We start from the raw sequence: 144,179 nt of genomic DNA on the forward strand, positions 1-144,179 counted from the left end.
AAAACCAAAATATTTTAGATTTGGCTTTTTCAAAAACAAACTATGAAATCTATTTTATGTTTAATTCCAGTGTAGTTAACATATACAGTGTTATATAAGCTTCAGGTGTACAATATAGTGATTCAATAATTCCTTATATTAATGCTCATCAACATAAGTGTACTCTTCATTCCCTCTGCTTGTTTCACCCATCCCCCCACCGGCCTCCCCTCTGGGAACCATCTGTTTGTTCTCTGTAGTCACGAGTCTGTTTTTTGGTTTGTCTCTTCCCTTTGTTCATTTGGTTTGTTTCTTAGTTCCACATAATGAATGAAATCATATGGTATTTGTCTTTCTCTGATTTATTTCACTTAGCATTACACCCTCTAGCTCCATTCACGTTGTTTCAAATATCATTGTGTATATATACACCACATGTTTATCCACGCAATCGATGGACATTTGGGCTGCTTCTGTAACTTGGCTATTGTAAATAATGCTTCTGTAGACATTGGAGTGCATGTATCTCTTTGAATTAGTGTTCATATATTCTTTGGGTGAATACCCACTAGTGCAATTGCTGGATGGTAAGGTATTTCTATTTTTAATTTTTCGAGGAACCTCCATACAATTTTCCACAGTGGCTGCACCAGTTTTCATTCCTACCACCAGTGCAGGAGGGTCCTTTTTCCTCTACATCCTTGTCAACTCTTGTTTCCTATTTTTTTTATTTTAGCCACTCTGACAGGTATGAAGTAATATCTTGGCGTTTTCATTTGCATTTCCCTGATATTAAGTGACACTGAGCATCTTTCCATGTGTCTGTTGGCCATGTGTGTATGTCTTCCTTGTTCTTGTCTTTTGCCCATTTTTTAAGTTGGATTATTTTGGGGGTATTGAGTTGTATCAGTTCTTTATATATTTTGGATTTTAACCCTTTATTGGCTATGTCATTTGCCAACATCTTCCATCAGTAGGTTGTATTTCGGTTTTGTTGATTGTTTCCTTTGCTGTGCAGAAGATTTTTATTTTGATGCTGTCCCAATAGATTATTTTTCCTTTTCTTTCTCTTGCCCAGGAGACTTATCTAGAAAGATGTTGTTACAGCCAACGTCAGAGAAATTGCTGTCTGTTTTCTTCTAGGATTTTTGTGGTTTTGGGTCTCACAAAAACAAAGTGGGAAATATCACAATTCCAGATTTCAAGTTATATCACCAGGCTATAGTAATTGAAACAGTATGGTACTGGCACAAAAAGAGACACATAGATCAGTGGAACAGTATAGAAAGCTCAGAAATAACCCTATAATTATATGGCCAATTAATCTTTGACTAAGGAGGCAAAAGTATGCAATGGAAAAGACAGTCTCCTCCAGAAATGTCACTGGAAAAACTGAACAGCAACATGCAAAAGAATGAAACTGGACCATTTTCTTAAACCACACACAAAAATAAACTCAAAACAAAATGTATTTCTTTTAAACCAAAAGATCATTGACCCAAAACTGCTTAATTAATGTACATTTAGGACAGTGGATCTCTATTAATTTTAGTATTTTTTTCTAGTTCTGTGAGAAATGCTATTGGTATTTTGATAGAGATTACATTGGATCTGTAGATTACTTCAGATACTATAGACTTTTGAATATTCTCCCAATCCATGAACATGATATATCTTTTTATTTGCTTGCTCATTTTTAATTTCTTTCATCAATGTTTTATATTTTCAGAGTATAGGTCATTGACCTCCTTGGCTAAATTTCCTCCTAGGTATTTTATTCTTTTTGGTACAATTGTAAATGGAGTTGTTTTCTTAATTTCTCTTTCTGCTAGTTCATTATTGGTGTAATGAAATGCAACAGATTTCTTTATATTAATTTTGTATACTGCAACATTATTGAATTCATTTATTCTGATAATTTTCAGGTGGAGTCTTTAGGGTTTTCTCTGTATAGTGTCATGTCATCTGCAAATAGTGACAATTTAACTTTTTCTTACTAATTTGGATGTCTTTTCTTTCTTTTTCACCTCTGATTTCTGTAGCTTGGACATCCAGTACTATGCTGAATAAAAGTAGTGAAAGTAGGTATCTTTGCCTTATTCCTGATCTTAAATGAAAGACTTTTTCACCAGTATGATGTTAGCCGTGGGCTTTTCATAGATGGCTTTTAATGTGTTGATGTATGTTCCCTCTAAACCCAATTCATTGAGTTTTTATCATGAATGGATGTTTTATTTTGTTAAATGCTTTCTCTATTGAGATGATTATATTATTTTTTTTTAATTTTATTTTTTATAAACATATATTTTTTTCCCCAGGGGGAAATGATTATATTATTTTTAATCCATCATTTTATTAATGTTGTGTATCACTTTTATTTTTTGCAATTATGAATCATCCTTGCATCCCAAGAATAAAGCCCACTTGGTAAGTGGTGAATAATTCTTTTAATATATTGTTGAATGTGATTTACTAGTATTTTGTTGAGAATTTTTGCTCCTATTTTCATAAGGGATATTGGCTTATCGTTCTCTTTTTTTATTGTGCTTTTGTCTGGTTTTGATTATCAGGGTAATGCTGGCCTCACAGAGTGCATTCAGAAACTCTCTTGCATCTTCTTTTTTTTTTTTTTTTTTAGTATTTTGAGAATAATAAGAATTTAACTTCTTTAAATATTTGGTAGAATTCCTGTGACACCACCTGGTCCTGGACTTCTGTTTGTTGGGAGTTTTTAGGTTCCTGATTCAATTTTGTTACTATTAATTGGTCTGTTTTAATTTTCTATTTCTTTCTGATTCGGTTGTGGAAGATTGTATGTTTCTAGAACTTTATCTATTTCTTCTAGGTTGTTCAGTTTGTTGGCATATTATTTTTCCTAGTAGTTTCTTAAAATTCTTTGTATTTCTGTCATATCAGAAGTTACTTCTCTTTTGTTTCAAGTTTTATTTGGGTTCTTTTCCCACTTTTGTTTTCTTGATGAGTCTAGCTCAAGTTTTATCGATTTTACCTTTTTAAAGAACCAGATCTTGGTTTCACTGATCTTTTGTGGTTATTGAAAGATCTTTATTTCTGCCCTGATTTTTATATTCTTCTTTCTACTAAACTTTGAGTTTGTTTTCTAGTCTCTTTAGGTGTAAGGTTAGATTATTTGACATTTTTCTTGTTTCTTGAGGTAGGCCTGTATTACTATGAATTTCCGTTCTTTTTTTAAAGACTTACTTATTTTAGAGATAGAAAGAGCAAGGGGAGGGGCAAAGAGAGGATCTTAAAGTAGACTCCCCATGAGCATGGAGCCGATTTGGGGCTCAATCCCAGGACCCTGAGGTCATGACCTGAGCTGAAATCAAGAGCTGGATGTTCAACCGACTGAGCCATGCAGGTGCTCCTAAATTTCCCTTTTAAAACTGCTTTTGTTGTGTGCCAAAGATTTTGGCGATTGTGTTTTCATTTGTCTCCATGTATCTTTTTTTAATTTTCTCTTTGATTTCTTCACTGACCCATTGGTCATTTAATAGCATGTTGTTTAGACTCCACGTGTTTGTATTTTTTCATTTTTTTCATGATTGATTTCTAGTGTCAACCCATTATGGTCATAAAAAATGATTATGATTTCAACCTTTTCAAATTCATTAAGCCTTGTTTTGTGGCCCAACATGTGATCTGTCCTAGAGAATATTGCATATGAACTTGAACATGTATTCTCTTGGTTTTGTATGGAATGTTCTGTACATGTTCTGTTAAGTCCATGTGGTCTAATGTTTCATTCAAAGATACCATTTCCTTTTTATTTTCTGCTTGGATGATCTATCCATTGATGTAAATGAGGTGTTAAAATATCTTACTGTCAGTTTCTCCCTTTATGTCTATTAATATTTGCTTTATGTATTTAGGCGTTCCAATGTTGGGTGCACAGATATTCACAATTGTTATATCCTCTTTTTGGATTGATCCCTTTATCATTCTGTAATGTCCTTCATGGTCCCTCATTATAGTCTTTGTTTTATAGTCCATTTTTTCTGATATAAGAATTGCTACATTGGTTTGGTTTTTTTTTTCCCATTTGCATGGAATTTTTTTTTTCAGTCCTTTACTTTCAGTCTGTATGTGTCTTTATCTGAAATGAGACTCTGGTAGGCAGCATATGGATGGGTCTTTCTTTTTTAATCCATTTAACTACCCTATGTTTATTAAGTGGAACATTTACATTTTTTTCCCCCTTTGGACCTTTATTTTTTATTAATTTCTTTAACACCCAGTGCTCATCACAACACATGCCCTCCTTAATACCCATCACACAGTTACCCTTTCTCCCTACTCCTCTCCCTTCTGTAACCCTCAGTTTGTTTCCTGGAGACCAGAGTCTCTCATGGTTTATCTCCCCAATTTCTTCCCATTCAGTTTTCCCTTCCTTCCCCTGTGGTCCTCCGTGCTATTCCTTGTGTTCCACATATGAGTGATACCCTATAATTGTCTTTCTCAGCTTGACTTACTTCACTCAGCGTAATCCCTTCCAGTTCCATCCATGTCGATGCAAGTTCTGATGGTTGGTAATATTCCATTGTATATATGAACCACATCTTCTTTATCCATTCTTCTGCTGAAGAACATCTCTGACCTTTCCACCATTTACATATAAAGTAATTATTGATGGGTATGTACTTACTGCCATTTTATTCATTGTTTCCTGGTCATTTTTTTTTCCCCTCTTGGGTAGTCTTGCTATGTGTCTCTCTCGCTCTCTTTTCTTATGATTGATGACTCTCTGTAGTGTTACACTCTTACTTCTCTATTTTTTTTGCATGTATATTATAGGTTTTGGGTTTGTGGTTAGCATGTGGTCCACATGTAACATCCATACACACACACACACACACACATATATGTACATATAAAATAAAAAAGTTCTTTTAGATGGTGTTTAAACTTAAGTGACTATCAACTTAATATAGACAGTTTTATATATGTACATATATATAAAAAACTCTATTAAGTTGATAGTCACTTAAGTTTGAACACTATCTAAAAGAATTTTTTTATTCCCCTTTCCACATCCTATACATATGTTGTCCCACTTTGCATCTTTTTATTTATAATTTTCTTCTAATTATGACCTTTTACTTTCCATTCAAAGAAGTACGTTTAACATTTCTTATAGGCCAGTTTAGTGGTGATGAACGTTTTTAATTTTTGTGTCAGAAATTCTATCTCTCCTTCAATTCTGAAGGATAATCTTGCCAGGTAGAGTATTCTTGGTTGTAGGTTTTTTCTTTCAGATAGGCCTGGATTATTCTGGGGTGCTTTGTGCCTGTACCACCTTGGTGAGAAGGCTGGCTGTCTATAGTGAGTGTCAACCAGGGGTGTCATGGTATGTGCCATGCTGGGCCCATCTTAGTGGGATAGCTGAAGCCAGTGTGGGCTAGGTGCTGGGGCTCACTGAGGCTATAGCCTCCAGAGTGGGCCCAGAACCCTAATCCTACCAATGCTATCATGGTGGCAAAAGAACATTAACCATGGTGCTCATCAGCCTCTGTGACCTAAAGGCTCCATCAGCTCCCCTACGATTTGGCAGTATTCTAAGGTTAGCTCCTTTACATTCCAAATCGATCCTTCAAGCCATGGCTTTTACCTGCGCCCCAGAGAATCCGGGGCTGGTATGGACTCGGGGCCCAGGGCTTCCTGAGGTGGCAGGCCAGCTATCATGCCAGAACCCTGTTCCCATCTGTGCTGTCAAGAAGGAAGGAGAATGCAGACCATGGTACTCACCAGCCAGTGCAACCCTGAGGAAGTTGCAGCAATCCTCAGTTATTTGGCATGTTCTAGGGCCAGTTCCTTTATATTCTAGGTGGTCTTTTAAACCATAGCTTTTTTCCTCACCCATGGCGAATGACTCTGCTTAAGGTCCCTCAATACCATTCTTCCCCTCTGCAGTTTCCTTAAGGAACATTAAGGAAGGAGGATTCCCTTCATTATCATGTCTCCACCTCTTTTGCCAACACCATCTATGTGGTCTTATCTTTTGCTGTACAGAAGTTGTTCAGTCACCCCTCAGTACTTCAGGAGGAATTGCTCTATCAAGAGGTGTAAGTCTGGTGTATCCAGGGAGGAAGTTGGCTCAGGGTCTCCCTATGTCACCATCTTGGACCAGAACTCCAGATGTTTTCAATTTACTTTGCCCAGATCCATCACAAGAATCCACTAACTATAATAGCTAGACATTATGAAATGTTATTACTTAATAAGACTTAAAAGTCTAAATGACCCTCACCCTCACCCCTCACCCAGCCCCGAGCCATAGGCTGCAGAATGGATGCTTTGTCAGCAGGCCTGAAGACAACATTCATCTCATTGTCCAGCTCTTGAGTGACCAGGTACATTGTCAATGAGCAGTAATGTTTTGAAGAATCTTTTTTCCTGAGTATTGGTCTCAACAGTGGGCATCAAATATTCAGGACACCATGTTGTAAAAATGTGCTGTCATCTAGGCTTCATTGTTCCATTTATGGAGAAAAGGCAGAGTAGATTTAACATCATTCTTAAGGGCCCACGGAGTCCCAGGAAGGTGAATAGGCATTGGATTCAACTTAGTCAGCAGTTGTATTAGACCCTAACAAGAGTTTCAACCTGTGCTTTGAAACTTTGACGTCAGGAACTGACTTCTCTGTAGCTGTGAAAGTCCTAGACGGCATCTTCTTCCAACTGAAGGCTGTTCATCTACATTGAAAATCGGCTGTTGAGTGGAGCTTCCTTAACTCTCTCAGCTCGATCTGGAGAACTTCCTGCAACTTCTCCATCGGCATCTGCTGCTTCACTTTTCTTTTATGGAGGAGGCTTCTTTCCTTAACCTTCATGAACCCACCTCTGTTGGCTTCAAACTTTCCTTCTGCAGCCTCCTCACTTCTCTCAGCCTTCAGAGAGTTGCAGAGTTAGGGATGGTTTCATTTTTCCAGACCACTAAAACTGTCTCCATATCAGCAATAAGACTTTTGCTTTCTTATCACCCATATGTTCACGAGAATAGCGCTTTTCATTTCCTTCAAGAACTTGTCCTTTGCATTCACCAGCTGGCTATTTGGTGCAAGAGGCCTACTTCCAGCCTCTCTCAGCTTTCAGCATGCCTTCCTCACTGAGCTTAATTATTTCTTGCTTTTACTTAGTGATAGATGTGTGATTATTCCTTTGACTTGAACCCTTGGAGGCCCTTGTTGGGTTATTAATGGGCCTAGTTGCAGTGTTGTTGTGTCTCAGGGAACAGGGACCCCAGCCTGAGGAGGGGTAGAGAGGTGGAGAACAGTTGGTTGGTGGAGCAGTCAGAACACACACATTTCTCAGGTAAGCTCCTTGTCTTAGTTGGGTGTGCTTCATGGCACCCTAAAATAGTTGTAACAGTAACATCACAGATCACTAGATAGAACAAATATAAAATAATTAAAAAGTCTGAAATATTGTGAGAATTACCAACAATGTGATAGACATAAGCAGTGGTGTTGGGAAAATGGTACCAATAGACTTGCTTGACATCTGGTTGCCATGAATCCTCAATTTCTAAAAAATGCAGTATCTGCAAAGCACAAGAAAGTGATGTGCATAAAAGGAAACAGGTCTGCACTGAATAAAGCCCCTCAATAAGAAAAATGTGCCGAAGGGCCCAGCACTGTCTGACCTATAACACCTATAAGCCCAGATTCCAAAGTCTTGACTTTGATTCCATTCAGTAATAAATAAGTAATCTTAGCAGACACTAGAGGGACCAATGGTCCATGTGTGCCCAGGACTGAAGGGTCAGCAGAGTCATTAGCATGACAAGATGGTTGGTCACTCTAGAGATTACCTCCTCTTGCTACCAAAATTCTTCTCTTAGAAATGAAAATGTTTAAATACAGTGAAACCTGAAGATAAACCATATTGCAAGTTCAAAGATTTCACTATAACAATACACTTTGTGCCTGTGGTACTATATACCATTTTTACTAGTATGCATTTTTCTGGGTCTTGAGCCTCAAAATGTTCCTGTTGGAAAAGGATCCAGACAGATTTTAAGCATCTATATCCCCTCCCCTATAACATCCTTTGTGGACCAAGAGGTAGGATTGCCTCAAGGTTACCTGGGTAAATTGGGGTGAGCCTCAAACACTGGCCAAAATGTGCTGCTTTTTATCCATTATTTTATATAAGGCCTAGAGTTCAGGTTCTAATATTCTCCCCCAGCACCATCAACCTCTTCAAAAACAAGCCATCACTTCACATGTCATTGTACTATGAGAAGAAGCAGAAGGATACCTCTTGGAAATGCCAACTGCCAGCAGCTCTCTGGGGACTGCCTGGATTTTAATCTCTGCTTCATCACTAACTTTGTGACCGTGGGGACAGTAAGCAAACGTCCCTCTGATTCTCCATTTCCTCGTCTGTAAAAAGGGGTTTAAGCCTACCTGCAAAGTTGGGAATGAAGATAGGAAATCAAACCAAAAACCCAAACCGTCCAAGTGCCTGACATGGAGGACAAAATGATCATGTTATAAGCGCTCAAATTTGAACAAGTAAAACCTTAAGTTTGTGCATATTTGTTGAAACACACAAATATACACACATGCTTCAGAATGTGTGGTCTCCACTCCCAGAAACAAAAAATAGCCTTTCTGTTCGGAAACATTTCCTTTATATAGAAACACAGTATTCATTCAGTATGCAACCAATTTTTGACCATCTGATTTGAACAGGTTCTCTTCTCCCAAGGCATCTATTTGAGGGCACACCATTGCAACATGTAATTATCAGCATCACCATTATTGTTTTGCACACTTAATACCATGTTTCTTTCTCCCACATAGAATTACTACCCAAGAGGAGTCCCTGAAAGAAACCACAGCACATTCATAACAAAGATAAAAATGATCTTCAGATTCAACTAAAACAGTCCAATTTCATTAGCTGCAAAATCAGAAAAGTGAAAACCAGCCCACGTGTCATCACAGCCATGATCATTCACACCTCTATGAAATGAGGGGAGCAAAGAGAAAAATGTCTGTTGCTTCTTACCAAGCTTCTATATAATTTTAAATTACTTTTTTTTTTTAATTACTTATTTAAAAGACATTTTGCTGCCTTTGGTGGTGCAAACATTTGGGTGTTTCTCAAGGCCATCCCTGGGCAAGGCAGAGGGCACATGTGAAATGGAAAATAGTAGCCCTTCCTAGACTCCTGGGGTACGTGCACAGGAGACTTTCTGATTTCCAATCTTGGCTCAGTTCAAAGGAAAAAGAGAAGCATTCTATCCCTGCGATGAAAAAAAAAAAATGCAGCCTACTTCAGGGCATGCCTTTCAGTCCATTGAAGTGTTCACAACAAGTCCTCCTGGCTCCTCTTGCAGGATCCTCTCCTCCACGGTCTTCTGTGTAGTCACTGTGCTCAAAGGGTCTGCAGCTTCCCGAGGAACAACTGTGTCTGGCTGGGTATGTTCTGGAAGACAAGTTCTGTTGGCAACCACCTTCTGCCTTCTGGAGCAGATGTCCGGGTTCCAGGGATGGGAAATCATGCCAGAAAAGCAAAGACCCAGCAGCCCAGAATGGCTAGTCTCTGTCTACAAAGCCAGCACAGTCTCCACACCAATCAAATGTCCTCGGAAATATTAAATCAACTGGACATGGCTGACTTAATCATATAAAAGGCTTTATAAAATACTCCCTGCACTTAAAAAAAAAAGTGCATGTAAACATCACTTCCAAGTCCCTGGCGAACCCTTGAGTCTTTGATCTCCTCTTTGTGACATTTTGCAGTTTTACTTGCTCGGCTTCCTTGGAGGGATCAGTCTTTTTTTTTCTTATTAACGGAGTTCGGAGTCTGAGGCTGCCTCTGGATATGAGCGTGTGGTTTGATTGGCAGAAAGAGTATTATCAGGAGACTTATGATGTGTAAATAAAAATACATGGACCTAGAATAAAACATACACAAAAATTAAATTGCACACAAGGATACAAACGGGAAATGTCGCATAGGTGTGATCACACCATCTGCAGTCCAGCAAGTGACCGGCTTCAGTCCACACCGCGGAAACCTCCAGCAGGTGAGCAAGCCACAGAAGGGCCAAAGCCACAGAACTGGGTACAGCAAACTCATCAGCCTGTCTGCAGACAGACACATAGTACTGTCCTGCTGCCAGAAGCAGACGAAGAACATTAATCCCACAACAGACAGTCAGAATCCCCTAATACTCAAAATATATGAGGATACAGGAAAATGCAAACCCTATATTCTGTTCCCTAGACAAAAACACAGCTTACACTTTAGCTGATGTACTCAAGCATAAGGGGTTCTTCTTGTGTGTGTTAGGAGCCAGAAGAATCCAGATTTTCAAAGCTTACTCCATAACTCTGAAAATCGCTTTCATCCAAACTAATAAGAAACAAGTGTTGCTTTTGAGTCTGTGGGACTTTTATTGCGTAAATGTGTTCAGCATGCTGAGCACAAAGTAGACCATACTGGGCGTATCTGTAAATGTAATTGATTAGAAACAGCTTGCATTTGTACAATTGTTCTAGATCCTTTTGGAAAGACTGACTTAGGCTTTCTCCAATGCTATTTGAAAAGCAAGGGAAAAGTAATGTTAAAAGGAGGGGAAAAGACCAACAATGGATTCATGTGTCATTCTTCAGCTTCTGTGATCATAAGGTCAGACACATTGGAATCCGATAATTTACTTTAACCCACTGAGCCACCCAGGCGCCCCCGGAATCTGATAATTTACTTATTCCCTAAATTTCCCCCAAAATGTCTACAGAATAGTCAAGACTTCTAACAGAAGGGAACACATCTTCACTCATTCTCTCAATAAGCATTTACTGCTTAGGGTGTACAAAGCTTAAACAAGGATCTACAAAAAGGCAAAGCCCCCATATCTTACTTCGGGGGGATGGGAAACAAGACAAGTATACAAGGTAAGGGTATACTTTCCCCCCACTGAGCTGGAGGACAGGTTTCAAAACCCCCAAGTGGATGTCTCAAACTGTGGATAGTGCTGAACCCTCTGTATACTGTATACTATGTTTGCCCTACATGTACCTACCTATGGTAGAGTTTATGAATTAGGCACAGTACGAGATTAATAACTAATAATGAAATAGAACAATTATAATCACATACTATGAAAATGTGGTCTCTTCTCTCAAAATCCAGTATAGTGGTACTGTACTCACCCTTCTTGTGTTGATGGGAGATGATTAAATTAGTAGCGTGGGGCTATGACTGACCTTCTGACCAAATACATCAGAAGGAGGATCATTAGTCTCTGGAGAGCAAATGACCATGACTGAAACCATGGAAAGTAAAAGTGGGCATGAGGGGCTCCCGGAATCGAACCAGCCCCAGGTAAGTGAGCAACTCATTTATTGTCTAAACCAGAACACAGAGAATGAAAAAATTCTACAGACAGACACACTAGCTCAACAGGTGTAAACTAGGGTTCGCAACAGGCATAGATTTCAGCCTGCACATCTGTATACTTTGCTCTTGCATTTTGCCATAACCTCTCCTATGTGATTAGAGCTACATTGGAACAATTATGTTAAAGCGAAATATTTTAGGAGTCAAGGGAAAAATATTTCAAACCCCTGGCAAAGTTTAGAAACCTATTCTGACCCGCCATATTTTTCTAAAATTTTAAGACCTATTTTATCTTTTTATTATGGAAAAACAACATTTATGGAGCACACTCGGACTGATCTAGGTACTCCAGATGCACAGATGAACAAGGCACAGTTCCCATGCTCAAGGACTTTTTATCTACAAAAATATCTATACAAATTCTAACATCCTTGCACGTGAATTTAAGGGTCATCTACTTAACGTATATAGTTTTGCTTTCCAAAACGAGTTCACAGCAAGGTTCTGCTATGGACTAAACATGATGGTATTTGGAGAAGTAGAGCTTGGAGAGGTAATCTGGTTGGGTGGGGTCCCCATGATGGGATTAGTGCCTTTATAAGAAAATAGAAACCAGAGCGGAAGCTGTCTGTGTGTGTGTGTGTGTGTCTCTCTCTCTCCTTTCTCTCTGCCAAGTGAGGGCACGGTGAGAAGGCAGCCTTCCTTAAGCCCAGAAGAGAGCTTCCACCAGAAACTGAATCTGGGGCGCCTTGATCCTGGACTTCCCAGACTCCACAACGGTAAGAAATTGTTATTGAATTCACTGTCTGTACTTAGTTCCAGCATCCTGAGCGAGGACAGGTTCTTTCATAACACACTGAAGTGCTCACTTGGGACTCACTTACAGCTTAGAAGAAAGAAGATTAGGGAGGAATTTAAAGCTATGAAGTCACAATAGATTGAAAACTGACTACGTTTAAAAATAAAGCACGTCTGAAATTGAAATGTTAAGCAGCGAAGGACAGACTGAGAAGCCGATTTGCATACACCTGCCATTCACTGCTGGTTACACAATTAGCCCCAAGTGGGGAACGCATCTGGAATGTAACCAGACCCACCTCCACTAAAAGACAATTCCATTTTCATTTCTTCCATCAGATTCAGTGATTCTCTTAAGAGATGCTGAAAACACTTTTTTCTTCAATTACCCACTCTGAGTTTCCACTTCCTGCAAGGATAAACAGGGATCCTGACCCCTGCTTCTCTCTCCCCCAGCTCACTGCTAGTTACCACGGAGTCTACCCTCTGCCAACACTCATGGCACTTGGGGCTTCAGTGCCAGACCTCCTCTAGCACGAGGGGCCTGTCTATGCTGTTCCCTGCATCTGGAGCACAGTAGGGAGTGCTCCAGCTCGCCCCCCCACCCTCCCAACCTCACACGCTGTGTCCATTGTCATGCCTCCTCTGTAGCCCAGGTCTTAGCCCAAAGGCCACTTTCACCCCAAGGCTGCCCCGGATGGCCAGTCGGAGTCTGATCTTTGTACCATTTACTCAGAGAACAATTTCAGTGAGTAGTTAAAATTGGTCCATTAATGCCTGTCTCCTTAATCAAACTAGCCTCTCCGTGGGACCAGGACTGACTGATGTCTCTTTTAGTCTCACTACGTTCTCACCAGCTTCTAGAACGGTGCCCAGCAAACATAAGGTATGAAACGGTATTGAGTTTCTGCTACCACGTGAAAAAAAAAAGTCACCCACTCAGCAGTATCACGCACTTAGAATACTGGGGCATAGAGAGGTACGACTTGCTAGCAAGAGCGCTAACAAAACCAGCTCAATGTTAAAATGTAGACTAGAAAGGGTGAATATTGGCTGGAGGTCACAGATTCAGGGGCAAGAAGATGGGCTGTGTGTGAAGGGGCCTGCCCTCAGGGTGAGCATGGAGGGGGAAAGCCAGCTGAGAGCCAGGGCAGAGCAGGTGGGGGGCAGGGACCACCTCTCAAATGAGGGAGCTCAGTGGAACGGGGTACTGAGAGGGGAGATCTCTCAGAAGAGGGAGCTCATGAAGGGAGGCTACTGACAAGGGGAGTAACCCTCAGAGGTGGGGGCTCAGTGAAAGGAGGGTAGGGAGAGGAGGGATAACTCTCAGAAGAGGGAGCTCAGTGAAGGGGATAACTCAGAGTGGGAATATCTCTAGCAGGGAGCCAGTGACAAGGGCTACAGAGAGGGGGTTTGGCTCTCAGAAGTAGGAGCATAAGGAGTGTGTGTACTGACCGGGAGGATCTCTCTCAAAAGAGGGAGGTAAGGGAAAGGGGGGTAGTACAGGCAGAGATCTCCCAGAGGAAGGAGCTCAGTGAACGGATGGCATGGAGAGGGGGGGTATCATTCAGGAAAGGGAGCTCAGTGAAGGGGGTTACTGACAGGGGAGTGTCTCAGAAGAGGGAGCTCACTGAAGGAAGTTACTGACATGGGGGCTATCACTCAGAAGAGGGACCTCAGTGAAGGGGGTATAGTGACAGGGGAATATCTCTCAGAAGCGGGAGATAGTGAAGGGGAAGGTAGTGACAAAGGGAAAATCTCTCACAAGAGGGAACTCAGTGAAGCAGGGCTCCTGACAGAGTGATACCTCTCAGAAGAGGGAGCTCAGGGAAGGGGGTAATAACAAGGGGATAACAAGGTAATACCTCTCAAATGAAGGAGCTCACTGAAGGGGGGTACAGAGATGGATATCTCAGTAGAGGGAGTTCAGTGAAGAAGAGGTAGTGATAGAGGGGAATATCCCTCAAAGTCTATAATTTCTTATATATAAGAATTTTAATTTATATATATAAGAATTTCTTATATATAACAAGTATCTGAAACAGTGAAGGGAGGGTATGGACAGGAGGGATATCTCTCAAAAGAGGAAGTCCAGTGAAGGGGGGTAGTAACGTGCAGGGTATCTATCAGAAGACGGAGCTCAGTGAAGGGGGTACTAACCCGGGGATGTCTCTCAGAAGGAGTTTAATGAAGGGGGTAGTGACAGGGGGTTATCTCTCAGAAGCAGCAGCTCAGTGAAAAGAGGTTAGGGAGAAGGGGGTATATCTCTCAGAAGAGGGAGATCAGTGAAGGGAGGGTACTCACAGGGGGATAGCTTTCAGGAAAGAGAGCTCAGTGAAGGGGGTTACTGATGGGGGGTGGTATCTCAGGAGAGGAAGCTCAGGGAAAGGGGGTTACTAAGAGGGGTGTATATCTCAGAAAAGGGAGGGTAGGGAGTAGGGGGAGATCTCTCAGAAGAGGGAGCTCATTGAAGGAAAGGGTAGTGACAAAGGTAAAATCTCTCAGGAAAGGGAGCTCAGTGATAGGGGGTTCTGATAGATGGTATATTCCCAGAAGTGGGAGCTCAGTTAAGGGAGGGTAGGGAGAGGGGGGATATCTCTCAGAAGAGGGAGCTCAGTGAACAGAGTTACTGACAGGGGTGATATCTCTCAGAAGAGGGAGGTCAGTGAATAACGTTACTCAGAAGGGGAATATCTTCAATAGGGAGCTTCATGAGGGGGGTTAGCTCTCAGAAGAAGGAACGTACTGAGTGCGTGTACTGAAAGGGAAGATATGTCTCAAAAGTGGGAGCTCAGTGAAACAGGGTCAGTGAAAGGAAGGTACTAACAGGGGGGATATCTTTCAGAAGGAGGAGCTCAGTGAAGCAGGGTTATGAATAGGGGGGATATCTCTCAAAGAGGGAGCTCAATAAAGGGAGGGTACTCATGGGGGGATATCTCTCAGAAGAGGTAGTGATAGAGGGGATATCCCTCAAGAGGGGGCTCAGTGAAGGTTGAGTAGTGACAGGGAGGGTATGGAGAGGGGGGATATGTGATGTATCTGTATAGTGAAGTCTATAATTTCTTATATATAAGTATTTTTAACTTATATATATAAGAATTTCTTATATATAACAAGTATCTGAAACAGTGAAGGGAGGGTATGGACAGGAGGGATATCTACCAGAACAGGAAGCCCAGTGAAGGGGTGTAGTATCAAGGGGATATCTATCAGAAGATGGAGCTCCGTGAAGGGGGGTTACTAACAGGAGGGATATCTCTCAGAAGACAGATATATCTCAGAAGGGTACTAACCTGGGGATATCTCAAAGGAGGAGGAGTTCAGTGAAGGGGGGATAATGACTGGGGTTACCAAAAGAAGAGGGAGCTCCATGAAGGGAGGGTACTGAGAGGGGTGATATTTCTCAGAGAGTGACGGGAGTGGATATCTCTCAGAAGAGGGAGCTCAGTGAAATGGGGGTACTGATGTGGGGGTATCTCAGAAGAGGGAGCAACATGAATGGAGGGTTAATGACAAGGAAGTTATTTCTCAGAAGAGGGAGCTCAGTGACAGAAGGTACTGACAGGGGGATATCTCTCAATAGAATAGGCTCAGTGAAGGGGTGTACTGACAGGGTGAATATCTCTCAGAAGAGGAGCTCAGCGAAGTCGGGGGTACTCACATGGGGGTAATCACTCAGGAAAGGGAGCTCAGTGAAGACAGGGTAGGGAGGGGGGATATCTCTCAGGAGAGATAGCTCAGTGAAGGGAGGGTACTCACAGGGGGACATCTTTCAGGTAAAAGAGCTCAGTGAAGGGGGTTACTGATGGGGGTTGGGGGTATCAGAAAAGGGAACTTGGTGAAGGGCGGTACTGAGAGGGGGATATCTCTCAGAAGAGGGAGATCAATGAAGGGAGGGTACTGACATGGGGGATATCTCTGAAGAGGAGGCTCGATGAAAGGGTGTTATTGCAGGTGGGATATCTCTCAGAAGAGGGAGCTCAGTGAAAGGAGGGTAGGGAGAGAGGGGATATCTATCAGAGGAAGGAGCTCAGTGAAGGCAGATAGTGATGAGGGGTTATGTCTCAGAAGAGGGAGCTCAGTGAAGAGGGTTAGTCAGAGGGGGAATTTATCTCTGAGAGGGAGCACAGTGACAAGGGTTACGTAGAGGGGAGTTAGCTCTCAGAAGGAGGAGCATAGTGAATTTGGGTACTGACAGAGAGGATCTCTCTCAGAAGAGGGAGCTCAGTGAAGGGAGGGTACTGAGAGGGGGTATATTTCTCAGAAGGAGTTTAGTGAAAGGAGGGTAGGGAGAGGGGGAATATCTCTCAGAAGAGGGAGCTCAGGGAAGGGGGTTACGGAGAGGGGTGAGAGCTCTCAGAAGAAGGAACATATCGAGCCTGTGTACTGACAGGGAGGCCATCTCCCAAAAGAGGGACTCGGTGAAAGGGGGTAGTGCAGGGAGATTTCTCCCAGAAGAAGGAGCTCAGTGAAAGGAAGGTAGTAACAGGGGGGATGTCTTTCAGAAGAAGGAGCTCATTATGAATAGGGAGGATATCTCTCAAAGAGGGAGCTCAGTAAAGGGAGGGTACTGACGGGGGGATATCTCTCAGCAGAGCGAGCTCAGTGAAGGAAGGGTATGGAGAGGGGGCTGTATCTCAGGAAAGGGAGCTCAGTGAAGGGGGTACTGACAGGGGGTATCACTCAGAAGAGGGAGTTTAGTGAAGGGGGTATAGTGACAGGAGAATCTCTCTCAGAAGAGGGAGCACAGTGAAGAGAGGGTACTGACAAGGAGATTATATCTCAGAAGAGGGAGCTCAGCGAAGGGAGGGTACCGACAAGGGGGATATCTTTCAGAAGAGGGAGTTCAGTGAAGGAGGGGTACTCACACAGGGGTTATCACTCAGGAAGGGAGCTCAGTGAATGGGGGTACTAAGTGGGGATATCTCTCAGAAGAGGGAACTCAGTGAAGCGAGGGTATGGAGGAGGGTATGGAGGGGGATATCTCTCAGGAGAGAGAGCTCAGTGAAGGGGGCTACTGACAGGGGAGTATCTCAGAAGAGGGAACTCATTGAAGGGGGGTATTGACAAAGGGAAATCACTCAGAAGAGGGACCTCAGTGAAGGGAGGGTAGGGAGTGGAGGGTATCTCTCAGAAGAGGGAGATCAGTGAAGGGGAGGGTAGTAAGAAAGGGGAAATCTCTCAGAAGAGGGAGCTCAGTGAAGCAGGGGTACTGACCAGGGCAATACCTCTCAGAGGAGGGAGCTCAGTGAGGGGGGTTAGTGACAGGGGGGATATCTTTCAGAAGAGGGAGATCAGTGAAGGGAGGGTAGGGAGAGGGGGGATATCAGAAGACAGAGCTCAGTGCCGGGGAGGTAGTGACAGAGGAATATCTCTCAGAAGAGGGAGCTCAATGAAGCGGGTAATGACTGGAGATATCAAAAGAAGGAGCTCTGTGAAGGGGCGGTACTGACGAAAGTATTTCAGAAGAGGGAGCTCTGGTAAGGGAGAGTACTGACAGGGAGGATCTCTCAGAAGACAGAGCTTAGTGAAGTGAGGGTAATGATGGGGGGGGATATCAGAAGAGGGACCTCAGTGAAACGGGGGTACTGACGGGGCATATCTCTCTGAAAAAGGAGCTCAGTGAAGGGAGGGTAGGGAGAGTGGGGCTATCTCTCAGAAGTGGGAGCTCAGTGAAGGGAGGGTAAGGATATGTGGCATATCTCTCAGTGACGGGGGGATATCTCTTCAGAAGAGGGAGCTCAACGAAGGGATACTCACAAGGGCGATATCTTTCAGGAAAGACAGCTCAGTGAAGGGGGTTACTCACAGGGAAGTATCTCAGAAGAGGTAGGTTAATGAAGGGGAAGTACTGAGAGGGGGTATCTCTCAGAAGAGAGGGCTCAGTGAAGGGGGGGTAGTTACAGGGGGGAGGGAGAAGAGGGAGCTCAGTTAAGATTGAGTAGTGAAAAGGAGGGTATGGGGGGTATCTGATGTATCTGTATAGAGAAGTCCATAATTCTTATTATATAAGAAATTCTCATATATATAAATAAAAAATATATAAGAAATATCTGATATAGTGAAGGGAAGGTATGGAGCGGGGGGATATCACTCAGAAGAGGGAGCTCAGTAAAGAGGGGGTACTGATAAGGAAGTGTATTTCAGAAGAGAGAGCTCCGTGAAGGGAGGTTACTAACAGGGAGGATATCTCTCAGAAGAGGGAGCTTGGTGAAGGGGGTTAGTGACAGGGGGATACCTCTCAGAAGAGGGAACTCAGTGAAGGCGGGGTAGTGACAGGAGGATCACTTTCAGATGAGGGAGTTCAGTGAGGGTTGGTATTTAGATGGGGGATCTCTCTCTTAGAGGGAGCTCAGTGAAGGGGGATATCTCTCAGAAGAGGGAGCCCAGTGAAAGGGAGTGTAGTGACAAAGGGGAAATCACTCAGTAGAGGAAGCTCAGTGAAGGGAAATACTGAGGGGGTTATCTCTGAAGAGGGAGCTCAGTGAATCGGGGGGTATTGACAGGGGGATATCTCTGAGAAGATGGTGCTTAGTGAAAGGGGAGTAGTGACAGGGGACATATCTCTCAGAAGAGGGAGCTCGTGAAGGGGGTAGTAACAAGGGGATATCTCTCAGAAGCAGCAGCTCAGTGAAGGAAGAGTAGGGAGAGGGGGGCTATCTCTTAGGGAGCTCAGTGAAGGGGAAGGTAGTGACAAAAGGAAAATCTCTCAGAAGAGGGATCTCAGTGAATCTCTCAGAAGAGGGGTACTGACAGTGGGGATATCTCTAGAAGAGGGAGGTTAGGAAGAGGGGGGATAGCTCTTAGAAGAGGCAGCTCAGGGGCACCTGGGTGGCTCAGTGGTTAAAGCCTCTGCCTTCAGCTCAGGTCATGATCCCAGAGTCCTGGGATGGAGCCCTGCATCGGGCTCTCTGCTCAGTGGGGAGCCTGCTTCCTCCTCTCTCTCTGCCTACTTGTGATCTCTGTCAAATAAACAAATAAAATCTTTAAAAAAAAAACAAACAGCTCAGTTAAGGTTGAGGAGTGACAAGGGAGGGTATGGGGGGCTATCTAATATATCTGTAAAGTCTATAGTTCTTACATATATAAATTATAAATTCTTATATATAAGAATTTCTTATATGTAAGAAATATGATATAGTGAAGGGAGGGTATGGAGAGGGGGGACATCCCTCAGAAGAGGGAGCTCAGTGAAGGGGGTTACTTACGGGGGATATCAGGAAAGGGAGCTCGGTGAATGGGGGGGGTTCAGATAGGATAGCTCTCTGAGAGTTGTATGGGTCATATCTCTCAGAAGAGGGAGCTCAGTGAAGGGAGGTACTGATGGGAGATATCATCAGAAGAGGGAGCTCCGTGAAAAGAGGGTATGGAGAGGGGGGATATCTCTCAGATAGTGACAGGGGGGCTATCTCTCAGCAGAGGGAGCTCAGTGAAGCGGGGGGTATTTACAGGGGGGATTTCTCTCCGAAGAGGGAGCTCAATTTCAATGTTCTTACTCCAGAGCTCAAAGGGTTCGTGCTCCTCCCTCTGTAGCAGCTACACTCTGAGCTCCCGTTGCTGGAGACTAGAATTCTTCCGGCTATTCTGGCATCCCCTGTCTAGAAACATCTGTGCATAAACCAGCTCAGCTTCCACGTCATACTGACATAACTCCTACGAGCTACGTGGTGGTACGGAAACAGACTTCCCTAGAAATACATACTTCCCTCCACCTTCTTTTCCTATAACCTGGTGGGGGGAGAAACAATCTCTCTACTTCTAGACCTTGCTATCTGTGTATTGAGTAGGAAACGCCGCTCTGATCGTTTCTGACCCGTGGGACAATACGAGGAAACACCCCCACTGAGGAGTAGGGCCTGTTTGTGTTGTTCGGTTTTAAAGCAGAGCAAGGACTTCAGAGTAACCTACAAAGGCCGGGGCAAGCTCTCAGTCAGTGCACACAAGTCCGTGCCCACCGAGTACAGACCGTACGCCAGGGACTAGGCTGAGCCCTTTGCACGTTTCCCTCATTTCAATCCTAAAAGGGCACTTTGTGACTGAGTCTACTCTTAACCTCACTTGTAGGTGAGAAAAGCCAGGTAAGAGCGTCATCACTTGCCCCAGGTCACACAACCACTTGGCAATAGTAGAAACACACTCTATCAACCTCAGTGAAATGGCAAAAGCAAGCGAGAGAATAGGTTGAGAGTTCCTCAGGACCCCTGGGGGTTGACTGTAAAGGCCTGGCATCTCCGGTCTGGTCTGTCTCTTCCCCTCCACCCCCCACCCCCAGCTCACACCATAAATTCCTCATGTGAACACCAGCTGCTACCTGCCTCTGTCCTGCGCTCAGGATGCCCCCTGACACTCCAACATAGCCTGACCCTGGGAAGAAGCAGCAAGGAAAGCACATTCACCCTCTTGAGCTTATAATCCAGACGTAGCCCTTCAAAATTCATGGTCCTAGCGTCCCTTCATTATGTCAGGAATATCCATAGGGTTGCCCACCACCAGCTTCGCTCAGGGGTACTGCTGGGTGTCTGCTGGGATCCCTCAGATAAGCAACTCCTCTCGAAGCTGTCTATGGACATTTTCACGTCGAAGCTGGATTTAGAAGCTCTTAACACGGAGGGATCCAGTTCACCAACCCCCAAGTCAAACACAGCCCCCGAGAACAATGGAAACTCACTTGTATAAGCTGATGGTTGGCTCCACAGCCAACATGACGAAGGGTGCGACGGTGTAAGAGACTGCCAGCTGAGTGACCGCCCAGGTGACCACATCATATGCGCCCTGGAGGGCTTTTGAGGAACGGAAGTAATGGTGGAAATTGTTCCTCACCTGCAAGTCAAGGAAGGCAAAACCGGGGGTGGGGGGTGGGTATGAAAAATAAAAACTTTTATTTTGTGCACGTAGGCCGTATACTTCAGGAATACAGGTGATCCAAAGTACCATTATGGTTTTTATTATTATTATAAAAATACTTATGTCCAAAGAACTAAGCCAAAAAATTTATTTTTTGGACCTCTCCTCAGAAAAAGCAGTTTATAAACTTGGCACATAACCTTCCAAGCCTTTCTCTACTCATACATACCCATATTTGTATTTTCACTGATGGCATGGATTTTCTAGCCTTTTTTTTTTTCCACTTAGTAATGCATCAAAAATCTTATTCCATGTCAGCAAACATTAATCTGATACAATTTTAATTATGGAAAATTTCGCTTTCCCATAATTAATTTGTAGGTCTTTTGACATATGGGACTAGATGGGCCTCCAGAAAGAAACCTAATTCCCAGATCCAAGAATCAAAGGCACAGCTAAAACAATGGCATGCTCTGAGGTAGGTTAAAAACTTCTTGGCCCCAAGTTCAAGAGAGAGCCAGAGGCTCCCTCCAGTGGGAATGCATGAGTGGTATCAGAAAGCCTGTAAGACATTTTATTACTGAGTTCGTTCTCCTGGGAAGCCTGTTCTATCAACCCTCTCTACCCTCTACCTAACTCATTTGCAAAAAATATTTCCAGGCCATCCAAAAGAAAGGCTTGATATAAATCAATGCTTTTATACCAGCTGAGATCACAGAGCTAAAGACATCTTCAGGAATAATACTCTGGATATATTAAAATTCTCGTCCTTGTTTTAGTGTGTCCCAGCCATCTGTTCTTTACTTTTATAATCTAAGTAGGTAGATGAATGGCAGAAGAGAAAATGTGTTCTGTTTCCCATGTACAATACATACTTTATTCGAAAAGTACACTGATCAGCATAAGTTGTAAACAGTTATCATTCTTGTTCACACATATATTCCAGCAAACGTTCACCTAACTAAAACAAGAATTCCGCTGGGAAGGGATTCTTGTTCACTGGGGTATCACAGTGCCTAGAACCTAAACTGGCACATAGGCGGGCTCCAGAAATAGTCATAGAATACATGAATTAAAGAATGAGTGAATAGCTCTGTTGGAGCTCCTAAATTCACCCCCAAAATAGAGTTTGAAAATGTCATTAAAAATTCCTGGCATCTGAATAAGGAAAGCCATGATCATTTTCAAATTGTGACTAAATCAAATACAAAACCCTATTGGACAATCAGAATGGGCTGAGCTACAATTTCTTACATTCATGCTCATCTCGTTCTTTAAGGGTAGGCATATCTTTTATGTCTTTATCATCCTACTCTATACCCAGCAGATGATAGGAACACTCTAGGACAAACTGAAGGCTACCTCAAAAACCTAGAGAACCAAATTTATAAAATTCACAAAGAATTTTACACACATTTACTGGCCTCTCAGGCCTGAGAGCATGAAAAGTTAGAGCAATCTCTGACAACACAGTTCCAATGATTACAAGTTTACCGTCTGCACAGACTGTGAATTATTTCTAAACTTAGGCTAATGAACTAAGAAATTAAGAGGACTATAAGAAAAATGAAGCCTATAGAACCCCAATTACTAATCTTCACCTGTAATCGGCAGACTTTTCTGTTTAATGATTAAAAATATTCTCAGCCTCTAAAGAGATCGGTCCCTGGGTGGGTCAGTCAGCTGAACATCCAACTCTTGGTTTCGGCTCAGGTCATGATCTCAGGGTTGTGGGATCAAGCCCCAAGTTAGGCTCCATGCTTAGCACAGAGTCTGCTTGTCCTTCTCCCTCTACCCCCCCACCCCCACTCACGCGCTCACATGCTCTCTTTTTAAAAAAGTTTTCATCTTTTTAAGGTATTACACATTCATTACCCCTAAAATTCCTTTTGTTTTGCAAACACCATCTATAAATAACATGTAAATAGTTCATTTTATGGCCCACAATTTCTATATATCAAAGTATTTCTCTAATGGTGAATAGAGGCATCAGATGATTAAGGAAAAGCTCCTACAACCAAAAGAAGCTTACCGTTCTAGCTGCTACTGTGACGAGAATTCCAGTTAAGAAGGTAAAATAGTATCCAGGATAGACACCATGCCACAGGGCAGACAAGATGAAGGTTAGCACCGTGGGGTACCAAGGAACCCGTTCATAGCATACTCTATGGAGAGAGGAGGGCACGAGTTACGGGTCAGACCAGAAGCGTCTACCTATGCTTGCGTCTTCAGACCATCCAAAAATCATTTGATCAATTGCCTGTCAGGGACTTCCAATACAATCCCAGCAGCCTGAACTCCATGTCCTGAATGCTATGAATGCTACCAGACAGGCCATTAAAGTCCAATCATTTGGGGAAAGGAATATGAAGTTTCAACCTTTGATCTGCATGGAACTAAATGATCTAGACATCATCATACTATATCGAATAAATTATATAAATCTATCTAATAATATTTAATTATTTAAATCCAATTATATCTAAAAAAGTCCAAGTGGTCACTCTATGCCTTATAGAACCTTATTCCACCAATACCCTAATCTATCAGGAATACTTATGGTTAAGTGCCACTGGCACTAAAAATTTTTATCCAGATAGCATCTTTAGAAGCAGATATCCTCATCTAATCAAAATTAATTCATCTTTCCAACATGACCCCTTTGCCACCAAACTAGCCAACACAGCAAACGTTTTCCTCTCTCTTGGCAATGACTCTAGCACAAAATCAGTGTGTTAGCTACATGACTTTTCAGATCTTACAGTGTCCACAGGATTTCAATCCATGAATTTGCTTTAAAAAGTGATACTGTGAGGGTTTGGAAGTTGTCTGCAGATAACATGAAGATCTTTGACCCTTGGTTGTTTATTAAATTCAATCTACAAATCGCCAATGGCAATATGTGGTTTAGTAAACAAGAGGACCCAAATACAAAATAAAATAGGAATTCAAATAGTAAACACCAATGCAGCTCTGTATGGGTTGTCAAAAGTAACCGATCTGAACTCAGACTGGAGATTATGGCTCCCTTTTCATACAAAGAAAGAGAATGCATCTGGGGGGAGAAACACAGGACTGGGATGCCCCTTGCAATGTTTCTTTAAAACGGGGTAGTTTGCCCAGGTATTTGTTTCTTACACTCTTTATTGTTAGTACAAATAAGATATTTCATTTTCTAAAATGATTTTTTAATAGTTTATTCATTTATTATGTGCTCATGTATGTTCAGTCATCTTAGAACATAAACTCCTAATGGAGATGGTGACTTCCATCTAAACCTATCCTTGGTACACTGGATTACCTAATATACAGAAATAGAGTTTTAGGCTAAAATTATTGTCAAAATACAGGGCTCCTGGGTAGCTCAGTCAGTTAAACATCTGCCTCCAGCTCAGGTCATGATCCCAGGGTCCTGGGATCAAGTCCTGCAGTGGGCTCCCTGCTCAGCAAGAACCTGCTTCTCTCCCCCTCCCTCTCTGTTACTCCTCCTGCTTGTGCTCTTTTGCTCTCTGTCAAATAAAAGCTTTAAAAATAAAAAAGTATTGACAAAATTAATAGCAATAATAGGTGCAAATTTCCCAAAATCGCATGTCCAGATCAACCTTCAGATGACAGACCATGAGCTCACTTTGGAGTTGTTACTATACCTTGTCTTACCCCCACGTTGTGACCTGTGAAAAACGCTATGGATCAAAAAACAGGATCTCCAGCCTGATAGTTTCATACTCTCCCTGCACTCATAAGATAGGAATACACAGGAGCTAGAGTTTGCTGCTTCGAGGATAGCATATTACTAGTTCTATATTAAGTGAGGTTTCCAATTTTGGAATGTGTAGAGAAACAAAAGGACAGAAACATGAACAAAAAACACAAAGTGAAAAAGCATAACTGTCTGGGGTACCACAAAGCCTCTAATGCTCGGTGTAAATGGAGATCATCAGTGATTTGCTGCTGACATTGACCCTGCTTGACGTCTGAGCAATGTTCCCCCCTCTAGGTAAGAGGGGGCACAACACAGAGGTTTAAGAGCCCGGCCCTGGAGACGGTCTGTTGGGGCTCTTCTCTAGTCGTCATCGTCTATGCGACTCTGGGCAAGTGACCTAACCTCTCTGTGTTTCATTTTCCTCATCTGTAAAGTGGGGCTGACTATCAACCTCTCGTGGGATTGCTATGAATAGGAAGTGAGTGGCTGATACCCAGGAACAGCACTATGAAGAGATTCGGTAAAATAAATACACTGCACTGTGACCGCCTTACATCACCCCTTTCCTACTTTTCCACTTCCAGGGCATAGACGTTCATACACAACAAAAGTGTTGGGTGACCGCATCATGGCTGGCAGAGCAGCCGGTCATCTGGTGACTTCCATCTAAACCTATCGCAGTGCCATGAGGGATGAGGTCATTTGTATTTTCCTTACCGTTTTAGCCAAGTCGCTGTCTGAATATTCCAGTTTTCTAAGTACATTTTGAAACTTGTGGCGGTCTAGAAAGAAGAAAATAACACCTATCATTAGCTTTAAAAATACCCCAAGGAATGGAAAGTCATCCCCAGAATTTCCCTGGCAGCCAGAGATGTGCTATTTCAACGGAGACTCCTCCGTCAAGAGTAAATCAGCTGTTCCATCCTACACAGTAAAATTTTCCGGTATTTGTAAGATTGACTTTGCACCAGAACTTGGCTTGCAAAGTCTTCATTTCCCTCAAAATTTATTTTCAAGTTATAGGAAGACGGCAGGAATGCCGTGTAGGTTCTTCTTCCACTCTGGTTTAAAAAAAAATTTTTTTTTTAAGTCATCTGAGTTTTAAAACTAAACAGTCTCAAAGAGGTTTCACCGCAGGAAAAGTTTGATTGTGTCAATTTAGGGCCTTTCTGGAGACAGCCTGAAATTGTCATCATTCGCTATGTAGCCGTCTATAAACTAAGGTCTATCTTGTGAACTTATTCTACAAATAGCCACTCAGGTTCAAATGTTTCCAGTTGTATTTAGAATACAACAATTAGAATTCTAATATTTAGAATATTAGAATAGTGAGCGATTTCATGCATGAAGGGGACTCAGTACAAAACAAAAAGAAAACATCACCCAACTGGCAATGATACAGGTACCAAAGAAGAGAGATTCTAAAATAAGCCATCAAGTGGTTTTTCTCATTAAATAAATGTTAATTAATTAAAATTTTTCTTTAAAAAAGGTCTTATCAAAGGCTGGTATTAGAAAGCATAAAGCAAACATTCAAGAACTGGAATTTCTAATAAAGGTGGAAGTGCCACTTTTTTCTATTTCAACCATAAGAAAATCCTAGCCCACACACTGACTGGCCTAACACAGTATGTTTGGAGAGGAGGAGAGAGGAGATGATGATGGATGGATGGATGGATGGATGGATGGATGGATGGATGGAGCTAGATAGAGGCTAGATATTGTATTATGACTTTTTATTTCAAAAGCCAGAGGGTGTTATTTATGTCTGCTGGCTAATGTTATATGCACAGCTTCAATGTACCTTAGCTAAATCAGATTTCCTTGGTTTTTCTTAGCTCTTTGCTATGACCTTTACCAAATATGCAAACTCCCCATCTAGTTTTCCTTAGTAATAAGGATATAACTTCATAGCTTAGCCCTTTGCCCAGACCATATCCCACAGTGAAAGGACTGTGTCTTGGTGTACTGGTGGGCAGCCAAAGGCAAAAGGGAGCCTCTGGAAAGTACAAGTATCCACAGCGCTCCGAGGCAGCCAGCAGTGATCCAAGACTTTTGAGGAAGAGAAAGTTTCAGTGGGAAAAGGGAGCGAAGTCATAACACATTTGGACTGCCTCGGATCGTCATCTGTATAGAAAGGAGAACCTTGCAGATTATCTACACTGCTTTTCCAAAAATGAGAAATGGTTCCGGAGACTGCAACTTGGTTTAAGCCAGTTAAGATGAAGAAACAAGTCAGGCATCAAGAAGGGGGAGAACATCTGCCATGTCTCCTTCTGGCCAAGCGTCCATCTAGCGGGAAGCAGGTGGTCAGTCTCCACATTCCTGGTTTCTTGCTCTAAATGTACATTCCCCTCCTGCTCACTCCCCAGTGGCAACCCGCCTGCCCTGTGGTGGGGGAAAACCACGACCAACAGCACATCTGAGTCACCTGGCTAGAGAATCAGTCCTTCTGTAAGTTGAGAACCTTGTCCTTACTCCCACCCAGCAGCAAGGAGGAACGGGTCAAAGACGGAGCCTTCCATTCTGCTCACAATGCCAGGAAAACCAAGAATGATGTGCCCAAAAAGCCCACCTCTGAAGATGTCCTCATCTTCAGAGGTGTGGTCCAAGAACAAAGCCAACGAAAGATAAAAACCACATGGATTCCAGTGGCCTAAAAGCTATGTGCCATGGCTGTTCTTCTTAAAAGCAGTTGGATTAGAAATGTTTTAAAAGGGACCACAGAGAATGTTTGTAATATTCAAAATCTAAATACAGGAGCTTCCCATCCGTACTCCTGACTGAAGAAAGACCGCAAAACAAGAGAAAATGACATTTGTACTTTCTAGTTGAGAGAACAGGAATGTAAACCACAGAAAGCTTTTCCTGGCTCTTTTACAGATTTCCGCATGTCATGCTTTGAACCTTTACAACTGTCAAGAAAGTGGGTATCTGTAAAAAGATGGGAAAAAATTCTAAGACGCAGAACGTCTAGGAGCCTGCTGGACCTGGAATGCCCCGATCGTTTTCCCTTGGACACTCTGAGGAAGAGCTCACAGGGATACCACTGAAAGCAAACCATTTGCTTTATTCCCCATGGGAGCTTAATTCAAAAGTGTAATAGACTCACCTCGATTTTCCAGATGTTTAGGTTAGAAAGCAGATCCCAACAGAAATTCCCATCCTTATCCACTCCGCTGAACCCAAAGCCAGCTGCGTTATTCACTGCATCGGCTGTAGTTTTTAAAACAACACATTAAGATATGGAACAAAAGTCACATTGCTGCTTTAAGAGATATTAAATGTCTGTCTAGCTTTCAGATTGAGAGATAGGCAGTAGTTTCTCCTTGGAAAAGAAACGAAAACAATTGAAAGGACCTGGTACCATTATAAATCCCAGAAACCTTTTGCGCTCTTTGGTGGCCTTAATTTTTATTCATTCATTTATATTCATTCACTAGCATTTAGTGTGCGCCTGCTTATTAAGAAGGCAAGAGATCCTCCTACAACGCAAAATGAAAATAAAATAAAAATGAATCAGAACAAAGCAACGGGAGTTAGTGACCCACTTGATGTAAGGGGAGATGTCTAAGCTCAGAAGCAGAGGCCAAAAGAAAAAGGGAACTGAGGGGACTTGGACAGGTCCAAGAGCTGTCATTAAAGATGGCATCAAATGAATGGCACAGCATTAAGTCCGGAGGAGAACCAGCTCTGAAAGTGAAATTGGAGCTCATTCTGGACGTATTAAGCATGACATGCCAGTAGGTATTAGCCGGGGCTGCCAAGATACAGTTAGAAAAGCTTAGAGCACAAGACAAAGAGCAGAGCTAGAGATGTGAATTCAGGGCCGGCCACCATGGAGACCACACATGGACCCAATTACCAAAGCATCCTACCCACACTCAGTTTGAGAAAGCTCCCGTTTCCATCTTTATTCCACTTCACAGAACTGTAAGAAAATGTCCCCCTGCCATGAGAATAATGTTTCTAATTCCTTAATTATGCAATGTTGTAATCAAATAGAGATCTGATGAAATCAACATACTTTTATTATGAAGACCAAAAGGTTAATTGTCTCTTTTCACTTAGTTTGTTAATTGTTAGAATATTTTATTTAAAAAATAAACTTCAACACCCCCAAAAACCAAGTAATCTCATTAAAAAATGGGCAGAAGATGTGAGCAGGCATTTCTCCTAAAAGGACATCCAGATGGCCAACAGACACATGAAAAGATGCTCAACATCCCTCAGCATCAGGAAACTGCAAATCAAAACAGCAATGAAATGTCACCTCAACCTGTCAGGATGGCTAAAAAAATACAAGCAGCAACAAGTGTTGGCAAGGGTGCGCAGAAAAAGGAAGCTTCTCGAACTGTTGGTGGGAATACAAACTGGTGCAATCTCCGTGGAAAACAGTATGGAGGTTCCTCAAAAAATAAAAATAGAGCTACCCTATGATCCAGTAATCACACTATTGGGTATTTGCCCCCAAAATACAAAAATACTAAGAGCTACATGCCCCCCTATGTTTACAGCAGCATTATTTACAATAGCCTAACTATGGAATCAGCCCAAGTGTCCATCGATGGATGAGTGGATAAAGAAGATACACACACACACACACACACAGAGGAATATTACTCAGCCATAAGAACAATGAAATCTTGCCATTTGCAATAACATGGATGGGTCTCGAGGATTATAATCCTAAGTGAAATAAATCAGAAAGACAAATACCATTGATCTTAATCCTATGTGGAATTCAAGAAACAAGACAAACATAGGAAAAGAGAGACAAACCAAGAAACAAACTCTGAGCTACAGAAAACAAACTGATGGTTCCCAGAAGGCAGATGGGGTGGGGAGATGGGAGAAACAAGGGATGGGGATTAAGGCATGCCCTTGTCATCATGAGTGCCAGGTGACACACGGAAGTGATGAATTACTATATTGCATACCTAAACTAATAACACTCTATGCTAACTACACTGGAATTAAAATAAAAAATAAGCTAAATCACAGCACTGTAAGGTCTTAGATCTGGGGAGATCTCAGAGAACTCTTTCTTGAGGCTCTATTCATTCTTTCCAAATGAAGTTCAAGTCCAGCTCCAGTGAATTCTGAAGAGTTATTCTAAAGAAAAACAATGTGTTCTATGTTTGTCTCCTTTTCTTTGGGCACAGTTGGTGACTGCACACTGCTTATCTTATGCCTGGCTTGGAAATCATCTGGTTTCCTTCAGAAGGAAGGATGAGCAGTCCTGAGAACCACTAGGTCATTCTCCCAAGCCGCCTGGATGGAACCCAGTGGAAAAGGAAAAGAACAACGAAGCAGGGCTGTGCCCGTTGAGGAACGAAGTTTTAAATGTGTGGTTAGAAACGGAGAGTGACGAGATGAGCTGAACCAGGAGAAGAGGAGCCCCTTTGGGGTCTGTGTTGGAGCCAAAAACCAGGGCTGGCCGGACGGTACGGGACCAGCAGCCCTTCAAGTCCTCCTCCTGCCTCCAGCCTCGCCCAACACCTGGAACCACCACCTCTCTTTTGGGGGACTACAACCTTTCCAAGGACTTTACAAAACACTCAGCAGCCAGCCTCATTCAGCGCTCCCAGGGGTGAGAAGATGCTGGCTGAGAGGTGGGCTCTAGGGGCAGAGCCCCTGGCTTCTGTGTCTTCACAGAACGAACATTTGGCCTCAAGAGAGCCATCTGTCCTCTAGAAACCCATTCCCTTGGGAAGAAAATGGATGTTAGAGTGGTACCTGTCTTAAAGCCGCATTGCAAGAGTTAAAGAAGTAATGAAGGGGGCTCGGAGCGCAGAGCCCAAGTCAGCCCTCCAGAAACGTTCACTGTTGCTCCCCCCGACCCATCCTGCCAAGGCTCAGTGAGGCCACCATTCGGATCACTCAGGTGGTAAACAGTGCCAGGCTCCCAATGCTAGAAAGGATTCTGATCCTGCCCCCTTAGGGGCTAGGAGTCGCTCCGAAAGACAAAAGGAAGACCAGAATAGTGGTTCTCAGAGGCCGCATGGAGGGGCTGGGAAATGTGTTTGCTCGGAGTCATGCACTCCACCACCGTTTATCCAAGACGCTTGTCTCTGAGCGGTTAGAGGTTCTAAGTTCACCAGCCCCAAACTGGCTTTACTTGTATTGTCTACTGTATCATTACAGATAAATTAACTTGGACGCCCGTACTGTGGAGGCTGCGATCCTTCCTTGGAACACAGCCTGGGCTGAAGTTGAGTCTCACTAATTAGTACTAATTAGGGAAAAACAACCAGAATTGTACACTAAGCCCAAAGAAAATTGCCTTCATTATTTCAATATAAACAGTAACGAGAACGAGGCTAACACGGTGCAGCTCAGCCGAGATTCAAGAAGGGGCCAGCTTTAAGGATTAAATTCATAATCACGTATAATGAGTGCATCAATTATATGCAAATGATGTTTTAAGGAGCTGGATAAAACAATTATTTGCTTAAGCGGTTTAAATAGTCCCTGTTAGGCTAGTCATTGCTTCCTTATTCATAAATAATACAAAGGTTCATTTCAGACCGGCCCATGCAAGCTAAACCATAACAAAGTTTGAACTGAGGCCACACAAATTCATTAAGTATTTCTCCTGAGGCTACCCTCCCCCCCCAAAAAAAAGATAAAGGGAAGGGGGTATAGAAAAGAGCAAAGCCCATGGAGAAAACTCCCCACAGAAAAGGATACTCCCAGAATCTGGGGCACTCCCAAAAAGCCAGAACAATTCCAGATGCCCCCGTTGCCTAGAACCCCCTCCCCCTCCCCATCCCCACCAGCACAACCCACCTCGCGTTAGACTTTCCCTAGGAAGCCACACAGGGCCTTGCCTTCCTCCTAAAGCAGGAGCTGATTTAGTCCAGAAGCCAGCCCTTAAGCCCTAGGATACAGAATATGGGAATGGGAAAGGTAGGGAGGGGGAGAGAAAAGGAAGGGTAAGTGAAGACGTAAGAGGTAGCAAGGAGAGTGAGCTGTTATCTCTTCCTCTCTCTCTCTCTCTCTCTCTCTCATTCACAACCACACACACTCGGTTTAGAGCAAAGTGGAAATATTAAGTATTTCAGGAAACTAAGCCTTGGTGCTCCAAGCAGGGTTCCAACCATAGTAAGTATTGTGCTTACCTACAGAAGAAATTACCATTCTTAAGTCATAAAGCAGGTGCACAAAGAAGAATAGGCTTTTGAAGCCTTATTCCAAAACAGTCTATATTCATCATCCACCCCACCCAGATTGCTGGCCTGGGGACAGCTCCCTACGTTACCGCCTGGTCAGTACGCCTGTCTCTGGGCCCGCAGACCGTTAACAATCTGATGACAGACAAGAGCGCTTACCTTCGCATTCCCCCGCCACAGAACCCGGTACATGACAAAAAACCCCCTGAACTGAACCAAAGGGGACAAACAAAACTTCCCACGCTGCACATGTTTTAAAAGCCCTCAGTTCCATCTTTCTGGCCAAGTGTCCCCAAAACACCCCACTAGACTGAACTTCTCCCTGAACATTTCGACCTTTAAAAATCATTTAGCCCAGGACTTGGCAAGAGAGAGGAATGAGGAGTTATCTTTTTTTTTTTTTTTTTTAAATAGGCACAGCATTCCTATTTGGGGTGATGGGAAATTCCGTTCTAGAGATGGACGGTGGTGACAGTCTCACAACACTGTGAATGAGCTTCATGCCACCAAGTTGTAGACTAGAGAGGACTCAAATAAATCCTGTGTTCTAGCGTATCGCAATAAAAAATTAAAAATAATTTGGTAGCTACCAGCTTTAATTTGGGGATAAAAACTTGGAGCATGACAATGAGACAAAAGGAACTCAATTAAGTGCCACGCCTTCACTCAGGGAGCATGGGCTGAGCACTAGGCACAGAATTTAATCATCTGTTTGACTTAATAAACCAAATCAGGGCTCCCTGACATCAAGCCCCAGGTCACCGTCAGCTAAGAACTTAAATTTCCATTCCTGAACTGCCGTGCCTTATCACAATCCTTCACCATTCCTGGCAAGTAAATAGGAGGACTTACTGCTCACTCCAGCAAAGCTTTCAACTTTTCCAGTTTAAAATTGTTTGTAAGGAAAGAGAGAAAAGCAAATCAAAGTCGAACTTTCTACCTTAAAAAAAAAAAGAAGTCACCTGAAGTCAGTTTCTAAGGCATAAAGCTGGACCAACAATTTTTTTTTAACCAAGTTCTTAAAAAGAAAATGTGACCTAAGTCATTTCGTGTGTTAGTAAGTTTAAAGCATGACCCCTCTATTATGCACAACCCAGAAAGATGACAAAACGGCCAGATCATTCTGGAATTTTCCCTTCTAACTTTCCACTATACGACTGGGAAGCTTTGATTGGTGGAGGGCGCTTCCAAGTTTGGACATCTGCTAATAACACTGAGTTGAAGTGACCGCCAGGACGGCTCTGCTCTTATCATAGGTAATTGAGTTTATGGATGGCGGGACACCGGAGTGCTTTGGTGGAAAGTATAAAACGATACTGGCTGAGCTGCCTCCATCATGCACTGAACTTTTTTTGATTAAGTGATCCAAAATGCTGTTCTGGGTAGGCCCTCCCAGGAGTCTCACTTTTCCCTCATTCACTCGGGGCCGTTCCATCAGACGTACCTAATGTCCAGGCAAAGTAATACTTGGGCTTCGAAGCTTGCATGACAATATATAAGTAGCACAGTCGAGTCAGAAAGTTTGCTTTATGAACAAACCAGTCATCGGTCAGGCAGGTGATGGGGAAGGACTTCGTGAGCGTCAAAAACAGGAGGAGAGACACCAAGGTCAGGCACAACTTGTGTATCACAGCTCTCTGAAAATGTGGAAAAAAATCAGTGTAACCAGGCAAGACTCCGGCATGAGGAAAACAATTTCAGCAAGGGCACGTTAGGGACAAGCTGTTCCAATAGCTGCTTTGGTAATATTCCTTACGAGGAGTGGCAACAGGCATTCTTAGGACACAGACTGGGTCCTGAGCATAGGAGCTAAATGCCAATGAAGTCTATACCTTTGACACTTGAGGTCTGAATGTATCTAAAATTGAAGGAAACTATTACCAGCACATTCTACCAACAAGAGGAAGGTAGGCTTTTTGTGTGTGTGTGTGTGTGTGTGTGTGTGTGTGTGTGTGTGTGTGTTTAAGATTTATTTATTTGAGAGACAGAGAGCATGAGTGGTAGGAGGGAAAGGGGCAGAGGGAGAGAAGCAGACTCCCCACTCAGCAGGGAGCCCAACATGGGGCTCGATCCCAGGACCCTGGGATCATGAGCTGAGCTGGAGGCAGATGCTTAACTGACTGAGCCACCCAGGTGGCCCAAAAAGGAAGGTAGTTTAATTACCCAAAACATAAGAGAGAGAGCATTACAGGCAATCTTCCATCGGAAAGAAATAACCATTTGGCTTCCACTTCTGTCGCCAGCAGAGTCAAGGACATGGGTCTGAATCACCACAAGGAGGACAGAGGCTTAGCTCAGAAGGATTCCATACAAGTTCCCGTGCCTGAGCCGGGACATGAGCAGGTGATGGAAAGCTTCAGAAAGCCTTCAGGATGGTTTACATGTAGTCTGCTCTAGTATTAAGATGTGCTGGCATTTTAAATGCCTCTGGACCAAGTGATTTTGCCCAGTTTCCCCAACATTCCAGGGAATGTCATTTAACAACAATAGAACTATAGTTCCCAACTTTATAAAAACAGGACACTTTCTGGGGCGCCTAAGTGGCTCAGTCAGTTAAGCACCCAACCCTTGATGTTGGGTCAGGTCGTGATCTCCTGCATCATGAGATCAAGCCGAGGGTCAGGATCTGTGCCTAGCGCCAAGTTGGCTTAAGATTCTCTCCCTCCCTCTCCGCCCCTCCCCCCCATCATGTTTGCAGTCTCTCCTTTACTCTCTCAGATAAATAAATGTGTTTTTTTTTTAAGGCCACATTTTCTTGTAATACGGGGAGAGCAATAGCACCTCCTGAGAGCAGCTTGAGGTTCAGGTGAATCAGTATTTGCAAGGTACCAAGAACAGCATCGGGCTCCCAGTCGAGTGCTCACCATGCTTGGTTGGCCGTGATTGCTGACAAGACACTAGGGAGGTACCAGCCTGGGAGCACCAGGCACCTCCCACTAATGTGTCTTTACCTAAAACACCACCTGACCACGTCCCTCTCTCTGTGCAAGAAAATGCCAAGAGTCTCCCCGAGAAGTGATATTAAGACTCTGTGATCATACTCTCAGGAAGACGAGAGCACTACCATGGTAGATTCTGACAAGAAACACCCGTGAGTACTTCGATGCCCCATGGCCATGGTGACCTCACTCCCACACTTTCAGTAACACAGCAAGAGCTGAGACCGTTGACAACCTATACACTGTGGGAGACCCGACTGTGTCAAAACCATCTGAAAATTCACGCTTAGTAAGTCACTTAAATTTTCAAATAGTAATTTTGCCTAGATCTTAACAGTTACAAAATATTTAACTCAATTATCCTGACTCTCCTTTTTCCAATTTTCCCTCTTCCTTCAACTAATTACAAACTTCCCTTAAATATAGGATATTGGATCTGAATAAATTTAGCGTATTTGTGACGTTCAACACATTATCCTTATGTTAACTAATTTGAAATCAATAAAATTCAGGTTAAAATTTTAAAAATTTCCCAAAAACCATGTTAAACTCTCGAAGTCAGTAAAACCAGTCTTTAAGAGCATGCCAACATAAAACTGGTTTCCCACATAAGAAGCAGGCTCTGCAATTAAAAAAAAAAAAAAAAAAAAAAATCAGGGGCGCCTGGGTGGCTCAGTGGGTTAAGCCTCTGCCTTCGGCCCAGGTCATGATCTCAGAGTCCTGGGATCGAGCCCCGCATCGGGCTCTCTGCTCAGCAGGAAGCCTGCTTCCCTTCCTCTCTCTCTACCTGCCTCTCTGCCTACTTGTGATCTCTCTGTCAAATAAATAAATAAAATCTTAAAAAAAAAATCACATTTATTCTGGTTTCCACTCCCTCCCCATTCCCCTTTCATGACATTATCCTTTGGCTGGATATGAATTTCTATTCATAAAGACAAAAAAAAAAACCCTCATAAATCCAAATGTGTTAACTAGCACAGTGCTGAGCACACTGTAAGCATTAAATATTGGCTAGCTGACCTAGTGGATAGATTGCTTTAAGATTTCAGGCCCATGAGCTCGGCTGTGAGGCAAACGGGGGGGGTGGGGGGGGGGGAGCAGTTCCTGGCCAAGCTTTCTGGTAAACGGTTTGGCTTTTTAATTAGAACAATTACTAGTGAGAGTCAGCACTGGCAACAGAGCGCTGTTTTACCGAAGCTCTGGGTAAATAATTAGCACTAGCCACTTACAGTGGGAGAAGGCTCCGGCAGGCTGTGGAAACCTCTCTGCTTCCAGTTCACCTCCAGCAACTTCGTGTGTATGTGTCTCCCTTCAATAAAGGCTATATAATCCTTGAAATTGTTGCAAGGGCCAGCTATGACACTCATGAAGTTGAGAAGGTAGCTTAAATATTCCAAGAAAGAGGGTTTTACTCTGTGAAAATAAAGTTAAAAAAAAAAAAAAAAGTTGAAAAGCCTTCAGTCTCGGATTTTTCTTTAAGATCCGCAGGAAAGCCAATCCTAAACACAGGCATTTTCTTGGTAGATGATGAAACAACACATGGTCTTTCTTTGTCCGGGTTCTCTAAAAACCCCCCTAAGCTAGAGACCTTGCAGAAAGGAGACGGTGGGTGGGTCAGAGAAGGCGTGGGGCTCCGTGGCGCCCTCTACTGGCCGATGGCGGCTATAGACACGGAGGGCGAGGTCCGGGGTCATTCTGAGGCTGGGAAGTGCTCGTTCTCAGCAGCCCTAACTGTCAGCAGAAGAGAATGAAGGTAATAAACATGAGGCAGGGTGGGAACCTGACCTAATGTGAGCTGATCCAGATGCTGTGAAACGGGAAAACTCCCTCCCAACTGCCAAAATAAACACAAAAGCAAATGATGGGTGGAACCAGTTTCCATTTGAAGAGGACACACAAAACTACCACTAGAGCAGTCTTGTGTCTGCTCCGGCATCCGGGCACGAGGTCGCCAACCACAGGCACAAGTAGTAGCAGGGAAAAATTCTACAGAGACCAGCTCTAGGTGGTGTTTTAATCGCATTTAAAGGGGCCAGATAGTATTGTGGGGAAAGTTTCCCCCAAATGCAATTGCTTACCAGTCACTGGAATTGTGCCCTACATTTACTCCCCCATAACACTGAGCAAAGAATCTGATTCATTTGTCTCTTGCAGTGAGTCTCCATGGCTTCCAAGTCTCGGTCTTTTAATGTGAAAACGAGGCACTCAACCTCTGTACCACTCAGGAACTCTCTTCCTTACCCCTGACTACCTCCTGGAATTCTCCTATAGGAACCCTCCACCGTGGCTGCCCATCCTTCCCCGATATGCTACCCCACAAGCCATTTCCATTCCCTATCAATGCTATCCTCCTCCCTTACAGCCTCCCTTCCTCTCCAACATCCACACCAGCCACAGTCTGCCTTCAGCCTGCTTCCTGCTTCCTGCCTCCTGTCTCCTACTCCAGCCCTACTTCCTAGCCATTTTCACAGCAGCATTTAATCATACTGATGTGCACTGATAACTGTTTCTTGAGGACCCTCAGACGCATGCCCAATAAAAGTAACTGTAATAGACCTAACAACAGCAGTGAAGAAGAATCTTGCAAAACTAACAAAATTACAGACCTGTCTACTTTCTGTCCCAGCAATCCCGCTTCTGGGACTCTATCCCACCACTATACACAAACCTATTTAAAATGACTCAGGAACAGGGTTTGAAAAGCCAAAGATTGGCAGATACCCCAAGTATCCATCAATAGCTTCATTAACAAGCAATGATACATCCACATAGTGGAGTTAGTCCATATTAAAACATGAGGAGGGTTTCTAGACGCTGATATACAAAGGGCTCAAGAATATATTGTTACACTTACTTTACAGCAAGTCGATGTTGCTCAGCAGAGAGGTCTTCAGCTCTTCGACCTAATCCTATAAAAAAGAAAAATGTAGCAATACAATGTTTGAAGTAGAAAACTCCAGAAGAGGCTTATAAAAGTCATTTGGGGGAAAAAAAGTGATTTATGTCACATTTTATTTATTTCAGGAATCATAAAATCATTTTTTTTTTCCTAATGCTCTGGAATAGTTAGCCACAAGCGCACATGTGAGGGGGAAAGTCTGCAGGTTCTCGTGAAGAGGGGAGAAAGCAGGGCTTACTCCTATTTAAACTGCACGGTAGGACATAGATCCCAGAAAACTCCCCACATCTCCTCTGCTCCTTACCAAAGTGCATTATACTTTCCCTGCTACAGGAGAGGGAGAGAGAGAGAGAAAGAGAGAGACCTGCCTTTGCACCCTGCACCAGCTCAAAGACCTCCCTGATTATGCCAGCAGCAGACACCTGCTACCAGCTGAAAGCGTGGGTTTGGAACGGGGAAAGGAACAGGGGACTTTCCTCTTCTAAAAAAACAGGAAATGCAATCTTGAATGCAGGGAAAGTACAAGACTTATGAGGTGATTCTTCTTCTTTTAAAATTCGTCCATGCCAGGAAAAAAAAAAAAAACAAACCCAAATCACCTTTGCACTTCTCATAAAATTTATATGTTAATTTACAATGGCAGAAACTGAAGTGTCATCTAATAAGCTATAAACATTGGACTACAAAGCTGTACATCCAGCTAAGACCGATGGTGGTCACCAATCGTAAAGACATTTCAGAAATATGCATATAGGAAGACTGGGTTTCTGGAATTTGTTTGTTCCTACTACTCACAAGAAAGAAAGAAATGGCAAATAAACATCTTGCTGCACATAAGGGTTTTTCCAGAAAATCGGGTAAACTGAGAATGCTTTAAAAAGTAAATTCAGGCAAAAAGCCTATTTAAAAAAAAAAAAAAGGCAGTGTTTAAAACAAATCACACTTTCTTTCTAAGACATCAACAATACATCTCTAGCAAATCTAGAACTTAAATTGATTTTAGCTATTGGTTTATGTGCTAATGTTAGTCTATCACCACTACCAACTAGACTTTTAGGTACAAAACATTTAGCAGCACACCCCAGTTTGCCTTGGACTTTCCCAGTTTGGGCCCTAAAAGTCTCATGCCCTGGGAAACTGCTCAGTCCTGGACAAACCACGACAGTCAGTCACCCTAGAAAGACTCTGTCTTTGGTATAAACTTACCCAGTTCTCTACAGAATGACTAAATCGCCAATTATGAATTAGAAATGTCCAAAGTCAAAATGAAATTAAATCAGCTTTAAAGAAAAATGAGACTAGCTAAGAGAGACTATAAATCTCAACCTGTTCACACGGAAAGGAGCTTCAACAGTCTGAAAGCATTTGCCGGAGCAGTACAAATCCGTAGATATCCTCCTACTAATTGTACATGACACCTCTTACGCCCACATTGAAATCCTCCACCCCGGGCTGAAAGTGCCGTCCTCCTTCCCTGGAACCAGGTTTTCATCGTGTAATTCACACTTTCTGGTCATTTTCAGAAAGGGCAGGAGGAAGGATATGTTTAGTTTTATACTAACACAAGATTCTTCCTTCTCCGGAGGAGAAGGGTCAGGCTAATCTCATTAGATGATTTTCCAAGCCAAACAAAACAAAAACACTAACCAAGACAAAACTAGCATTAAAAAAGAAAATAAAAAAGAAAAAAAAAAGTTAGCCAGCCAATACTATCCTTTATTACCTTGTGAGCTTCTCAGATTAAACCAAAGAAAAACGATGCCGTTTCTTCCCAAGGGATTTGGAAACAAAGGGCAGAGAGCACCATAAATTTAAAACATTATAAAGGTAAACAGAAAACCAGCTGTTCTCGGTGTAAATACTTCAGCCAATTTAGATTACCGAAATAATAGCTGGGAAGGTAAAGAGCATGATTAGAGAAGCTGGCAAATTTTTGACAAGTTATAGAAGATGTGCCAGCCCTTGCTAAACTCTGGACTACGGGGTATAGTCTAAACGAAGAGCTCTAATGTTGGGCTCACTCTCGGAACCAAAAGGAGAGTTGTTTTTCTCACCATCATGAACTTGGAATGCCAAGGTCGTGATCTTCTGCGTGACAATCATCAGAGGCCTAAAAGGAAGATAGAAGAGAATCGATTGGCAGAAGGACCACTAGAAGAAACATTTATTCTATTTCTCTGCATGGTAGTTGTTCATCTCGAAGGCTCTTCAATAACGTGCAAAAAAACCCGAAAAACAAAAAACGGAATTAAAAAATTCCCTTCCAAATCATTTTAGATAAGTAGATACAACAACACTGAATGAGAGGACACCAGAGAGCCCCTCTTGCACAGTTACTCCGCATGTGAGTTCCAGGACCAGCACCGTGAGCATCTTCTGGGGCTCATTAAAAGTGCAGACGCTCCATTCCAGAACCAGAATACGAGGACCTGCGTTTTAACAAGACCTCCAGGGAAACTCAGATGCGCACTGAAGTATGAGCAGCCCCCATCTGGGGGGTACCTCATTCAGCGCCCTGGCTCCACCTGGATGAGGTCCATATTCTGGCTTTTTCACCCTAATATGTTCTAACCTGTGTTATTCTGTTGAAGGCAATTCTTCCAAGCACACATAGTAAGATACTTCTGTAAAATGCGGCCACCTGTCCATAAACCGTTTAGCGACAAAAAATAAGACCGATTCTCATTTGAAAAAGGAGATCAAATAAAAACTTGTCTAAGACATGGCACCCATGCCAACAAGAACGCCAATTCAACAGAGGCAAGAATAGCTTTTTTAAAAATAAAGATTTTTATTTATTTATTGGAGAGACAGAGACAGAGGCAGAGATAGTGAGAGAGAGCAGGAGCAGGGAGGAGAAGGAGAAGCTGGCTCCCCACTGAGCAAGGAGCCCAAGGTGGGACTCGATCCCAGAACCTTGGGATCATGACCTTAGCTGAAGGCAGGCGCATAACCCATGAGCCACCCAGGAGCCCATAGCCTTTTAAAACAGTGATGGCACAACTAGATAGCTACATAAAAAGAATTAAAAAAAAATTTTTTTTAAATGTACCAAAGTTCTAAGTGTAAGAGCTAAAACTATAAAACTCTTAGAAGAAAACATAGGCATAAATCATGAACTTAGATGTGGTGATGGTTTCTTTTCTTTTTTTTTTTTTTAAAGATTTTATTTATTTATTTGACAGACAGAGATCACAAGTAGGCAGAGAGGCAGGCAGAGGGAGAGGGGGAAGCAGGCTCCCCGCTGAGCAGAGAGCCCGATGCGGGGCTCGATCCCAGGACCCTGAGATCATGATCTGGGCCAAAGGCAGAGGCTTAACCCACTGAGCCACCCAGGCGCCCCAGTGATGATAGTTTCTTAAATGTAACACCAAAAGTACAGGTAACAAAAGAAAAATGTAGATTGAATGAATATCATTAAAACTTAAAACTCTGTGCTTCAAATGACACACACCATCAAGAAAGTGAACAGACACTTCATAGAATGTGTGACTATATGTGCAACTCATACGTCCGATACGGGACTCGGTACTAGAATATATAAAGAACTCTTACAATTCACTAAGAATAAGACAATAACTCAATTTAAAAATGGCCAAAGGATCTGAATGGACATTTCTCTGAAAAAAAAGATATTCAAATGGTAAATTAGCAGATGAAAAGATGCTCAACAATAATCAGTTATCAGAGAAATGGAAACCAAATCATAAGGCATTTCACAAGCACAAGGAAGACCAGAATCCCGAGGGTAACAAGTGCTGGTCAGGAGGTGGAGAACTGGAACCCTCATACTTTGCTGGTGGGAACATTAAGAAAGTCTGACAGTTTCTTTTTCTTTTTTTAAAGATTTTATTTATTTGCAAGAGAGAGGAGACACAGCGAGAGAGAGAACACAAGCAGGGAGCAGTGGGAGAGGGAGAAGCAGGCTTCCCGCTGAGCAAGTACCCCGATGTGGGGCTCGATCCCAGGACCCTGGGATCATGACCTGAGCCAAAGGCAGACGCCCAACAACTGAGCCACCCAGGCGTCCCAGTCTGGCAGTTTCTTAAAAGGTTAAGCACAAAGTGACTGTATAAGCAAGAAATTGCACTCCTAGATATATACTCATGAGAAATAAAAATCTATCTACACAAAAACTTGTACACACCTGTTCAAAGCAACATTATTCGTAACAGCCCAAAAGGAAATAACCCCAATGCCCACCAACTGATGAATGGATAAATGAAATGTGGTATGTCTATATAAATAGAACATTATTCAGCAATAAACACAGTCAAGTACTAACCTGTGCTATAATTTGGATGGACCTAGAAACCATCATGCTAAGTGAAAGAAGGCAGATATAAAAGTCCTATGTTGTAGGATTCCATTTATATAAAATAGCAGAAAAGATATATCCATGGAGAAAGAAAGCAGGTTACTGGCTGCCTAAGGCTGGAGGAATTGGGAGGAAATGAGGACCGATGGCTAATGCACACAGGTTTCTCTGGGGGGGGGGTGATGAAAACGTTGTATTAATTACGCTAACGGTTGCACCTATAAATCCACTCTGCGAATTTGCTCAAAACCACTGCACTGCCTTCTCCAGATAGGTGAACTGTAGGATAAGTGAATTATATCTCAACAAAGCTGCAATTTTTATAAACAGCATCTGTTTTTAATAGTCCACCCCCATTTAGTGCCCTTAATAATTCCATTCTTGCCCAAGCAGACAAGACCAAACCCCACCGCTCAACCATAACGTCCTTCAATCCTTCTTAGTCTAGCCTGGTTTTCTGATACACACTGTTGAGGTTTCCTATTGAATTTGCTGTCTCTGACCCCTCTGGACTGATGGCTCATTTATGTAGATGGTGAAAATAGCATTCCTGGGATGAGCCTGGGATGCCACACTCCCTGTGAGCTCAGGCCAAGTATGTGGGAGGATGGCATGGGGCACAGACCATTTTAGGCCAAGTCTGATATGTGACAACTGCACTCTACGTCTTGCCTGTGAGTCCTTTTTCCTCCTTAATTCTTCCCCTTCTAGTTCCCATTTTCCATCTCTATAAAACAATACGCATGCGGGGCACCTGGGTGGCTCAGTCGGTCAAGCGTCCCACTCTTGGTTTCAGCTCAGCTTATGATCTCAGGGTCGTGAGATCGAGCCCAGCCAAGAGCTCCACACTAAGCATGGAGTCTGCTTGCGATTCTCTCCCTCCCAACTGCCCCTCCCCTGGCTCATGCACATTCTCTCTTCCAAATAAATAAAATCTTAAAAAATAATAAAATAATAAAATAATCATGTAACATGTTTAAACTATCAATATAAACTAATAAACTATTTTAAAGTACCAACAAATACCTTTTGAAATCTAAACACTCATGCCCAACTTTGTATCTTATTGGCAAAAGCCCAACGGCCACTTTTTGAAACAAGGTTCTTAATATCCCACAGGATGCTAGCAGAAGAGAAAGGGAGTCTGACTGTGGACAGATGGGAAGGACTGCCATGCTCTACCAGGACTAGGTGAGAAGGAGGTGTGGCAAAATAGGGAGCCATCCGGCTCATTCGAGCACAGCCAGACACGCTCGTCGCTGACACTGATTGTGACTGTGCTCCTGTAGACTGAAAAAAATAACTGTTCCTCCAGAGCACTGAGGTTTGGGTCTTAGAATAAGAGCTACAGGGAAGCTTTCTACAACAACGTGGTCTTACAGACCAATATAATGTTGCATCTCACCTTCCTGATGTCCAACAAGACTTTGACTCAGAATGTACAACAGATGCTGAGAGCTAGTTTGTTTTTGTTTTTTTGAAAGGGGTTCACTCTAAGTGTCACATTCAAGGTAGTTTTCAAACATGACTTTCAAAACACAATGTTTCTTTCCAAAGCCTTTTTAGCCTTTTTTTTTTCCCTACAAGATCAAAAGTCCTAGAAATCAGTAATAGGACCTAAGCCCCCCAGCTTCCCTTACACAAAGTCCAGTACGACATTTTAAAAAACTTGAGGCCCACATCTTTGTGACTATGCAATGTGCAAACCAAGTAAGTTCCTACTTTCCACTTAATTCATAACTTCAGTTTTTAAAGGGTCTAAAAAATAGATATATCAAAAAAGAAAATGTTACGAAATTAGCCTACCTTTCTGTCTTTATAGAAATATAACGTTTGTTTTCCTCTATCTGGCATTACATTTAATGTATTTCATATTAAGGCTCATGTTCAAAACTGCATTAAGTAGTCTCATATATGCAACGGCCTTGAGCAGAAGTCACTCAAATCTATGGTTCTGGGGGCGGGGGCATCAACGATTAGCTCCTGCCAATTCGATCTCCAACTTCATGCTGGGGCCACACCCCCTCGAGCTGCGCCAACCAATGGCAGAGCGTGCCAGTCACTGAACTCGCTGAAATTGTTTTAGACCTGCAGTGCCTTCCTTCCTTCCCTCCTACTCTCATCTCGTGGGTCAGATATGCATTTTAATCTGCTGGCTGTTCCGGCCTCTCCAGCTCCCCTCACAGGCATTTCACATGACAAATCTCTTACTCCTGTTCCCATCTTAGCATCTGCTCCTCAGAGAACCTGGACGAATACAATACATAATATGGAATTTCTAGATCATGGTCAATAAATAATTACTTATGGGGCGCCTGGGTGGCTCAGTGGGTTAAAGCCTCTGCCTTCGGCTCAGGTCATGATCCCAGAGTCCTGGGATCGAGCCCCACATGGGGCTCTCTGCTCGACAGGGAGCCTGCTTCCTCCTCTCTCTGCCTACCTGTGATCTCTGTCTGTCAAATAAATAAATAAAATCTCTTAAAAAAATAATTATTATTATTCAATATGAAGTCTGCACTATTAGGTCTAGGTAAAATCTTGTATTGTTGTCATTATTTTGGGGTTGGGGGCGGGGATGTCCCTTCTGGAGAGAAAAAGAAGCTGTGAACCAAATAGAATTCCTCGTCATCTAGACTACTTTCAACAGTATATTGCTTCTGTTTTAAACATCTCAAGCAGTTTCAAGTAACTTAAGAAATAACTCACACATGTGATCATGGGTTTATTAAACACAACACACTAATAACCAGTGAAAAAGCAGATCTAAAACCTGCAACTAGAACTAGAACCTGTTCACCAAGAGGAGACGGAGTTAGCATCCTCCTACCTACTCACTTTTCTGTGGGAGTAAGGAGTGCCATATGCTCCTGCTCAGAAGACTTCCTCTCGCCACATTTTTCATTGATCAATTTACTTCCACTTATGAGTAGATCAGATGCCAAATTTAGAATGCCCAAGTTAGGAGACTTGAGAGTCAAATCCAAAAAGCTACTGACTTAAAAGATGGAACTCAAATACCATCCATGTTGTATTTCAGTCAGAACCTAAAATAATCCAAGACGTGTTTGACGGTTTATGATTAGAATTCATGCTAACTTTTGCAAAGCTGTAAAACCCAGCACACACGAGCACACACTACAGGAGGGACACAAAAAGGCTCCTTGGTGTAGCCAAAGAACTTCTTCCGAACAACGAGGCCTCAATGCCCAGATTTTGCACCCTCTGGGAAGCATGCCTTGTCCATGGATTTGTACACACTCACTAGTAGTAGGTGTTGCACTTGAATCCATGGGAACCATCTGATCAGTCTGACATCAAGGTTTGAGTCCAGCATGGTTGAGGTGGGGCCATTTCTCTTGTCTTACAAAATGTCTCCATGGTTAAGGGGGAAAAAAAAAGATAATCAGATCAACTTTTGAGGAAGATAGGATAGTAGGAGGATCCTAAGCTCACCTTGTCCCATAGATACAGCTAGAAAATAGCCACATCCATGTAAATGACTCAAAAGAATGACCTGAAAACTGGCAGAACGGACTCTTCCACTAAACACAGAGAAGAGGCCACATGGAAAAGAGTAGGAAAGGTGGAGACATGGTTGGGAACCAATCTGGTTGTAGGAGGGAGGGACACTGCAAGCATGGACAGGAGAAGACCCCATACCAGGCACCCCACGTACTGGGGACCCACACTGGGAAAATGAACCCCCATCACCATTTGGCTTTGAAAACCACAGAGGCTTAACTTTGCCAGTTCTTATAACCAGCAGGGCTTAACATCTAGAACCTTGAAAATCAGCGGGCTCAGCTCTCAGATGGCTGGAGGGTGATAGGGAATGGAGTCTTGAACCCTAAAGAGACAGCATAGCAAATAGCCCTGCTGAGATAGAGAAGCAGCAGTTTGAAAAATACCTGAAAGATACTGCAGTATACAGAAGATTTATTTGCAAATCTCAGAATGCGTGCTTGAGGGCCAGGGAATCTTTAGGAATCTTCTCCAAAAACAAAAAGCGCCACTTCTCTCCCCCACACCAATGCCTAAATAGGACACCCACAGAAACCAGCTCAAACTCTCTCCAACTAGCTTGCTAATACCGCACAACACCCACTCTCCTGCCCCATCTGATCTGCCCTTGGCAGGAGTCCATTCAGAAATCACCACAAGCTGGCATTGTGCGAGCAGCCTCAACAGGGACCAACACCACTGCAAGTGACTCTTGCCTTGGGGAGAGGGAACAATAACCACACACAGCAGTTAGACTGTGACCCCACCAGTGGACTGGGGCAGGCATCTGGTCTGACTGAAGGCCCCACCCACCAACTAGAGCCGTCAAACAAACAGGAAGCATACCCTTCAGTTCAATGTGACCACAGCTCTGGAAAATAGCTAGTCTGAGCCAACTCAAGCCCAAGGCAGCCCAACTGGCCCACTAGCAGCAGAGGACTCAAATCCTGCCCACAACAGGCATCGAGAGCCATTGCAGACAACTGAACTGAAGGCACATGCAGCTCAGCCACAATGGTAGGGCACAGTCAACACACATAGGAAACCACCATGAAGCACCAGGTCCTGATGAACAAGGGACACTGCTCTGCAGGGCACCACAGGACCTCTTCTTTGTAAGGCCACTACTGTCAGGAGTAGAAGACAGAGCTGACTTTCCTAACACAGAGAAAGAGACACAGAGATTTAGACAAAATGAGGAGACAAAAGACTATGTCCCAAATGAAAGAACAAGACAAAAAGAGAGGAAAAGACCTAAATGATAGAGAGATAAGTAATATGCCTGAATGATCATTTAAAGTAATGGTCATAAATGTACTCACTGGAGTATCGCAGTGAGACATTCAAGAAAGAGACAGAAAACATTAGAATGAACCAATCAGAGATAAAGAACTCAATAACTAAAATTAAAAACATACAGGAGGGAATAAATGGTAGACTAGAGAAAGCAGAACGGATCAGCAACTGGTAGGACAGGGTAATGGAAAGCAGTCAAGCTGAACAAAGAAAGAAAAAAGAATAATAAAAAATTAGAGAAGATTAAGGGAACTCAGTGACACCATAAAATGTAACAACATTTACACTGGGTCCCAGAAGAAGACAAATGGGGCAAAATTTATTTCAAGAAATAATAGGTGAAAACTTCCCTATTCGGGGAAAGGAGACAGAAATCCAAATGCAGGAGGCACAGAGAGCATCCCCTCTCCCCAAAAAATCAACCCAAGGAAGTCCACACCAAGACACAAGAAGTGAAAATGGCAAAATGTAGTGATAAAGAGAAAAATTTTAAAACAGCAAGAAAAAAGAAATTGGTTACATATGAAGGAAACTCAAAAGGCTCTCAGCCGATATTTCAGCAGAATTTTTGGAGGCCAAATGGGAAAAGTATGATATTTTCAAGTGCTGAAAGGAAAAAAATCTGCAGCCAAAAATACTCTGTCCAGCAAGGCTATCATTTAGAATAGAAAGAGAGATGATGAATTTCCCAGATAAGATTGACACAATTGACAAACCTTTAGCCAGACTCCTTAGAAAAAAAAAAAGGAAGCAAGAGAGAGAACTCAAATAAACAAAAGTCAGAAATGAAAGAGGAGAAAGAACAACAAAAACCACAGAAATACAAAGGACTATAAGAGAATTTTAGGGAAATTATATGTCAACAAAATGGACAACTTGGAAGAAATGGATAAAATCCTGGAAGTATATAACCTCCCAAAAGAGAATCAGGAAGAAATAGAAAATTTGAACAGACCAATGACCAGTAATGAAATTGAATTTAGGGTCCAGGTCAGACAACTTCACAGGTGAATTCTACTAAACACTTAAAAAAGCCTCAATACTTAGTCTTCTTAAATAATACCTCCACCAAAAAAAAAAAAAAAAAAAAAGAAGAAGAGGAAGGAAAACTTCCAAATTTATTCTATGAGACCTGCATTACCCTGATACCAAAATCAGATAAAGCCATTACAAAACAGAACAAAAGAAACTACCAACAAAAAAAAGAGAACTGCAGCCAATATCTGATGAACACAGATGCAAAAATCCTCAACAAAATATTAGCAAACCAAATCCAACAATACATTTAAAAATAATCATTCAACACAATCAAATGCGATTATTGGAATATTCACAAACCCATCGATGTGATACCTCACATCAATAAGAGAAAGGATAAAAACCATGGATCATTTCCAGATGCAGAAAAAACATGGATATTGTATCCATTCATGATAAAAACTCTCAACAAAGTAGGCTAAGAGGGAATATACCTTAACATAATAAAGGCCGTATATTTAAAAAAAAACCCACAGCAAATATCATACTCCATGGTGAAAACTGAGAGCTCTCCCCCTAAGATCGGGAACAAGACAAAGATGTACACTCTCCTTTTTATCCAACATATTACTAAAGGTCCTAGCCACAGAAATCAGACAAGAAAAAGGAATAAAGGACATTTAAATTGGTAATGAAGAAGCAAAACTTTCACATTTGCAAATGACATGATGCCATATATAGAAAACCTCTTGATCTGATAAGGGGATTCAGTAAGATCACAGGATCCAAAAGCAATGCCCAGAAATCCATTGCATTTCTATACACTTGTAAGGAAGTAGCAAAAAGAGAAATTAAGAAAATAATCCCATTTGCAACTGCACCAAAAAGAATAAAATACCTAGGAAGAAACCTAACCAACGAGGTAAAAGAGGTGCAGTCTGTAAGCCAAAAATCACTGATGAAAGAAATTGTAAATGACACAAATGGAAAAATATTCCATGCTCGTGAATTGGAAGAATATTGTTAAAATGTCTACACTATCCAATGTAATATACAGGTCTAATGCACTCCCCATCAAAATACCAACAGTTTTCACGAAACTAAGACAAATAATCCTATAATTTGTGCATAACCACAAAAGACTTCAAAGAGCCAAAGAATAACAACAAAATCACAGAATCAACCCATCAAACATACTTGGTAGAACTCAAACTCATGTCCTTGGAGTTAAATTCCCAGTGATGGTGCTAGTTATCAAAAAGCCAGCAGAAGCCTGAAGAAGAAACATGAAATAAGCAAATCCTGAAATGTCCCTGCAAATATCACTTCTCGGCCCCTATGACAGAACCCAATTATTCACACCTACTGGGTTGGTCAGAGGGAAGGGTCAAAATGTCATAAACCAACAGAAGAAAACACATTTCCATGGACAAACAGGCAAATGATCACCTCCCACCAGCAAGGGGTATAGGCAAGAGATATTTCTATGATGCTCCAATAAGGTAACAGGGAACACAGAGAGCTATTATTCCAGTCCTAGAGGCCATAGTTCACCGTAATACACACTGGTAATATGCTTGCAAATATATTTTAATAATACTTAAGATTTCTTATTATAATCATATGAAAAAAGCAATTATTAAAATCACCAATAAAACCCCCCAACAGAACCACACTGTCTTAGCATTTTGAATAGCCCTTTCCAGCCTCTCCTATGCATGTCCACATTCATTAAAAAAAACGGTGGGGGAGAGTCTTAAGTCATGTATTAGCTCTGCAGTTTTGATTTTCCATTTTACTGTAAGCATTTTTCAATGTCACTAAACATTCTTTGAAGACATCAATTTCAGTAGATACACATTCGTACCATCATTTGATCACTCACCTCTTTTGGACCATTTAGGATGCTCCCAGTTTTTCACTACTATTGACAACAGCTGAACACACTTATGAATAAATTTGATTTCCTTAAGGTAATTCAATCCCTAGGAAAATTCCTAGGGATAGAATATGACTTTTTAAAGATTTTTATTTATTTATTTGAGAGAGAGAGCGAGCAAGCACACGGACGAGTCGGGGGAGGGACAGAAAGAATCTCAAGCAGAATCCCTCTGAGCACAGAACCCCAAGCAGGGATTGATCCCACGACCCTGAGATCACCATCTGAGTCGAGATCAAGAGTCAGGTGCTTAACGGACTGAGCCACCCAGCTGCCCCTAGAATATGTTTTTTTAAAATAAAAAATTCTGGCTTGAAATTTTATGGCGAAGTTGCCTTCCAGAAGGGTTGTACCAATTTATACCAGCGCTCATTTCAGACTGTTTTTTGAAAACACACAGGCAACCCCAATTGCCAATGTGATAGGAGAACAATGATCGGCCTGAATCTGGCCCAGCCAGCAACGAGGAAATAAAGGTTCTTCTTGCTGCTTCCTCAGAAAACTCAATTTGTACTTTTCTGTGAGCAAAAAAGAAGAATTTGTTCCCGATCATCACAAACTTAGAAGGAATCAAGTACCAGCTTTATTACAAGCCCGTGTTGAGCTTGCCCCAGAAGAACAGTAAATGTTCTGGTATTTTTAATAGCTCACACTCACAGAGAAACCACAAAGGACATCCCCCGCTGCATGTCTTGATAGAAACTGTATTAGCGGCAATAATAAAACTATCTTCTGTGCTATCCTCACTATTAATGCCAGTCCAGCCCAAGAAAACTTGATTACTTGCACAATGACAAAATTTCAAGGCCCAGAATAATCTAAAGCACCAGTTTATGGGTTCCCCCAAATTAAAGACATATATATGTTGTTTGACACAAACGCCGATCTCATCTCATCCCATTCAATTCCTGACTGGGCTCTTATTCTAAAGACCGAATAAAGGATGCAAAGCACCAAGACTTGGATGCGTGCTCCAGAGAGAACAGCTCTCTTGTCAGGCTGCTCTAAGACACCAGAATTCGGCTGCAGAACACTACTTTATTCCTCCCCAAGATAAGACTTTAAAACTGAAATAAATGTCAGTGTGAATACGAATTCCATTCTGAAGGGGAACTGCTCGTTGTTTGCAGGCTCATTCTTGAAACAGACATTGGTCAGGAACCTCTAACTGACCACTTGAGATTGAAAACATCTTGTCCATTTCAGGCTGGTATTTACCTCTCCGTTTGTCTCTCCAAGAAGGTGGAGTCACGACATGAGGCATTTGTGCATTTGTGGTGGGAGGGAACAAATAATGCTGCTTAAGAATGTTCTAGAACTTAAAAAAAAAAAAAAAGGAAGAAGACACACCCAAGAACCAAATAGCCAGGGCACTAAGAACTAAAACCTACAGGTAATAGACACAGCTTCTTTGTATCTTTTCCCACAGTGTCTTTTCCAGTTCAAACATTCTATGTGGTTTTTTGGTTTTTTTTTTAAGATTGAATTTATTTAGAGAGAGAAAGCATGTTGGTGGGAGGAAGGGCAGAGTGAGAAGGAGAAAGAATGTCCAGCAGACTTTGAGCTGAGCTTGGAGCCCCCCCATGTAGGGTTCCATTTCAGAACCCTGAAATCATGACCTAAGATCAGGAGTCAAATGCTTAACCGACGGAACCCCCCAGACATCCCCAAGCATTCTATAGCTTTGTGTGTAATGCTAGAGCCTTCTTAATACAAGGAGATCTTTAAAATGCCCAAGCACAGGCATCCCTTGAGGAAATGCATTGGACCCCGCTGTTGGAAGTCAGGCTGACAGTGATGGATTCCACTGTCCCCTGCTGTCTGAGTCCCCAGATCCACCACATTTCATAAGTGAATTCTGCCGGTTCTGGCTGTACTAAAAATGAATCAGTGATCATTCAAGAGTTTATGGTGTTATGGACAGAACTGACGGAAGAGGAGGTGTGAGAAGAAGGGGGAGAATGGGGGACCCTGGAGGCATTCCCCCTGCAGGATCAGGAGCAGGGGACAGCTGTTAGCCCATCAAAAGGCGTGCATTCATAAAACACTGTACTGCTGTCCTACAGTGGCCATAACTGATTCCCACAAATCAGGTGGCTTAAAACCAGAAACTTATCATCTCACTGTTTTTCGGAGGCAAGGCATTGGCAGAGCTGGCTTCTTCTGGAGGCTGCGGGAGAACCTATTCCACATTCTCCTCTAGCTTCTGGGGGCTTCTGGCCATCCCTGGAGTCCTTCGGCCTGTGGCTACATCACCCTTCCCTGTGCCTGCGTCTTCACACGGCCTTCTTCCCTCTATAGGTCCCCAGCATCTGTGTCTCCCAGGGCCTCCTTAGGAGGATGCACCCCCCCATAATGAAGGGAGAGCCCGCCCTCATCTAGTGCGTCCTCATCTTAACTAGTTACACCTACAAACATGCTCTATCCAAAGAAGAGCAGGTTCTGAGGTTGAGTTCAGGAAGACATGAATCAACCCAGCACACAGTGATGCGGGCACAGGGGAACGTCCCCTACTGACTCGAAGTCGGTAACTTTACACGCATTCCACAGGCTTTGCTCGTCCCTGCGTCCTGGAACCCGGCCTGGCGGGTTCGGGGATCTCAGTCAGCGGCTGCGGAGTGATACATGAATGAACCTCTTGATTCGGCACCAAAGCCTTTCCTTGGATCATGGACCTGCTGAGTGACAGCCTCTCTCTTCCATAAGCTACCTCCAGACTCCTTTCCTCCAACGTGGACCGAGAGGGTAAAAGCAAGTCAGGAGGCCTGCATTGCAAAGAAGGGAGAAGGAGGCATCTTTCTGGGCCAACCACGGGTCCCTGCCACAGTTCCGTGCTCTTGTAAAGCTGTTCCCTCTGCCTAAAACACCCTTCCTCCTACCCCACACCTGGCACTGTGCCTAGCATACTGGGGACTCAAAAGCTCTTAATCTCACGAAACAAACTGAGGGTTGCTGGGGGGTGGCGGGGGGTAGGGAGGTTGGGTGGTTGGGTCATGGACATTGGGGAGGGTATGTGCTATGGTGAGTGCTGTGAAGTGTGTAAACCTGGTGATTCACAGACCTGTACCCCTGGGGCAAATAATATATAATTAATAAAAAAATGATAAAAATAAAATAAAAATTAGGGCCAGGAGCTCCTCTAAGTGTGTGTGTGGGGGGGGGGGGGTACAGTTTGGGGGTGAAACCAAAAAATGAAGTTTGTTGATTAAACACCAGGGAGAGTTAGGATCGCTGTTTAAAAATGATTTTTAACATGATTTTAAAAATTATTTTTGCTCCCGTACTTTCCCACCCACCTCATTAGAAAGTAAGACGTTTGCAAATTTGTTTCAGAAAACCTGAACAACTGTGCTGCATAGCCTGCGGGGAGGGGCATGCAGGAAGGAGCCAAGTCAAAGAGAAACGTAAAATCCAAGAGCCTGAGTGAGGTAGGGAGAACCGATGCATGAAGGGGCAAATCACAGACACAGAAACTTGAGGACAAGAAAGTCCTTGTGCCCCAAAGCAACACATCTCCCTTCCCAAACCTCTTCTTGGTGGGACCCTTGAGTTACACAACTGGCGAAATTCACAGAAATGAGCCACGAGTTGCAACCGTTTTTATTTCATTACCTGTTCTCCAATAACTCACGGATTCAAGGGCAAGTCAACCTGAGGGGAGAAGGCGGGCTCTCCCCCTGACCTCAGACTCCTGCAGAAAACAGACCCGAGCTCCTAGGGAAGTAACACAGCCACTATAATGAGTTACGACGACTCACTCTGCCTTACAGTCCATTCCTCAAGATTCATAAAACGCTCTTCCCGAACCAACATCGACAGCGTACACAATTTTCACTGCTCTGCCCACGGCCTTCGCCAGGTGACCATCAGGAGAGGGGTGGCCCCCTAGGTTAAGGTCATGGTGACAGACAAATTTTTACGATGAGTACGGAGACCCTTGCTGTGCTGGGTATTACCTTCTAGTTGCTGGAAGTCAGGGGAATCTGGGGGAGAGGCCAGGGCAGCCGGGGGTCACCCAAGGGGGTCTGCTTCTCAACTCGTATGGAAGAATCTCGCTATGATTAAAAATCAGCATGAGATAAACACCAACCCTGTGTTAAGAGCCTCAGACTAGGGGCCGGGAAGCTATTTCTGTAAAGAGCAAGATAGTAAAGGTTTTGGGCTGTGTGGGTCACGCGTCACAACCCTACCACCAGTGTAGCGTAAGAGCAGCCCGAGACGACACGTAAGTGGGTCAGTACCCAGCTGTGCTCCAACGTAGCTACAAAAACAGGCGGCAGGATGGGTAGAGCCCACGGGCCCCACTTTGCCACCCCCGCCTTACAACACGGCAGAGCTCATCAGACCTTCCAACCCAACCTCATCAGAGTGCGGTCTTCCCAACCGACCGGTCAACCCAACCACTTGAGCCTCACAGACCCCAAGAGACCGAGTCGAAGGCCAAAGTCCAGGTCCCCCCCCCCACCCCGCCCAGATGAAGATACTCACCCGGAGAAATCCGTAGTGAGGATTCCATAGTGGAAGATATAGATGCGGCTGACGTGGCACAGTGTCAGGTATGCCATGGCTACGAAAAAGGAGTATCTGAAACCAGAAAGAGGGTCTGATGATTAGGCAGCGCGGTAACACCGTCGATTTCCTCCTCTTCCTCCCCCTCACTCCCCACACGCAAGCCACCCCAAAGTCCTCCCGGCTTGGTCTGCGGCCCAGTCCGTGCACTGCCCTCACTTTCCCACGCACTGCCGGGAGCCCTTCATCTTTTGTCACGGGGACAGCACGATGGAGTCACCCAGGGAGCTCTGCAACCGCAGGCACCTGCACCGCACCCTCCCGATATGGGGGCTAAACGGGTACAGGGCATGCCCGGCATGTGTGACTGCACTGGGCGGCCGGAGCTGGGAACCACGGCCCTGTGAGGGCTGCACTCAGATTCTCCAATCCACACACCACCATCCTCACACCGGATCTCTGCAAAATACAGCCCAGCGTGACGCTGCCCACCAGTCCCTTCCTCAGACACTTTGTTCTCCTGGCTTCCAGTCTCTGTGTTTGCTGCCCACTGCCCATCCGTCCACGGCTCCTGCTCAGCTAATCTTACTCTACTTACTCCATGGGTGTGAGCGTTCCCAGTGCTCTGCTCGGGACGCTCCCAGCCCACGCCTGAGGCTGCAGGGACCACATACTCTGGATGATTCCATGGCTTCCTACGGACACCAGCCCTGACCACATGGAATGAACTGGCAAAACACACGCACGCACGCATACCCATACGCGCGCGCACGCACACACACACACACGCCATGCAGAGCACTCATCAATTTGCCATTATATCTAGGTGACATGAAAGGACAAAAATTCAAATGAGTAAGTTCTGAAGACTCAACTGTCTTAAGTGATTTGTGGATCTGCAGTCAAATGCTCTACCCCTGAGTTGAGATTTGTCGATCTGGAAGCAGCACGCCATCTAACAAGATGAGGGGAGCCCCACGGAGAGGTACAAAACGGAAGGTTTGTATAGGCAGAAGGGTGGACAAGGGAGTGACCAGGGAAAGAGAAGAAGGGACTGTTTCAGGCAAGGTCACTTTCCCTCAGAGAGAAGCATCTTACCCTGCATCTTCCCTTTGGGGGATGGAGAGGGCCACGTGACAGATCTTCCTTGGTGCGGACCAGAAAACTTCCTGGTTGACCAGGGAAGACCCCTGTTTCTGGGGGAGGTTGAAAACTGCAGCAAAGTTAGGGTATTAAGCCTCGGTTGGGGGAGTTGGCCCAAGGGACTCCGTTGTGGGTCTGAGGTTTTCTTTCTAACAGTGATAATCGAATTAACCATTGTTTCCCCAACTAGACCAAGAGCCCCATGAAGGCAAGAATGTCTTGTGTGTTTCACTCTCAAGAGCAGACAGCTGCACGCTACAAGAACCAACAACTAAATGAGTGCTATCTGTCGTAAAAGCCTCCAGTGGGTCCCACTGTCCAGTCACATCCAAACTCCTGAACGTGACATGTGACATGCTTCGCACACTGAGCTCTACCTTTCCCTTCCGGACTCCTCTTCAGCCTCGCTCCATGTCCCCCTTATGTTCGAATGACACCAGCTGCTCCCTCTCCACCATGAGAGCCTCCATTCTCAGGCTAAACGTCTTCCACATGCCGCTTCCCCTGCCTGCAACCCCCTTCGTCTCTACTCTACCTGTGAACTGCCTAGTTACCAGGTAAGGCTCAGCAACCAGTCAGTCCCCTGGCTCCCCAGCCCACCTCCAGCACCATTCACTTCTCCATTCTCAGGACTTCTCTAGGGCTGCATGCCAACATACACAATTATAATGCTGAAGTTATATGCATGTGTCTGTTCCGAAAACACACTGTGACCTTAAGCATCCCTACCCTTGACCACAGACGGGCTTCGTGGACTGTTAGTTGAAATGAACTGAAAGGAGTACATTCAAGGAATGTAAGGAGTACATTCAAGGAATGTACATTCAAGGAATGAATCACTCAAGGAATGATAAAAACCCACATGGTAGCAAGGGAGATCCAGACAGTGAGTGGGAAGGAGTTCCGTAAACACCAAAGTACTACCTGTCTTTATGTTCTCCTTACTGTTATTTACAAACAAAGATGTTACGACCCCCCCGCCCAAAAAGACCTTCCCAGCCTCAGGTTCATCTTTAAAGCTTTCCAAACAGAAAGACGGTGAACAAAGCGAGTGAAGAAGAGAAAGCAACTCCATGAAGAGCTAAGCAGAAGAAGGATGGAGCTGGGGAGGCCTTTCTGCATCTCACCTCTGCTTCTTTCTCTGGCCAGTTCGCGAGGGTCAAGGCAAAAGCACAAAGTGAATTCGAAAGACAAATTCTCCCAGGGCCCTTTTGAATGCAACCGTTGCCTGCTTCCTCTTTCTCCTCAACAGGCGCTAGACCCTTACGTTCCCCAGCCCCTCCACTCAGAGAGAAAACCCAGTTCAACTCATTTGTTATCATAAGAGCTATTTATCAAAGATGGTGCCAAGTATTGTGCCCCAATACAACAGGGCACTGTACTCATGCTCTGGACAAACCGGAAAAAATCCAAGGAATCCAGGAGTGGTAGAGAGAGCATGTATTCTGGAGAGAGACCAACATGACTTCAAATCCCAGCAATGGCGAAACTCTTTCGAGAAGTCCAGAAAGCAGTTCTTTTAGGAAGGAGGGCTGTGGCAGAGCCTGGGGCATAGGGGATACTATTCCCCTGCGGCCCCAGGTGGTGGTAACATGATGTATTTAGTCGGTACAAACTCATGGATCTGTATGCCTCTCTACCTCTCTGAGCTTTCAATTTCCTCCCCTTGGCTGGGAGAAAAAGATCTGAATCCCATAGAATTGTCCTAGAAAGAATATCTTTGCAATAATGATACTGATACACTAAATAAGACTTTATATATTAAAAAAACAATGAAAACTATTTAAAAGAGCTTGGCTGGGGCACCTGGGTGGCTCAGTGCATTAAAACCTCTGCCTTCGGCTCAGGTCAGGATTCCAGGGTCCTGGGATCGAGCCCTGCATGGGGCTCTCTGCTCGGCAGGGAGTCTGCTTCCCCCCAACCCCTATCTTCCTGCCTGTGATCTCTGTCTGTCAAATAAATAAATAAAATCTTCAAAAAAAAAATAAAAATAAAAGAGCTTGGCTTAGCCCTTGACACCAAGCAGGTACCCACCCACCCCCCAACAACTGGTCACTGTGTTGCACATTCTGACAAGAGGCTGTCCGTCTGAGGAGATACAAACTATATTCTGTTCCAGTTGGTTTAGATGGAATAAATGAACACCTGTGATTTCTGTCCAATATAGCAGCTTGGGAAGGAAACAGAGCCGGTGCGCCAAGAATTCTCTAGACAAAGACAACCACGTGTCCAGACATGGGTTAACTCCCCTTGACAGCAGAGACTGACCTTCCCCTCTGCCTCCCAGCCAAAGGACAGAACTCTTGTGACCGGTTCAGCCAGGGGAAGAACGCAATTCACAAAGAGTCATGAAATCCTGATCCCAAAGGAAACTTAAACCCCACCTTTAAGAGGTGGGAAATCTGATGTACAAAGAAGCTGTGTGAACTATTTGAACCCCCGCTGCTAGAAAGTGCCAGATTTCCAGTCTAATGTTCTTTCCCTGCATCAGTAGGAAGCCACTTCCCTCCATCAGGAACTATGAGCCACTCCCTACTTCTGCAATCTTGGCAACCACAGCAAAGAAAGAAGGGAAGAACTTGCTCTGGCGTCCTTTCTGGTCTTATGACACAGCCCTCTGCTACCACAATATTATGACGGGGCATCAGTCACAGCCTGTCTGGAAACCACTCAGCTTGGCCAAGGCTGGACTGTTCCATTCCTGGCCAGGATGAACACTGGGCCCGGCATGGAATGAGTGTGCGTGGAGGTTTCTTGACCCTCTGAAAAATGGTCCACACCCATCGGCATCACCCAAGTGTGGTGAGAGATGACAAGCCACAATTTGTAAGGTCATTAAAAATGTGCTATAGAGATGTAACAACATTTTTATTAATTGTTGCTCTGCTTCAAAACTCAGGTTTGGGAAAAGCCAGACATTTTCACTGCCGACCCCAACACTAAAAACAGCATTTTGCTATAATATGAGGCATTCCCAATACCAGTTCTTGGAAATATGGATTTCCTATTTCCCTTCTGAAGGAGTGACCCAATCCCTTTCAAGGAAGGCATTTGGGAGAGAGAGGATTATAATTCAATTTTTCAGAGCTCATCTGGACACAGAGTTGGGTGAAAATAAAATTTAGAATGGTGCAAAAATATTTTCCCTTGAAAACCAGACATTTGTTGCAAGTAATTTACAAGACTATCCATGAAAAATTTAAATTTCAATGATTTTCAGAAGGAAAATTATTGTGCTGTCTTATTAATCAAAGACCCTACTGAAGTTCAAAGAAGGCATCTGCTTTTTCAGAAACGCCATCAAGAAAGAAGTCATAGCAGGGCAAATGTCTCTCCAAAGGTGTTTGGTCACTCCTTCCATAAATATTTATTGAGCCCTTACTTGTGCCTGGTATTGTCCTAGACTCTGAGGACACAACAGCGAACTCTGTTTTCATAGAGCTTGCGATCCAGCACCCCTGAAGGCAGAATTAATACTGAGGTTTCACACAGGCCCTGGGGAACACAGACAAGGCTTAACAGGTATACAGGTGTCCGAATCAATGATCCAAACATTGTTGCCTTCAAGGCAGAATTAAGTTAGCTCTGTAGCTTTTAAATCAAAATATCATAGTACGAATACTTCTTCCCCTTTTAACATTTTATGGTACATATTTTAAGTACACAAAGTTTCAACGTAGGCACACACCTAGAAAACCATAGCCACATTCCGGGTAACAGACATATCCGTCGCTCCCACACACACTCTTCCTGCCTCTCTGATCGGATCCTTCCTCATCTCTGTGGACCAGCCCAGCCCAGCTAACCTCCGATCCGATCTCTGCCGCTACAAATTAGTTTGCATTTTCAAGAACAGATTTCTGTGGCATCCTTTATTCCCCATATTTACTCCATGTGACTGTCATCAATCATTCCCTCTTCTCAACCGCGGAGTATTACCCCACTGTGGGGACCATTGGGACTGTTTCCAGTCTGGAGGCTACCACAGAGCGGCTTCTACTCTGAAATGTTTGCAAAGTGTCCTCAGCATTTAGGGACCCCCCACCTCTCCTTCTGATACCCCAGAGAACTTAGGATATGCAACTTGTGGTGGGCAAAACAGGGAAGGTACCCCTTTATGCTGGGAACACATTACAGAGGTCACAAAAAACCCACACGTGGTCTAGTTCACTCCCAGAACCTTACCTGTGAATACTGGATACATTTGCGGTGACCATGATTCCGTAGCACATCAACACCAGCACAAAAAGGTGTACGGAGTACCTTTAAGACATCACAGAGAGAAGGAGAGGCATTGAATATATTCCAAATTAACAGACCTACTGGACGCCCGTACCCACCCCTCCAAAAAGCCCATGAGCCATTAACTCGCATTTACGAAAGAGAAAATAAATTGAGTATTTTCGCTCTGTGTAATTAAGGTACTAGATCTTGAAATGGCAGGAGGAAGTGGCGGTGCTGGTGACGTCAGCAATCCATAAATGGAATGCTTACACCTTTGCACACGTACAATCGGGAGTCCAGAAGTATTCTTTCTTTCTTTAGAACATTTTTTTTTTTAATTTTAAAGCACCAGGACCCAAACTGACCTTTCCCAGACACCAAGAATTTCACCTGTTTGCTGCTTCAAAATACTCGTCATCCTTTCTCACATTTTTATTGGAGGAGGAAGAGTAGTAGTCAATAAAGTAGCTCAATAAACTCACAAATGTCCTTAAGTTGGACTTCTAGAAAGGTTGGTTCCTAAAACATCCCCCCCCTCCCCCGGAGAAGAGCCACTCCCAGGGTCACTGACTGGCTTACTTAGTAGAGTGTCATCTACAGGCTCTCTTTGTTAAGGAATGTCTCATGTTTCCTCAAACCAGCCCTAGAACTATTGTCCTACTCCAAGCACAGGACTGACACCAATTACCTCCAGCAGTAATGCAAGAAAAACACCAGTATCTACAACAGGTAGGAAGGGTTCCTCAGCTGGAAAATGAAACTTTATCCCATTCTATTTACATGACCCACGGGGAGGTGAGTCAAAGCATAACTTGTAGAAAAGTTCACAGAACCGACTTCTGATGGGTAGTTTATTGGTTCTAGGTTCTTAGAGAACATGGCCATTCCTGGGACATCCCCATTATCCTACAATAGGAGTAAATACTTCTTTCCTTGGTGCCTGGCAAATGCCAAGAACATTGCCACAAAACACCCAAATGATAAGGATTAGACTTTCTGAGGCTCATACTCACCAGCCAAAACAAAAGATGACAAAGTAGATGCCAAACATGGTGGCAAACGCGTGCCGGACATCGGGACTGGTTTTACCAGGACTCAGGTAGACGCGGAACCAGAACGCAGCAAACAGAGCAACGAGCTGACACGCCACGAAATTCACCTGCATGGGGGGGGTCGAGAGAGAGAGAGAGACTCAGACCTTTACCTTTTACCTGCGTGGGAATCCTCTCTACTCTTTCCAGAGTTCCACACTAAGATGCCTCTGAGCCCTTGGACTTGGACTGTTTCCTGGCAGAGTGCTCGTTTGGAAACGGTTGGGGAGACTGAAAACTCCCCATGCCCTCCGCTGACGGAAGAAGTGAGGAACCTGAGTTTCGTCTCCAATCCTTTAAGGCTAGCCCAGGTGGCTTGTCCACCCACACACAGAGGGCTTTTTAATGTACAACGGCCTCAGGGACTGTGGGGTCAGCTTGCTGGGTCTCTCTCCCCACTACCCCATGCCCACCCCCAGCGCCATCCTAAGATAAAGCACCGGTTCCGGGAGGGTCAAAAATGAATCAAATCCATGAAGCTTCCTTCACTGACTACCTAGGAAACTAAACGCTTCTCTCCAAAGTCATCGTTAGCTGTTTTGACTCTAATTTTTCTCATTTTAATTAACGCCAAGTTAACAAGAGCATTGCCCAAGCTAAATGGCATGAAAAATTCACACAAACAGCCCCGCCTTCAACTTCCAAATGCCAACCCTGTCCAATTATGCAAAACAGACGACCAACTTCCTTGGAAAAATCTCATTGGTCTCTCTCTCAAAAACACTGGACCTGAAAGAAACTATAAAAGCATTCCCTGATGCCCATCAGGAAGATCAGCTGATTTAACCCAAAACCAAAACAGACCACGTGATGGATTCATTAACGACACCGGGAACAGTGGTTCTAACCCCCCAGAACATTTGGAGTGAAAGCTTCGCTTTTAGAAGACACTTAATGGAAAAGGGATCGAGGATATAAATATCTGAATAAAGCCTCAAATTCAGCCTCAGCAGGTTTTCACACAACAGAAAATAGTAGCTATTAGTGACAAATATTAGGGTCGCCTCTGAGGTAGGGCTATAGGCAGTGACATCCACTCGACCTGAGCTTGTTCTCTTTTCCCAGTAAAAAACCAAGACTACTTTGGACCCCTGATGATGCACAGAAATACTTTTGGAGAATTTTTTTGTTTCATTTTTTATTGATTTATATTATTATTATTATTATTATCATTGAGTAGGTTCCATGCCCAGCATGGAGCCAAACTTGGGGCCCGAACTCACGACCCTGAGTTCAAGACCTGAGCCGAAATCAAGAATTGGCTGCTTAATCGACTGAGTCGCTCAAGTGCCCCTTTTGTTTCGTTTTTTAAAACTGACTGTGCTGAGTTTCCCCCTCTATTAGACCGTTTGTGTTCACCTGTCTCTCCAAAAACTTGATTCCGCTACTGCCTGCCATCACTTTCCACCCTGAAAGACAGAGAGGAGGTGAACTGTGACCTAGCCTACATGATGTGATCATACCTTTTTTTAAAAATCTAAATCCAGTTAGCCAACATATAGTACATTAGTTTCAGATGTAGAGCCCCATAATTCATCAGTTCTGTATAACACCCAGTGCTCACCACATCACGAACCCTCGTTAATGTCCATCACCCAGTTACGCCATCCCCCCAACCTACCCCCACAAGGTCATACCTTCTTATGTAGCCTAAATACGCCATCCCAGCTCTCCCTCTCATACACAGTGGAGAGGAAAAAAAACCATCTTAGCAAGGCTAAAAATGTAGAGGAATTGGCAAGTAGAAAGTCAAAGTTACGATCGTCTGTAGGTGATCAATCACACACTCTTTCCTTCTCTCGGCCACAGAGAACACAGTCACTGAGGAGAGCACCCAAGGGGAAATCCGTTCCATTCCTCTGGCCTGGCCCGTAATTACTGAGCACCCCTGCGCGAGAGGAAGGACTCAAAGGGCAGAGCAGTGGTTCTCAAGTGTAGTTCCAGACCAGCAGCACAGGCATCACCTGGAAAACCATCAGAAATGCAAATTCTCATGCCCCACCTGAGACCTACTAAATTAGGCGTTCCCAAGGTGGGTTCGGCAATGTGTGCTTTAACGGCCCCCCAAGGGATGGTGATGCACAGTCACTTTGAGAAGCACTGGCATGGAGAAGGGAGGCCCGGCTCCTGCCTCCAGGAGCCTATACCCTGAGAAAGGAGCACAATAACCTCCAGTCACTGTAAAGTAACATTAACATGATGTGAACTTGTTACATTATTATTATTCTCTTACACTCTGCCCCCTTTAGATCCAAAGTAAATAACAAGAAGCCTCATGATTAAGGAGAGAGGAGGCTCTGGCTAACAATCAGGAAAAAAACTGTTTAAATAGGTACAAATTGGTCCCAACCCTTCTGACGTAACTGGCATGGCGTCAGAATTTCCAAGGCATCAGGTGGTTCTCATAGGCAGGCAAGACAGAGAACACCTGCTTTAGCAGAATAAAGAGAGAGGCCTCCAAAGGCTCCCAGGAGAAACTAGGCTTTCCCAAAAAGAAGAATAAAGGACGGGGAGGTTGGCCCATGAAGGCGTGGGGCAGAGGTGAGAAGGAACAGATTTAAGCTTGGTGGCTGTCACTCAGCTGGTCCAGATTTCCGCAGCCTCCTGCCAGTCTCGTCAGCTGGTCTTGTCTTAAAAGAGGTGGATCCTTGCAACCCCCAAGGAAGAATAAGGCTCACGGTGCAAACATGCCATCTGATCTTGTCACCCCAGTGATCGCTAAAGAGGAAGAAACGCTCACGGGGTCACTGACGCAATCTGCCATCTTTTTGCCACCATACTCTGAACGCCCTAGTTCTGACTCTCAGGTGTCAGCTGGGCGACATTAGGTAATTCACTGATTCTGCAAACATTTACTGGTTGACATTGTATGCCAGATACAGGAGACAGTGGGCAAGACATTGTCACTACCAGCAAGTCAAGAAAAGAAGACTTACATGCTCTGGGTTTCAAAAAAATTTGTGGGGGGGGGGCGGTAAATAGGAAATCTGTGATTTAGGAGACCTGATCTCTAATGTCTCTTCTGGCTCTAATGCACTCTCATTCTAACCTAACCTGAATCCTTTCCCTTAACTGTTCTCAGTTAATGCCTAAATGCCAGATTTTGTTGGGGACTGGAAGCTTCCTGCTACACACAAACACAATCCACTCCCCCGTCCTCTTCCCGGGAGTGAGTCCCGGATGGCTTTCTGAATGTTCCCCGGCAAACAGTTCCAAGGCAAAGTTGGAAACACAGCAGAGCCATTTGGTTCTACAGGAGGTTTCTAACAGAATTGCTCTTCAACTCCCAGACGTACATCTTTTTTTTTTTTTTTTAAAGATTTTATTTATTTAACAGAGAGAGAGACAGTGAGAGAGGGAACACAAGTAGGGGGAGTGGGGGAGGGAGAAGCAGGCCTCCCACGGAGCAGGGAGCCCAATGTGGGGCTTGATCCCAGGACCCTGGGATCATGACCTGAGCCAAAGGCAGACACTTAATGACTGAGCCACCCAGGCGCCCCCCAGACGTACATCTTAAAAGGCACACACTGAGCCACAGTTAGATACCGCTTCGCACCCATGGGAATGGCTCTTATTTAAAAAAGCAAAATAGTAAGTGTTGGCAAGGATGAGGAGAAACTAGAGCCCTGTGCGTTGCTGGTAGGAGGGCAGGGTGGTGCAGCCCCTGTAGAAAACAATATGGCGCTTCTTCAGAAAATGAAGAATACAGTGACATAGGGCCCGGCAATCCCACTTCTGGATATTTACCCCAAAGAACTGAAAACTGGGTCTTGAATGAATATTTCTTCATCCATGTTTGTAGCAACGCTGTTCATAATAACCAAAAGGTGGCATCAACCCAAGTGTCTCTCAGTGGATGAACGGATCAACAAAATGTGGTCTGTGGACACAGTGGGAGTATTATCCCGCCTTAAAATAGGGGAAACTCTGACATAGGCTACGACACGGTTGAACTTTGAGGACTTGATGCTAAGCAAATAAGTCAGTCACAAAAGGACAGACATTGTATGATTCCCCTTAAACGAGGTACCTAGAATACAGTAGTTAAACTCATAGAGACTGAGAGTAGAACGGTGATTCATGGTAGACAGACTGAGCGGTGGAGGGAATGGGGTTATTATCTGATGGATACAGAGTTTCAGTTTTGCAAGGTTAACAGAATTCTGGAGGTGCGTGTTGGTGATGGTTGCCTGACAATGGGGATGTCCTTACTGCCATGGAACGGTACTGTGTGCTTAAAAATGGCGAAAATGGAATATTTTGTATTTTGTCTATATTACCACAATGAGAAAAAAAGTATAGGCTGAAGCAGGACTCCAATTTCTTTGCATTTGCTAACTTCCTATCAACTCTAGTAGCTGGTATGACCATGACCATCTCTGCGGCCAACAGTGGCAGGTTGCCATGATAATTCATGTAGGAACAGGATGAAATCTTTGTTTCTTTCCTCTAGATAGGGCCCATTGGGCGGCATTGTTTTTCAGAGCGATAAGTCACAATGGATTTGATTTGATCCATAGGATCTGCTTCCAAATCATCTTGAAAGGATGGAGAGACTGGAGAGAGCAGAAAGCAGTGGCTCTCAAGGAGGGATGCCTTACCCCCAGGTGACATTTTTGGCTGTCATCATCAGAAAAAGTAGCAGGGGAAAGCTCCTGGCCTCTAGTGGGTAGAAGCTAGGAATACCGCTAAACATCCTAACAGAGCCAGGACAGTCCTCCACAACAAAGAATTTTCTGGCCCAACATGTCGGGAGATCCCAAGTTATCAAATCACGGATCCTGGTACAGATGAAACACGACTGGCAACGAGCCGCAAACCGAGAGCTGAGCACATGAACGTTCATCCTACTCATCTCTCCACTTCTGTGTATGTTTGAGCCTTTCCAGAATAAGCGGGTTTTAAAAATTACATAACGCTGGAAACCAAATCACTGGCTTGAGATGACACAGATATTAAACTCTGGTGACTCCTAGCCCTTGAAACTAGGAAGGTCTCTTTATCCAAATTGGAGAAACACCTAAGTTAGTGAGATAAACATATCTTTGGTTTGTATAAACCAAAACAATAAAGGGATTGCATCTTCCTGCATAGTAAAAACAAACAAATGAGAAAAACCTTTTAGGAAAGGATCAAAGAAGAGTGTCCCATAAGAAGAGTGTCAATTACAAGAATTACAAAAGAAAAAGTTCTACCTTCAATAACCATCCCATGAAGATGAGCACTGGCGGTTATAGGCCACTGATGAATTATTGAACACCGCGTCGGATACTAACGATGTACTACATGTTGGTTAATTGGATTTAAATTAAAAATCATCATCATCATCATCATCATCATCACATGAAGTATGTGACTGCCTCTCCCACAAGCAGCAACAGACCCTGTGGTTTCAAGGGTCGACTGAGAGCCGAGTACCGGGCTACAAGACCAGGATCCACCATCTACTGGGGAAAGAGTGACAGGAACTTGCTGCATTTTGACTCTTAGTTCAGGTGACGGGGGTGATGACGGTGGTACCACTTCACAGGACTGTTGGAACTGACGATTATGTGAGATCACTTGAAACAGTGCTTGGCAAGGACAACACCTGCTACTAATGCTATCGTATACCCACTATGTTAACACACAAGCTACACATCGAATAACCCAATACACAGTAAGTTCTGTTGAGCTACTACAAACGGGCTTCCTCAGTGTCCTCCCTGCTGCCCTTGTACCAATTCCCTTTCCCACCCGGTGTACCGGCAGCCACCTGCGTCCTCCATGGGTCCCTTCTTTTGCAGGGAGAGGCAATGAAGCTTATGACAACGAGTCACTGTCTGGGTTTTCCTGCTCCTGAGTAGGGTTTCATAAACCTACAGCACAGATAAATCTGAGAACGTCAAAGCGGCCTCTACACACATAGGAAGGAGGCTGGGGGAATGATGCGGGTGTCTCCGTAGGAGACCGGTCGCAGGGCTTCTCAGAATGCAGCTCTGGGAGATGGCCAGCGCGGCTTCCCGGAGGCGCAGAGGGTGATGAACGACACGGACCACAGGTGTCACTCTGGCCCCTCTCCTGGGCTCTGAGGACAGCAAAGAGGCTGCAGAAAGCAGGCAGACCCGAGAAGTCCTTGCAGGTGCACTAAGAGAACACGACTATGAACCTGCCCTCAGGAGGCAGAGTAGAGTGGACAAAGCAGCCCCAGAGGTCAACACCCAAAACCAAAAGGAGAGAGTCCACTCCAGCAGAGGTGAGCAAAGCGCCAATCGCACAGGGACCCGAGGCCCTCACCACGGCTACAAAGGTCTGTAGACCCCTCAGGGCTTAGCTTATTCCTATAGCTGGAGAGGCGGACAAACCTTTGACATAACCAGCCTTTCACAGGAAGGGAGCTGCCTTGAAAGGGAATTTAGACTGAAAGCTAAATTAAGTTGAGCAGGGAGGAGTTCAAAAGCGATCCTTTTTTGAATCTCTAATCCATGGTTGCAAATTTTCAATCCATTGTCATCATCCCAATTAGAAATGCACACAAAATTTTACACAAAAAACATTTACCCTGGTATTATTTCTAGTAGCGAGAAGAAGAGACCTAAAAGTTCAACAATTAGTAAAGACGTTGATTAACACAGGCAACGACTCAAGGATGCACCTTGCATTATAATCCCTTTGGAAAGTACTGTGGTAGTATTTGTTCTAATACTATACTTCCAACCAGTTCCTGCAAATCACTCATTGGGTGACAAAAAGCAAAATGCTAAGAAGATGTGAAGGCATCATTTATAAGACAAAATGAAGTAAGATCTACCTTTCAAACACAGGACGGGAAGGATAGTAATGGTAAACCTGTACGGTCTAACAGTATTAATAATAGGCATTATGAAGCGCCTATCATAAAATGAAAAGCACTTGTTATAACTAATTAAAAAACACAGACTCTAAAATTTTGTGTATGCTTACAACTGGATTAAAAAAACAACAGTGGGGCACCTGGGTGCCTCAGTGGGTTAAAGCCTCTGCCTTTGGGTCAGGTCAGGATCCCAGGGTCCTGGGATCAAGCCCCGCGTCGGGCTCTCTGCTCGGCAGGGATCCTGCTTCCTCCTCTCTCTCTCTCTCTGCCTGCCTCTCTGCCTACTGGTGATCTCTGTCAAATAAATAAATAAAAATCTTTAAAAAATAAAAAAAACAATAGTGGCATTAGGAAAAAGGCAAACGTAACCTACAAAATGGAACCTGGCTGTCTTGCAGGGTAATAGGAATCCAAGCCAATTTTTTGTAAGATTTCTTTTTTACAATGTATAGTTGTAAACTCCGTGTGGAATTTCTCACGCGCGCGTGCACACACGGGCACACACACACACACACACAATCAAGGCAATCTAAGAAACTCTTAGAAATCTGCATTTAATCCTACATACTCCAGCTTCAAGTTTACATTCATTGGCACCTACTGCAATGACGTGTAGGGAGGAATTAGGCGTAAATAAAAAGAAACCTGTCACAAGCTTCCTCTTAAAAACAAAAACAAAAACAAAACACGTTTTAGAGGCGGCATAATGTCAAGGGTAACCGTGTGGATGGCCCAAGAGAAGAAAGATATGTACCACGCTGCTCTTGGATAAAGCCTTCACATTTAAAAGGAACATGTGGGATGTCTTTGCTTTTGCGCTGACGCACCCCTCCGGAACAGAAAAGAAAGCTGCACTTTCATTTGTGATATTCGACAATAAGCTCAGCACAATTAAAGCATTGTGTGGGTCCTCATGCATAAGGAAACTGTAGAGCACAGCTGTTTCGATCAGACTCTCCCCGCACGCGAGCCTGACAAACCTCGGGTTCAACAAAAGCTCTGTTTCCACGGCTCTTGCAAGCTTTCAAAGTCACTGCAAGAAAATCAAACACACGCCCAAGGGTGTGACTCCCTATTTCCCCAAAGTGCAAGCAACCCCGGCTGCAATTTTCCAAGGTACGTCTTACATCCTTCTGGGGTCCTGTGCTGCGAGAAAGGCGTTATGGGGCGGGGGGGGGGGGGGGTTCTGTTCCGTGGCCTTTTTGTCTTCCAAGAAACGAACTTTGCCAGGAGCCAAAAACGTTGCCTTCGTCCTAATGAAGACAGGCGAGCCGTCTATTTTTAACAAACAGCAAATATTAACAGTCCAAGATTATTTCCTCTATGACCGTGGCTCACCAATGAGGCGCAGGCGACCGTCCAGGCCTGGAATGTTTCTCTCAGCAACACTGCCTTATATGCTCCCAGACAAAACCGATCTAATTAAACAATTCCTTATTTAAAGGCAAGCCATTCCTTCTCCACAAACAGTACTCTTGCGCGGCCTCCTACAAATCAGCGTGGCTGGGGAAGACTGCACGAAATGCTACTCCCCTCTGTACCTCCGAACAAAAAAGTGTTTGGACCATACTCTTCAGCTACTTTGCGTTTTCAAAGAGATCCTTGTTGTGCTTTCATTTCCAAGCAGTTTGGAACAGGAGCAAGAAATGCTTTTAAATGTGTATTGAGCTGATTTTTTTTTTTTCGAAGCTTGTAGATCAGTAAATATTATTTAAAATTGATAATCAATGTGTGTGATCTATAACCAAATGGGTTTTCTTTTTTCAAGATTTTATTTATTTATTTGAGAGAGAGACAGATAGTGACAGAGATAGCGAGAGAGCCTAAGTAGGGAGGAGAGGGAGAAGCAGGCTCCCCGCTGAGCAGGGAACCTGACATGGGGCTCTATCCCAGGACCCCAGGATCATGAACTGAGCTGAAGGCAGAAGTGTAACGGACTGAGCCCCCCAGGCGCCCCTAACCAAACAGGCTTCTAATGGACAGTTCATCCCACCGTAACAATAAATGCCATTGAGTGCTCACCACATGTCAGGCACAAAGCTAAATCTTCTATAAACAATTCAACTGAACCTTTGTAACAACTTTCTGAAGTAGCTTACTCCCACTTTATATACAAGGAGATTGAACACGAACACAGTGATGTCCAGCAGCTGAATTCACAAAGCTCGCGAGTGGAGCGCTGGGGCTGAAAGTCTGACCTTTGTTCTCACTCGGTACCCCGTACCTCTTCCCCTCACCTCCAAGTACCACGAACCAGGAGACTTAAACAAAAGAACGTTATTGTTGGGGCACTGGGGTGGGGGGGCGTGGCTCAGTCGATTGAGCGACCGACTTGTGGTTTCGGCTCAGGTCATGATCTCAGGGTCTTAAGATCGAGCCCGGCATCGGGTTCTGAGCTCAGCATGGAGTCTGCTTGAGATTCTCTCTCTCCCTCTGCCCCTCAACCCCCATCACACATGCTCTTCCTCTCTCTCTAAAATAAATAAATCTTTAAAGAAATAAATAAATAAAAGTTATTATCTCCCAGTTCTGGAAGCTACAGGGCTGAATTCAAGTTGTCAGCAGGCTTGATTTCTGCTAGGGCTTCTCTCCCTGGGCCACCTTCTCCTTGTGTCTTCCTGGGCTCTCCTCTTGGTCATGTCTGTGTCCAAATTTCCTCTTTTTTATAAGGCTGTTAGTCCTTAGATTAGGGCCCAACAAACGACCCCACTATAACTTAATGATCTCTTTAAAGCCCCTCCCTCCAATTACAGGCCCACTCTGAGGCACTAGTGTTAGGACTTCAACATTCGGGTTTGGTAGGGGACCCCAACTCAACCCATCACACCGCTCTACTCAAAATCTCTACTCAAACACCTGGACGAAACAGACTTCATTTTCCTCGCTCCCATGTGTGGCAAATGCACGAGCCCCAAAGGCAAGGCTGTGAGGAAGCTGTGAGGCTTAGCATGAGTGGGAGCCTCCTACACCCTGGTGGGGGGTCTCTCAGACCAGCACACAGGAGAGGGGCTTTCCAGCTGCTGGTCCTACCTCCCCCCACGACCCCCACAGCTGTGTGTCCAAAGCTCACTGGCAGGGGTACCTGGGTGGTTCAGTCGATTAAGGGTCTCCCTTCGGGAGGGAATCTGGATGGGAAGAAATCAGAGAGGGAGATAAACCATGAGAGACTCTTGACTCTGGGAAACAAGCTGAGGGCTGCAGAAGGGGCGGTGGGTGGGGGGATGGGGTAACTGGGGGATGGACATGAAGGAGGGCACGTGATGTGATGAGCACTGGGTGTTATACACAAGTGACAAATCACGGACCACTACGTCAGAAACTAATGATGCCCTACCATATGTTGGCTAATTTAAATAAATAAAAAGTTAAAAAAAAAAAAAGATAAAATATTATGTAATAAAAAACCAAAAGAGTCTGCCTTCGGCTCAGGTCATGATCCCAAGGTCCTGAGGTCGAGTACCACCCCCCACACCCCACTCCTACCACCCCCTACTTTCTCCCCACTCTGCTCATGCTCTCAAGGCACTCTGGCTCTCTCGCAAATAAATACATAAAATCTTTTAAAAAAGAGAGAGAAAAAAGCTCATCGGCCTACTATGGGTTTACACATGGTGAGAAAGTTCATCATCCCTTAGGCTTTGTTTCAAACACCCAAGTCTAAGTAATAGCAGGCAGGCATTCACTGAGCACGTTTTCTGAGCTCAGCTACTGCTGGCTGTTACTCTACGTGGTTCACACCCAGTACCTCAGTTAATCTTCTCCGCAAGCTTTCATGTCCGACTGAGGAATCTCAGACACAGAATGAAGGGCCCCAAACCACTTCAAGCCCGGAGCACCCCCGGGACTTAAACTTAGCCATTGCCCGTGATTGCCTCTTGAGATCTCAGCCTTGCAGGGTGGGGAGCGGGGACGGGACTCCGGCTGCGGGGCTCAGAGCCTTTTCCAACAACTGCTCTCTGAGGCTTACACAGACTTTCTCCCCGGAGTTTGTCTACTCATAGCAGAAGCCTCCTTCCCCCAGCTCAGAGTGCGTCATCCAGTCCCTCCGGAATGAGATAATCCATCTCTTAATTCGCAGAAGGAAAAAAAAAAAAAAAAAAAAAAGCCCCATCCTGTGTACTGGGTTCATTTAGATTGCACAGGAAGACTTGTGGTTTACCCTATTCTGAAAATATCATGTCATGTGTTAGTTATGATTTAGAATTAAAACCCTTTAAAAATGAACTCCGGTGGATACAAGGGCAAAACGTGTTTCTGCTGTCTGCTTAGCCACAGCAGAGTCAAACCTTCAAATATGGGGATGACATGATTTTTAAGAATCTGCCTCTAGCTTGCCTCCCACCCCATAAATCATATCGTCCTTTTAATCCTGGGTCAAGGAGACAGGGAAGACTGAAAAAGATTCGGGACCATTTGAAGAGTCTTGAAAACCCTGTCCACGAACACCCACCCATACTGTCTGGAGAGGTGACCTCCCCACTAGAATGAATTCCCCTGACAGCCGGTGGAAAGGGACAACGGCAGCAACACAGGCATGATAACTAGCAGCCTGGTGTGTACTAGATCCCAGGCACTGCTTTAAGTCCTTCTGTGCTACTCCTTCAACATTCACTACCCCTTGAGGCTCTCTGAGGCATTCATCTTAAGTTACAGAGAAGTTAAGACATTTTCCCAAACATCACATACCTAGTAGGTAACAACACTAGAATTTAAACTCAGGGAATCTGGTTTCCAGAGTCCCTCTGCTTAGCCACCACTGGGTAATTTGCTTATTTAAACTTTCCCCTGTAATTCCAACATCTCATTTTCCAGGTGAAGGACACGGAGCCCAGAGGTTGTCACTGAGTTGGCCCAGGTCACACAGCCAGCGAGTGACAGAGCTGGGACGAGAACTAAGGTGTCCTAACTCCGGTCTGGTTCACCTCCTTGCAATTCTTTACCAGCCTTGGACGCAGGGTGGAAGTAAGATGGGATGCAGGAGATCAGAGAGGACTGTCTCAGAATGAGGAGGAGTTTTAGACTTCCGCCAGCAGGAGGAAGGGACACACAGTGCAGAAGGAAGCACCACTGACCTAGGAATCACAACGTCTGGGGCAACTTTATCACCTTTTCTTATTAAGGTATAATTGACATATAACATACTAGTATCAGCTCAAGCCCCATGTTGGATGTAGAGATTATTTAAGTAAATGAATGAAAACTTGAAAAATATATATATTTATACAGATAGCAAATCTTTCTAATACACCTGAAACTAATATGTTATATGTCAATTATATATTAATAAGAAAAGATCCATACAAATTTTAAGATTGTTTGTCCTTGCTGTGGAAAATGCCATTGGATTTTTAATAGGGATTGTATTAATCTGTAGTCTGCTTTGGGTAGTATGGACATTTTAACAATATTCATTCTTCTAATCCATGAGCATGGAATATCTTTCCAATTATTTCTGTCCTCTTCAATTTTTCATTGTTTTATAGATTTTAAAGTACAGGTCTTTTACCTTTTTTTTTGGTTAAATTTATCCTGAAGTATTTTATTCTTTTTTATGTAATTGCAAGTGAATTATTTTACCTTTCTGATAGTCATTATTAGCATATAGTAATAGAAAAGATTTCTATACATTGATTTCGTATCTTGCAACTTACTGAATTTGTTTACCAGTTCTAACAGTTTTTTGGTGCGGTCTGTAGGATTTTCTATATAACATCATGTCATTTGCAATTGAGACAGTTTACTTTCTTTCTAATTCTGATGCCATTATTTTTTTTTTCTTGTCTAATTGCTCTGGCTTCCAGTACTATGTTGAGTAAAAATAACGAGAGCAAGCTCCCTTGCCTCATTCCAGATTTAAGAAGAAACCACTGAATATGATATTAGTTGTGGTTTTGTTATATGTGGCCTTTATTATTGTGAGAAATGTCCCCTCTATGCCCACTTTGTCAATTTTATCACAAATGGATGTTCATCATAAATTTTATCCTTCATTTTGTTAAGGAATCCTGTTGATTGGCTTGCAGATACTGAATCGTCCCTCCATCCCTGGGATGAATCCCACTTGATTATGACATTTGACTTTTGTCATTTTGTTGAATTTGGTTTGTTAATATTTGTTGAAGATTTTTGCATCTCTGTTCACCAGGGATATTGGCGTATAACTTTCTTTTCTTGTGTACTTGTCTGGTTTTGGTTTCAGGGTAATGCTGGCCACGTAACATGTGTTTGGAAGTGTTCTCTCCTCTCCTGTTTTTTGAAAGAGTTTATAAGAAGCATTTTTATTAATCCTCCTTTTTAATGTTCAGTAGAATTCACCAGCGAAACCATGTGGTCTAAGATTTTTGTTTGTGGGGAGGTTTTGGTGTTTTTTTGTTTTTTGTTTTTAAGATTTATTTATTTGAGGGGCGCCTGGGTGGCTCAGTGGGTTAAAGCCTCTGCCTTCAGCTCAGGTCGTGATCCCAGGGTTCTGGGATCAAGTCCCACATCAGGCTCTCTACTCAACAGGGAGCCTGCTTCCCCCTCCCTCTCTGCCTGCCTCTCTGCCTACTTGTGATCTCTGCCTGTCAAATAAATAAATAAAATCTAAAAAAAAAGAGAGAGAGAGAGAGATTTATTTGAAAGGGAGAGACAGAGGAGGAGCAGAGGGAGAGAATCTTCAAGAAGACTCCCTGCTGTGTATGGAGGGCTCCATCTCACGACCCATGAGATCATGACGTGAGCTGAAACCAACGGTTGGACGCTTAACTGACTGAGCCACCCAGGCGCCCCTGTGGGGAAGTTTTTGATTACTGATTTGATTATGGCTTTATAATCTTGATCAGGGTCTGGGTATGTCGAGTTTTATGCACAGACAGAGATCACCACCAGAAGCAGGTGTGTGGTGGGGTGTTGATGTGTGTGTGTGTGTGTGTGTGTGTGTGTGTGTGTGTATAATTTTTCACAAGACCTAAATCCACCTTGCTGGGCCTGCAGTTGCCTTCTGTTAATTGGGTTCCATAGTGAAAAGTAACCTCCGCTAAGAGTCTCTTACCACTTACAAGGTTCTATGGGATAATGACAACACGCACTTCCCAAGACTGTAATGGGCACTAAACAAGAGGTGGAAGTACTTTGTGTACTAGGTTAGCTACAAACTGTCAAGTCAGCTACTGAGCTGCTACATAGACTACCTGATGCTCTTTCGCCCACTAGTCAACTTCTGCAGATGACCTAAGGCAACGACTGTCAACACCAACCAATGGAATCAACCAGAGATTCTATTTATACAACAAAAAACAAAGAGGACTGAATCCAGGGCCCCACTCTGAATTTGGACGGACGGGGGTTGGGGGAAAGGCCAGTCCTCTTTTTTTTTTTTTTTTTTCCAGGTACCCAGATGATTCTAATGTGTGGTCCAGGCTGAGAACCACAGCTTCAGCTTCTACCTCCAGCTCACTGGGCGGTAACAAGCATTTAATAAGTCTATTTCAGAGTAATTAAAGATTTTAAATCAGACATAAAATAGACAAGAGAATCTTGGACTACTAGCAATTATCTAGTGTAAGACCCTCATTTTGTAGGTAAAGAAAGTGGCCCATAGGAAGCAGACCTAGGGGAGCTCTGGATGGAGGTTCCTAATTCTACAGACAGATCTGCTTCCACCTTATAAATGGATTCAGAACTCCATGTCCAATGGGACCAAAGACGTCTTTTTTAATGCTTTGTTGACCTACCTGCTGGCTGACTAACTCTGGCTACATCTTGGCTCCCACACTCCCCACCCCATCACAGAAGAGCTTTCTCGACTGGCAGAAGACCTACTAAAAAGGTCCAGCTCACTGTACACCTCACTCTTCGTAGAAGGTTTCAAAACAAAGAGGAAAACCAGCTGATTCATACAGAACAGACAACAGCCACCCAAACAAATCAGACTATTGTCCTATATTGTGCGGACTAAATGAAGTATGTAAGGGAACGTCAGGTCCTTCTTCCAGTCATCGGCAAAACTACACATAAACGGAGTCCACAGAAAATGCCATGGTGGTTCTTTTCTATCTCATTTTCTGTTCTTATAAAAAATGAGTAAATATTCATTTTAACAACTGAAAGAGAGAGATATACAGTAAAGAAAGCTCATGGTTCCAGGATCCCCAACCTTCTACACGCACCACCCACCATACTTCTTTGCAAACTGCAGTCAATTTTTTAATACTTTTTTCCTATGTTTATAAAAACATACCCATACACATTGGTTTCTCCTTTAATGTAATCAGGGTAAAAAAAAAAAAAAAAATTACCCTGTAGTTCAATGGTTCACTTAACAAAATATCAGACATCTTTCCTCGTCTATTCACATTGAGAGGATATGCACTTTTTTAAAACTGCATGATATCCCATGATATGTGTTAGAGCGGGGAATGTTTTCTATTTTTCGTAGAATGATTTCCCTAGAAATAAGGTAATTTCCACTCCATTTCCTGGAAGGAAAGATATGACAGGTCTCCATCCTGACGCCCTCAGTCCCTCCTCCCCTGGGAAGGAGGAATGACTTAGCCAACTGTTGAATTTGAGAGGGGACACGGAGGGTGCCTAGTTCAAACCTTCTGAGACTTCTCTCCTTGGGGGCAGGCCTGCATTTAGAAAGGGGCTTCTCTGTTCTATGCTCCCGGCTTTGTCCTTCCCAGGGGGTCTTGCGTGGTTGCCCAGCTACCAGTGGCCAGGTGGGCATGTCAGTCTCATTCAGGTGTAAAGAGATAAAGAACCAACCTGTGTGGTCAATGAGGTTTATCATTAATAAAGACAATATTTTCATCTTCCTGTCTCTTGGGTCTTATTTTCAAGTTGGTCCACATCCAGGAGGGTAGAAAAGGATCTTATCAGCTTTCCAAAATTTCAATATTATGTATGTGACATGCTTTACTCAAGCCACTTCTAACTCCTGAGTGGTTTTCCAGGGGGTTTTTGGCCATTACAAACAGCGCCATAAAAAAAATCCTCATACGCGTATATCCTTATGTACCGGAGATCTTACATCTGTAAAATAAAGTCCTAGGAGTTTAGTCGAATGGTATATTTATTTAAAATTAGAATAAATATGACCCAGATACTTTCTCTAACAGTTGAAGCAATGCTTTACTCCCACCATCATATATGCCTAGGTCTCCTTTATCCCTCATCCTTGCCAGACTGGATGCTGTGAATCTGTTTAATTTTTTCAGTGAGATGGTAAAACACTGGTATTGTAGTAATTCAACTGATATTTTCCTGACTGCTAGTTGAGCACCTTTTCATTTATTGTTGACCTGTGGCCAATGACCTTATTGGCCACTCCATTAACATTTTTACATATTTACTCTAAAACAAGAGAGTTACGCAGATGATGTAAGCACAGAGATTTAGTCAATAGTGATGAGAGCTAGTCAACAGTGAAGAACACAGGCTGTGAAACCAACCTACTGAAGGCAGATTCCACCCGAACTCAGCCTCTGGCTGGACAACCTTGGCCAAGTTATTTAACATGTGTCTCAAATTCTCCCATAACGGCGTGATAATATGTCTACCCTCATCGAATTAAATGAGTTAATACATGTCATGTGATTAGCACACTGCCTGTTCAGGGCATGCTGGATATTATCTCTCTTTTTTTTCCTCCCATCAAGCTGTTTTCCCAACACAGTAGCAAGGAGAAAAGCTCAAGTATTAATTACAGTTGACCAATGTCTCTACACATCCTACAACAGAAAGCATATAAATGATGAAACACCCCCCCACACACACACAAAAGCACTGATGGCCCACCAAATGCATACTGTGCTCCTGTATGGTCAAAGACCTGTCCCAGATGAAAAACACAATTAATCCATCTTCTTTCCCAAATGAGAGGTGAGTTTGTGAACGTGCCTTAAGAAGGCCACATTCATTTTTTTTCCTAACATTTTTTTTTTCAAATCTCATTATTTATCTGAACATTTTAAGGTATACACATTATAAACAGAGTTAATCAAGAAACAAAAGTCCAGGGGCGCCTGGGTGGCTCAGTGGGTTAAAGCCTTTGCCTTCAGCTCAAGTCATGATCCCAGGGTCCTGGGATGGAGCCCCGCATCGGGCTCTCTGCTCAGCGGGGAGCCTGCTTCCCTTCCCCTCTCTCTCTCTGCCTGCCTCTCTGCCTACCTGTGATCTCTCTGTCAAATGAATAAAGGAAATCTTTAAAAAAAAGAAAGAAAGAAAAAGAAACAAAAGTCCAACTAGCATGGAGCATGAAATAATTATAGGACACCACAGTGTCATCTTTCTTATAAAAAAGTAATATATACACATGTGTTCTCATACACACACACACACACACACACACACACACACACACTGCATTTGGTTATTTCACATCACTAAAGAGGCAGTGAGTACAAATAGCATCAGTGTTTTCCCAGTGGGTAACATGGAGAGGTTAAATAAGGTTATTTAACGAGAGGGAAGGAAGGCAACTCACAACTCGCCTCGCTTCCCAACAACCTATGTTGCCTCCTAAAGGAAAAAAGAATCTTGATTTGAACAACTTCTTTCCTGGTGGACTTAAGTAAAAACTTAAGTTTTTTACTTAAGTAGATGCCCTCCATTGAAATATACACTTTCCTGTCACCCTTAACACTACTTGCTACTGAAGACGCTATTCTGAGTGAGATCTTTGGGGACAATGGAAAATGCAGAACAAAGACTATATTTTCTTATGCAATTCCCTAGGGTGTGACCAATTATCTGAGCATGTTATGAAATTCTCCAAAGTCTCACAGCAGAATTAATTTTAATTTAGTTTATACTGAAAATAAAACACATTGCCATTTAGCTTTTATAAAACAGAGGCCTTGTGGGGCCAGATGGGATAAAACACAGATATCACAGATATCTGTGGTGATCCTTGTATCATGGGGGACTGGTAAAAGAGGAAAATCTGTGATTTCGCCTGGTCCCTAGGAATGAAGTTATTTTCAGCTCCTATTACGTAATCACCTTCTCTAGAATACGTGTTTGTAACGAATGGCAAACTGTGATGTGGGCCAAGAGTCAAAGACACTGCATCTTGTTTTTAAAAAAACAAAAAACAAAAACACCTTAGCCTACTCAACAACAAACTATACAGTTTTCAAAGGTAGGAAATAAATTGCCAACTAAAGGTTTTTTTTTTTCCAAGCAGTAAGCATGCTTTTCTTCTGTGCCTATTAATGCTTCTATCTACACAGTCATGGGAGAAAAGAGAGGGGAGTGGGATTTTATTCTAAAAATTGAATTCCAAAGGATCCCTAAAATCCTACTCCATTTCATAAGTTCCCCTTCATGCCATAAACCATGGCATGTCCCTAACACTCAACGGCTCTGCCAGGTCACCACCATGTCCGGGTTTGCAAAGCCAACGAACCATCTCCAGGCTTTGCCAGCCAGGAACACATTTGACACTGCATTACTCCACGCTCTTTCTTCCTGACTCCCTGACACCACATTCTCTTGGCTGTCTTTGCCTTTCTGATCACTCCTTACCTCTTTCCTTTTGAGAACTGCTCCCCTGTTACCCATTCCTGCTGAAACGGTGCCCTTCTGGAGGCCATCCCAGTCCACTCCTCTTCTCATACCCCATTATATCCCAAGGGACCTCTCTTACTCCCGTGCCTCAAATACCAGCTGGTGACTTCCAAATCTTTTTCTCCAGCCCAGATGTCCCCCTCGAATTCCCATACATATATCCCATGCCTTCCGGAATCCCTGCTTGTATAAACCACAGGTATCTAAATTTCAGTATGTTCCTAACAGAGCTCACCGTCTTTCTCCTCCATCGATTCCTTTTGCTAGGTCTCTACTCTAAGGATGGGACCCTTCAACCACCCAACTGTTCAGGCCAGAAACCAGAGAACTGAACTTCCGTCTTCCCTGCCTCTATTAATTCCACCTCCTAAATCGATCTTAAATCCGTTTGCTCCCCTCTCCACATCTACCTACCATTGATTTCCCCTGGACAACTTCAACAGCCATTTACTAATCTCCCTGCCTCTGATTCTGCCCCACTCTCCCTCCCCCTCTCCTCAGTCCTTCTGATCTTGGCTTAGAGGTCACCTCCTCCAGGAAGCCTTCCCTCCTGCTGCTCCCACCACACCTTCAGCTTCCACAATCACATCACTTCTTGTGCTCTGTTCTAATGATCTCACTACCTGGACCAACAGCTTCAAGAAAGCAGAGGCCACTTCTATCCTTTTGATCAATGTATACACAGTGCCTGCTATATATTAAGTTCTTCAGAGTGCAATGAATGAAGGAAAGAATGAATGAATGGTAGGCTCCAGAGCAAGGGGGTGAGGGGTCGCATGTTAGGAGACTAAGAAAAGGTAGATAATGAAAGGCAGGGCAGAGAAGACATAAGAAGGCTCTGAAGACTAGGCTTATCCTTTATTCTGTAACGAACACAGTGTCAGACCCCTGCTAGACATTCAGAAAATGTTTACTAGAAGCATTTTTTTTAAGATTTTTTTTAATCTATTTATTTATTTATTTGACAGACAGAGATCACAGGTAGGCAGAGAGGCAGGCAGAGAGAGAGAGGAAAGGAAGCAGGCTCCCCGCTGAGCAGAGAGCCCGATGAGGGGCTCGATCCCAGGACCCTGGGATCATGACCTGAGCTGAAGGCAGAGGCTTAACCCACTGAGCCACGAGGTGCCCCTACTAGACGCATTTTGAGATGCAAGAACGGATTGTTCTGGAGCCATGGATGACTTCAAGAAGTGTTTTTTGACTTCTGGGTGTCACTTCTTTAAATTATCAAACAAACAGGGGCCCCTGGTGGCTCATGATCTCAGGGTTGTGAGTTCTCACACCACGTCTGGCTCGGCACTGGGGGGTGGAGTACCACAGCTTAAGACTCTCTCTCCCCCTGCCCAGAGCATGTGTGCACTCTCTATAAATAAATAAGTAAATAATCAATCAAATTAATTATCTCATGTACAACCATTTAGACGTATTTAATACAATCCAAACCTGATGGTCTCTCCCATCTAATCTCCACCCCCAACTACAATGGGGAAACAAGTTAAATCCCTTAATCTGACCCCATCAGCCTCACTGACAGCAGGAAACTCTTTTACATTCTTTAACAGAAGGAAAACAACAGAGAAGGGAATATGCTATGGTATCAACCGCTGTGAAAAGCTGATTCCTAACGATGGCTACACCTACAAAAATCAAAGGGTCTACCACCTTGCTTTCTCAACTTTTGCTGTTAATACAAAACAGAAGGTGAAGTCAGCCTTTTTGCCTTTCCAAATCTTCGTTAGCAAGTGCCCTGTGTGCCTAAGTTTCTGTTCCAAGAAAAGTCCAAGGAGAACAACGAAAGTCCTGTAAACACCTAAGTGTAAAATATGCATATGCATATATAACCTATATAGATAGATAGATCTGTATATTATATATTATTTACATATATTTATATATTTATCTAAATTATATTTATATATAATTACATTAGATTATATATATAATCAATAGTGTATTAAACATTTCAATGTGAAAAGATACATAAAAACATAGAGGGAAAAAGGCAAAACAGTCACAAATATATGAACATGGTTTAGCTTCCTCAGAGGGACTCTGAAGGCCCGTTCTTATCTCATGTCGCACAAAATTAGAACTTTGCGGTCTCTGAATCATAGAAACTGGTATTTTCTAGACATTCGCTCCCACAGAAGAAAAATACTTCGGAAAGTTAATCTAAGATTTAAATCTTAAAATTCCAAAAAAATACTCATAGGTGGTTTTTAAAAGACACCACAACTTGGGGCGCTGGGGTGGCTCAGTTATGTGACCAGCTTCTGATTTCAGCTCAGGCCATGACTTCAGGTTCGTGAGATGGAGCCCTGTGATGGGCATGGAGTCTGCTTAAGATTCTGACTCCTTCTCCTTCTGCCCCTCCCCCACCCCATCCCCAACTCCACGCTGGGGTGCATGCTCTCTTGCGCTCTCTCTCTAAGAAAAACCAAACCCAACAAAAACAAACAAACAAACAAACAAAAAAAACCACACAACTTAATGGGAAATGTCATCAGAAATGATTAATGACTAATTCTGGAAAATATCTGAAATAGAGTCAAAATACATTTTGCTGTTCACAAATAGGCGGGCACAAAGGTGATTTAAAATTCCATTTGACCTAGAAAGAGACAGACCAAAAACCATACAACTGTTTAAGTCTGAGTACTACATGCAGAGCTAGACAGTGCTGGTAAATATTCAGGAATCTTGGGTTTAAAATATAGAGAAATGATAAAGACAAAAATGTTGGGGAAGGGCAAATAAGAAGGGAAAAGACAAAAAAGGATATGGTAACAGTCACTTCTTACCACACCGCTAGAGAACTCAGATATCAGAACTGACAGCACAAACAATTACGATTCTTGACAAAATCCAATTGTTTTTCCAACAGAATGTGAGGGTCTCATGGACAGAAACCTATTGGCTTGTTTCTCTTTGGATCCCTGCATCTAGTACTGTGCCTGGCACATAGTAAGTATTTAATCTCTGTGGAATGAATGAATATACAACTATTTAGATGTAATTAATGCAATCCCAATCTAATGGTAAAGCAGCACAGAAGACATAAAGAAGAACACTGAGACACATCTGGGGAGAAATGGGGGGAGTACACAGATCGCTATAAGGGGCCTCGCTCAGTGGCTCCCACAACTGGCGCTCTAAAGAATGACCCCAACTAGTTCCTCTCCCATCTGTAGGTCACACACTGTTTGGATAAAGGCAAAATTATACTCAGACTTTAATGATGGGAAGACTGCTTGGTTTCTCTTTCCCTAGAGCTGAAAAGCAAAGACACCTCTAACCTGGCGCTCTCACCATTCCACCCATCTCTTCTCAACGCCCAAGGGGACAGTCGTGAGCAAACACAGGGTGGATGGACCAGGCCAAGGTGAAGCTGCTGCCTTCCTCATCCCATGGGCCAAGCTCCAGAGGCTGCCTGGCTGGCCCAGTAATTTTCAGCCAATCACATACTGGAGCCTCTAGGAACTCGAATGAAAAGCAGGACTAATAATAACTGTCAGGTCTTCTGCAAAGGTTTGTATTATTTTACATAAATGACAGGGTTTGAAGGAAGCTGACAAAATAGTAGCGCGCCAACTAAACAAATCTGTGATGCAATCGCTAACTGCAAGTCTTGTGGCGCACTCCAGACCCACCACAATGCAAGGAGCATGTGCGTAGGGGTGCAACGTGCACAGACCTTGGGGGAACGCCTCTTGTAGGTGATGGGGTTGCATTGCTGATACAGTGCAAAGCTGTTGGCTGTGGTTGGAGAAAAACTACAACATCCCAAGGGAGAAGTGGGGGAAGAAGTAGTAGCGGGTGCCCAGGTACCCAGGCCACCAACCTACAGAAGCTCCAGGTGGCCCCTGCCAGAGTCACACGCAGCACCATTGCACTGCCGTGTGCAAGCTGGCGGGGAGCATCCGGGCCCAAGAAGCAAGAAGCAACTTGTTGTGAGTAGCTTGAGGAAATCAAGAGAACCCTGCACACAGTTCCACTCAACAGGACCCACACGGACTAAAAACAGTATCAAGTAACCAATGACAGAAAGGAATTTTCAAAGCAAAATGTTAGTTTTCAAAATGCCTTTTTTTTTTTTAAAGATTTTATTTATTTGACAGACAGAGATCACAAGTAGGCAGAGAGGCAGGCAGAGAGAGAGAGGAGGATGCAGGATCCCTGCTGAGCAGAGAGCCTGATTCTGGGCTTGATCCCAGGACCCTGGGATCATGACCTGAGCCGAAGGCAGAGGCTTAACCCACTGAACCACCCAGGCGCCCCTCAAAATGCCTTTAATTCCCATTTTCACATCTGACACGATGGGCATATGGCAGAAGAGAGGGGCTGACATCCGTAAGAGGCAAATTAATTCAAACTGGATATCTTACTAAGACAGTCATGAAAGAAAGTTCCAGCAAAGCCATAGCCTGTGAAGTTCTGAATGCAAAATGAAGGCTTCTGTAGGCAAGTAGGGGAAAGAGAGAGAAGGATGGAAACGCCATTCCCTCCCCCTAACAGCTGGTCTCCTTTAAGAGCCCACAACAATTTTTTCTTTAATTATTAAAAATAATATAGCAAGAAAGGCCCAGGGCAAGAGACTATGTTCACCACAGTCACTGCTTCCTCTTAAGTGGAGAAATTTAAGCTTTGGCTCTTAAGTGACATTTTAATGTTCCCCTTCAAGAGAAATTCAAGAAAAAAATATTACCCGTCGAAAAACGTATATATAATTACAACACTTATTGAGGAGGGAAATAGCATCGTAAGGGTTGTTGCAAGAGGTAACAACCTTGACTGTGAGGGCATGTGTTTTGGGGTTTTTTGTTTGTTTGTTTTAGGATTAATATGGTCAGAGTTGTAGTTGGAAGCACAGCCTCAGGTCTGTTCAGATCCAAATTTTCTATCCACCTACTACTTATCAGTGCCTTTGTCTACATCAGAGACATAAGCCCTTCCACTTGGGGATGGTTGTGAGGTTTTAGTAAATTAATATGTGTAAAACATCAATATTTAGAATAGTGTTGGCAAATCTGATCACTCATTATTATCATTATTATGAATTAGTTTTAGTTCAGAAATAGCTCATTTTTGTGAAGGTTAAGGGTTTAAACAGTCAGAAAATAAGACCCAAAGGAGATGAGAGCATTTTTTATCAGTTTTTACTCCAGACAGTAAGGAGGTCTGGCCCCACAAGTATTAATGTTAAAGATGGATTGAACTGGACAGTTTACTAAACTATTTTATACGTATGAGCAACACTAAAACTTTCTTAGCAATCAATAAACTACTATCAAGAATTGCATGCCCAGAGTCACTATCCAGATGAAAACACTCATAAAGACCCAGTCAGTGTTTCAACAATTTAAAGTCACCTTCTGCCAGCGCATTTGCCTTTGATCGTCAGGAACTTAAATATTTTCTCCCACTTCATTATTTTAAGCAGCAAACAGAAAGGTTCAGACCTGCCTTGGGGATGCCATAATAACAAATATGTCTATTTAAAAAAATCCACCGAGCTATACAGATATATATGTACAATAAAGTGAAGCACAAAGATTTTCCACAAAACCTGGTGAATGTTTCTAATTACTCTAAAATATTTGCTCTCGCTAAAAATTTACTTTCTCACTTTTGTTTTGTTCCCGCCAAAGCACAGCTAGCCTGCTTGCTGCCACCTCCACCACCTCATTGCCTCCGTCCCTTTCCTCTGACAACAGATTCTCTAAGTCCCCGATGGCAGAAGGAACGACAACTGGGCAGATTAGCTGGCACCAAGTGCCACAGTTGAGCATTACACATATTCTTTCTCGATATGGAGGGAAATGTCCTGTGGGTTTTATGTGCAACCTCTTAGTCCTATAGAGTATATAATTTACCTCTGGCAAAGTCATGAACGTTAAAAAAGATATCTATACTCACCTTGTAACCCTACTAATCCAAGATGCAACTTCCTTTCTCCTATTGTGGTTTTCTGTTTCTGTTTTACGTGTGAATTGGACCATTCCATCGTATAAGGAAGAAGTTACTGCCTATTGCTACTAGTTCCCAGGGATATAAATTCTATGGGGAAGAGGAGGCTGAAGGGTACCCACACATAATGAAACAGGAAAGTTCCTAAAATTTGTACATGATGTGCACTCAGTCACAACTTGCTTATTCAATGAATACACTTCTAGGCCACCCCAAATGAGATGATTTCTCTCCTGAGCTTGCTATGGCTACCTACTACTAGCCTAAGGCCAACCAATAATTAAATGATTCACTTCACATAGCTACTGGTAACCACACAGACAGCTCGGGAAATAAATACATGGCACTGCCACCAACATCATGCGTGGGGCAAGGCTATCCCACCAGCCATTCCTCCTCAAAGTTCAGCCCACCAAACATACACTGGATGTCCAGTTTGTAACATGATCTTGCCAAGAGCTGGATTAATAAAAAAATTAAAAAACAAAAAACAAAAACAGGCAATAGGTGGCTCAGTCAGTTAAGCGCCTGACTCTTGATCTCAGCTCAGGTCTTGATCTCGGGGTCTTCAGTTCAAGCCCCGCACACCATGTTTTGTTAAAACACAGGCAAATAATTATTTCCCTCAAAGAACTGGGGAGAGGCAAACACTGAATCCCCCCTCCCTCTGGCAACCATTGCAGTTGGCTCATGTGGGCCAACTGCAACCATCAGGTCATGACTTGGACCTGAAGTAACTGTGGATAAGTCATCTCCACTAGTAGCCTGTGTGCATGTGTGTGTGTGTGCATGTGTGTATACACATACATTTATCCATTCATCAGTCGATGGACACTTGGGCTGCTTTTGTAAATAATGCTGCAATAAATATATCCCATTTAATTAATGTTTTATATTTTGGGGTAAATATCCAATAGTATGGTTACTGGATCACAGGCTAGTTCTATTTTTAATTTTTGGAAGAACTGCAATACTGTTTTCCACCATGGCTGTACCAGTTTGCATTCCCACCAACAGCGCATGAGGGTTCCTTTTTCTCCACATCCTTGTCAATGCTTACTGTTTCTTGTGTTTTTGATTTTAGCCCTTCTGGCTGGTGTGAAGGGACATCTCACTGTAGTTTTGATTTACATTCCCTGATGATCAGGGATGTTGACCATCTTTGCATGTGTCTATAGGCTATCTGCATGTTTTCTTTGGATAAAGTCTGTTCATGTCTTTTACCCATCTTTCAATGGTTTTATTTGGGTTTTGGATGTTGAGTTGTATCAGTTCTTTATATATTTTGGATACTAACCCTTTATCAGATGCGTCATTTGCAAATATCTTCTGCCATTCTATAGGTTGCTTTTTAGTTTTGTTGACTCTTTCCTTCCCTGGGAAAGAGTCCCAATAGTTTATTTTTGCTGTTACTTCCCTTGCCTCAGGAGACATATCTAGAAAAATGTTGCTAGAGCCCATGTCAGAGAATTTACTGCCTGTGCTCTCCTCAAGGATTTTTGTGGTTTCACGTCTCACATTGAGATCTTTAATCCATTTTGAGTTCATTTTTGTGTCTGGTGTAAGAAAGTGGTCCAGGTTCACTCTTTTGCATGTTGCTGTCCAATTCTCCCAACACCATTTGTTGAAGAGACTGTCTTTTTCCCTTAAATACTCATTCCTTCTTTGTCAATGATTAACTGACCATATAATTGTCAGTTAATCTGTGGGGTTTTCTTCTTCTATTCCATTAACCTATGTGTCCATTTTTATGACAGTAACATACTGTTTTAATTACGGCCACTTAGTAATAGAACTTGAAATCTGCAATTGTGATACTTCCAGTTGTGTTTTTCTTTTTCAAGATTTCTATGGCTATTCAAGGTCTTTGGTGGTTCCATACAAATTTTAGATTCTTTGTTCTAGTTCTGTGAGGAAAGCTGTTGGTATTTTCGTAGGAATTGCATTAAAGGTGCAGACTGCTTTGGGTAAACATAGACGTTTTAACAATATTTATATTGGAATATCTTTCTATTTCTTTGCACAGTCTTAAATTTCTTTCACTAGTGTTTTATAGTTTTCAGAGTAAAATCTTTCAGCTCTTTGGTTTATTCCTATACATCTTTTCTGACCACGATGCTATTTAACTAGAAATCAACCATAAGGAAAAAATCTGGAAAGACCACAAGTACACGGAGGTTAAATAACATGCTACTAAGCAATTAATGGGCCAACCAAGAGATCAAAGAAGAAAGAAAAAAGTACATGGATACAAAGGAAAAATCAAAACATAATGGACCAGGGGAGCCTGGATGGATCAGTTGGTTAAGCATCAGATTTCGGCTCAAGTCATGATCCTGGGGTAGTAGGAAGAGATCCCCACATCTAGCTCCCTACTCAGCAAGGAGTCTGCTTCTCCCTCTCCCTCTACCTCTCTTCCTGCTTGTGCTGTATCTCTCTGTGTGTCTAATAAATAGTCTTTAAAAAATAAAACAAAACAAAAAAACCACAATGGTCCGAAATCTTTGGGATGCAGCAAAAGTGATTCTAAGAGGGAAGTTTACAGCAATAGCGCCTAACTGAAGAAGCAAGAAAAATCTCAGTGAAACAACCTAAACTCACATCTAAAGGGGTTAGAAAAAGAAGACCAAACAAAACCCAAACTCAGCAAAAGTAAGGAAAAAATAAAGATTAGAGCAGAAATAAATGATATAGAAACAACAACCAAAAAAAACCACGCACAATGAAACCAGGAGGTGGTTGTCTGGATAGATCAACAAAATTGATAAATCTTGGGCACCTGGGTGGCTCAGTGGGTTAAAGCCTCTGCCTTCAGCTCAGGTCATGATCTCAGGGTCCTGGGATCGAGCCCCACATTGGGTTCTCTGCTAAGCGGGGAGCCTGCTTCCTCCTCTCTTCCTCTCTGCCTGCCTCTCTGCCTACTTGTGATATCTGTCTGTCAAATAAATAAATAAAATCTTTTTAAAAAATTGATAAATCTCTAGCTACACTCACTAAAAAAAAAGAGAGAGAGAGAAAGAGGGCACAAATAAAATCACTAATGAAAGAGAAGAAATAACAGTCAACATCACAGAAATACAAACAATTATAACAGAATATTATGAAAACCTATATGCCAACAAACTGGACAGCTTAGAAGAAACAGATAAATTCCTAGAAACCTATAACCTACTAAAGCAGGAAGAAAAGTAAAACAGACCAATCACCAGCAACAAAATTGAATCAGTAATCAAAAAACTCCCAGCAAACTAAAGTCCAGGACCAGATGGCTTCACAGGCAAATTTTACCAATTAAAGAAGATTTAAATTACAGAAGTGTTAATACCTATTCTTCTCAAACTATTCCAAAAACTAAAAGAGGAAGAAAAATTTCCAAATTCATTCTACAAGGCCAGCATTACCCTGTTACCAAAACCAGATAAAGACCCTGCCAAAAAAGAGAACTATAGGCCAATCTCTCTCGTGAATACAGATGCAAAAATCTTCAACAAAATATTAGCAAACAGAATCTGATAGTACATTAAAAAATCATTCACCAGAATCAAGGGGGATTCATTCCTGGAATGTGAGGGTTCTTCAGTATTTGCAAAACAATCTACATGATATGTCACATCAATGAGAAAGGATAGAAACTATATGCTCATTTCAACAGAGGCAGAAACAACATTTGACAATGTACAACATCCATTCATGACAAAAACCCTCAACAAAGTAGGTTTAGAGGGAACATACCTCAACATAATAAAGGCCCTATATGAAAACCCACAGCCAGCATCATCCTCAATGGGGAAAAACTGACAGCTTTTCCCCTTCCCCTAAGGTGAGAAGCAAGAAAGACAAGGATGTCCAATCTCAGCACTTTTTTTTTTTAAGATTTTATTTATTCATTTTAGAGAGAGAAAGAAAGGGAGAGCACGTATGAATGGGGAGGGGCAGAAGAAGAAGGAGAAAGAATTGAAGCAAACTGAACCGAATGTGGGGCTCGATCCCACAACCAGGAGATCATGACCTGAGCAGAAACCAAGAGTACGACGCTCAACCTACCGGGCCACCCAAGTGCCCCTACTCTTTTACTCAACGCAGTACCGGAAGTCCTTCCAACCCCAGACAACGAAGAGAAATAAACACATCCAAATTGGAAAGGAAGAAGTAAAACGTCACTCTTTACAGATGACATGATACTAGACAGAAAACCCTAAAGACTCCACTTAAAAAAAACAACTAGAACTGATAGATGAATTCAGTAAAACCATAGGATCCAAAATCAATGTATGGAAATTTGCTGCATTCCTATACACTAATAATGAAGCAGCAGAAAGTGAAATGAGGAAAACAATCCCACTATGGGTGCACCAAAAACAATACATTCTCTAGAACTTCAAATTTAAGAATTAAAGGGAAATGACCAGAAACGATGTAGCCGAAACTGGGTTTCATGAGACATATAATTAAAATAGAATAAAGTAGCAAATGATTACCTTGGATCAGTCAGCTTTAGGCAGTGCTAACAGCAGGCTAAAAATAGAAACCAGGTGATTGACCTACTTGTCCGCCACCAAAGCACCTGCCTGTTGAGGGCATTTCCCATCTTGGTGGCTGCTACTGATGAATTAGGAATATGACACAACCAAAGAGACCACTCTGGTCCCTGCTGTCGTGACGCCCCTCTTCAAAGACTACCAGAGACAAGGGCAGCCTGAGCCCCCCGAAAAGGGCCAAGACTGTCTCAGGGGGAGGAGGAATCACAACATCCTGACCCAAGTCAAATGCCGACCGTGTGACCTCTCCTGTCCTCTTCCCTTCTTTATTTCATTTCTTTCACTCTCTTAGTGTCATCCCCCTTCTGTCTCCCCCCTTCCTCCTGCTCCCACTTTATTCTGTTTTCTCCCTCCAGCCTTCTCTCTTCCTCTTGTCCTCTTCTTTCTTGGATGCGAATGTGGGTGAAGACCTTTACTCAATTAAATAAATCACCCCAGAGAGCCTGGGCGGGCTCAGGCACTGTGCTCCCTGTTACTAGACGCACAAAACAGCAGGTGCTCTGGTTCCCTTTCTAGAGAAAGGGGTGAACCAAGAACCACAGACGACTCAGGCACGAGGCATCGAAGGTTCCTGCACACACGAGACACGAGCCCTGCGGGCATCCGAGGGAGCTCCCTCTGCCTGGGACCCAGATGGTGACCAAGGGCCCATGCTAAGTGGACACTGTGCACAGAGCACGATTTCTGGGCAAAAGCACACATACGTCCCATCCCTGCCTCAGATTATGGAGAGGTGGTTTCTCACCCACAGTGAATTTAAGGAACAGAGAGCAGCACACGTATCTTCTCACAGGCCACGTGGCTTGACAGCACGGCCTGGGCTTTGGTGAAGGGGTGGGGGCAGAATCTGGGTTTAAGTCCGTGCTCTCCCCCTTAGACCTGGGGGACTGTGAACAAATGACTCAAATTGCTCAGTCATAAAATGGGAGTTATCGGCCTCCTTCCAGAGCTGCTATGAGAATTTGAGTATTTACTCAAGCCAAAGGTTATTCAAACCTTTACAAGCCGATAAACCTTCCTCCTGGGCCCACATATAATCAAAGACTTCTTTCTAGAGCACTGGGCTGAAACCCTATCCTTTTTCCCCTCCCCTCGCTCCGTCTGCCCAAGGGAGGGTATGGCTGACATTAGGGGACTCTTTCTTTCTCTAGGGGAGGGAGCCATACCTTGAGAGTCCAGACTCTCTCCTGAGATGCCTCCCCAAAGACTGCTCAGTCTCCCCCCCAACTCTTCCCACCATCGGGCAAGCGCCCCTACACAGCCGCTCCACCCGCCACTGGGATAAATCCGTTTAATCCAGATTTGCAGGTGCTCCTAGGCTCAGAGGCACACAGACATCTCCTTGCTAGCCTTCCCAGTGTCCAAGCTGATACCCAGCATCCCAGTGGAGACCTGCTGGTATTTCTGAATTGACTCCATTCACCCAGGTAGGGGTGAAAATGGAAACCCTCACGCACCCCAACAGAGATTATAACCTTGGAACTTAATGGAGAAGTTATCACTGACAGAGGAAAATCTGGAAAACATGATGGAAAGGACTGGTATTAAATTTATCCAAACAAGGGGCACCTGGGTGGCTCAGTGGGTTAAGCCTCTGCCTTCAGCTCAGGTCAGGATCCCAGGGTCCTGGGATCGAGCCCTGCATCGGGTTCTCTGCTCAGCAGGAAGCCTGCTTCCTCATTTCTCTCTCTCTCTCTCTCTCTCTCTGCCAGCCTCTCTGCCTACTTATGATCTCTCTCTTTGTCAAGTAAATAAATAAAATCTTTAAAAAAAAAATTTATCCAAACAAGCTGGGATATAGTGCCCTTCAGATACTAAATGTCCCCTGGCCTTAGGGCTCGCTCCTGTCCAGAGAGGTGAGGCTAGGACTACGGCCACAGAGAACTCCCTGTCCTCCGTTCCCCTTTGTCACTCTCCCACTCAAGGTATCTGGCAGGCTGCCCTGTCCTTGAGGCTGGAACATAACTAAAGCAAACCATAATCTGCTCCACGGTATTATGATCTACCTGGAAAAGATAATGTATTTACAGAAAGGGGAGGTCTGCAAGGATTCCATTAAAAAAAACAAAAGAAAAAGAGAAACAAGTTGAGTACGTGAGCACCCTATGGGTGAACAGGTACCACAATCAGCCGACCCAGGGACAGTCATGTGGTGCACCTGGGTCCACGTCATCATGACCATGACGCTCCCTCCGCTGACTCTCTTTCCTTATGGGAATTTGCAGGGAAAGCGTCCTGTAGGAGATATAAATGGAATGACTGCCCAACATCAGTATTTCCATCCTGCAAACCAGTTGTATTAGTCATGGGGAATGGATCAAAAGGCATTCGGTTTGGTCGGTGTCCATCCGTGAGCCCTACCAAGTGTAAGTTCCCAAACATCAATCAAGATTCTAGACTAATCAGCAAAGCTCAGGACAAGACCCTGAAGAGCTGTCACCACTGAGTGACAGCTGCTGCTGGCAAGGTGCCCCCCCAAGCATCCATGGTCATCCTACAGATGGGGGGGGGGTTGTGGGCACAGGCAGAGAGGGTAGGACACTGTTTACAGTGACGCCATTCATAAGAAGTAGAGAGAAGACTGTTGGCAACCAAGGACTGGAGACCCATGCAGGCAGGAAAGCAAACAAGGAATGAGAACCGCCCTTGGAAAGCGGGACCCGAAGTCACTTAGCCCAGGCTGATGGCTAACTCGATCCCTAAATGAATCACTACCCCCTGCGTGTCTCCAAGACTCCCCACATTTGGGCCAGGCCTCCACATTGCACAGATGGTCATTACTTCTACATTTTAGATCTGGAGATGGACCGAAGCACGCTGGGTCTTCTCTTATTCCCCTTGACCACCCCCCACCCCAGGGAAGAAAGCAAGCGGGGGCTGTACTGGGCAGTGACTCTTGCTTCATTTAAATGAACAAGGCTGAGAAGCACCCAGAAAAGTGAAATTCCAGAGTAATATCCAGGGCTGGCTCTAGTTTCCCAACTTTGCCAGTAGGATCCCCCGGGTTGCTTATGAAATATACGGATTCTTAGGGCTGGGAATCCAGGGGGTTTTCTGACAAGCATTCCAGGCCATTCTCATCTTCAGGCAGGTTTGGGAAACAGTTTATCTACTGCACCAAAAATAGCCTGAAGTTATTTTTGCGTGTAATACTTCGGTAATCTTTCCTTGGTTTAAAATGTGTTAACGTGGGGCGCCTGGGTGGCTCAGTCGGTTAAGCAGCTGACTGTTGGTTTCAGCTCAGGTCATGATCTCAGGGTCATGAGATCAAGCCCCGTGTCTGGCTTAGCACTCAGCAGAGTCGGCTTGTCCCTCCCCAGCCCGACCCTCCCACTCTCTGCCCCTCCACCTCCCCCTGCTCATGCTCTCTCTCTCTTACAAATAAAAAATCTTTTAAAAAAAGTACTTTTTGTTAACATCACGGACAAGTCCCCATTGATTTCCTCTAGCACCCAACCCCAGTCTTTCCCATCCTACCAGAGGTATCAGTTTGAAGTGTTGTCTCCCCAGACCTTTTCTTTACATTAAACAGGGACAGGCTTCTGTTTACTTTTCCTAAGTAGGTACCACTTTGTAGTCATTGTTCTATGACCTGCTTTTTTTTTCCATTCAGAGCTATGTTGTGGAAAACTCCATTAGTCCACATGCAGCAACTGCCTTATTTTTTTTAACCTGCTGCATAATAGTTCACGATATGGAATGAGCGTGGTTTATTTTGCAGTTCCCCTCCTGATGGACATGTAGCGGGTGCTCGCAGCTTCTCATTATCGCTTGCTCTGGTGAGCATCTCCTCCTGTGCCTGCTTGTGCACGTTTGGGAACAGATACTGAGAAATGAATTTGCTGTGTCAATCATGTGTGTTTTTCAGTGTTCATGGATTGTGCCAAAAGGTGTCCTTCAAAGTGGCTCTACCTCTATATCTCTTTACCTCGCCACCATAAGCACGTGGGGAAGACCTGGCTCTCCAGCTGGGGCAGGTGCCTTGCAAAAACATAGACGTGTGACCAAGTGGCGACACGCACTCTCCTCTAGTACTTCCCTTTGGGCATGAACAGGAAGATACTTCCCATCACAGAGCTAAATCCCCTCTACCGAGAAACAAAAACAAAAAAACAAAAAAAAACAAAAAAAAAAAATTCCCCAAATTTTGTGATGAGCCATTCATCTATACCTGTACCTACTCAAACCATCCTATACTAAATGAACTGCTTAGAAGAATCCAGCCATGTCTCTCCCAAGCCCTTTAGGTACACCCATACCCTAACCATCACCTGACCCCCAACTCTCTACCCCTTTCCCCCCCTCACCTCACCCTCCTACTCCCACCCCTGGACACACAGGATAGGCTAGGTGTCTGTCTCTATGCTACCTCTGCACTACCTGTATGTATCTAATATTTTAATTGCCACATGTAATTGCAATTATTTGTTTGTGTGCCTATATTCCAACTAAGTCTGAGTTCCCTATAAGCAAGGAATGAGTTTTACTGATCTTTGTAAACCTAGCACCTAGGACAGTGCCCGACACATGAGGGTTAGTAACTTGCCCAAGGTCTCCCATGCAATTAATGTGTCTGACTCCCTGCCTTTATATACTGCCTCAGATCAATAAATTACTAGGAGGAAGAAAATGGGGGTAAGAGGGCTGGAATTTGCTGGAAGCTTCAGCATCTGCAGGGATACCATTCATTGATTCCCTCTTCACCCCAGGCCCCTCTGCCACCAGAACAGGAATCTATGGATTTTCAACATGATTAAAGACATCTAGATTTTCTAGATTTACACATAAGTGAAACTATACAGTATTTGTCTCTGTCTGACTCATCTCACCTGGCAGTGTCCTCAAGGTTCATCCATGTTGTCACAAATGGCAGGATTTCCTTCCCTTTTTTGGCTGAGTAATATTCCAATATCTATCTATCTATCTATCTAGTATCCATCTATCTAGATCTCAGATTTTCTATATCCATTCAACCGTCAATGGACACCTAGGCTGTTTTCACATCTTGGCTATCATGAATAATGCTATAATGGATATGGGGCGTGAATATAACTCTTTAAGATAGTGACTTCATTTCCTCCATGTATATAGTCAGAAGAGGGATTGCTGGATCACAGGGTAGTTCTATCTTTAGTTTTGGGGGGACCCTCCATGATGTTCTCCACAGTGGCTGCACCAGCAGGTAGCTCATCTCCAATGGTGCTTCTGGTATACCGTTCCCACTGTCCTCACTCTCCAGTCCTAAGCACTTAAAAATCTATGTGCCCTGATTTTCATCACCCTTCCTAAAACCCACAGTGAGGGAGTGAGAAGCAGAAAAAGAGGCTAGAAGGAAGGAAGGAAGGAAGGAAGGAAATGGGTAAGAACTTGGCTGTCTGACACAAGTTTACTGCACAAACTCTTTCCTGGCTGGCTCCTGCTCTGAATCTGGAGTCGAAGACACCAGCCTGAACTGCCATGACTTTGAGGCAGTGCCCTGGGGCATACCCATCCTTAAAGAAGTAGCACAAACAAGAACATTCTATCAAAGATACATCTCAGACAACATAAAGGGTTTTAAACTCTAACTGGGTCTGGGACTTAAGAACAGAAAACCACATGAGAAAAAAGCCATCTACTTCTGAAAGTAAATAAACTAACCAGAAATTCAGAAGAAAAACCACAGAGCCTTGAATTATTTCCAATGATTAATTTCCAGTTAACTGAACAAGTTCCACACTCTGACGCGTGGAAAGCTAAGGAGAAGCCATTGAGCTTTATGCAAAACCTGCAGCCTGTAAACAGGGTCATAAAACAATGTACCAAGTTGTTTGGAAATATTTACTTCAAATTTAAACATCTTTGGGATAAAAATAACCTGTTTATTCCTCTGAAACATCTCTGACCATCACAATTTGCTCATTTCAGATATTAACATAAAGTCTTCCCCAGGATGTAAGAGGATTCCTAAGCTGTTTGGAATGTTTAAAAGCCCACAACTCCATTTGCAAGAACCATTTCATTCAAAGGTCTAGCCTTCTTACCATGGACATATCTTATTCATTCTGAAGACATGAACAAAGGGGTAAGCACGCTATACTGGAAAGCACAGGGACATCAGTATGAGACAATCTTTTCTACTACTAGCTCACTGGGTGTCCTTGGGCAAGTAATGTAATCTCAGTGAGCCTAGATCTTGTCTGTCAAAGGAGGAAGGAAATAAGATTATCGTTAGGATCATCTGGAAAGTTCCATAACAAAATATATGGAACATATATAGCACAAGTATCTAAATGGCTCTTCCACACACATTTCCGGGCGAGTGCTCTCCAGGGCAAGTTTCTGCTGCGGTCCCACAGAGCACCCTTTCTTCTTCCTACTTCCCCTGTGAAAATAGTTCCAAATTCTCATTTAAAAAAATCTTTTTTAAATAATTTACAAAACTGGAAGAGATTCAGCAATCTCTGTCTCCAACAAAGAAAAGAAGAAAGGAAAGAGTCACTTCACTAAGAGTGAGGCTCCTGGAGGAATTAATATGAGTAAGTAGAATAAGAATCATTTCCATTGGTCAGGTCAAGAAGGGAAGAAGTTTAACAGAACACTGGCTTTCTCCCCATGCTTAAAAGTAAAATGGGAACACCACAGGAAGCGTGAGTTAGAGGCAACCCTGTGAAATGGAACAGCACCCAGAGAAAAGGGACTGAGGGGTAGTCAGAGACGCCTTGGAGTCATGGAGGAATGAGACACGGTAGGCTAAGACTGGGACTTCTTGGGAAATTGGGACTCCTAACGATCGCGGTGGGTCCCAGGCATCCCTGTGTTTAAAAAGCCACTTACGTAATACCGATAGTGACCACTGTTTGGGAATTAAGTGCCATAAAACAGTTTGAACTGCCTTAGAATGCCTTAGGCCCTTAGGATGCCCTAAGTCTTTTGGACACTTGGAGCCCATTCCACCCTTTTGATGGTTCCCGTCCACTTCACTCTTTCTGAACAATAAATACTGATAAATTAGGGGTTTTTTTTTCCAGTTGTATTTCTTTTAGAGAGAAAGAAAGAGAACATGAAGGGCAGAGGGAGAGAGAGAAGCCTCAAGCAGGCTCCTTGCTGAGCACAGAGCCCGACGCAGGGCTGAACCCCAGGACCCTGAGATCATGACCCGAGCCAAAGTCAAGAATCAAATGCATAACTAACTGAGCCCCCCCAGACACCCCTGGTAAATTAGTTTTCATATTTTCACCCAAAAACCAAATCCAAGGCTATTCAGCAGGAGCCCCCCCCACCTTCTTCCATCTCCACCTTGAAATAACTCAAGCCACCCCCATCCCCATCCTGGGTAGAGAAGGGAACTTCTGTCCTTGTACTCAGCTGACCTGATGGCCTCACATTTAATCCACTGGGTGCCCCCCACATCTATCAGCTTCTTCTCCCCAGGTCTCAACCTCACTGCTGTCTTCAAACATGGACAACTCCCCTCTTAAAAAAACAATGAGCAAACTCCCCTTGATCATTCCTGCCATTATTTCTTGTCTCTCCCAAAGTCACCAGATTGCTCTCATGACTGGTCTACACATATGTCCATTTCCTCCCACCTGAGGGCCCTGCAACACCCCTTCCATCCTCACCCATTTCCAAGCTACTAGTCTAAATTCCCTTTCCTAATCTGCCCCTCCTGGCTCCTCCACGCATGCCCAGTGGGAGCACTAGCCAGGGCGAGTCTCTGCGGTCTCGGCTCCCCCCTCCTCCCCAAGTTTACGTCTTTTCCTGGCCTCATCTGTCCTCAGATGCTGGTGATGTCCAAACCTCCATCTTCCTGGCTCTGATCACTCACAGCTCACTTTCCCTTCAGGACATCTCATTTTTGAAATCCTGCTCTCATCTTAATATGGCTCAAGCAAAAGTCACATTGTTTCACCTTGTTAGTCAACCTCTGTCCAGTTTCCTCATTCCTGTCCAATGCAGTCCCATTTGCCAGGATCCCTGGGACTCCCAAGTGTGTGACAACTCCATCTTCCTCTCCCAACACCTTTCTCCACAAGCCTACGGGCTTCGTGAGTGGGATAGCCCCAAAGCAACCACCACGGCACACTATTACTTCACAAAACTATGTCACTCTTCCAGGTCTAAAACTCTTTCCTTTCAAGGTTTTTAACTGCCAAAATACTATGTTTTGTTTTGTTTTTAAATAGAGATATAAAAATTTTAAAGTGTCCTTGGTCCTCCCAATGTTGGAGGGTCAAGGTCACTGTGACCACTAGCTACATTTTGGTAACTATCATTCCACAACTGGAGAGAGAGACAAAGAGAAAGGAGCATTTCGATTTTTTTTTTTTTCAATTTAAATGAGACATGAGATCATAATATACATGTTGTTCAACAACTTCCTTTTATTCAATGTGACGGACATCTTTCAAATCCGCCTTCATCCTCTCTGATAGTTGTCTATGGTTCCATAGCTTGAAAATACCATGATTTGATCTAACTATTCTGCTGGTTAACATTTACGGATCTTGTGATCTTTAAATGCCCACCAAGAAAGGCTGCTCCTTAAACCACTGACTTATTTTGTCAATTAATACAAAAACGAGAATCACGTGGGGTGGCAGCTGGGTAAGAAACAGGACTCAGGGCCTGCAGGTAGGGACAATAAGAAGGAAGGGCATAGCTCCTGATGATGGGAATAATCATCATACAGGTTCTACTTGAATACTTCCAGGGACGGGGGACTCATGAGCTCCAAGGGTCATCAATTCTTTTATCTACACAACTCTCAGTAATAGTGAACTTTAAGATGAGGAAACCCACCTCCCTAAAGTTTCTATCCTGTGAGTTTAATTCTGCTGAGGACACAGCATAATCACATTCTTCAAATATCTGAAAACCACGATCACATCATACGTAAGCCTTTTCTTTAAGTTAAATGCCCCTTCTTCCTTCAATGATCCCCATGTGAACTAGGTACAAGGCTGTTCACCTTCCGTCAGCCATACCTCAGTTTCCCAATGTCCTTCTTAAAAGCTGACACCCAGCATTAAACACCCGGGGTTGTGGGGGCTGTGCCTGCCCAAGCACAGAGCAGACGGGGATCACCGGTCCTCGCATAGTATCTCCGGTTTTGGACCAGAGAGCAAAACATATTCCCCGGATCATGGCACCCCGTTGCACAAGCCAAATGGGACACTTGCCAAACTTTGTGTTCTAGTTCATTCCCAGATTTCCCAAATACTCTCCTAACCATTCCTGTTTTGAGGCTACATGTCACACCCTTAGACATAAAAATACAAGAGTGCATAAGGAGCCAGCATTGGAACCCAAAATTCCTGGCTTGAAATCCTGGCTGCACCACTGACCAGCCATGGGATCTCACACAAGTCACATATGTTTTCCCAGTTTTCCATGGGGGACGGGGTTGGGGCGGGGGGGCGGGGGGGGAGTTATGACTTGCCACATAAAGGTGTTGTGAGGCTTACGTGAGAGAATTCGTGCAGAGTGTTTAATTAACACAGTATATATGTAGCACTCATTGTAAAAAGTTCTATTTATAGCTAGATTAGCACTAAGTCCAGAAGCTGAAAGTAGAAATATTGCCAGATGATAGAATCAGGATTATCTATGACCCATATACCTCCTCGGGGCTTAAGCCGTATTTTCCTTTTCATCAGAAGAGATAGAAAGAAATTGTATCTTTTATATACCCACCTGTCTGATAAATAAAATACTGCCTCAGTGTCTGCTTTAGAAGACAGGTGACTTTCCTAATATTCCCACATAAAAACCCATTCTGGTGGCGACGAACACACGCAGACTAACAACCCCAGCCTTTCAGTTGATAAGTAATGTTTACCTGATAAAAAGCTTCTTTCCCACTTCCTAGGTGCATGAAACCTATTCATATACCAGCTTAGATCACCACCCTCCCATTTCACAATGGTTCCCCCCCCAAAAAAGCTTTGCTGCCACCTGTCACCTGTATCTTCACTTACTTCATCTGTCCCATCTTTTCAGCCTTGAAGAATCCAGATTCCTTCCTCCCCTAGCATCTGCAAAGTCAAGTGTTTTCTTCCTGTGCATCGGACATTAGCCAAACACCACCCACGCCCGCCTCCCTGAAGGTCGGCACTGTGACACGAGCGTTCTTCCCCATTAGATTCAAAAGTGGGACAGAGCTGGCGATGGGGAAATGACAGCAAAGGACACTTCTGTGTTTCCCGAACAGTCAGCTAACACCTTCCCCGGGGTCACCTACCTCATCTGATATTCACAACAACCCCCTCCTATAGGCATTATTAGCTTTATTTTATGAACCAGGACTCAGGCTCAGAACATCTCGACGGCTTGCCCAGTACATGTCTAACAACTACGAGCTCTCAGCCCAGGACGCAGCTGCCCACAGTCCATTCCAGCAATCTTCCCGCTGCCGAAGAGCCAGGTGTGTTCACAGGACAGATCTCAGAGGAAACCCAAATGTCAACTGCACAACGTGGTCTCAACTTCAGTCCACACTTATATAGCTGGTATTCCGTCAGTCCTTACAAGCAGATTTTTGACAGATTCTTGTACTGCTGAATGGAGAAGTGAGAAGCAGAATAGCACTTCCAAGGTCAAAACTTTTTTAAGACTTTTTTTTTTTTTGACAGACAGAGATCACAAGTAGGCAGAGAGGCAGGCAGAGAGAGAGGAGGAAGCAGGCTCCCTGCTGAGCAGAAAGCCTGATGCAGGGCTTGATCCCAGGACTCTGGGATCATGACCTGAGCTGAAGGCAGAGGCTTTAACCTACTGAGCCACCCAGGCGCCCCCCAAGGTCAAAACTTAATAAGGAACTATCTCCTGGAGAGCTTTGCTCAGGGCAGGGGGAGGGGAGGTTTCTGTTGCCTGATGTTATGGGAAGAGAAATATTTATCTTAGGAAACAACCATTCATTCATTAAAATTACCTGACGAGGAGCCTGAGGATTCAGGATGAACCAAAAGTCCTTCACATCTTTACTGGAAGTGACTTAGATGCAGGCAAAGATTTTCAGAAATCCAACCTTAAAGCAAAAAGTAACTCTAAAGCACGAACACATCCCAGTGTAACAGCATGTTTTCTTTCCATGTTTCTGACTAAGAAAGTCTCTAAAAACCATACTGGTCCCAACTTCCGTTTCTGACAATACGGGGAGTTCCATGTTTATAGTTACGGGAGAGCTGATAATCCTAGCTTAAGTACAAAAAGCATCAGGGTGGGGGATGGATGAAACAGGTGAGGGGGGAATAAGAGGGCCCTTGTGATGAGTACACGGTGATAGAATTACTGAATCCCTATATTATACACCCGAAACTAAGGTAACACTGTAGGTTAACTACACTGGAATTAAAAATAAGTAAGTAAATAAAAATAAAAAGCATCAGTTTTTAAATAAACATTATTTTCTAGAAAAGTTTTAGGTTTACAAAAAAAATTGTGAAGACAGTCCAGACTCCATATACCTACAGTTTCCCGTGTCACTGGCACCTTACATCTTATGGCACATTTGTCACAGTTAAGGAACCAACGGTAATACACTAGTAAACTAAAGTACACACTTTACTCAGATTTCTTTAATTTTTATGTAATGCTCTTTCTCTGTCCCAGAATCCCGTGCAGGAAACCACACTGCATCTAGTTGTCCTATCTCCTTAGGCTCCACTTGGTTATGACAGTTTCTCAGACTTTCCTTGTGTTTGATGACCTTGATGGTTTGAGGAGTACTCCTCGGGTCATTAGACATAATTGGACATAATTTCCAAGGGTTTTGGAAAGCAAGATGATGGAAGTGTCACTTTCCCCCCACCATATTAAGGGGGGTAACACGCTACAGATATAATTACCACTGTTGATGCTGACCTTTGTCATTTGGCTGAGGTCAGGCTTATTAACTTCCTGCATGTCCAACTACTCTCCCCCACCTTCACTTTCCAAACCATCCTCTTCGGAAGGAAGTCACGATGCATGTCCCACACCCAGGGAGTGGGAAGTTACACTATCCCCTCATTGAGGGAAGAGGATTATTTGGAATTCTTCTGCAAGATTTGTCTATTTTCCCCATTTACTTATTCAATTATTTATATCAGCATGAACTCACTGATGTTTGCTTTATACTCGGGCTTATAATCTATAGATTATAGATCAATAACTTATACTTCCATAATCTAAGGCTTCTTTACTTTGTTGTTCAAAGCTCTTTCAGTGGGCTCCTATGTCCATTTTTTTTTTTAATTTTTTATTTATTTATTTGACAGAGAGAGATAGTGAGAGCAGGAACACAAGCAGGAGGAGTGGGAGAGGGAGAAACAGGCTTCCCACCGAGCAGGAAGCCCAATGAGGGGCTCAAACCAAGGACCCTGGCATCATGACCTGAGCCGAAGGCAGATGCTTAACGATTGAGCCACCCAGGGACCCCTCCTATGTCAATCTGAAATATTCTCATCACTAGGAGCTTTTGTTTTTGTTTTTGTTTTTGTTTTGTTCTGGAGAAAGGTCTTAGAGACCAAGCTCAGCATACTAGTGTACTCACTGCTAATGGATTGTCACTCCCTGGAGACCTTTTCAGCCGACAGTGAAAGGAAAAAGTGTATACACTAACTCTGGAATACACACACACCTGAAAATATTCCTACATGCAAACCAACTGTATTTATTAAGCTAAATGTGAGCTCATGTTGACATGCTTGATCATTTTCACACTCAGCTGAACTGGTGGAAAAGTCAGAAAATTCCTCAGAAGCCAGAAATGCAAAAAAGCAGAAATCAGACGTTTCACTGGCATGTGCTCCCAAGAGTCTAGAGTTTAGGCACCAGAGACAAAGCAGGCTGAGAAAGGAGAGGTGGGAGGAAGAAATGGAGACTGCATGATGCAAAGACATGTCTCGAAGCCAGGACTGCTCTTAAGCTCCTGAAAGGCAACCCCTCACTAGGGAAAAGTGCTCTTCCCACAGCCAAGACAGTGGGATGTGTTTATATGGGCTGCAACTCTCGGTGGAGAGACAGAATGTACAAAGACTCCCCTGAGAATGAGTTTGGAGGCCTAAATTTACATGCCCTGTATGGCCAGGAAAAAAAAAATCCAAAGCAGGAAAGCAATTTAAGTAAGCTGGATTGGGAGTGCTCCCAGGTGCCCGGGCAGAAGGAAACCCAGATTTGCTTAAAAGGATTGTACTTTAAATCCAGGTCTCAAAATAGCCCCACAGTTAAAATACAACAAAGCCTGCACCCAATCAAAACTCACCAAAGACCCTTGAAAATTACACAAACCAGTCACAAAAAAGCACACATTGTATGACTCCATTTATAGGAAACAGCCAGGATAGGTCAATTTACAGAGAAAGAATACATTCTTGTGGTTGCCAAGGACTGTGCAGAGAGACAAGCGGAGGTAGGATTTGGGAAGAAGTGGGAACTACTAATGATATGGGGATTTCTTTGAGGCAGGAGGAACAAAAGTATTCCAAAATTAGACCATGACAATGGGTACACAAGTCTGTGGCTGTATAAAAAAATTTTTTTGAACTGTACACTTCAACTGGGTGAACTGCAAGTTACCAACCGGTTCCTGGAATAAAAAAGAGCACATTAGTGGAAAAATTGGTGAAATTCGAAAATTTAATAAATTCCATGTATTGAATAGTTACATACCCATGTTGACTTTTTTTAGTTTTGACAGATGTACTAGGGTAATGTAAGATGCTGACCCCAGGGAAAACTGGCTGAGGCATAAATAAAAACTCCCTGGGGTATCATTACAATTTTTCTGTAAATCAAAAATTACTCCAAAACAAAAAGTTAAAAACCGTGCTCCATCTACGACAAAGCAAAGGGCAGTCTTTAAAAGATGTGCAAGTCATTTCCTAAAATACTGCTGACACCCTTGTTATTTCCACTAGAGCTTATGAGGGCTAATTACAAAATAACACAACAAAGGAGCTCTCCGAGGCAACCACATTCAAGGCCTTCTTGGGGGAAATGAGTTGCGTTAGCCTAACCAGCATTTTAAGGCATTTCACTGAGGGCCCCTCCACGCTCTGTGGGGTTTTTTCCCTTTTGTTCAGCAGTCTCCACATAATTGTGAAGTGAAGTTGTTCTTATGACCATTTTCATCACTCTTCTCTAACATTCCAATTCTTCTGGAAGCTTTGCAACAGAGGACCACAGCTAGACACACATTACTCCAATAAATGTTTGAAGTTTGCCAAGTACACAAGATAGGGTTTTCCAACTCTCATAAAAACTCATAAGTCAGGGTGCATCTAGGTGGCTCAGTTGGTTGGGTGTCTGCCTTTGTTCAGCTCAGGTCGTGATCTCAGGGTCCTGGGATCAAGCCCCACATCGGGCTCCCTGCTCAGTGCAGAGCCTGCTTCTGCCTCTCCCTGCCTCCAACTCATGCTCGCTCTTTCTCTCCTCCAAACAAATAAATAAAATCTTAAAAAAAAAAAAAATACAAAAAAAAACTTGTAAGTGTTCAATTTCTAAATTGTTTTATAGCTCATTACCTGTCTTCAAATTCTCTCTACAATTCCACCCAGCTAAGATGCAAACTCAAAATTCATTATTCATTGGTATGAAGAAATTGAGCTCCACCCTAAATCTTGATGAAATGATTATTTTTAGTTTACAACCATTTTGCCCTTCTTTCAAATTAAGATAACCGAACTGGCAATCAGATAAAGGTAGGTCTAAAGACACTCAACTACTTCAATAGAAAGATAAAAACCACATTAGTCAACTTAAGTCTTGCAACTTAGTAAAGCTAACGATAAAATTGAGGTAAGTGTTAACTCAGTGAGGCAGAGATTATGAAAATAAATGTGAGATGGTCTACTACCATATCCTTTTGTAAACTCCACCTCCGGGTGATATGTCCAGAGCAAATGGTCAAGAAAGAATTCTTGACACAAATTTAGGTGGCTTCATTAAAGTACGGGGACAGGACCCTTGGGCAGAAAGAGCTGCACTGGGGTTGTGACAAGTGACTCATTATAACTTTCAAGTTGGGAGGGAATTAGGGACAGCACAAACCTTTAAGGTATTTTGGAAATAAGGTTCCCAGGACCTTTAGGGGGCTAGCTATTGTTAGGAAAAGGTGATTTATTTTCATCTAGTAAACCTTGGTCATGAGACCCTTCGGATATATACCAGTGGGCCATATGCTTGCAGGATGATTGCTAACAGATATCTTGGGGTGCGAAGAGGGAGTGGAGAGAGATAAAGGAAGTTTCCAAAGGAATTTTTACATGTTAAAGTAGACTTACAGGATCCTGGGGGGGGTGGGCTAAGATTGCCTTTTGCCCTTAGCAAAGTGTCAGCATCAGGCAGCTGAGCTCCCAGAGGAAGGTCACTCTGTTTCAAGGACTTGTCAATGGGTTGTATACAGTAAGGAAATTTAATTTTTTTTTTTTTTGGCCTTTGTTTCCCACATCACAGGCACTTTACATTTAAAAAAAATTAAAAAATCATTTTGTCCTTTCCTCCACATTTGCATAAGATGACTCTCTGAATATAATTTCATATAAATGTTTGTTTGCTTCCCTTTTGTTAAAGCGTCTACAGACAAGAGAACATGTATTGTTCCGGAGAAGAATGGAGAAGGGAAGACATACAGCTCAACAGCTCCAGTGGACAAGAAATAGCAGCTCTCCTTTATACGATCACTTTTCTAGAATAAAGCACACACAATCCTAAATTCTGATCTTGTTCTAACAAGGGGTGTGGTGGTCAAGAGAAGCCAGCCCCAAGATGTGCTTTGGCATGAAAATTATTACGAGTTAAAAGCAATCAAAACCCAGCAGGTGTAGGAAAAGCTCTTACCTCCACTTCTATTGCCTAAATTTACATTGGAAAAGACAGCTGGTACCAGGAAAAGAGCTATTAACAGAGATTCCTCTTTACCTAAGAAATTCATTTGCATTCCAGGGCAAATTTTGTTTCCCACCATCTCCTCACCTTCCTGCTAATGGTCTTCTTCCCCTTTGACTCTCCAGACCCTACCCCTCTCCTTAGCTCAGCAAGTCATATAGGTTTCATGTGGCCGGTCTTTGGAATTTCCATATTTGTGTGGATTCCTTGTACTTACGCTATTAAATTTGATTGTCTCCTATTAATCTGTCTCATGTCAATTTGATTCTTAGTCCAGCTGTGAAGGGCAGAGAAAATTTCTTCCACCCCAACAGAGGTGAGAGAAGAGAGATGATTCCAGAACCCCAAAGGTTAACTCACTTCAGCCAACATGTACCAAAATGCACACAATTCATTTGCAGAAATAAAGTAAAATATGTATGTATAATCCTTTAAGGTACATCCACTAAAAAGCGAAAACTAAAGAGCCTCTGTTTGCCGGGTTTACCCTCAAAAAGCATTTCTTTGTGATGTAAATCCAAGCCTTCCTTGCTGCTATTGAAGATTCTGCAATCACAGACCTTTGGAGCTAAATAGGTTTCCAGCAGCTGGGCATACCAAGAGGTCTGGAGAAGTGCAGCCGATGCCTAGCTGGTTAGAGGCAGAGCCATTTTCATCCCTGGGACTCAAGGACCGCAGGAATCTTTCATAGTCTCATGCCTCAGTCCAGAGCGTTCTTCTCTCCATCTGAGGGGAAACTGGAAACAAACCCCAATCTCTCTCCCCACAACATGTAGTCACTGGAAGGGGCCCTAGGTGCTCTCCATTGTTATAAAGAAGAGAACAGGCCCAAACTGGAGTCACCTGTGCTAAGCCCCAATCCGCAAAGATTTAACATCTAACCTAAGGGCAGTTTCAACTCCCTAGGAAAGCAAACCTAAATGCAAACCTAAACCAATCAACTTGGCATTACCTGGTCAGCACTAGAGACCCTTCCGATCCCCTTAGGAAGAAGACTTTACCTGAAACATCACATTCTTTGCTAATAATTTCCTTTTTCTGCCCCCCTCCCTTTCTGCATTTAAAAATCTTTCCTTTCCCACAGGTTGGCACAGGTTGGGTCCTTTCTGTTGCAGATGAGATACTGCCCAATTCATTAAAGGCTGAATACTGCCAATTTGATCTTTAAATTCACTCAGTGGAATTTTTCTATTTAATACCACAGTCCTTGGGAATGAAAACAGAGGAGGCAGTGCCAGCAGAGTAAAGACCCCTCTCCAACCTCCTCACCCACCACCGCCAATACTGTCAGCCTTGGCTAAGGGACAAGGCTGTTCCTGGAAACACAGAAACAGAACTCTCAGTAAAGGGCAGAAAGGAAGTCAAATGTCACAAAAGCTCTGTATATACAGATACGAATCGCTCCCTAAGAGACCACTGTTAAGTTTAAAAAAAAAAAAAAAAAAAAAAGCAAGGAGCTATACACTATCAGAAAAACAGAGATAAAACATCCTGTACACATGGACTCAGAGCCTGCCTTGAAAGGATGCCACTGGTGGTCAGCAGGGAGGGGATCCAGGCAGCTTCAAAGGAGAGGGGGGCACCCCTCATTATATCCTCTTTTCTGTGATTTTGATGCTAAGTATATAAGCTATCTCCTCAGAAAACTAATTTTTTAACCGTACTCACATAAAAGAAAAAACACAATATGAATGAGTTCAAAATGATGTTTAAGATTTAAATAAATAAATAAAATTAAATAAAAACAAAGAGTAAAATATAGTGCCAAGGGGAAAAAAAATTAAAGAAAGTGGCATTCACAGTTAAACCACTTCATGGAATGTCGCAAAATGTCTTTTGAATTTAGCGACTTCCTCTAGGCCTTACCATCCTTCTGCTGAATCCCCCTGCTTGACTGGTTCACATGATGAATTAGGCACCGGGGGCCTCTGGGGGGACACAAGCCCCAGTCTTTCTCATTTTCCTTCCTTGTTTGAAGTAAGAAGTCAGAACCGCCTGAGCAAAAACTGTTCAAATGTACCCCCACCCCACCCCCACCTGCTCTTTTGCAAATGGCACTAGAACCCCAGCTCAGAGCTGTCGTTTGGTTAATACACCTGAGAACGGAATATTTGTAATAAGAAGATTGGGAAATCCCCACCATTATCAGCTCAGAAATCTGAATTCAACCCTTAAAATTGCTTTAATGTTGACATGGGCTTTCCAAACCCTCCTTTGAATCATCAGATCGATATTACTAACGCATAAAAGATTAACCACTCACAACTGTAGAACGTTTAGGCAGAGGGGTGCCTGGGTGACTGGCTCAGTGGGTTAAAGTCTCTGCCTTCGGCTCAGGTCATGGTCACCGGGTCCTGGGATCAAGCCCCGCATCAGGCTCTCTGCTTAGCGGGGAGCCTGCTTCCTCCTCCCTCTCTGCCTGCCTCTCTGCCTACTTGTGATCTGTCAAATAAATAAATAAAATCTTTGAGAAAAATAATTTAAAAAAAAAGTTTAAGCAGAACCCCACTGTCATAAGGGTACATCTTCTGAAGAACTAAAAAACACCCTCCAAACGGCTTAATGGGTTCATCGTGTTGGTAGGTAGTCAAGTTTTATAAGCTCAAAGGGATGGTGGTCTTTCAGCAAAACACATATTTAACCAGTATAAACTACATGAAGTTACTGTTCCCACGGATGACACCGATCCTTGGAGAAACTGCTAGAAATTGCCATTAATAAGACTGCAGCAAGTTTCGCCTTTATCTTGTTTACTGAAAGGGTGGACTTACTTAAAATAGAAAGCTTCTGGAAAGCACACCACCAAGTACTGTTATTAAATTACACATTGTGAATTCCTTTTACAAGTCGCTGCTACAAAACATGTTTCCAGATTGTATCTCCTGGGACAGAATCTTTTTCAGAAATCTTTCTTGATAAATGGAAATCGGAAGCCGTGCTGCAAAACTCTTCGATGTTCTTGGATACAGGGCACCTTTCACACATGGGACTTGACCACAGGCTGCTAAAGGAGACGTCCCTGTGTCGTTCACACGATTCTGAGAAAGACAGCCCCAAACTGACCTTAATATCTACCTTTATAACTCCAAGGGATGCATACATCAACCCCAGGTGATGAAAATGGGAACAGAGAATTTTATATTTAAACAAGCCAAGCCTGACCCTCAGCTACCAGCAACTGGGCCTTCTGTTAACTTTTGTGTCAGAAATTAGGCTTATTGGGGCGCCTGAGTGGCTCAGTCGGTTAGGCATCTGCCTTTGGCTCAGGTCGTGATCCCAGGGTCCGGGGATGGGGTCCCACATTGGGCTCTCTGCGCAGCAGGGAGTCTGCCTCTCCCTCTCCCCTTCTCCCCCTTCCACGTGATCTCACTCTCTCTCTCACTAATAAATAAATAAAATCTTTAAAAAAGAAAAAATGAAATCAGGCCTATCAACTGAAATGCACATTCCAAATAACAAGATACCAGACCTAACCGGTTGGTAAAGTGAATTAGCTCCCAAGTCTAACTTAATTTACTCCTTCATTCCAATGCAAGAATGTAAATAAAATTCCACTTCAACAAACATTTATTAAATTCCTGCACTGTACGAAGCACACCAAGACAACGACAAAGGTTCATCCTCAGTCGCTGTCCACAAAGAACGTGCATCTTTTCTCCAGCTGAATCTCACTCAGGACCTTTGATGAAACGGCTTCCTCTTCCTGGAATATTCTGCCCTTCCCACGCAGCCCCAGCCCAGCACCTTCCCCTTGTCCTCCTACAGCGGCAGCTCCCAGGAACCCCCACTACCCCGTGCCTGGCTGGGCCGGGGACAGAGACCTCACTAATCTCAGCATCCCCACTCTAACCCAGCATCGGCACACGGTGTTTAATAAACAGCTACTGAGGGGCGCCTGGGTGGCTCAGTGGGTTAAGCCTCTGCCTTCGGATCAGGTCATGATCCCAGGGTCCTGGGATTGAGTCCCGCATCGGGCTCTCTGCTCTGCAGGGATCCTGCTTCTCCCCTCTCTCTCTGCCTGCCTCTCTGCCTGCTTGTGATTTCTCTCTCTGTGTGTCAAATAAATAAAAAATCTTTAAAAAAATAAAAATAAAAATAAGCACCTACTGAAAGAAGCCTCCCAGAGTCAGGCAGGCAGAAAGACTGATACACATCGAAGTAAGACCCACCGTATGGTATGCAGAGTGCTGTGGAGAGACAGAAAAAAAGAATTTTCCGCATTCAGCCCTGAAGCGGAGGCAGAGACAAGGCAGCAGCAGGAGGTGAGGTAGGACATGAGAACCAGGAAGGACTAGGCGCACAGAGAAGGGAGGGTGTGGGCAGAAAGCCAGCAGGTGCGAAAGGCACACTGCATTTGAGGTGCACAAAATCAACAGTCCGCTGGGGTGACGGCACGGAGCACAGGGAAGTAAGCGGTGGGTGGCCTGCAGCGCAGTGCCTCGGAGCACAGCCGTCGGACGGTCCTGGGTTCAAGTCCCACCTTGGTCCCTTTCCAGCCTCTGGACTTCGGGCCAGTGACTCACACGCCTTAGGCCCACTGCTTAAATGGAAACATCTGGCCTAGCTTTCAGGGCGGTCGTACCAGTTAAATGAGATAATGGACACAGAGCAGCCGACTGGATGTCTGACAGCACAAGCATTCCAGTTATAGGCTGTTGGTGTCATTAAACCAGAAAGGTAAACTGAGGCCAGGCTGTGCCAAGCCACCTCATTCCAAAGCGGAAAGGCTAAAGCTCCAGGACCCACCAGGCCTCTGCTTAAAATGCCAGGAAGTAATGGTCACGTCTGCACTCTCTCCGTCCTCCCTTTAATTATTGTCAAATTGAGTCACCAGACTGTGACACTGGTCAGCACTTTCTAGTGGGGCCACCCAACTCCCGGACTCCCCCTGAGTCCCCTAGAATGGACGGCTCGCTCTCCTTCAGGGCTGGCCTGAGGATAGCCCCCAACTCCACTGGCCGTGTCCTCTCAATTCTGTGGAAGTCGGAGTTTGCTCAAGAGCCCGGCCCTCCAGGCACCTGACCGCTTGACCTTCTTGGACCAGCTCGGGCTCAGCAAGCTCCCCTCCCCCTCTGAGATCAGCCTCCACCTGAACCACCCAGGAACTTTCCACATTAGTGTGCAGCCCCAGGAAAGACCGCAGTGTTCAGGGTCAGTCACTGGCTTCTGAGGACTCCGGGATCCCCGGGGTGGGGGGCACCCTTACCTGCCCAGAAGCCTGCCAGTCATCCCCACCCTCGTGCCCAGCCCCAGCTCCCCTTGTCAACTCGCACCCACTTGCGGCTCCCACTTCCTCCTCCTCCATGACTCATCATCCCACTGCCGACCTCCCTCTGACCTCCTCTGCTCTACCCCAAACCCTTCATGCCCTCCCAGCTCTCTTCCTTCCCTCCTAGCCTCGGTGGAGAATGGGCTGCCTCCAGGCACGTGTCTGCCCGTTTCGACCCCTACCCCGGAGGAGCACAGAGAAGAAAGTCACCGCTTTTCCAAATTCTGCTTTGCTGCCTTGGACTTTTTTCCTTCCACCTCCCTTAAATAAAACCTGTGATCCCCCCAGACTCACGCAGACGGAGAGAAGGTGTGGGACCAGCAGGTGCTTGCTGTCCCGGGAACAGGCACCGCCCTCTCCAGCCTGGCTTCATGCTCTCAGGGTCTATTAAACTAGAGAGCTTTGCTACCACATAGCCTTTTCCTCCAGCTCCCATCCCCAGGTTCACCTGCTCTGGGAGGAAGTCTGCCAACCGCCCCCCAGTCCCCACTGTCACCCCTCCTCCCACGTCCACACCCAGACTTTCGTCATTGCCCGGAAAAGCTTCCCTCGGCATCTTGCACTCCGCCAGCCCCTGGCTGCCTCCCTTTCTCTACACCTGCTCCCCAGCGTCCCTGCAAGCTCAGGCTGTTTCCCTTCCCATTTCCGCCCCTTCCAAGTGCTTGTCAGCATCTTTCAACACCTTCCCTTCTTAACTTTCCAGCAACCTTCTCTGCAAACGTCCAACCGTTTTACTTTTGCTCCTAGAAGGAGCTGCTGAAAGAGAAAAATCACACACTGGCACAGACTCGTGCCTCTAAACATGTGTGATTTTCAGGGGGTTGGGTACACTCAGCAATGCGTGAAACTGACCTGGGACGGCTCTTCTCCACTCCCTGCGCCCTCACTCAGCCTCAGACCCCCGCCCCTCCTCCGTCCCTGTAGCCTTCAGCCACGACACCACTGACACCACTGCACAAAACGTCACAAAATGAAAATCCTTTCACAACTTAAGTCCTTCAGTGCCTTCTCTTTGATGATAACAGTGGCCCTAAATTTCTGTTGGCCTGAGGATCACAGGGATGAGGACGGGGGGAGGGGGAACCCCTCTATCCTGACATTTGCATTCCCCAGCTTGGGCCAGACCCCAGAAACACGCATGGCCATAGACTTTCATGATAGTCCTTGCACCAAACTCTAAGGGCAGCAAGTCTCTAACGAGGGTCTACGAAATCCAGTCCTCGGGCCAGACCCAGGCCACTGCCTGTTTTTATGTGGCCTGCCTGCTCGCTCAAAAAAAAAAAAAAAGTTTTTTATTTTTTAAGGGTTGAAAACAATCAAAAGAAGAAAATTTTCGGACACATTAGAGAGTATATGAAACTCCGATGTGATGGGCACGTGGTATTATATGCAATTGACTTACCACTAAATTCTACTCCTGAAACTAATAATATATACGTCAGCTCATTTGAATTTAAATACAAATTTTTTTAAAAGACATAAATGGGTGCCTGGGTGGCCCAGTCAGTTAAGCGTCTGCCTTCAGCTCAGGTCATGAACCCAGGGTCCTGGGATCGAGCCCCACGTCAGGCTCCCTGCTCAGTGGGGAGTCTGCCTCTCTCTCTACCTGCCGCTACTTGTGCTCAGATCTCTCCTGCTCTCTCACTGTCAAATGGATGGATAAAATCTTAAAAAAAAAAAAAAAATGAGGACATATAATTTTCTAGAGCCATAAAAAAAGAAATTATAGGAAACTCTAATTTCAGAAGAGTCCATTAATGAAGTTTCACGAGACTACAGGTGCGGCCAATACTCACTTATTACCTATGGCTGCTTTCGTGCAACAGCAGAGTTGAGAGGTCGAGAAAGGCTGTAGGGCCTGTGAAGCCAAAAATATCTACCCTCTGGCCCTTTACAGAAGACCTGGTCGGCAGGATAAAGGCAAACACCTCACAGAGCCCTTCAGCTTCCTCATGATGTGACCCCTGCTCGCTTCCCCAGCCCAGATCCCGCCGTCCGCACCCAGCAGCCCACTGCCTGCTTCAGTGGGCGGTTTCTAGAACAAAGCACAGTTTCAGTCGTCCACACCTCTGTATGGGCCGTTCTTCCTGGCCACTGTGCCTGACGAATTCTCCATCCTGCAAGACCCACGTGTGCCCTTCCTCGCCCACGAGAGGCTGACCACCACACCTCACCCTGCCCCCCTCAAAAAAGCAGAGTGGATCTTTCCCTCCGTTCTGCCTCCACTGTACTCCAGTAATTTGTATCCCAGTTAACTGTGTGCGGCCGTGGTGCTCAGACGTGGGGGGCGCTCACTAAACCACCCAGGGCTGTGCCTGCTCCCAGAGCCGCAGGTGGGGGGCACTAGGCAGAGAATGTTCTCTTCTACCTAGTGTCCAGGCTGATGCTGGTCTGGGGATGGCACACGAGTAACACCAGTTGACCTATCTGTCCCTGCCTCGCCCGACAAGATTCTTGAGGATGGGACCCATTTTATTCGTGTTTGAATCATCACAACCCAACACACCCTAAGTGATCCTTGGGGAGCGCAGCAGAAACTCTGCAGGTGTTCGCAGTCTCGCCAAATTATTTTTCTCCTGCTAGCCAATCCTTTTCAGTATCACACAATGACGGGGAGATTAAGGGGAGAGTGGACCTGACTTTGCAGGAACTACTGAGGCCCAAAGAAAACTGAAGTAGCTTTCTGCAGGGCTGGTGGTCTATGGCCTGCCATATGTCCACACCCATCCTGAGCTGGGATGGACTGGAAAGCCCCAAGGTGAGAAGATTGCTCAAGTCAGAAACCCAAGGGTACAACCTGGAGGCAGCGTCCACGGAGGAGTGGGGTAGGCAAAGGACTCTTCCCCCTACAAAGGTCAATCTGCTGTCTGCTTTAAAAACAAGCTTCCAGGGGCGCCTGGGTGGCTCAGTGGGTTAAGCCTCTGCCTTCGGCTCAGGTCATGATCCCAGGGTCCTGGGATGGAGCCCCGCATCGGGCTCTCTGCTCAGCAGGGAGCCTGCTTCCCTTCCTCTCTCTCTCTGCCTGCCTCTCTGCCTACTTGTGATCTCTGTCTATCAAATAAATAAAATCTTTAAAAAAAAAAAAAAAAAAACAAGCTTCCACGTGCTGAAGTTTGATAAGGCGAATCATTGTCACCGGCACATCTGTTACCAATGGCACATATTCACTGAGTACCTACTACTTCCTTGGAACACAAGGAGGGATAAAATCTCTATCTCCAGGAGTCTTTAAATGAGTTGGAAATTCAGCATATACACACAGCAAGCTGGGTCACAATAGAAGGTAATGCTTACTGAGGGTCAAATGTGGAGCGTGTCAGAGGTAAAGAGTAAATTCAACAGGAATCCGGCATGTCCTGCAGCTGGCTTTCCCTTCTGGGTTCCACCAGGCACCATCTACCAACCTCTGTCACCTCCGGCAGGAGCTCCTGAGTACGAAGCCCTTGTGACTTACACAGGTCTTTTGTCTCCTCTATTGGTAGAGAAGCTTTTCCGGCACAGGGACCTGGATTTTTTCATCCTCATATTTCTACCACCTGGCCAGGGACTTGGCACTAAGAGTATTTGATAAATATTTAATTGACTGAATAATGAGTGTGGAATGTGAGCTGAACTTTGAACCTAGGGCAAGATTTAGGTGAGAAGAGACATGACGTTTGGGCTTTCCAAGAATGGACAAGGAACCAACCGGTGACTAAACGCTCCAGGCCAGGCAAGAAACCTTGTGGTCAAAGGCCCCAGTGGAATCATCAAAACTCACTACTGGTCTCACCATTAGTAAAGAAATGCCAGGTCTTTAGAGCAGGTCATCATTCACTGAGCCTTTTAAACTGTAACACAAGTTACATTAATTGTCCTAAAACTTTGCTGGGTTTTGTTTGTTTGTTTGTTGGTAAAGATTTTATGTATTTATTTGGGAGAGAAGGAGAGAGAGCATGAGCAGGGGGAGCAGCAGAGGGAGAGGGAGAAGCAGGCTCCCGTTGAGCAAGGAGCCTGAAGCAGGACTTGATCCCAGGACCCTGGGATCACGACCAGAGCTGAAGGCAGACGCTTAACCAACTGAGTCACCCAGGTGTCCCTAAACTTTTGCTCCTTTAATCTCAAAATCATCTCCTGAGTTCTTATGTCCTGGCTATTTTTCCCCAAGGAATCCTAATTCAACAATGAATTGAATTGACACTTCATGCAAGAACACAAAAGTCTGGGGTACCTGTGCGTCCAAACAGCCTTGACATCCAGAGCTCCCCGCCCCCCTCCCATTTTAACTGGAAAATCCTTAAGCCAGCAAACGGTTTCTTCCTCAGCTTTCACAACTCCTAGGATATGACCACACACCTCACAAATTAACAAGGTCAACAACATCCATCCATCACGGTGGCTAAATCAGTCTTGCAAATTTTGAAAGCTATGGTTAGTTAAAGGCACATCATGACACGCTTCTCAACCAAGTCGAGAGGGCATGAGCAGATGACTTGAAAAATAAGGCAAAACACTTATCCTTTACTCCCTAAGTCATTCTAAAAGGGAAAGAAAAAGTTCTTATCTAATTTATCCTGGTAAGTGAAGCTTTCTCTCTGAATACTCCTACCAGTAACCAGAGCGCCACACTTGCTAGATAGAGACCAGCAGTTTTGGAAATGCAACTTCCAACACACTCATCTGTACAGTACCAGCGGGGGCTTCTATGCCATCATTCATTTCCTCCCTCTGCATCTGGATTCTGTGTTCTACTTGTTTCTAATTAAAGAGGAGACTTTACATGTAACATCTTTAGGAGGATGTCAGACCAGTGAAGTCCTTGGAAACTAAAACTATAGACTCTTCCTCACAATCCCACACAAGCTTTCCCCAGGAGCTCACAGAACAGACAAATGGAAGGAGCAAATGAAAAATAAGAAAAGAGTTCTTCGGTCATGTGGAAGGCTCAGCAGACAGTTCAGTTTTTGCAAATAATGAGCTACCCCACTTGGAGACACCCAGAAGCCAAAGACATTCTCGATAGTGCCTTCAATTCAGAAATTATGAGTATGAGCTTGAAATGTTAAGATGAGGGGACAAGATCCAGTGTCTTCCAGTGACATAACATAATAGCTCTTCCAGAGCTACTAGGTACCCAGAAGTACGTGTTTTATCCTTTTTAGCACATTGCTGGCCAATAACAAGTCGCTCTCCAATGGGACAGAAGCAAACATTTATTAAGGATTGTGCTATTGTCCTTGGACTGTCCTCCAGATCTGGCTCTACCTTTCTATTCCAAGTTCTGGGCCAGAGGTGGAGCAGCCTGTAGACCGCATTACCCAGGCACCCCCGGCCAGCCACCCCTGGGCAGGGTCTGACCACTGTGGGTAACAGGCAAGAAACATAAGGGCAGTGGGATGAAGAGTAGGGCTGTGGTTTTCGCTCTGCTTCCCACTGGCATCCCAGCAAGGGCTCGACGTGGCTCTCACAGGGTGATGGCCACGGGACACCGTCCCTTTCCCCTTTGTCTCCAGGTTTAGGTACTTGAACCTCCCCTGAATGCTGCCCATATCCCTCTAAGTAGCTCATTTAAGTTTCTTCATTGCAAACCGTTGAGTTAAATTCTGCTGCCCGCTGGGACCCTGTCTGAATGAAGGACCTTTCAGATGTAGAGTATTTTATATCTACATAAAATTTCCCACCTCCAATATGTAGATCTGATTTTAGCCCTGAGGACAGTGGGGCTCTGAGAGGTCCAACACCAGCAGGCAGTCACAACAGAAGTTTACCGGCAGAGCAGGTCTAAGACATCGAAGACCTTAAAAAGCCCTTGAAAGCGTGAGGGAGAAAAACACTTCAAGCTTCCAAATTCCCAAGCCACAATTTAGCCTCAAACCGCATTATTTATGGTTTGGGATTTTCCCCAGGCCTTAAATGAGCAATCTGGGGCATTGCCCTATACGTGCTTCTCTCCACCGAGAGCCACTCGGACCGGAGCCTGCTGGAGGCTGCTGGGGTCATGGGAAGATCAAAGAGATCGCCCCGGCTCCTTCCTGCGGATCACCCACACTTCTCCTTCAGTTTCTCCCAGAAATTCCTTTCTCCCAGACTTAAACATCCTTAAGGCTCTTTTATTCTTTTTCTTATAAATTAAAAACAGGGTTCCTTTGACAGAAATCCAGGAACCTGGGAAGGGGGTAGATGCAGTTTAAAAGCACTTAAGAGCATCTCCCAGCATCTCCCCCAACTACTCCTTTCCAGACAAAAAGCCTCCCTAGATTCCTCTTTCTAGCAGTGCCAAACAGCTTAAAACAGAAAATGGAGTTAAAATAAATTCTGATGGGGGGGTGGGGATGGGGCTGGAGGGATTAAGTACAAAACACACTCCCCTTAAGGGAATTCAGCTGGAAGTTAGGGTAGTTTCAGAGACAAAGAATTTGCTAGTATCTCTTTGCTTTTCCCCAGGTCCCTGGGTCTCTCCCTTTCTCACTACAAATTGAAGAGTAATTTACAGAAGCACCAGCTAGCATCTGATACCTCTCCCAATTTGTTAGCTTTCTGGATTTTGCAACTGAGGGGCAGGCAAACGGCTGGGGACAGGTGGAGTTCCCCATGCATCCTTGGAGGGAGCCAGGTAGAAGAGTGGCTCAGTAAACAGTATCTGACTAAGGCAAACAGCCAGCTCTCACTTCCTCCTTGCAGAAGGAATGTTGAGTGGAGAGGGCAGCGGGAGGGTATACTCCCATTTGGAAAAGAAAGAAAGGAAAAAAAAAAAAAAATCACTAGTAAAAAGCAAAGGGAGAAACCTGAAGCAAAACTCAGTATGAAACCGAGTAACAAGGCAGTGGGCCAGCCCGCCCGCCCCACCCCCCATTCCATTTAAATCAACGTGTGTTTACTGACTCATTATGAAATACCTAAGTAGATCTAGCTTCCAGCACCTAAAGAGACAAGAAAATGAGTAAGGCAGCCTCAACCCTCAGGCAGCTTTCTTACCAGGAATTACTGCCGTTTTCTATTCTAATAGTAGCAGACAATTCCTGGACAGTCCAACCAACTTCCACGTGCCTCTCTTCTCCCACTAACCGAACTCACTCAGGAGCCCGGGACCTCAAGGATAAGCCCACTGAGTCGAGGAAAGCCCCTCGGAAAACCACTGTCCTTGCGCAACTCTTCCCTTTCCGATGGACACCGCACATGGTACAACGTAACTGTCACCCCCAGAGCTGAAAAGTTTCACTGCCAGTCTAAAACCCGAGTCTCTGTTCCAACAGGCCAAGAGCTTACAGACTAATCAAGCTTATCTTTTAAGTAGAGATATCTAAATTAAAAATAATAAGGACTCCATGACACTGATGGGGAAAAAAAACCCCACATTTGATTCATTTATCACATTTAGAACTTGGTTACAGGAAACGAGCCAACCCAAAACCTCAAAAGGAAAAAAAAAAAAAAGTTCATTTGAACCTGTCTTGCAGGGTATACTATTTTTTCTCGTTTACAAGACAAAAACATCTTGTCAGAAAAAAGGCCACCTGTCGAGTGTGTGTAGCTATAAAGTCTGCTTGGGGTGGGGGGCGCGTTGTGGCTAAAATGTCCCCCCAGCCCGCACGCCCGCAGTGGCTCGGGAGGAGGGTCCCTGCGCCCCCGCCCGCGCCCCCGCCGCGGCCAGGCCGCACGCCGCTACCTGGTCCAGCGGGATGCCCAGGAGCTCGCTGAGCGGGTGCAGGCAGGTGGAGCCCGTGGTGCGGTAGGAGAGGCTGGACGGCGGCTCTGCTGCCATCCTGCATCTTCGGGAGGCGGCTGCCCCGGCCCGCGCCACCCCGCTCGCCGTCCTCCAGCCCGAGCGCTCGCGGGCGGCTGCCCCAGGCACCCGCGTCCGCCCCCCTCGCCGGGACCGAGCGACCAGGCCGGCGGCCGCGACGCGCGCAAACTCCCCGGGCGCAAACTTGGCGCTGGCGCGGCGGCCGCGGGCGCGGTAGGAGGGCCGCGGCCCCGCGCGCTCCGCTTCCCGCTGCCCTCCTCCTCTCGCCGCTCATTGGCTCGGCCGCCCGGGACGGCCCCGGGAGGAGGGAGGGAGGGAGGAAAAGTGGGGAAGCGGAGCCCGGCCCCCCGCGCCGCCCGGCCCGCCCAGCCCGGCCCGAACCCCGGCCGACCCGGAGAGCGAAAGCGACGCCAGCGGGCGCCGTGGCCTCGCCCTGCGGCTGCTGGCGGGCAGCCCCGGGGGCGGGAGGTGCCGGTCCCCTTCTTCCTCCCGAGCTCGCCGGCCTGCCTCTCCGCCCCGCGAGGCCACCTCCACCCGGTCACCCGGGCGGGCGCCTTTCCCCAGGGAGCCCCCCGGGGCCCCACCCTGTTTTGGTCTGGCTGCAGTCTCGGCGCCCCCCTTCCCTGTTCCCGCGCCCGCTAGCATTTCCTGCGCTTTCCTTTCGAGGTTTCTCCCCTGCAGTCCTTGCTGCAGAGGGTTAACCCGCCCGCTCCTGGAAGCCCAAGGAGCCCCCCGGGCTGCTAGCCAGCGCCCAGGCACCCAGACTCCCTCGTTTCACGTTCCTCAGCGCAAGACAGAGTTGCCTGCACCCTGCTCTGGGTCACACCAGCAAATGCAGATCAATCCCTCCCGTCCCTTTGGAAAGAGAATTATTTGACCTCTGTAAGAAACGGTGTTTCTATTATGTGCATTCTGATACATTATTTCGTGCACAGGTTCTCAAAAGGGAGACACTTCCTCTCTCCCCAGACGGAGAAAAAATGTATCGCTGGCACTTAGGAAAACTGTTTGGGTTGATTAATGGGTTTCGAGAGTCATGAAAGTCTTGAAGATTCTTCCCAGGAATTGCCGTGAGCCAGCTGGTGAAGACAGTTTTCAGGAAGGCAGGGCTCTGAGCTGATGGGTAGAAAACCAGAGGGAGGGGAGCTGATGTGAACCCCCAGGATTTACGGGGAAATGAAGCCTGGAGCTTTTGCATCAACAGTTTATGTGGGAGTTGTTGCTGAGCCAAGGAGAATCCAAACAGTTGGGCCGTGACATTCAGGCAGACCTTCTATTGTTATCCATGTGGCCCCGAGCTTCAGATGCACCTACAGACCTGCCAGACACTGGTGACAGCTTCCCCTCCACAGCTCAACCCCCAGTCTTGTCTTCCTGAGGAGTCCATCACCAACAAGCTTCCCAGGCCTGAGTTTCTCAACCTATGTGCCCCAACCTGGGGGCCAAAAAAAAAAAAAAAAAAAAAAAAAAAAAAAGTCCCTACCCCCACTCCCTGTCCCCATGGAGATGGGGAGGCCACCAACAGCAGATGACAATCTCTGCTCTACTCTCACCAAACCCACATTCACACTCGCACAGGCATATGACTGCCAATCAACGAGGCTAGACAGGCTCATTAGATGACACACAGTTCTGGAAACCGACCAGAACGGAAGCACCCTTCCTCTTACCCTGAGCAGGATGACAGCTGAAGTGAGGTGTCTGAAGGCAGAAGGGGCTTGAAAGCACTGTTTAAAAAAAAAAAAAAAAAAAGAAAAAAGAAAATCCTGTCGCCTGGTGGTGCAGCTGGTTAAGCATGGTTCTCTTGGTTTCGGCTCAGGTCTGGATCTCAAGGTCATGACCTCGAGGTGGTGAGATAGAGGCTTACATCCAGCTCTACACTCAGTCTGAGTCCGCTTGGGACTTTCTCTCCCTCTCCCTCTGCCCCTCCGCTCCACACTTAGGCGCTCTCTCTCTCTCTCTCTCTCTCTCTCAAATAAATAAATAAATATTTTTTAAAAAAAATCAGCACTTAGATGTGGAACTCCCAGAAAGGAAAAGTAGGCCAGTTTGGATAGTACTCCTGACTAAAGTCCTCAGATCCCTCGTAATCTTCTACAAACAGATCTATGCCCTCCAGACTCCCAAAAATGGCCTTCACATTGACAAGATGTGAAAAGAGAAGGGTAGCCCTCTAGAGATGGTCTTCTGCTCAACAAAACAAGCTCAAATCTAGTTTAAAATATTCCCTTAAAAATGCGATAACTACGCTTAGATCTCGAGAACAAAATGTCACAGAACTCAAATCTTAACAGTTCTGTTCTATTGATATGGTGGTACAATTAATGCTAAAAGAACTAGCAGATGGTACGGTATCAAGCGAATGGAAGAGTTCTACTGTAGAGCAATTAAACAGGCTTCTGCAGGATGGGCTCTGATTCTAAGACGTAGAAGAGCTCTGCCTGGATACGTCACTCTCTTTTCCTTCCTGTTTATCTGTGTTCACCTCCTTTGTCAACTGTAAATTCATCATAGTGATTATTACATATTAGCTATAATTTTACAAAAAATTGTTTCAATAGCCCATGTTACTATATACTCTCTATTTTACAGATGAGAAAACTTGAGTTTACAAAGTGAAGTATCATGGTTGGTTTAGGGACGCTAAGCAAAACTACGTCTGATTCCAGAACCTCGGCGCTCTGTCCCTACGCCGCCTCCCGTCCTTTAAAACCAAGCATTTCTCTATCAGGAGGCCTACCCACACATAAGACATGGGCTTCTCACCCCCATGGAGCAGGAATTACATTTACTCTTCAAAAATGAGGTGATGGGGTGTTGCCTGTTTTTTGTTCTTTTGTTTTTTGGTTTTTGGTTTTTGTTGTTTTTTTTTTTCAAGTAAGCCCCACACCCAGCGTGGAGCCCAGTGCAGAACTTGAACTTATGACCCTGAGATCAAAACTTGAGCTGAGATCAAGAATCAGACACTTAACCGACTGGGCCAGCCAGGCGCCCCTGTCTTGCCTGTTTTCTGTCTGCAGTAAAACGAGTCTTGAAATCAAAGTCAGTCATTTAATCTCCCTTACAGGGCCATGCTCAGACTGTGAACTCACTAAAAAGATCCAGGGCTCATCCCTATGACTAGTTTAAAATTAAAGGCCAGACAAAAAGATATGGAAAAAATTCTAGCCTGTTTCCGGAAAGGCAGCATAATAGTATGGGCTGATAAAAATTCAAGACCTGTCACATGCGGGTCCAGAACCAGCCAAAGATACACAAACAACAAAACTGAATTAAAACAGTCCTCAAAGTTTACAAAGGTATAACCTAACCCCTCGAGAAGATAAAATTCTAATAATCCATTCAGAAGAGAGTCAACCAAAGATAATCACCAACCAAACCACGTGAACACCATTTACAGTGATTTAAGCCATGTAAAAATAAGATTGTCATCTTAATAACACCACATAATGTTCACAAAGCATATTCCGTTTTATCATCCTTTCTGATCCTCCCAAAAAGCTTGTGAAGTTGGAAGGGCAGGCAATATTATCATTTTTATTATTATGTCACCATCGTCCTCTCCATTTTTATCCATAATACTAATTTCTGGTCATTTGGAGGTAGCTTATAGAGCTAATGAACAGCAAAAGGAGGATGCAGACCTGGGTATTCCATTGTTGTTTTTATTATACAGGAATCTTTTTATTATACAAGGAGTCCACCTTCAGGAAAACAGCAGAAATTGTTGCCTGCATAGGACATTAGTCCACACTTAACACTGGAAAGCTAATCTGAAGGATGGTCTACACTGACCCGCAATGGGTATCACTCTTGCTTTGTGACCAGATTCTTTAAGCACGATCCACAAAACCTTAGGGAATTTTGATTTTGCCATCAGTGTTTCATTTTCTTCACATTTTAAATCAAACTGTCCATGCTTGGAAGGTATTTTACCACCTACCTGCCTAACATATTTTCCAAGCTTGAGATCACAGGTAAGCATTGTTTTTATATGGGTACATGTTCAGAAAATGAAGAGATTAATATAACTAAGCACCTACCAAAGTTAGCTATTACTGTTAAGTGTTAGCATTTTTCCCTAAAGATACTATACCATTTAGTCATTCATGATAAATCAGCACATATCATCTCATTATGCTAACCTATGAATACATCAAGGAAATGCTTTTATGTCCAAAGACAAAAGAAACCAAAATAATATCCCAACCTCCGGAAAAAAAAAAAAGTTATGCAAAATACAAAGCAGAAATTAATCACTGATAATGGAATGCAGAAAGCAAGCCTGCTAACAGAACTCCACTAGCTAAAAATACTCAGAACGATATTTATACCTATGATTTTATACAACTTCCGAATGTCAGGACTGGAGCCTAAAACCAGGAGAGGAACAGATTAATTAATAATTTAATTAACTCTGCTTAGCTGAAGCTTCCCCTTTACGAGCTGACATTTTATTCTCAACTTTAGTCTTTGGGGAATGAGAGCTTCCCAAAATGTGTCCCTGCGCATTCAAATGGAGTTAGTGATCACGACTGAATTTCTGTCTGTGAGTCAGCCATTATGGTGGTGAAGAACCCGTCCTGCAATACAGCAATATCTTGGAGTCCACTTCTGCGTCAAGAGTTTGTCCTTGCCCTAAAATTATGCACAAAGAGGTAAACTTTCTCAACTTCTGTGTCTACTTTCTAGTTTCTGACTCTCTTCTTCTGCTCTCATGTTTCATTCGCTGCTGCCTTGCCCGCCATTTTGGGTCTCCCAGGATCTAGGCAACCCCATAGATTCCCTTCACTAGGCTTTGGCTTGGTGCCTAAGGAGTTCTTGAAGAAGTGAAGTATTTCAATCTTAAGTAAACTCCATACTGTCTATTTTGGATACTCAGAGGCTCCCCCCACCCCCCTTACTTCCTGCTTCTTTGGCTGTGTTCCAAATACTTACTCTAGCCAAAGAAGTGTTCTATGAATAATAAAGTGTGATTGAAGATAATACTTGAGAATATAGAGATAGCCAGAAACCTATCTGCTTATGCTGCCAGGATTCTCTGGTTGGCTGCAGTGAAAAAAAACAAAACCAAAAAAAGAGCAAGGTTGACGGCCCTGGAGCCTTTGAGTGTGCTGACACGCTCAGCTCCCACTCTCCCGGCACCTCCCCAGCCTCACTGTGGGTGTGGCCGCCGAGGGCACCTTCATCACAGGCTTCGGAGAACTCCACACCATGAACCCTTTGGCCCAGCCCTTGCATTCATCTTGGAGACCACGTGGGATCTCTCTGAGCGCTTATATTTTTCACCCTCCTCTCCATTTTCTGTTCTGCACCTGACCCAGTGATAGTGCCAAACACACGCATTTTTTTTTAATTTTTTTTTTGCACAACCATATTTTGGACTGAATGGAGAGATGATTGCCTAGCAATCCATGCAGCCAACAGGACTCGTGACTGTCTCTTTTCCACTGATTTAAGTCCTCATGACCCAGCTTATTTTTCCGAGCCTGTGCAGCCTTTGGTCAGCACATCGGGGCAGCCAGAGCTAAATGCTGAGTGGATGGTGAAGTCCGTTATTTATAGAACTAAAGTAGGTATTTGCCTCTACTCATTCCCTTGGATCTTTTCCTGTATTCCTAATGTGCCATTTCTGCAATTTTCATTTTCTTCTAAACATTTTTCGATCATTATTGGTCAATTCTCACAGAGGATCCTGTAAAACAAGTTTAGGTTTTTCACAAAAATATTACTTATATCAATTGTCAGTCTCCAAGAAAGGCACATCAAGCTTAGCTGACCACAAGACAGTTTTTGTGTATATGATGTCTCCTTCAGAATTAGCATTCCCCAGATTGATTTGGGGAAATAGTACTTTCACTTGAGAAGACTGACTCAACATTCAGCAAATATTTATTAAGGAGACTTTATTTATAAAGAACTATTCTAGGTGCTTGGAATACACATCAGCCACAAACAGACAAAAGTCACTCCCCCTGTGGAGCTTACTCGCTAGCAGGGGAAGACATAAACAATATAGAAGGATAATATTAGTATACCAGAAGATGGGGAGTATATAGAATAAAAGAAAAGTACAGCAGGGTAAACAATGTACGAATATTGCTGTCCTCAATAGAGCGGTCAGGGTAGGTTGCATTGAAAAAGTCACATGTGAACGAAGACTTGAAGGAAGCCAAGGATTTCTGGGCACAGAACAATCCAGAAAGAGGAATAGTCTAGAGCAAAGACCCTTAGACAGGAATAGACCTGGCAGGTTGGAGAAGCATCAGTCTGGCCAGGAAGGCTGTAACAGAGTGAGGGTAGAAAGAAAGCAGGCCAGAAAGGCATTGGGGGACATGCTATGGGGACCTTAGAGGCCATCATAACAATTTCTACTGTTCCTTTGATTGCAGTGGGGACCACTGCAGGAATTTGATCACAGCAGTGTTATACCCTTTAAATAATCACTCCCTTGGGTGCCTGGGTGGCTCAGTGGGTTAAAGCCTCTGCCTTCGGCTCAGGTCATGATCACAGGGTCCTGGGATCAAGGCCCACATCGGGCTCTCTGCTCAGCAGGGAGCCTGCTTCCCTTCCTCTCTCTCTGCCTGCCTCTCTGCCTACTTGTGATATCTGTCTGTCAAACAAATAAATAAAATCTTTTAAAAATAATAATAATAATCACTCCCTTTTTCCTCTCTCCCTAGCCCCTGGTAACCCCCATTCTACATTCTGTTTCTGTGAATCCAACTAGTATAGATATCCCATGTAAGTGCAATCACACAGTGTGTGTCTTGTTGTTACTGGCTTATTTCATACTGCATAATGTTCTCAAGGTTCATGCATGTAATAGCTTGTGACTGGATCTCCTTCCTTTTAAAGGCTGAACGATATTCTCTTATATACATTTTAGCTTTCCATCCATCAATAGACATTTATTTTCACCTTTTTGCTGTTGTGAATTTTGCTGCTATGAAAATGGGTATGCAAATACTCTTTGAGACCCTGCTTTCAATTCGTTTGTATATATACCCAGAAATGGAATTGCTGAATTGTTTGATAATTGTATGTTTAATTTATTTTTTTTTATTTTGTTTAATTTTGTGTTCCATAGTACCTGTTTCATTTTACATTCCCCCCAATGGTGTACGAGGCTTCCAATTTCTACACATCCTTGTCGACACTTACTATTTTCTGTAATTTCTTTTAAACAGTAGTCATCCTGATGAGTATAATGTGGTATCTCTCTCTGTGGTTTTGATTTTCATTTCCCTGATGATGAGTGATGTTGAGCATCTTTTCAGGTGGTTATTCACTATCTGGATGTCTTCTTTAGAGAAATGGCTATTCAGGTCGCCTGACCAATCAAATCAGGTTGTTTGATTTTTTTGTTGTTGTTGGGGAATTGTAGGTGTTCTTCATATATTCTGGATATTAATCCCTTCCTTATCAGATACTTGATTTGCAATTATTTTCTTCCATCCCACAGGTTGTTTTTTCACTCTGTTGAGTGTGTCCTTTGATGCACAAAAGCTTTTAAGTTTGATGTAGTTCCACTTACCCCTCTCTACTTCGTTGGTTATGCTTTTGGTATTGTATTCAAGAAAATATTGCCAAGTTTGTTTGTTTGTTTGTTTTAAGATTTATTTATTTGGGTGAGAGACGGAGTGAACAAGAGAGTACAAGCAGGGGGAGCAGCAGAGGGAGAGTAGAAGCAGGCTCCCCCCTGAGCAAGGAGTCTGATGCAAGGTCGATCTGAGGACCCCGAGATCATGACATGAGCTAAAGGCAGACGATTAACCAACTGAGCCACCAGGCACCCCTGTTGCCAAGTTTAATGTCATTAAATTTCCCCCTCTGTTTCCTTTTAGGAGTTTTTAGTTTTGAGTCTTACATTTGGGTCTACGGTTCATTTTGAATTAATTTTTGGATATGATGGAAGATAAAGGTCCACCTTCATTCTTTTGCATGTGAATGTCCAGTTTTCCCAACACCATTCATTATAGAGATGTTCATTTCCCCACTGAGTGGTCTTGACGCCCATATGGAATATCATTTAACCATATATGCAACGGTTTATTCAAATTCCTTTATTTTTCATGTAAAACAATTGAACTATCACTTTGCTTACCAAGTTCTTTAAAATCTATCCCATTAAAGGGCTTATTATTTTCCTACATAAAGACAGTTCTCTCCCTGAGATGAATTCTCCTGCCTGCTGTGAAGTTTTTACATTTTTCCCAATGGTCACACTCCGTGAACCAGATTAACATGATCTTGGACAAATCTGCTACAGTGGCTTTTCTGTAACCTAAAACCTTGGTGAGCACAGCCCCCCACTGCACATTCTTCCCTTTTGTTTAACCACATCCTTAAGGACTCCCTGGTGGCATAACGTCCTTGATCTGCCTTGGAGATATGACAATGACACACACCTATTCTCAAACATTCTCCTCCTGAGTGGTTCCCAGCCTCTAGGACTAAAAAATCAGGTCTTAGCCAGAGGTAAGATTGCAAAGATCTAGTCCTGTTGCACCAGTGTAAGACACGCTTCTGTCCCTGAGTCCCCCTAATAAACCACTTCTCATCAAGCTAGACTTATCGAACTTTCCCTTCAGTCTTCCAGCTCCTTTGGCCTTTGGAGGTCATTTTACATACAGATCCCTTTCACAGAACACACACCTATAGACGCAGGTAGGCCAGGTCCGAGGACCCAGAGGGGGCCCCCGTAGGACCAACCCGAGGATCCTTGACTTCACCCAAGATAGAAATCAAATTCAAGGCAGCAGGAGGCCAAAAAAGTTTACTGAAGGTATAAAGAGAATGCAGGTAGAGTGTCTGGGAGACTCAGAAAGAAAGGAGGGAGCCTCATCTTTGTTCGGGATCTGGAAGTTTTTACTGAGGACAGTAGTCTGGTGTACATGTCCCCAAGGCATCCAGAAACCGGTTAGAACAAAGACAAAGGCCCAGGTGTCAAGATGTCCAGCGCACTTGGTCTGGAATATGCATATAATGGCTTTATCCGGCCACTCTCACCTGGTCCTTCCTTAGATGTTATCGATTTTAAAGAAGTCATTAACTCTTTGTCCTTTATGAGGAGGACAGACTCTATATGCATTCTGAGGCTTGTGTAAAGTGGGGTGAGGTACAGGGTCTAGCAAGAATAGAAGCAGGAAAAGGAGCAAAACGCAGATTTTCATGGAGTCCTTCAGCTTCCCTCTCTCGCTGTGAACCCAATCTTCCTGGGCTGCAGTTTCCCCCCTCCCTGTGTGTGTGTGTGTGTGTGTGTGTGTGTGAGAGAGAGAGAGAGAGAGAGAGAGAGAAACAGAATCAAAGAGAGAAATAAAACTTCTTGCAACCATCATAGATTTTTTTTAAAGATTTTATTTATTTATTTATTTGTCAGAGAGAGAGAGAGCCAGAAAGCACAAGCAGGCAGAGTGGCAGGCAGAGGCAGAGAAAGAAGCAGGCTCCCCGCGGAGCAAGGAGCCCGATGCGGGACTCGATCCCAGGACTCTGGGATCATGACCTGAGCTGAAGGCAGCGGCTTAACCAACTGAGCCACCCAGGCGTCCCGAACATAGATTTTTCTAAACTATATTTTTTGGAAGATATATCATATGTATAAGTGTTATTATGTATTTAATTTAAATAACAATGGTAAATAGTAATGTAATTTAAATAAAAATAGTAAAATAGGTATGCATGTTCCCTCCACCCATTTTAAGAAACAGAACATCAGGAACACCATCAATAGTGCTCCTCAAATACAGACTCCCCCTCCCATCCCCGGGTACATAAGGACTTTCTAGAATACATAAGCACCTACCAATCTCAGGAAGTCTACTGCTAGACGCCCAAATTCCATACGTACTCTGCCTAAAGCCAATTCACCTAAGAACTCTTGAGTTCACGTGATCCTTCCACTCGACTAGAGCATCCTTGTAATTCTCACAGCGGTCCACCATCTCCAGATGGCCAGGTCTCCTGAAACACTAAGGGTACAGTAGACCCACAGAGCTTTCTTTGTTTCTTATTTTATATATGTTTCTGTTAAGAGAAAAGCACGGGATTTAGAATCAAATATTTCGGTTCCTGTGGAGTTGTTCTGAAATCAGATCGATGGTGATAAGTTTGGACGGGTGGCAACGAGGATAATTCTCCTCGTCCTTCCCTCCTTCCTTCCTTTTCGAAGAATGGGGGAAACATCCCGGGAGCCCAAAAACAAAGAAAACATGGACAAGAAATATTCAACACTCAAAACTTGGTTCCCCCCACCCCTGCCCCGAATTTTAAAAATAAGCATTTATTTTCAGCTATTCTCAATACTCTCTCATAGGGAGTGTCATTTGCTGGAAATAAAAACATCTTGATCAGCTAAAGAAGCAGAATGATTCTGGTCCTTTTCAACGTAACTGAGATGTTTTCTGGGACTGCCAACATTTTCAGGATAACTTCGGGTAAAACCCAAAGATAAAACTTTTATGTAATTTTGTTCCATTTTCATATGTGGCACTCAATGGGATAACTAAAAACTATTTTAACAATTATATTATGAATTTTTTTGTAATTACTGAGATTCCTCCTCTTACTTCATCCTATAAAATGCTTATAATTTTCTATCTCCTGTTTTTTTTTTTAGCAATCTCAGTACCCAACAGAGGGCTCGAACTCACAACCCTGAGATCAAGAGTCACATGTTCCACCAACTGAGCCAGCCAGGCATCCCTCTATTTTCTATTAAAAAAATGTTTTTAAATAAACTAACTGCTAGTACTACCAGTTCTTACCAGTAGAAACATTTCTCGTCATTAAAAGCATAGAAATAAGATCATGACACTTATAATGAGATGTATTTCTAGTAAATTTTACTTTTTATATTAAATTATTTATCAATATTTATAATATATTTGAGTTTGATCAAGTATTTAGTAATACTTATAAAAGGTAACTTCATCTAGAAGAATTTTTTTTTTTATTTTTTAAAGATTTTATTTATTTATTTGAGAGAGAGAGCATAAGTAGGGGGATCTGCCGGCAGAGGGAGAAGCAGACTCCCTGCTGAGCTGGGAGCCTGATGCGGGGTTTGATGCGGGGCTCGATCCCAGGACACTGGGATCATGACCTGAGCTGAAGGCAAATGCTTAACCTACTGAGCCACCCAGGCACTCAAAGGATTTTTTTGGGGGGGTTTATAGCCTAATGATGTCAGGAAATTAGATGAATGTCAAGAATTACATTTACATGCATCTTGTTTTGGAAAATTTGAAAGGGTAATCAGCAGAGGGCTTTCAAGCATACATATTTATCAGGACAAAGATTTGTGCAGAGAGTGGAATAGAAATATGATTCAAAGAGAAAAGAGGAATATTTACATATTTTTTCATATGAAGAGCTTGTCCGTGTGTGTTTTCAGTGGTTGGGTTGGTTGGTGACAGTATAAAATTATTACTGTTTTATAGTCTATTAAATACTTTTAAGAGCAAAATATAACAGTTTTATTTTAAAATGTCAATGTTTACAACATGTTGGAAATTACATTTTTTTTTTTACTTTTTCAACTTTGAATGGAATGGAATATTTTTGATGTTAACTTTAAAACATAGGAGCAAATGCATGTTTTTTTCAAAATTCTTTTTTTAAAAAGTGCATAAAATATTTGAAAGTCAGTGTCTTAAAAAACCCTGGGTGCCCCTTCTCAGTGCATCACAGCTGCACAAAGGGAACAATTATTTGAATTTTATTTTTTTAGTTTTATAGTTTTTTTTTTTTTAAATGAGTACAGTTGACCCGCAATATTACATTAGCCTCAGGGGTACAACAGTTGATTCAACAACTCTATGTGTTTTCTGTTGCACTTATAAATTTTTTCTTTTTTACCTTACATGTCCTGTTTGCTGCAATGTACTCTTTTTTTTTTTAAGATTTTATTTATTTATTTGACAGACAGAGATCACAAGCAGGCAGAGAGTCAGACAGAGAGAGGAAGGGAAGCAGGCTCCCCACTGAGCAGAGAGCCCGATGTGGGGCTCGATCCCAGGACCCTGAGACCATGACCTGAGCCAAAGGCAGAGGCTTTAACCCACTGAGCCACCCAGGCGCCCCTGCAATGTACTCTTGAAATTGATTTATCATCTTACCTATGGCAACCTTTTGAGTTTTTATGGTTATTGTACTTGTATAGAGCTTCTTTTGAGTTTTCTTTCTTTCTTCCTTCCTTTCTTTCTTTTTTTATTTATTTGACAGAGAGAGAGAAATCACAAGTAGGCAGAGAGGCAGGCAGAGAGAGAGGAGGAAGCAGGTTCCCTGCCAAGCAGAGAGTCCAATGTGGGGCTCGATCCCAGGACCCTGGGGTCATGACCTGAGCCAAAGGCAGAGGCTTAACCCACTGGGCCACCCAGGCGCCCTCTTTTGAGTTTTCTATGTAGAAAATCATAGCATCTTCTTCTTCTTTTTTTTTTTTTTTAATTTATTTTTTTTTTTTTTTTAAAGATAAAAAAAAGGAGAGAGGGGGGGAGAGAGAGAGCAGGGAGAGCCGCATCAGGCTCTCTGCTCAGCAGGGAGCCTGATGCGGGACTCGATCCCAGGACCCTGGGATCATGACCTGAGCCGAAGGCAGAGGCTTTAACCACTGAGCCACCCAGGCGCCCCCATAGCATCTTCTTTTAAACGTTACAGTTTCTTTCTTCCTTTCTCATTGTTCTATTTCCATTTCTTATTGTCATCCTATTGAGTGTGTTAGAACCTCCCAGTACTTTCATATGGAGTTTGGTAAGATAGAGTCCTTCCTCAAGAAGTGGTTTTTGGGGGGAAGATAACCCATCAATATGATACAGTATGGCAGGCCATACGGGTAGTTTATATAAAGTATATGGAAACTAAATGAGGCCACTTTTAATTCCTCCTTGGATGACAGAGATCAAGTCCTGCTATGTGCTTAGCACTGTAGCATAAAAGTATAAATTAATATGTTGCTAATCTCAGTCAATTATATAAATTTACAGTCTTCAGACAAGTAGGCAGGTTCTCTGCTCAGCAGGGAGCCTGCTTCCCTCTCTCTCTCTGCCTGCCTCTCTGCCTACTTGTGATTTCTCTCTCTGTGTTAAATAAATAAATAAAATCTTAACAACAACAACAACAAAAAAAGTAGAACATTGTTTTTGAAGTAACTTTAAAAAATCAACAACACTTTCATTCGCACATTCTTTGAATATATCACACTCTTCTCCAACATTGTCTCAGACTATACAGATATAAGGATGTCCAGACAAACACAGTCTGCTCTCAGTTATTAACTGGAGGAGGGGGAGAAACTCTGTTTAATCAGTGAAAACACTTTCGTGTCAGCGGGTTTTTCTAAGAAAATAACCAACGTATGGGGCTCATTTGTAACCCATGGATAGACATGGGGGAAAGAGCATATTGTCTAAAAATTTTGCTCATATTGAGTTAAAACCTACCTTTCTACTTTTCTGATCTTTTTTTAAATAAAGATTTTATTTATTTATTTGACAGACAGAGATCACAAGCAGGCAGAGAGGCAGGCAGAGAGAGAGGGGGAAGCAGGCTCCCCGCTGAGCAGAGAGCCTGATGCAGGGCTCGATCCCAGGACCCTGAGATCATGACCTGAGCCGAAGGCAGAGGCTTAACCCACTGAGCCATCCAGGCGCCCCTGCCTTTCTGAAACTCTTAACCACTATTTCTAGTTCTGCCAAAGAAAAGAAAATGATAAAATAAATTTTCTTCTAATTGATAACAGTTAAAAATCTATGTAAAGATCTCTCTTTATTACCCCCCCCAAGTCTTCACTTTCTTGTCTAAACTTCCTTTTTTAAAAAAGATTTATTTATTTGTTTTAGGGGGAGAGAGAGAGAGAGAGCTTGTGCGTGCGAGCAGGGGGTAGGGGCACAAGGAGAGGGAGAGAGAGTTCCAAGCCGACTCCAAGGTAAGACTAGAGCCCAATGGAGCAGGGCTCAATCTCAAGACCCTGAGATCATGACCTGAACTGAAACCACGAGTTGGTCAGTTAACTGACTGAGATACCCAGGTGCCTCTAAACTTTTTTTTTTTTTTTTAAGGTAGACAGATGGGGAGTGGCAGAGGAAGAGAGAGAACCTTAAGCAGGCTCCACACTTAGCACAGAGCCTGACCTGGTGCTCTACCTCACAACCCTGAGATCATGACCTGGGCCAAAATCAAGAGTTTGGATGCTTAACTGATAGAGCCACCCAGGTGCCCCTTTTGTCTAAATGTCCATTCCTTCAATTATGGTGTGATTTTAAGATCTCATCCCATCCTAGCCGCCCCCCTCTTCCTGAGACATGATTCTTTGTCCCCGTCTCTGTGAAAACCATTTCAGAAAACTGAAAATAACCTTCCAGATGAGAAATGACCAGTGCAGTGTAGATGGAAACTATCATCAGCTTTTTCTAGAAGTTAATTATATCCCTGCCATAAATGTACATTTAATGTAAATTTACATTATTTCATTTGGTTCCTCAGCGTGGAACAGAGACCTAATGTTACCTATTTCAGGAAATCAGATTTCAACTGAATATGAGTTAAGAATTTCTATCAGGATCATTTTCCACACAAACAGCTGTTAGGCTCTGTCTCTCAATCCTTTATCAATTGACTTTTTGATCAAGTTTTCATTGTTTCTTTCTGTTGCAAGTGACTGACATCCCATTTCAAGTATTCTTGCCCAACTGAAACAAACAAACAAAAAACAGGACAGAGATTCACTGTGTCACATAACTAACTAGTCAGATAACTGCAAAGTCTTAGAGTATTCACACTTCAAAGACCTCCAGATCTCGGGTCTCAATGTTTTCAGTACTGGTCTTCTGCCATATCTAGGCTTTGTGTTTCTCTAGAATGGCCTCATTCTTACGCAAGGCTCCCCTTAAGATGGGAAGATGGCTGCCTACAATTCAGGCCAAAAGTCTTACCCTCTCAGTAAGCAGAGTGTCTGTCCTTTTTTTTTTTTTTTTAAGATTTTTTATTTATTTATTCAACAGAGAGAGATCACAAGTAGGCAGAGAGGCAGGCAGAGAGAGAGAGGAGGAAGCAGGCTCCCCACCAAGGAGAGAGCCCAACGCGGGGCTTGATCCCAGGACCCGGGGATCATGACCTGAGCTTAAGGCAGAGGCTTTAACCCTCTGAGCCACCCAGGCACCCCGAGTGTCTGTCCTCTTAACAGGACAGGAATCCCAGGACTGAGTCTCACTGGCCCACCTCAGGATGGGGCACTTGGTCTACCCTGAACCAATGCACCACTCTGATTGGCCAGGCCTGTACCACGTGCCCATCCCAGAGCTGGGATCGAAGTCACTCCATCCTCCTTCAGACTGAAACTTGAAGATGAAGTAAAGGAAGAACGTTGGGAAGGAGTAACTTTCCAAGAAAAAAAAATAGTGTTCTCTTATCAAAAGAAGAGGCAATGGATATCAGACTTTTTTTGGTTTAGGATTCTATTTATTTGAGAGAGAGAGAGAGAGCAGGAGAGAGGGAACACAAGCAGGGGGAGTGGGAGAGGGAGAAGCAGGCTTCCTGCCGAGCAGGGAGCCCGATGCAGGGCTCGATCTCAGGATCCTGGGATCATGACCTGAGCCAAAAGCAGACACTGAATGACTGAGCCACCCAGGAGCTCCTGGATATCAGACTTTTAATAAAAACAAGTGCCTGGGGCATCTGGGTGGCTCAGTTGGTTAGGCGACTGCCTTCTGCTCAGGTCATGATCCTAGAGTCCCAGCATGGAGTCTCGCATCAGGGTCCCTGCTCAGCGGAGAGTCTGCTTCTCCCTCTGACCTACCCCACTCATGTACACTCTCTCTCTCACATAAATAAATAAATAAGCTCTTTTAAAAAATGCCCACTCGAGCTCTAAATTTCAGATATATTTATGTCTATTAAATTGAACCCATTTTTCTCATTCTAATGTTGATGTCCTCACCAGCTAGCTGCCCCGGTTAGGTTTACTCAACCCATTTGAGTTAATTTACTAATTGTAAAATGGAGGAGTGAAGGATGTGAAGTAATCATTAAAGCTCCGTGCCCCTCTTAACTTCCTTCATTTCGTGATACATATGTTAAGTGAATGGAGGAAAAGGAAAATTTAAAATGTAGTCTCCGGTGAAAGCAATGACAAAATTAAAATTCCTGTGGCTATAAGGTTTATCAAGTATGCTGGGTCCCCAGCAATCCCTAAATTAAATTCTAAAAATCCTCATTGAGTGCCTACTATCAATTAATCAGCAAGTTCTCTTCTACATGGAAAAGGGCTCTTGGGATGTATTCAAGTCAGGAACTCTGATTTCATAATTGCAAATGATCACCAAATGGGGTAGAGTTTGGACGTGGGGGGTTTAAAGAAATAGTTTCAATTGCAGGCTCTGTTTAACTCAGATTTTTAAAAAGATATTCAGGGTGGAAGGAAGGAAGTAACCAAGCACAAACGAAATACGACATTGACCTATAAGAAATAACAGGAAGTCCAAAATCCAGAACGATTTGAGGCCTGTCGTGTGAGATGCGGCATGGGGGAGAGAAGGAAAACCCGGGCGTTTGCATGCAGACAGAACTGGAGGCGAAGACTACCTCTATACTCACTATTGGTTGGTTTAAGGACTTTGAGCGACTGGCCAAGAAATCTACGTCCTTTTCTGTAAAATGGTTAAAACGATTTTTTTCCTCAAGAGAATGGGATTATATGAGACAAAGCTGCTAGCACCAAGAACCTCTCAATAGATTTCCCTTCTCCATCCAACAGGCCTGACCTTATAAACATTTTTATCAGTCACTTGTCAAAATCATGGGGACGTTCACTTGATTTTACAAAGGATATGAAACTGAAGGATTAGGAATTGGAGGAAAATTGGAAGTCAGAAAGGTTGCCCAACCCTTGCCCTGTGATCTTTGGCATTTGTGAAATATTTGAATCTGTTTCCCCACTTAATAAAATTAAGAAGATCCTATTTGCCTATCTCATAGAGTACTGTGAAGAGCAAATTAGATCACTTTTGTGGAAGCATCTCTAAATGGAAAGCATCGTTGTATAAGTCAGTGGTCACTCAAGGGTCCCACGATGGGATGTACAGTGATACCCAGCACATAGGGCTGCATTTAAGGGGCACCATTCCCTTCAGACACCCCATGGATCTGTACATCTAGTGCAACATTTTTCTGACAGGTTGCAACAAAGCGTCCAGGGCTACAAAATTGATACATTGTAATAATTTTCCAACAGAGGAAAGTAAAAGGCCTTGAAAAGAGCTAGTCTCTTTTCTGACTTGCACAAAGCACTTTAGAGTCTAGCAGTGTCCAGGTGGCTATTTATTCCCATTAACTCCAAAGACAGAATAAAACTAGTACGTAGAACCTGGGGAGAACAGTGCAACAACAATCACATGGAAAACAAAAATAGCGGAGTGAGCTCCCTGTCACTCAGGGTATTCAAGAAAAGGCTGACTCACTATGAATGAAGGATCTATCAGAAACCCTTAGAGGGCACATGGGTGGCTCAGTTGGTTCAGCCTCCAGCTCTTGATTTTGGCTCATGTCATGATCTCAGGGTCTTGAGATCGAGCCCCGCATCTGGCTCCGTGCTCAGTGGGGAGTCTGCTTCTTGTCTTCTCCCTCTCCCTCTGCCCCTCACCCCTGCTCACGCTGCATGCTCTTTCTCTCTCAAATAAATAAATATTTTTAAAAAAGAAATCCCTAGTTCAAGTTAGAAATGATCATTTCTGCAGGAAAGAGAATTAACATTCACCAAGCATCAGCTACGTGTGGGTATTTTGCCAGAGGTACACATATTGTTATCTCCCAGAATCCTGATAGAAGTCCTTCAAAGCATGTGTCATCTACCTGCTCCGAAGATGAGAAGGTCACGTAGCCTGCCAAAATTCATACAAAGCTTGAAGGCAGCAGAAAGAAAACTGCCAGACTCTATTATAGTTTTCTATTGTGGCAGTAACAAATTACCCTAAGCTTTGTGGCTTTAAACATCAGATTTGTTTTTCAAAGATTTTATTTTTATTTATTTATTTATTTATTTATTTATTTATTTATTTTTGAGAAAGAGAAGGAGAGAGCGAGCTAGAAAGAGAGCAAGCAGGACCAGGCGAGGAGTAGAAGTAGAAACTTTTTAATCTTACAATTCTGGTGTTCCGAAGTCCAAAATGAGTTTCACCAGGCTGAAAAGAGAGTGTCAGTGGGGCAGCATTCCTCTCTGGAGTCTCTAGAAAATCTATCCTCTTGCCGTTCTAAAAAATTTTTTTTTAATTTTAAATTTTTTAAATTTTTTAATTATTCATTTTTTAATTGTTTTAATTTTTATTTTATTATTATTATTTTTTTAACTTTTTAAATATCCTCTTGCCTTTTCCATCTTCTAGAAGCTGCCCGCATTGGCCACGGTCTGTGGGTGCCCACCGTCTTCAAAGTCGGCCATAACTGGTCAAGTCTTTTTCATATCACAACACTTTGTCACGGATTCTTCTGACTCTGTATTTCAAAGGAGCCCCATGATTCTCTTGAGCCCACCTGGATGACAGACTCTCAGTTCAGCTGATGAACATCCTTAATTCCACCGGCAGCCTTAATTCACAGGCTTTGGGGATTAGGATGTGGCCAGTCTTTGGGGAGGCCATTATTCTACCCACACAGACTCCAAATCCCACGCTCTTTTCTTTTCTCATCTGTCTTTGTGCTGCCTCTATGATATCTCCCTCAATTCTTTTTAAGTAAACTCTACCCACAATGTGGGGCTCGAACTCACCACCTCGAGATCCAAAGTCATGAGCTCCACCAACTAAGCCAGCCAGGGGTCCCCATCCTTCTCAGTTCTCAATGAAGCTGATGGCAAATGTGGGGGGAAAAACAGACACATGGTTCCCACCAGTCAGCAGCTTCAGTGAACTCGGAGCAAGACTGACTCACACAAAGTACAACAGCCAGTTTGGGTCTCTGGGGGACAAAGCCCCTAACAGCAGCCCAGCTCTAAGTCACCTTGCAAAATCTCGGATTCTTAGTTCTGTCACGGCTGTGCTCACAGAAGCACTTTCTAAATTCCTTGCATGCAAATGAGGAGGGCATGGAACTGACTGGGGCCTAGGCAGTGACTGTCCCAAAGGCCGGGGAAGAAGGGGCTTGGCTGAGGAAGGGGCAAGGGGACAGTGGGACAAGGGAGGCAGTGAGGACTGAGGGGCAGGAGGGCAGGGGGTTGATAAGAGAGACTAAGGCAGGAGCAGAGAGGCAGCAACAGGTATGTCAGGGGAAGAACCATTTCTTAGTAAAGATGCCTCATGGGCTGTCCAGAACCTAGAAGGTTCCTCATGCAATTTCAGACGAGAAGCTGGACCCCGGAATGCTTCTGTGTCATTCATTGGGAGAATGGCAGGACCAGAAAAGGGGAACATCCATGGGACCCAAAGCAGTCAGTCACCTTCTCAGTGAAGTCAGAAGTCACAGAGGAGGACGCTGCAGCTACCGACAGAACAGAGAACGTTCCGTGGGAGAGGCCACTGGAAAGAACCAACAGCTGGGAAGGCCTCCAGGCACCGTCCTTGAAAGCAAGCACCAACCATCGAAGAGGCCATATTGCAACACACAGCGGAGATGCCCAAAGCCACAGGAATGCCCGCGACACACTGTCACAGTGGGTCACTCTAATGAAAGATTTGGGGACAAGGCACTGTCAACAGAAGCAGATGCAAATGTGTGATGACTTAGGGTGGTGTGACTTAGGAGGACTTCTAAAAATTTCAAAGACATTTTGCTTTCCAGACATTTTGGCCTACACCGCCAGAGACCTCATCAATTATCACATTTCTTTAAAAACAAAACAAAATGCAGTCTTGGGGTCTTTGCATCAGACCTTCAGAATTGCTGGTGTTGGAGACCAGGAATGAGCAAGGTTCTCCAGAGGCGGGACAGTGCTGGCAGGTGGCACAGTTTTCTTCCCTGTGCGAGAGACCACCAGCGGGGGGAAGGTAATGAAAATGTCAAGAAAAAGACTTCCCCTTCCCGGTTCTGTGACCACCGAAGAAAGCAGCCTCAAGAAAAATAATGGTACGCTGTCGGGATAGGAAAAGGACTAATTTGCTCTGTAATGGTGTTCTTTTAATAAGTCTGTCATTTCGGGGCACCTGGGTGGCTCAGTGGATTAAGCCTCTGCCTTCAGCTCAGGTCATGATTCCAGGGTCCTGGGATCGAGCCCTGCATCGGGCTCTCTGCTCAGCGGGGAGCCTGCTTCCCCCTCTCTCTGCCTGCCTCTCTGCCTACTTGTGATCTCTGTCAAATAAATAAATAAAATCTTTAAAAAAAAAAGTGTCATTTCTATAGCTATGTACGTATTAATCGCAGGGGTTAGATAGATTATGAATAGCATTTAAAGGGAGCATATATTCACTTAGTCCCTAACGACTGCTCTAAATTACAGGGAAATTGTGAGGAAAATAATAACACTGATGCTCACTGGATATAGCTAAAAAGTTTTTCAGTTAAAAAAAAAAAAAAAGAAAGAAAGAAAGAGAAGTGGGGCACCCTGGTGGCTCAGCCAAGCATCTGATTCTTGATTTCAGCTCAGGTCATGGTCTCAGGGTCGTGAGAGTGAGCCCCCCGTCATGATCTGTGCTCAGCCCGGAGGCTGTTTCTCTCCCTCTCCCTCTACAATACCCCTCCCCTCACTCACACACACCCATGCACTCTCTAGATTAAAAAAAAAAAAAAAAAAAAAGGAAAGAAAACAGCAACAAATATATTACCAGATCTGCCACTATTGGTTTCCTTTCAGATAAGCTTCTGAATGTGGCCCAGGTTCAAAATACCTGGTTGGGATAACCCACCTTTTAAAATCCTTTAAACTTAAAACAATTCTTATCACTATGCTCCTGGAGGAGGAAGTGCTTTCTCGTTCTTAACTTGTGCCACACCTGTCTAGAGAATGTTGCCTCTGTAGGTGCGGCCAAGACGGCCCCCAACTCTTCCGTGTGTTCCAGCCCAGTGAGAAGTCTGTGGCTGGAGAGCGATTCTTTCCATCCTCTGGAGCTTCTGGACAAGTTGAGCAGCCTGCCCCCACCCCTCTGGGTGAGTCAGTCAGTTAAGCATCTGACTCTTGGTTTCTGCTCAGGTCAGGGTCTCAGGGTGGTGAGATCAAGCCCCACGCTGGGCTCTGCTCAGCATGGAGTCTGCTGAAATTCTCTCTCCCCACTGCTCACTCTCTCACGCTCTCTAAAATAAATATTTTTAAAAAAATGGCTAAGTTGACTACTGTTTCAAATGTAGGCTTCCACCTCCTTGGATGAGGATTCAAGAGAGACTCCCTAGCCATTAAGAGATTGTCATTTCTTATCCTTTCACTTCTTTAAATTTCATTTCATGATCCACTTTTCTTAGAAGATCCCACCTATTCAAAATTTCAAGCCAACACTTGGATCACACATACCCCCCAAATAATTTTTGTTTAGCTGTGTCTAGCTTTAAACCAAAGTTCACGACCTTGGCTGTACATCAGAATTATCTGGTGCGGGGTGGGGGGGCGGGGAGGAGGTGGTTTTTATAAATTACCGAGGTCAGGCTCTGTTGAAGGCCAATTAAATCAAAATTTCCTGAGATGATCCCCAGCAAGACACAGACAGGCTTATGATAAAATATATATGGAAAGGCAAAGAACCTTGAATCACCAAGGCAATTTTGAAAAAGAATAAAGTGGAAGGAATCACTTCTATGTGATATTAAAGTTTATATAGCTACAGTAATCAAGACAGTGGTAATGACGGAGGGATAGATACACAGACCAAGGGAACAGAAAAAAGGACCTAGAAAAGAGACCCACATAAATACGCCCAACTGGGCACCTGGGTGGCTCAGTGGGTTAAGGCCTCTGCCTTCAGCTCAGGTCATGATCCCAGGGTGCTGGGATTGAGCCCCGCGTCGGGCTCTCTGCTCAGCGGGGAGCCTGCTTCTCCCCTCTCTCTCTGCCTGCCTCTCTGCCTACTTGTGATCTCTGTCAAATAAATAAATAAAATCTTTAAAAAAAATATGTTCGATACCATCAGTGGTTAGGGAATTGCAAATTAAAACCAGGAATTATCACTACACATCTATCAGAATGGTTAATATAAAAAAAAATAGTGACACCACCAAATGCTGACAAGGATGGGGAGAAACTGGGCTATTCATAATTTGCTGGTGGGAAGGTATAGCCACTCTGGAAAATAGATTGACAGCTTCTAAAACTAAACACACACTTGTCCTATGACCTAACAATTCCACATTTGGTCATTTGTGGCAGAGAAATGAAAATTAAGGTTCACACAAAAACCCGTTACATGAATGTTCCCAGCAGCTTTATTCATAACAGCTGCAAAATGGAAACAACCCAAATACACCCCCAGTGGGTGGTTGGTTAAATAAGTTGTGGTACGTCCATACATGAACTACTGGGGAAGAAAGTGTTGTTACATGCAACGATTTCTATGAATCTCAAGGGAATTATGCTAAATGAAAAAAAGGCAATCTCAAAATGTTACATACTGCAGACCGCACGATCCTATTTACATCACACCCTTGAAATACCAAATTACAGAAAGGGAGAAAGGATTGCTGGTTGCCAGGTGTTGGGGGTGCCGAGAGGGCATGGGCGAGGCTCTTGGGTAGGGCACCGCTGATTGTGGTGGTAATCACATGAATCTACACGTGATAAAACTGCCTAGACACACACACCTGCAAGCATGGGTAAAACTGATAAAATCTGAATAAACATGGGGCACCTGGGGGCTCAGTCAGTTAAGCGTTTGCCTTCGGCTCAGGTCATGATCCCAGGGTCCTGAGATGGAGTCCAGCCTTGGGCTCCCTGCTCTGTGGGGAACTTACTTCTCCCTCTGCCTCTGCCTCTCTCTCTGTCTCTCATGAATAAAATCTTAAAATAAATAAATAAATAAATCTGAATAAATTCAGCAGAGTGTCATTTTCTTGGAAGTGACATTGCTCTACGGTTATACAAGCTTATCATGGGCGGAAACAAGGCAAAGGCTGCATGGGACCTCCATGTACCTTTTTTTTTTTTTTGCAATTTTTTGAAAATTTGCAATTATTTCAAAGTAAAACTCTGAATCAAGAATAAATAAAAATACACTAATAAAATACTGATGACCTGGGCCCTATTCCAGACCAATCAGATAAAAATCTCCTGGGGTAGGATAGGATGTCAATATTTTTTAAACCCTTTCCAGATGATTCTAATGTGTGTTAGGGTTGAACCACTGTTTCAACCAAGCATAGATTTCAAAGAATAGGTAAATTAAAAAGATGATAACTTGCCTTGCTCAGGAGTCTTTGCTCTAAAACACAAAATTGATTGCAAGCAGTCTTTCAAATAGACCTGTAAAGCACTCAAGGAGTCCAATTTATGCATTACCTTTTAGGGATATATATATATATATATATATATATGTTTGTATATAGTTCATGCCGAAGTCTGCGACCAGTGATAGGGAAGTACTACAATAAAGAAGAATAGGTAATTTTTAAATAGATATGTATCTGCAAGTGAGCGTTGTCCTTGGGGGTCGCCTTTGGAAGTATGATCATTAAGATGGCAGCGCTCAAAAGAGTATTTGAACCTGTTTGTTATAAAGCCCCAGATCACGCCCACCATTTGCAGAACCTGGAGCAACAGTGCAAATTGAGACCCACACGCCATATGTCTAAATAATTAAGAGTTATAAATCACACTTACAGTGAAATAAAATGTCCCATTCTTCTCATTTGACAAATACACCATCATAATTTTTTTTAAAGATTTTATTTATTTATTTGACAGAGAGAGAGGGGGAAGGAGGCTCCCTGCTGAGCAGAGAGCCCAATGCTGGGCTCCATCCCAGGACCCTGAGATCATGACCTGAGCTGAAGGCAGAGGCTTACCCCACTGAGCCACCCAAGGTGCCCCCAAATACACCATCATAATAAAAGCAAAAAAAAATAAAAACCAAAAAATAACAAAAACCTGTGTGTAAAGGCTTGGATTTCATAAGATTGAAAGCAATATTATCAAAGGCAATGGAGTTTAATTACTATCTTATAAGCTTGGATATTTTGCTGAGGGATTGGCAAACTTGGATGAGTAAAAAAATGAAAACATATAATCTATAATTTATTTATTTCAGAAAACTTCTTTTTCCTTCCTATCAGTACATTGTACTAATCAAGATTTTCACATCGTTTGTGTTCTTTGATGGAATGATTGGAAAGATTAAAAAAACGAAGTGAATTTGTAATCAAAGTATATATAATTTAAATGCACTTTCATGAAAATGTAAATTAAAGTAACAGTTAAAAATTTAAAAGGTAAAATTTTATATATATATATATATATACTAAAATTCTAAACAAATAATTGAAATTGAAATTCTTTATTTTTTGAGAGTTCCATTGAACATTATTAAATATTTATAAAAATACAGTTTCTCACAATTTTAGTCTTCAGTGTCCATTTGTAGCTACTACAAAGAATTAAGATCACACTTCATATGTGTTACATGTAGACCTACCTAGATAATTAAAAGTAACATGAATTGTTTCATATTTAATGTTGCCAAAGGGCCCTCAGGCACCATGTACAATTTTTGTGAACTGCCACTTCCGTCACAAATGGTAACATGAAGAGAAGGGAGAAATGAGGCGTGGACACTAACTGGGAAATGACAGTTCCCGAAGTAAGAAGCTATTGCATTCTGCGCTCTAAGAAAACGTATTTAACCAGTCTATTAATCTATCTCTTCTCTTATAAGCACATCTACTGTTCCACCCAACTGGTTCCCTGAAGCAGTGTGGGCAGAAGCACTGACATATACCTTTTGCTTCAAAGACATCAAGGGTATTGTATAGAAACTGCCAAGAAGTAGTTCCCCGGGGCCTGAATGGTATAAATGACAAGGACAGATGTTTCAAGGATAGCAGTCTCACCGCATCAGCGCTGAGCACTGGACCCTGAGTGATAGAGATTCCATGTGCTTGTTCTTATGTATTTTTTTAAGATTTTATTAATTTATTTGAGAGAGAGAGAAAGTGAGAGCATGGGCAAAGGAAGGGAGAAGGAGAAGCAGATTCCCTGCTGAGCAGGGAGCCTGACCTGGGGCTCGATCCCGGACCTTGAGATCATGACCTGAGCTGAAGGCAAACGCTTAACCCACTGAGCCATCCAGGTGCCCCTGTTCTTAGTTTTAGTGTATGTGTGATATCTGCAGGGCCCTCTAAATCATGGGCCCCATATCGGGGCTCCCCTTCCCCAGGACTAAGGGCATTATGACACACATAGCATCATGTAAGCCTCATTTTATCGTTTCTATCTCAACTGTGCGTGTGACCCATTTGATTACCAATTTAATTTACCATTCTGGGCTCAAAGTGATTTTCATTCTAAAAACTAGGCCTGCTCGCGATCAATGGTCCAAACAATATGCCAGAGACTCAAAAGGAGAATCTAAATCAATTTGAACAAGTGACTGCATCCTGGAATACTGGTGCAAAGCGTTACAGAATTAAAATACTGATTTATGTATTACACACCACATGCATCATTAAAAAAAAAAAGAAAGAAAGAAAATGGGGTGCCTGGGTGGCTCAGTGGGTTAAGCCTCTACCTTCAGCTCAGGTTAAGATCTCGGGGTCCTGGGATCAAGCCCCGCATCGGCCTCTCTGCTCAGCAGGGATCCTGCTTCCTCTAGCCCTTCTGCCTGCCTCTCTGCCTGCTTGTGATCTCTGTC

At 43.8% G+C, this 144,179-nt stretch overlaps 1 protein-coding gene across 1 annotated transcript; it reads right to left on the reverse strand.

The window, feature by feature from the left end:
* Positions 1-8,653: 8,653 nt before the first annotated feature.
* MBOAT1 (membrane bound O-acyltransferase domain containing 1) lies at positions 8,654-118,502 on the reverse strand. Its single transcript, XM_032861628.1, has 13 exons — positions 118,360-118,502; positions 60,632-60,777; positions 59,580-59,657; positions 54,231-54,326; positions 39,765-39,820; positions 37,666-37,720; positions 36,041-36,224; positions 33,317-33,509; positions 27,810-27,913; positions 25,415-25,479; positions 23,027-23,159; positions 20,819-20,970; positions 8,654-9,904 (listed from the first exon to the last, which is right to left on the reverse strand). The coding sequence occupies exons 1-13, from the start codon at positions 118,453-118,455 to the stop codon at positions 9,778-9,780; spliced, it is 1,485 nt and encodes a 494-aa protein (XP_032717519.1). The 5' UTR covers positions 118,456-118,502; the 3' UTR covers positions 8,654-9,777.
* Positions 118,503-144,179: the final 25,677 nt, after the last annotated feature.

This window comes from Lontra canadensis, unplaced genomic scaffold (assembly GCF_010015895.1).
Source record: "Lontra canadensis isolate GAN:19392208 unplaced genomic scaffold, GSC_riverotter_1.0 scaffold21, whole genome shotgun sequence".
NCBI classification, from domain to species: domain Eukaryota; kingdom Metazoa; phylum Chordata; class Mammalia; order Carnivora; family Mustelidae; genus Lontra; species Lontra canadensis.

Excerpts from the sequence above, each read along its gene's own strand:
- MBOAT1 (XM_032861628.1), bottom strand. The coding sequence starts at position 118,455 with ATGGCAGCAGAGCCGCCGTCCAGCCTCTCCTACCGCACCACGGGCTCC. Across the intron at positions 36,225-37,665 it reads CAACATCGACTTGCTGTAAA|AGTAAAACCCTCTTTCTTGG; the intron begins GTAAGTGTAACA and ends TTATTTTCACAG. Across the intron at positions 25,480-27,809 it reads TAAACATCTGGAAAATCGAG|ACCGCCACAAGTTTCAAAAT; the intron begins GTGAGTCTATTA and ends TCTTCTTTCTAG.